Here is a 144,179-nt window from a genome sequence, read left to right as displayed (position 1 = left end):
GGGTTGCGTCTGCGGGCCATACAACGCCGCTTGCGGCTTTAATTTTTTTTATTACGTTTCTTCTTTCTTACGGATCCGTTCAGCTCAAATTTGACCCCCGCCACATACCCGAAAACTCACCAAAATTGGCACACATCTGGGATAAATTGAAAATGAATTTTCGGCAAAGAGAACGTCACCCCCCCCACGACGATGACATCACGGCGAGCGTTCCCGTAAAAAAAATGAATGGGCCGAAAATCGCTTATGGGGCCAAAAAAAAATATTTAAAAATACAGTTACGAAACCAAAACACGGGTGTTGGAGATATCCCAAAGAAGTTATGAAATCATTATGGGATGGCCACACGACCTACGGCTTGGCGGCCATTTTGTGGCGAACTCAGAGAAATGGCGATTTTCGTGTTTTTTGACAATATTGGAAAACAACACTTTTGTTCAAGCGATTTTCACGAAATTGCATACACATGCCACAAACACGATTCTACAACTACCAAAGAAGTTTCGTTGACCTTTGACCTTGGCAATGGGCGGCCATCTTGAATTTTCATAAAAAAGCACCTTTAGTAACGGATACAAACGAAAACTCGTCCTAGGGATTTTTATCGATCTTTTTGAAACTTCTCAGGCATCAATGGCAAGCTACTGTGGACAAAATGTTGGAATTAGAAGTTGTAGAATTTGAAACGCGTGCGCGTGGCGAATTCGCAACCGTCGCCATTTTAGCTAGCTCGAACATATTTTATCGGAATAGCCTGTAACTGAAATATGCAATACCCTGGCCCACACTGAATAAAATGATGTCACATACGACAAAATCCATAAAGGAATGTGGCCGTGGTAAACAAAAAACGATCGCAAAAAAAAGTGCTGACTCGGCAAAAAAATTTTTTTTCGGATTTTATTTTTAAGAATCGGCTAACGAAACCCAGATAACTTTGTCGGGTATATCCAAAGAAAGTTTTGAAATCATTACGTGATGGTGACACGACCTACGGTTTGGCAGCCATTTTGTGCCAAAATATGCCATTTTGAGTTTTTCGCGATTTTACACAATATGAAAAAATGAACTTTTTTTCGAGCGATTTTCACGAAATTTGACGTGCATGTCCCTAGCGTAAGTCTACAATCACCTCTGGAGTTTCGTTGACCTTTGACCTCGGGAAAAGGCGGCCATCTTGAATTTTTTATAAAAAACACCTTTACCACCAGATTCAAACGTAAACTTGTCGTTGGAATTTTCATCGATTGGGTCGAAACTTTTTGGGCATCAATGGCAAGCTACTGTGGAAAAAATGTTGGAATTAGAAGTTGTAGATTTTGAACGGCGTGCGCGTGGCGAGCTAGCAAAGTGGCGCACTGTTATAACTCCCATGCATTTCAATACAATACAGTGAAAATTGAATGCATGCATTAATGCCTGAAACAGAATACATTGAAAAACACTGGATATGGACATATAAGGAATGTGGGCGTGGTTAGCATAAAACCACTGTTGCTAAGGACAACAAAAAGTTTACTTTTACCCATTTGTCCGAAACTGACGTCAATCTGTTCGTCCTCCAGAGGGGACCAAAACATAAAATGGTTGCTATGGAGATAAAATCAACAGAAAAGCCGCCATTTTGGAAAAAGTGGGTTTTTTATCAACTTATGACATGTAGCTCTCGCCAATGGAGGAATGTGTTTTTCTGAGTCAGTTGATGACGCTAATCGCTATGCTAGCACTTTTAGCTATGTTAGCATAACTAGCATAGTTAGCATAATTAGCATTTCAGGAAATGTGTTTTTCTGAGTCAGTTGATGATGCTGATCGCTATGCTAGCAATTTTAGCGACATTAGCATAGCTAGCATAGTTAGCATAATTAGCATTTTAGGTAATGGGTTTTTCTGAGTCAGTTCATGATGCTGATCGCTATGCTAGCACTTTTAGCCACATTAGCATAGCTAGCATAGTTAGCATAATTAGCATTTTAGGTAATGTGTTTTTCTGAGTCAGTTGATGATGCTGATCGCTATGCTAGCACTTTTAGTCACATTAGCATAGCTAGCATTGTTAGCATAATTAGCATTTTGAGTAATGTATTTTTCTGAGTCAATTGATGATGCTGATCGCTACGCTAGCACTTTTAGCCAAATTAGCATAGTTAGCATAATTAGCATAGTTAGCAGAATTAGGAAATGCAGCCTCGACTAGCTTTTAATTTGTGGGCTATGAGGGTGGTGAGGTCGGCGTTTGTGAGTAGAGTATGGCGTGGAAGGCGGGTTTCGTCTGCGGGCCATACAACGCCGCTTGCGGCTTTAATTATGGCCCGCAGCACTCACAGAGTGCAAGGACCATATTGTAACTGGTACGAGGGTCGAACACTCAAAAAGTCCAAAACGTCAAAAAAACGCGTCAAAACGCCAAAAAATGGGGTCAAAAGTCGCCCAAAGCACAAAACGACACGACAATTGTGTAACACAACAAAAATACACACACACACGCACAACACCAACGCACAAACGTCAAAATTGTAGTCGCAAAAATGACGACAAAAAACCAAAAAAGCCCCAAAAAGCCCTCAAAGAACGGGTTTAAAGCCAAAAAGACATGCCCAGCCTATAGTAAAAGACAGGCCGCATTGAAATACATAGGCCACCTGACTGCAAAAACTTCTATATTGTTTCTGCTTCGTTTCATTATTATTATTATTATGGCCCGCAGCAGTCATAGACTGCAAGGACCATATTGTAACTGGTACGAGGGTCGAACACTCAAAAAGTCCAAAACGTCGAAAAAACGCGTCAAAACGCCAAAAAATGGAGTCAAAAGTCGCCCAAAGCACACAACGACACGACAATTGTGTAACGGAACAAAAATAAACACACACACGCACAACACCCCCGCACAAACGACAAAATTGTAGTCGCAAAAATGACGACAAAAACACAAAAAAGCCCCAAAAAGCCCTCAAAAGACGGGTTTAAAGCCAAAAAGACATGCCCAGCCTATAGTAAAAGACAGGCCGCATTGAAATACATAGGCCACCTGACTGCAAAAACTTCTATATTGTTTCTGCTTCGTTTCATTATTATTCTTCTTCTTTCTTTCTTCCACTTTGAGCCAAAATTTGACCCCCACCACATACCCGAAAACTCACCAAAATTGGCACACACCTAGGATAAATTGAAAATGAATTTTCGGCAAAGAAAACGTCACCCCCCCCACGATGATGACATCACGGCGAGCAATCCCGTCAAAAAAATGAATGGGCCGAAAATCGCTTATGGGGCCAAAAAAAAATATTTTGAAATACAGTTACGAAACCAAAACAGGCGTGTTGGAGATATCCCAAAGAAATTATGAAATTATTATGGGATGGCCACACGACCTGCGGCTTGGCGGCCATTTTGTGGCGAACTCAGAGAAATGGCGATTTTCGTGTTTTTTGACAATATGGGAAAATGACACTTTTGTTTAAGCGATTGTCACGAAATTGCACACACATGCCAAGACCCTGATTCTACAATAACCAAAGAAGTTTCGTTGACCTTTGACCTTGGGAAGGGGCGGCCATGTTGAATTTTCTTAAAAAAGCACCTTTAGTAACGTATACAAACGAAAACTCGTCCTAGGGATTTTTATCGATCTTTTTGAAACTTCTCGGGCATCAATGGCAAGCTACTGTGGACAAAATGTTGGAATTAGAAGTTGTAGAATTTGAAACGCGTGCGCGTGGCGAATTCGCAACCGTCGCCATTTTAGCTAGCTCGCACATATTTTATCGGAATAGCCTGAAACTGAAATATGCGATACCCTGGCCCACACTGAACAAAACGATGTCACATACGACAAAATCGATAAAGGAATGTGGCCGTGGTAAACAAAAAACCGTCGCAAAAAAAAGTGCTGACTCGGCAAAAAAAAAATTTTTCGGATTTTATTTTTAAGAATCGGCTAACGAAACCCAGATAACTTTGTCGGGTATATCCAAAGAAAGTTTTGGAATCATTACGTGATGGCGACACGACCTACGGTTTGGCGGCCATTTTGTGCCAAAATATGCCATTTTGCGTTTTTCGCGTTTTTACACGATATGGAAAAATGAACTTTTTTTCGAGCGATTTTCACGAAATTTGACGCACATGTCCTTAGCGTAAGTCTACAATCACCTCTGGAGTTTCGTCGACCTTTGACCTCGGGAAAAGGCGGCCATCTTGAATTTTCTATAAAAAACACCTTAACCACCAGATTCAAACGTAAACTTGTCGTTGGAATTTTCTTCGATCGTCTCAAAACGTTTTGGGCATCAATGGCAAGCTACTGTGTAAAAAATGTTGGAATTAGAAGTTGTAGATTTTGAACGGCGTGCGCGTGGCAAGCTAGCAAAGTGGCGCACTGTTATAACTCCCATGCATTTCAATACAATACAGTGAAAATTGAATGCATGCATTAATGCCTGAAACTGAATACATTGAAAAACACTGGATATGGACATATAAGGAATGTGGGCGTGGTTAGCATAAAACCACTGTTGCTAAGGACAGCAAAAAGTTTACTTTTACCGATTTGTCCGAAACTGACGTCAATCTGTTCATCATCCCGAGGGGACCAAAACATAAAATGGTTGCTATGGAGATAAAATCAACAGAAAAGCCGCCATTTTGGAAAAAGTGGGTTTTTTATCAACTTATGACATATAGCTCTCACCAATGGAGGAATGTGTTTTTCTGAGTCAGTTGATGATGCAGATCGCTATGCTAGCACTTTTAGCTATGTTAGCATAACTAGCATAGTTAGCATAATTAGCATTTTAGCTAATGTGTTTTTCTGAGTCAATTGATGATAATGATTGCTATACTAGCACTTTTAGCCACATTAGCATAGCTAGCATAGTTAGCATAATTAGCATTTTAGGTAATGTATTTTCTGAGTCAATTGATGATGCTGATCACAATGCTAGCACTTTCAGCCACATTAGCATAGCTAGCATAGTTAGCATAATTAGCATTTTAGATAATGTGTTTTTCTGAGTCAGTTAATGATGCTGATCGCTATGCTAGCACTTTTAGCCACATTAGCATAGCTAGCATAGATAGCATAATTAGCATTTTAGGTGATGTGTTTTTTTGAGTCAGTTAATGATGCTGATCGCTATGCTAGCACTTTTAGCCACATTAGCATAGCTAGCATAGTTAGCATAATTAGCATTTTAGGTAATGTGTTTTTCTGAGTCAGTTGATGATGCTGATCGCTATGCTAGCACTTTTAGCCACATTAGCATAGCTAGCATAGCTAGCATAGTTAGCATAATTAGCATATGCAGTTTTGACTAGCCTTCATCAAAAGTGTGCGGTGAGGGCGGTGAGGGCGGTGGTGCGTAGAGTTGGGCGTGGAAGGCGGGTTGCGTCTGCGGGCCATACAACGCCGCTTGCGGCTTTAATTATTATTATTATTCTTCTTGCACACTAACGGCGTCTTTGAGCTTAATTTTGACCCCCGCCACATACCCGAAAACTCACCAAAATTGGCACACATCTGGGATAAATTGAAAATGAATTTTCGGCAAAGAGAACGTCACCCCCCCGAAGTCGATGACATCACAGCGAGCGTTCCCGTAAAAAAAATGAATGGGCCGAAAATCGCTTATGGGGCCAAAAAAAAATATTTCAAATTAGAGCAACGAAACCAAAACACGCGTGTTGGAGATATCCCAAAGAAGTTCTGAAATCATTATGGGATGGCCACACGACCTACGGCTTGGCGGCCATTTTGTGGCGAACTCAGAGAAATGGCGATTTTCGTGTTTTTTGACAATATGGGAAAACGACACTTTTGTTCAAGCGATTTTCACGAAATTGCACACACATGCCACAAACACGATTCTACAACTACCAAAGAAGTTTTGTTGACCTTTGACCTTGGCAAGGGGCGGCCATCTTGAATTTTCATAAAAAAGCACCTTTAGTAACGGATACAAACGAAAACTCGTCCTAGGGATTTTTATCAATCTTTTTGAAACTTCTCGGGCATCAATGGCAAGCTACTGTGGACAAAATGTTGGAATAAGAAGTTGTAGAATTTGAAACACGTGCGGGTGGCGAATTCGCAACCGTCGCCATTTTAGCTAGCTCGCACATATTTAATCGGAATAGCCTGAAACTGAAATATGCGATACCCTGGCCCACACTGAACAAAATGATGTCACATACGACAAAATCCATAAAGGAATGCGGCCGTGGTAAACAAAAAACGATCGCAAAAAAAAGTGCTGACTCGGCAAAAAGTTTTTTTTTCGGATTTTATTTTTAAGAATCGGCTAACGAAACCCAGATAACTTTGCCGGGTATATCCAAAGAAAGTTTTGAAATCATTACGTGATGGCGTCACGACCTACGGTTTGGCGGCCATTTTGTGCCAAAATATGCCATTTTGAGTTTTTCGCGTTTTTACACAATATGGAAAAATGAACTTTTTTTCGAGCGATTTTCACGAAATTTGACGCGCATGTCCCTAGCGTAACTCTACAATCACCTCTGGAGTTTCGTCGACCTTTGACCTCGGGAAAAGGCGGCCATCTTGAATTATCTATAAAAAACACCTTTACCACCAGATTCAAACGTAAACTTGTCGTTGGAATTTTCAGCGATCGTCTCGAAACTTTTTGGGCATCAATGGCAAGCTACTGTGGAAAAAATGTTGGAATTAGAAGTTGTAGATTTTGAACGGCGTACGCGTAGCAAGCTAGCAAAGTGGCGCACTGTTATAACTCCCATGCATTTCAATACTAAACAGTGAAAATTTAATGCATGCATTAATGCCTGAAACAGAATACATTGAAAAACACTGGATATGGACATATAAGGAATGTGGGCGTGGTTAGCATAAAACCACTGTTGCTAAGGACAAAAAAAAATTTACTTTTACGGATTTGTCCAAAACTGACGTCAATCTGTTCGTCCTCTCGAGGGGACCAAAACATAAAATGGTTGCTATGGAGATAAAATTAACAAAAAAGCCGCCATTTTGGAAAAGGTTTTTTTTTTTACCAACATATGACATATAGCTCTCATCAATGGAGGAATGTGTTTTTCTGAGTCAGTTGATGATGCTGATCGCTATGCTAGCACTTTTAGCTATGTTAGCATAGCTAGCATAGTTAGCATAATTAGCATTTCAGGTAATGTGTTTTTCTGAGTCAGTTAATGATGCTGATCGCTATGCTAGCACTTTTAGCCACATTAGCATAGCTAGCATAGTTAGCATAATTAGCATTTTAGGTAATGTGTTTTTCTGAGTCAGTTGATGGTGCTGATCACAATGCTAGCACTTTTAGCCACATTAGCATAGCTAGCATAGTTAGCATAATTAGCATTTTAAGTAATGTGTTTTTCTGAGTCAGTTGATGATGCTGATCGCAATGCTAAAACTTTTAGCCAAATTAGCATAGCTAGCATAATTAGCATATGCCGTTTTGACTAGCCATTATCAAAAGTGGGCAGTGAGGGCGGTGAGGGCGGTGGTGCGTAGAGTTGGGCGTGGAAGGCGGGTTGCGTCTGCGGGCCATACAACGCCGCTTGCGGCTTTAATTATTCTTCTCGTTTCTAACGGCGTCTTTGAGCTCAAATTTGACCCCCGCCACATACCCGAAAACTCACCAAAATTGGCACACACCTGGGATAAATTGAAAATGAATTTTCGGCAAAGAGAACGTCACCCCCCCCACGACGATGACATCACGGCGAGCGTTCCCGTAAAAAAAATGAATGGGCCGAAAATCGCTTATGGGGCCAAAAAAAAATATTTTGTAATACAGTTAAAAAACCAAAACACGCGTGTTGGAGATATCCCAAAGAAGTTATGAAATCATTATGGGATGGCCACACGACCTACGGCTTGGCGGCCATTTTGTGGCGAACTCAGAGAAATGGCGATTTTCGTGTTTTTTCACAATATGGGAAAACGACACTTTTGTTCAAGCGATTTTCACGAAATTGCACACACATGCCACAAACACGATTCTACAACTACCAAAGAAGTTTTGTTGACCTTTGACCTTGGGAAGGGGCGGCCATCTTGAATTTTCATAAAAAAGCACCTTTAGTAAGGTATTCAAACGAAAACTCGTCCTAGGAATTTTCATCGATCTTTTTGAAACTTCTTGGGCATCAATGGCAATCAATTGTGGACAAAATGTTGGAATTAGAAGTTGTAGATTTTGAAACACGTGCGCGTGGCGAATTCGCAACCGTCGCCATTTTAGCTAGCTTGCACATATTTTATCGGAATGTCGTGAAAATGAAATATACGATTCCCTGGCCCACACTGAACAAAACGATGTCAGATACGACAAAATTGATAAAGGAATGTGGCCGTGGTAAACAAAAAACGATCACAAAAAAAAGTGCTGACTCGGCTAAAAAAAAAAAATTCGGATTTTTTTTTTATGAATCGGCTAGCGAAACCCAGATAACTTTGTCGGGTATATCCAAACAAAGTTTTGAAATCATTACGTGATGGCGACACGACCTACGGTTTGGCGGCCATTTTGTGCCAAAATCGGCCATTTTGAGTTTTTCGCGTTTTTACACAATATGGAAAAAGGAACTTTTTTTTGAGCGATTTTCACGAAATTTGACTCGCATGTCCGTAGCATAAGTCTACAATTACCTCTGGAGTTTCGTCGACCTTTGACCTCGGGAAAAGGCGGCCATCTTGAATTTTCTATAAAAAACACCTTTGCCACTGGATTCAAACGTAAACTTGTCGTTGGAATTTTTATTGATCGTCTGGAAACTTTTTGGGCATTAATGGCAAGCTACTGTGGAAAAAATGTTGGAATTAGAAGTTGTAGATTTTGAACGGCGTGCGCGTGGCAAGCTAGCAAAGTGGCGCACTGTTATAACTCCCATGCCTTTCAATACAATACAGTGAAAATTGAATGCATGCATTCATGCCTGAAACTGAATACATTGAAAAACACTGGATATGGACATATAAGGAATGTGGGCGTGGTTAGCATAAAACCACTGTTGCTAAGGACAACAAAAAGTTTACTTTTACCGATTTGTCCGAAACTGAAGTCAATCTGTTCGTCTTCTCAAGGGGACCAAAACATAAAATGGTTGCTATGGAGATAAAATCAACAGAATAGCCGCCATTTTGGAAAAAGTGGGGTTTTTATCTACTTATGGCATATAGCTCTCACCAATGGAGGAATGTGTTTTTCTGAATCAGTTGATGATGCTGATCGCTATGCTAGCACTTTTAGCCACATTAGCATAGCTAGCATAGTTAGCATAATTAGCATTTTAGGTAATGTGTTTTTCCGAGTGAGTTGATGATGCTGATAGCAATGCTAGCACTTTTAGCCACATTAGCATAGTTAGCATAGTTAGCATAATTAGCATTTTAGGTAATGTGTTTTTCTGAGTCAGTTGATGATGCTGATCGCAATGCTAGTACTTTTAGCCACATTAGCATAGCTAGCATAGTTAGCATAATTAGCATTTTAAGTAATGTGTTTTTCTGAGTCAGTTAATGATGTTGATCGCTAAGCTAGCACTTTTAGCCACATTAGCATAGCTAGCATAGTTAGCATAATTAGCATTTTATGTAATGTGTTTTTCTGAGTCAATTGATGATGCTGATCGCAATGCTAGTACTTTTAGCCACATTAGCATAGCTAGCATAGTTAGCATAATTAGCATTTTAAGTAATGTGTTTTTCTGAGTCAGTTAATGATGTTGATCGCTAAGCTAGCACTTTTAGCCACATTAGCATAGCTAGCATAGTTAGCATAATTAGCATTTTAGGTAATGTGTTTTTCTGAGTCAGTTGATGATGTTGATTGCAATGCTAGCACTCTTAGCCTCATTAGCATAGCTAGCATAGTTAGCATAATTAGCATTTTAGGTAATGTGTTTTTATGAGTCAGTTGATGATGCTGATCGCTATGCTAGCACTTTTAGCCACATTAGCATAGCTAGCATAGTTAGCATAATTAGCATATGCAGTTTTGACTAGCCATTATTAAAAGTGGGCAGTGAGGGCGGTGAGGGCGGTGGTGCGTAGAGTTGGGCGTGGAAGGCGGGTTGCGTCTGCGGGCCATACAACGCCGCTTGCGGCTTTAATTATTATTATTCTTCTTGCACACTAACGGCGTCTTTGAGCTTAATTTTGACCCCCGCCACATACCCGAAAACTCACCAAAATTGGCACACACCTGGGATAAATTGAAAATGAATTTTCGGCAAAGAGAACGCCACCCCCCCGAAGTCGATGACATCACGGCGAGCGATCCCGTAAAAAAAATGAATGGGCCGAAAATCGCTTATGGGGCCAAAAAAAATTTTTTTGAAATACAGTTACGAAACCAAAACACATGTGTTGGAGATATCCCAAAGAAGTTATGAAATCATTATGGGATGGCCACACGACCTACGGCTTGGCGGCCATTTTGTGGCGAACTCAGAGAAATGGCGATTTTCGTGTTTTTTGACAATATGGGACAACTACACTTTTGTTCAAGCGATTTTCACGAAATTTCATACACATGCCACAAACACGATTCTACAACTACCAAAGAAGTTTTGTTGACCTTTGACCTTGGCAAGGGGCGGCCATCTTGAATTTTCATAAAAAAGCACCTTTATTGACGGATACAAACGAAAACTCGTCCTAGGGATTTTTATCGATCTTTTTGAAACTTCTCGGGCATCAATGGCAAGCTACTGTGGACAAAATGTTGGAATTAGAAGTTGTAGAATTTGAAACGCGTGCCCGTGAAGAATTCGCAACCGTCGCCATTTTAGCTAGCTCGCACATATTTTGTCGGAATAGCCTGAAACTGAAATATGCGATACCCTGTCCCACACTGAACAAAACGATGTCACATACGACAAAATCCATAAAGGAATGTGGCCGTGGTAAACAAAAAACCGTCGCAAAAAAAAGTGCTGACTCGGCAAAAAAAAATTTTTTTGGATTTTATTTTTAAGAATCGGCTAACGAAACTCAGATAACTTTGTCGGGTATATCCAAAGAAAGTTTTGAAATCATTACGTGATGGCGACTTGACCTACGGTTTGGCGGCCATTTTTTGCCAAAATCTGCCATTTTGCGTTTTTCGCGTTTTTACACAATATGGAAAAATGAACTTTTTTTCGAGCGATTTTCACGAAATTTGACTCGCATGTCCCTAGCGTAAGTCTACAATCACCTTTGGAGTTTCGTCGACCTTTGACCTCGGGAAAAGGCGGCCATCTTGAATTTTCTATAAAAAACACCTTTACCACCAGATTCAAACGTAAACTTGTCGTTGGAATTTTCATCGATTGTCTCGAAACTTTTTGGGCATCAATGGCAAGCTACTGTGGAAAAAATGTTGGAAGTAGAAGTTGTAGATTTTGAGCGGCGTGTGCGTGGCAAGCTAGCAAAGTGGCGCACTGTTATAACTCCCATGCATTTCAATACAATACAGTGAAAATTGAATGCATGCATTCATGCCTGAAACAGAATACATTGAAAAAGACTGGACATGGACATATAAGGAATGTGGGCGTGGTTAGCATAAAACCACTGTTGCTAAGGACGACAAAAAGTTTACTTTTACCGATTTATCCGAAATTGACGTCAATCTGTTCGTCTTCTGAAGTGGACCAAAACATAAAATGGTTGCTATGGAGATAAAATAAACAGAAAAGCCGCCATTTTGGAAAAAGTCGTTTTTTTATCAACTTATGACATATAGCTTTCACCAATGGAGGAATATGTTTTTCTGAGTCAGTAAATGATGCTTATCGCTATGCTAGCAATTTTAGCCACATTAGCATAGCTAGCATAGTTAGCATAATTAGCATTTTAGGTAATGTGTTTTTCTGAGTCAGTTGATGATGCTGATCGCTATGCTAGCACTTTTAGCCACATTAGCATAGCTAGCATAGTTAGCATAATTAGCATTTTAGGTAATGTGTTTTTCTGAGTCAGTTGATGATGCTGATCGCTATGCTAGCACTTTTAGCCACATTAGCATAGCTAGCATAGTTAGCATAATTAGCATTTTAGGTAATGTGTTTTTCTGAGTCAGTTGATGATGCTGATCGCTATGCTAGCACTTTTAGCCACATTAGCGTAGCTAGCATAGTTAGCATAATTAGCATTTTAGATAATGTGTTTTTCTGAGTCAGTTGATGATGCTGATCGCAATGCTAGCACTTTTAGCCACATTAGCATAGTTAGCATTGTTAGCATAATTAGCAAATCCAGCCTTGACTAGCTTTTAATTTGCGGGCTGTGAGGGCGGTGAGGTCAGCGGTGGTGCGTAGAGTTGGGCGTGGAGGCGGGTTGCGTCTGCGGGCCATACAACGCCGCTTGCGGCTTTATTATTATGGCCCGCAGCAGTCATAGACTGCAAGGACCATATTGTAACTGGTACGAGGGTCGAACACTCAAAAAGTCCAAAACGTCGAAAAAACGCGTCAAAACGCCAAAAAATGGAGTCAAAAGTCGCCCAAAGCACACAACGACACGACAATTGTGTAACGGAACAAAAATAAACACACACACGCACAACACCCCCGCACAAACGACAAAATTGTAGTCGCAAAAATGACGACAAAAACACAAAAAAGCCCCAAAAAGCCCTCAAAAGACGGGTTTAAAGCCAAAAAGACATGCCCAGCCTATAGTAAAAGACAGGCCGCATTGAAATACATAGGCCACCTGACTGCAAAAACTTCTATATTGTTTCTGCTTCGTTTCATTATTATTCTTCTTCTTTCTTTCTTCCACTTTGAGCCAAAATTTGACCCCCACCACATACCCGAAAACTCACCAAAATTGGCACACACCTAGGATAAATTGAAAATGAATTTTCGGCAAAGAAAACGTCACCCCCCCCACGATGATGACATCACGGCGAGCAATCCCGTCAAAAAAATGAATGGGCCGAAAATCGCTTATGGGGCCAAAAAAAAATATTTTGAAATACAGTTACGAAACCAAAACAGGCGTGTTGGAGATATCCCAAAGAAATTATGAAATTATTATGGGATGGCCACACGACCTGCGGCTTGGCGGCCATTTTGTGGCGAACTCAGAGAAATGGCGATTTTCGTGTTTTTTGACAATATGGGAAAATGACACTTTTGTTTAAGCGATTGTCACGAAATTGCACACACATGCCAAGACCCTGATTCTACAATAACCAAAGAAGTTTCGTTGACCTTTGACCTTGGGAAGGGGCGGCCATGTTGAATTTTCTTAAAAAAGCACCTTTAGTAACGTATACAAACGAAAACTCGTCCTAGGGATTTTTATCGATCTTTTTGAAACTTCTCGGGCATCAATGGCAAGCTACTGTGGACAAAATGTTGGAATTAGAAGTTGTAGAATTTGAAACGCGTGCGCGTGGCGAATTCGCAACCGTCGCCATTTTAGCTAGCTCGCACATATTTTATCGGAATAGCCTGAAACTGAAATATGCGATACCCTGGCCCACACTGAACAAAACGATGTCACATACGACAAAATCGATAAAGGAATGTGGCCGTGGTAAACAAAAAACCGTCGCAAAAAAAAGTGCTGACTCGGCAAAAAAAAAATTTTTCGGATTTTATTTTTAAGAATCGGCTAACGAAACCCAGATAACTTTGTCGGGTATATCCAAAGAAAGTTTTGGAATCATTACGTGATGGCGACACGACCTACGGTTTGGCGGCCATTTTGTGCCAAAATATGCCATTTTGCGTTTTTCGCGTTTTTACACGATATGGAAAAATGAACTTTTTTTCGAGCGATTTTCACGAAATTTGACGCACATGTCCTTAGCGTAAGTCTACAATCACCTCTGGAGTTTCGTCGACCTTTGACCTCGGGAAAAGGCGGCCATCTTGAATTTTCTATAAAAAACACCTTAACCACCAGATTCAAACGTAAACTTGTCGTTGGAATTTTCTTCGATCGTCTCAAAACGTTTTGGGCATCAATGGCAAGCTACTGTGTAAAAAATGTTGGAATTAGAAGTTGTAGATTTTGAACGGCGTGCGCGTGGCAAGCTAGCAAAGTGGCGCACTGTTATAACTCCCATGCATTTCAATACAATACAGTGAAAATTGAATGCATGCATTAATGCCTGAAACTGAATACATTGAAAAACTCTGGATATGGACATATAAGGAATGTGGGCGTGGTTAGCATAAAACCACTGTTGCTAAGGACAGCAAAAAGTTTACTTTTACCGATTTGTCCGAAACTGACGTCAATCTGTTCATCATCCCGAGGGGACCAAAACATAAAATGGTTGCTATGGAGATAAAATCAACAGAAAAGCCGCCATTTTGGAAAAAGTGGGTTTTTTATCAACTTATGACATATAGCTCTCACCAATGGAGGAATGTGTTTTTCTGAGTCAGTTGATGATGCAGATCGCTATGCTAGCACTTTTAGCTATGTTAGCATAACTAGCATAGTTAGCATAATTAGCATTTTAGCTAATGTGTTTTTCTGAGTCAATTGATGATAATGATTGCTATACTAGCACTTTTAGCCACATTAGCATAGCTAGCATAGTTAGCATAATTAGCATTTTAGGTAATGTATTTTCTGAGTCAATTGATGATGCTGATCACAATGCTAGCACTTTCAGCCACATTAGCATAGCTAGCATAGTTAGCATAATTAGCATTTTAGATAATGTGTTTTTCTGAGTCAGTTAATGATGCTGATCGCTATGCTAGCACTTTTAGCCACATTAGCATAGCTAGCATAGATAGCATAATTAGCATTTTAGGTGATGTGTTTTTTTGAGTCAGTTAATGATGCTGATCGCTATGCTAGCACTTTTAGCCACATTAGCATAGCTAGCATAGTTAGCATAATTAGCATTTTAGGTAATGTGTTTTTCTGAGTCAGTTGATGATGCTGATCGCTATGCTAGCACTTTTAGCCACATTAGCATAGCTAGCATAGCTAGCATAGTTAGCATAATTAGCATATGCAGTTTTGACTAGCCTTCATCAAAAGTGTGCGGTGAGGGCGGTGAGGGCGGTGGTGCGTAGAGTTGGGCGTGGAAGGCGGGTTGCGTCTGCGGGCCATACAACGCCGCTTGCGGCTTTAATTATTATTATTTTTCTTCTACTTTCTTTCTTCCACTTTGAGCTCAAATTTGACCCCTGCCACATACCCGAAAACTCACCAAAATTGGCACAGACCTAGGATAAATTGAAAATGAATTTTCGGCAAAGAGAACGTCACCCCCCCCACGATGATGACATCACTGCGAGCGTTCCCGTCAAAAAAATGAATGGGCCGAAAATCGCTTATGGGGCCAAAAAAAAATATTTCGGAATACAGTTACGAAACCAAAACACGCGTGTTGGAGATATCCCCAAGAAGTTTTGAAATCATTATGGGATGGCCACACGACCTACGGCTTGGCAGCCATTTTGTGGCGAACTCTGAGAAATGGCGATTTTTGTGTTTTTTGACAATATGGGAAAACAACACTTTTGTTCAAGTGATTTTCACGAATTCGGACATACATGCCACTAGCACGATTCTACAATAACCAAAGAAGTTTCGTTGACCTTTGACCTTGGGAAGTGCGGCCATCTTGAATTTTCAAAAAAAAGCACCTTTAGTAAGGTATTCAAACGAAAACTCGTCCTAGGAATTTTCATCGATCTTTTTGAAACTTCTTGGGCATCAATGGCAATCAATTGTGGACAAAATGTTGGAATTAGAAGTTGTAGATTTTGAAACGCGTGCGCATGGCGAATTCGCAACCGTCGCCATTTTAGCTAGCTTGCACATATTTTATCGGAATGTCGTGAAAATGAAATATACGATTCCCTGGCCCACACTGAACAAAACGATGTCACATACGACAAAATCGATAAAGGAATGTGGCCGTGGCAAACAAAAAACGATCGCAAAAAAAAGTGCTGACTCGGCTAAAAAAAAAAAATTCGGATTTTTTTTTTATGAATCGGCTAGCGAAACCCAGATAACTTTGTCGGGTATATCCAAACAAATTTTTGAAATCATTACGTGATGGCGACACGACCTACGGTTTGGCGGCCATTTTGTGCCAAAATCGGCCATTTTGAGTTTTTCGCGTTTTTACACAATATGGAAAAAGGAACTTTTTTTTGAGCGATTTTCACGAAATTTGACTCGCATGTCCGTAGCATAAGTCTACAATTACCTCTGGCGTTTCGTCGACCTTTGACCTCGGGAAAAGGTGGCCATCTTGAATTTTCTATAAAAAACACCTTTGCCACTGGATTCAAACGTAAACTTGTCTATGGAATTTTTATCGATCGTCTCGAAACTTTTTGGGCATCAATGGCAAGCTACTGTGGAAAAAATGTTGGAATTAGAAGTTGTAGATTTTGAACGGCGTGCGCGTGGCAAGCTAGCAAAGTGGCGCACTGTTATAACTCCCATGCATTTCAATACAATACAGTGAAAATTGAATGCATGCATTCATGCCTGAAACTGAATACATTGAAAAACACTGGTTCTGGACATATAAGGAATATGGGCGTGGTTAGCATAAAACCACTGTTGCTAAGGACGATAAAAAGTTTACTTTTAACGATTTGTCCGAAACTGACGTCAATCTGTTCGTCTTCTCAAGGGGAACATAACATAAAATGGTTGCTATGGAGATAAAATAAACCAAAAAGCCGCCATTTTGGAAAAAGTGGGTTTTTTATCAACTTATGGCATATAGCTCTCACCAATGGAGGAATGTGTTTTTCTGAGTCAGTTGATGATGCTGATCGCTATGCTAGCACTTTTAGCCACATTAGCATAGCTAGCATAGTTAGCATAATTAGCATATGCAGTTTTGACTAGCCTTCATCAAAAGTGGGCAGTGAGGGCGGTGAGGGCGGTGAGGGCGGTGGTGCGTAGAGTTGGGCGTGGAAGGCGTGGAAGGCGGGTAGCGCCTGCGGGCCATACAACGCCGCTTGCGGCTTTAATTTTTATTCTTCTTCTTTCTTTCTTCCACTTTGAGCGAAAATTTGACCCCCGCCACATACCCGAAAACTCACCAAAATTGGCACACACCTAGGATAAATTCAAAATGAATTTTCGGCAAAGAGAACGTCACCCCCCCCACGATGATGACATCGCGGCGAGCAATCCCGTCAAAAAAATGAATGGGCCGAAATTTGTTTATGGGGCCAAAAAAAAATATTTCAAAATAGACTTATGAAACCTAAACACACGTGTTGAAGATATCCCAAAGACGTTATGAAATCATTATGGGATGGCCACACGACCTACGGCTTGGCGGCCATTTTGCGGCGAACTCAGAGAAATGGCGATTTTCCTGTTATTTGACAATATGGAAAAACGAAACTTTTGTTTAAGCGATTTTGACGAAATTGCATACACATGCCAAGACCTTGATTCTACAATAACCAAATAAGTTTCGTTGACCTTTGACCTTGGCAAGGGGCGGCCATCTTGAATTTTCATAAAAAAGCACCTTTAGTAACGGATACAAACGAAAACTCGTCCTAGGGATTTTTATCGATCTTTTTGAAACTTCTCGGGCATCAATGGCAAGCTACTGTGGACAAAATGTTGGAATTAGAAGTTGTAGAATTTGAAACGCGTGCGCGTGGTAATTTCGCAACCGTCGGCATTTTAGCTAGCTCGCACATATTTTATCGGAATAGCCTGAAACTGAAATATGCGGTTCCCTGACCCACACTGAACAAAACGATGTCACATACGACAAAATCCATAAAGGAATGTGGCCGTGGTAAACAAAAAACGATCGCAAAAAAAAGTGCTGACTCGGCTAAAAACAAAAATTTCGGATTTTATTTTTAAGAATCGGCTAATGAATCCGAGATAACTTCGTCGGGTATATCCAAAGAAAGTTTTGAAATCATTACGTGATGGCGACACGACCTACGGTTTGGCGGCCATTTTGTGCCAAAATCGGCCATTTTGAGTTTTTCGCGTTTTTACACAATATAGAAAAATGAAGTTTTTTTCAAGCGATTTTCACGAAATTTGACGCGCATGTCCCTAGCGTAAGTCTACGATCACCTCTGGAGTTTCGTCGACCTTTGACCTCGGGAAAAGGCGGCCATCTTGAATTTTCTATAAAAAACACCTTTTCCTCCAGATTCAAACGTAAACTTGTCGTTGGAATTTTCAGCGATCATCTCGAAACTTTTTGGGCATCAATGGCAAGCTACTGTGGAAAAAATGTTGGAATTAAAAGTTGTAGATTTTGAACGGCGTGTGCGTGGCGAGCTAGCAAAGTGGCGCAGTGTTATAACTCCCATGCATTTCAATACAATACAGTGAAAATTGAATGCATGCATTCATGCCTGAAACTGAATACATTGAAAAACACTGGATATGGACATTAAAGGAATGTGGGCGTGGTTAGCATAAAACCACTGTTGCTAAGGACGACAAAAAGTTTACTTTTACCGATTTGTCCGAAACTGACGTCAATCTGTTCGTCCTCCCGAGGGGACCAAAACATAAAATGGTTGCTATGGAGATAAAATCAACAGAAAAGCCGCCATTTTGGAAAAAGTGGGTTTTTAGCAACTTATGACATATAACTCTTACCAATGGAGGAATGTGATTTTCTGAGTCAGTTGATGATGCGGATCGCTATGCTAGCACTTTTAGCTATGTTAGCATAACTGGCATAGTTAGCATAATTAGCATTTTAGGTAATGTGTTTTTCTGAGTCAGTTGATGATGCTGATCGCAATGCTAGCACTTTTAGCTATGTTAGCATAGCTAACATAGTTAGCATAATTAGCATTTTAGATAATGTGTTTTTCTGAGTCAGTTGATGATGCTGATCGCAATGCTAGCACTTTTAGCCACATTAGCATAGTTAGCATTGTTAGCATAATTAGCAAATCCAGCCTTGACTAGCTTTTAATTTGCGGGCTGTGAGGGCGGTGAGGTCAGCGTTTGTGCGTAGAGTTGGGCGTGGAAGGCGGGTTGCGTCTGCGGGCCATACAACGCCGCTTGCGGCTTTAATTCTGATTTGAGTTTTAAAAATATAACATAAAACCAGTCTGTTTCAGCCAGGTTGCCTCAGAAAGTCAAACTTCTACCTGAGTGTTACAAATAACAGAAGCAATTTTGTTTGTCTGGCAGTAGATCAAGAACATGTTTTTGCCTGTTCTGTGAAGTCCGCATACATTTTTACACTTATAAACTTTTAATAAATCAGGCCTTTAGAAAAAAGTACAGGGTCCTTGAGTTGTGAAGAATTCTGTTTAATGAATCAAATGAACACAAGGGGATGCATTCAAAAATAAAGATGCTTCAACTTAACTCAATGAACCAACTTAACACTAAGTGGAGAAATCCTGGTTCTTCCTACTAATTCATCAGATAGTCTTTAGCTGTAAACACTGCTCAAACAAGCTGATCTGTTTATGTCATGAGATTTCACCACTGATCGACATCAAGCTCCTTGAAATGTTTGCTCTACGGCACTACAGTGGAGAAGGTCACATCTACCAAGGACTTTGAACAGTAGTGGATCAATAAACATAAACAGAATGCCACAAATGAGTATAGCCAAAGCTTTTAATTCTTGTCATGACTGAATGTATACCCACAACTTCTGGTTCAGTGTTCACATATAAATATGGCTTCACATCCATTCACCTTCTGGTCTCTGTGTGCACTGATGGAATGGGAGCTAAATGTTGATTCCTCCACAGGGAGGACCTACTGACCTCAGGAGCTCTTGGTGGTCATTCTGCACACCAGGATCAAACACAGCTGGACTCCATATTTCTGGTTTGTTTATGTACAACAACTATGATTCCATCCATTGTGTTCACTGTCTTTACATTGCACTTTGTAGGATTATCTGAGCCCATTTATAATCCTATAGTATAGCTGGGATTTATCAAGTATTTGCTATCAGTAAGACATGTTTATGTTAAATGAAATATTGGTAAAATCCTGCTTCATAAGTTTTATGGTGTATTCAGACATGACACATTTGGATTGTTTAAAGTGAACCTAAGTTCAACCAAACAGCCACAGTAGCCAGGCATTATGGGATGTAAACAGAGAGCCGCATACAAACATGGAGCAACAATGAGACCTAGGAACTCATTGAAATGTGGTTGGGTGAATGCAGGCTCATTAAAACAATTTTTAGCGTGATACACATTGCTTCTCACTGTTTTCCCAACAATCTATATGTCAAACACTTATCAGCATGTCTCCTAGGTGGAGGTTGGCACCAGTGATTGGCAGCAGAACCGCCATCACAGTGTGAATGTGTGTATACGGGTTAATGGGACGGTGACTGTATTGCACTTTGGGCTTTAAAAAAAAGGTAGAAAGGGGCTTAATGAGTACACATATTTTACCATAGCTGCCATATTTCCGCAAATGTACATAAATAATAAAATATGTTTGCTAGTCTTTTCTTGGTAATTGTGGTGCGCATACCCATAAAATGAAATTTGCTAATTTAGGAACTATTGTCAGTAAAACAGACAACACATAGTGGCTGTCTCCAGTGGCGCCTCCAGAAATTTTTCATGGGGGTGGCCAGTGGGGGGCCACATTAAATCTTGGGGTGGCACACAAAAACCATGAGCTATATTTTTAAAATTCATTCTACCAAACGTAGTAAAACAACCTTTAGAAAACCAACAGAAAGATAAATGCCTACTGATATTTTGTAGAACATGAACTTATAGTAGATACTACTAGTATAATAACTAATAGATACTAGTAGATACCATTAGTAGATACTACTACTGATATATATTTATTTTCTTTTGTTTATATTTAATGCTTTGGTGTGTCTGCTTGGGCTGTTCGGCTCTTGACTGAGAGATATCTATAATAAACAAAAAATGAAATCTGTTGTTCTGAAATAATAATAAAATATCCTTCTAATTATTAATTATATCTGTTGACATTTCTATTCAGACTAATAATCATGAAACGTTTTTATTATTAGGGTAACATAATTCTAACTTCACCAGTTGGTCCAGGAACAGGTGGAGCCCCTGCTTATGCTGAGTTCTGCCTTGCTTCTCAGACCAATGATGCTGACTGTCCCTCCTCTGATGCCGTCTCATCTTTGTCTTCCTCATTCTCTTCTGTCATTCATGCTGCTCTGTCTCATCTTCCTCCTCCTCCTCACTACTCCTCTGTTGCTCCCCTATCATCTCTTTCACTCCTTCTGCTGCACTTTTATTCTTAAAATAAGAATATATGTTGAATTTCTCTTCATTCTCTGAAAATGGACAGACACAAGCATCAACTAATGTCTATAGGTAACTCTGTGCAAACAAAAACACATCAAAATGTTGCGGTAACACAACAACCAGTGCTTAAATAGTGCCATGAAAATGAGTGGCTTGTGACAGGGACATCCTTTTTTTACTTATTAATAAAAAGTAATGACACATCCACCGCCGCTGATGAAGTGGCGTATTTGCACCAAGTATTTGCACACAGGGTTTACATGTTTTGCAGACCGCATGTTTTTTACACCTTTGCAGCTGTATTTATTTAATATTTATTTCTTTATTTAATAAGAATCTAATTTTTGATAGCAATTTTTCGTAATAATTTGAGTGATATTTTTAATTATTTAATATAAATGTCATTTGTGATGTCCTTTATTGATGTTATATTATACAGATTATTTCTGAATGTCGTGTTGCTGCCATAGATAAATGAAATTTCCCCATTGTGGGATTAATAAAGTCATCTATCTATCTATCTATCTATCTATCTATCTATCTATCTATCTATCTATCTATCTATCTATCTATCTATCTATCTATCTATCTATCTATCTATCTAATCTATCTATCTATCTATCTATCTATCTATCTATCTATCTATCTATCTATCTATCTATCTATCTATCTATCTATCTATCTATCTATCTATCTATCTATCTATCTATCTATCTATCTATCTATCTATCTATCTATCTATCTATCTATCTTATCTATCTTATCTATCTATCTATCTATCTATCTATCTATCTATCTATCTATCTATCTATCTATCTATCTATCTATCTATCTATCTATCTATCTATCTATCTATCTATCTATCTATCTATCTATCTATCTATCTATCTATCTCTAAAGTACAGTAAACAGATTGTTAAAGACCCACGGAAAATTAACAGGAAAAGAAACGTAGCATTTTGGGATGTGTGATTGTGTGTGCGTGCGTGCGTTCTCGCGCGCACGCGTGTGTGTGCGCGCTGAAACCGGTGCTCGCGCGATGCAGGAAGAGAGGGGGGAGAGCGCGTGTGAGGGTGTGGAGCGCATACGCGCGCGGTCAGTCGCCGTTTTGGACTTAAGGAAAAAGTAATAAAGAAAGTTCATCTTTAGTGACTGAGACTGGTTCTTTTGTCTGACCGGCCCGGAGGATCTGAGGGTTCGAACGCGGAAGTGAACCACGCGTCTTATTCATTCTGCGTCCAGCGGCTCCTCTGTAGATGTCTGCGAACTCAAAGGCAGCAGGGAGGGGAGGGGGTGAGGGCCGGTTTAGGTGATCAGAGCGACTTGCCCGCTTGCTGGCTGTGCATTTGGGATGAAACGCACAACTGATGCTACCACAGCTTATAGTGGCCACTGGGGTGGCCAGGTGTCGGAGAGGGGTGGCCGTGGCCACCCCTGGCCACCCCCTGGTGGCGCCACTGGCTGTCTCAACTACAAAACAAGTAGGAATAGCGTGGATATATGCTGGGAAATGTCATTGGGCAATTGAAATTGGATTAAAAACATCAAATGTTCTTGTTTATTTTCCCCTCATTACTTGTTCTTATAACCCAAGACTTTAGAAAGTGTTGCACATTTGGTGTTAATGGGCTCAGTTTGTCCAACATGGCTCTGACGTTTGGTTCGATCCCTTCACATTTATTTGCTTATTCATCTTGCAGCTACTGGAAAAAAACATTGTCACATTTGTGAAGAAGGAGCTGAAGAAGATCCAGAAGTTTCTGAGTCCAATTGATCCAACAAGGTTTAATAGTCAGAGGGAGGATGAGGAGGACCTGGATGGAAACGATAAAGAGCAGAGAAGCAGTGTAGAATCCTTGATGAAGATCACAGTGAACTTCTTGAGGAGAATGAAGGAGGAGCAGCTGGCAGATCGACTGCAAATTAGTAAGAAAGTTCATCAAAAAAATTTCCTTTCTGAATAAATAAAGATTTACTGACAAGTTATTATGCAAATGTAATTTATCTATGATTTTTCAAATTAGTCAATGCAAATGACATGCCTAACTCCGGATTCTGGAAAAAAAAAGAAGAGACCTTAGGGATGTCCACATGACGGAGGGATCTTTTCCCAGGACAAACAAACAACATACCAGAATTCTCGGAGAAGAATTAGTTTATCTAACTCTACAACCACATGTTTGAATAGTGTAGCAGATGGGCTTCATCCAGATAGAACTGGGGCCACGAGATGGGCCAGAGCAGAGGTCCACGGTCAGGTACAGGACCACGGACGAGCCAACTGGGGGAGAGTGGGAAAGAGGGACAACTCATTAACCACAGCTCCAAACATATATAAATAAATGATCAAGAATAGGAGACAAGGAGAGGAGAAGTAGATGAGAATAGAGGATAGAACCCCGGTGCACCAAACTTTTCCCAGTTTCTAACTTCTAGCAGCCTCCTAGCTACTAATTGTTATTGTTAATAAATTTAATTCAAACATGTTAATAGTAAGTTGCATGCACTATGCTACATATAGCGGATGGTAATAATAACAATAATAGAAAGTCTACATTTTTACGATATCAATATTAATACAATATAGGATTAATCTAAGCAGGGGAATGGGCCGCCATGGTCCAGTTAATGAAATCATGTTCCCTATGCGAAGAAATATGTATAATGGATGTGTTGAAAATTGTATTCATTCCCAAAAAACTTCATTACAGCAGGTAATGTAGGGGGAGCATTAAGTTAAACATTCTCTAATTACTAGCTAGCCTGGAAATAAGCCTTTCCAAAGAGGTATATTTTTAAGCCTATTAATGGCACATTGTACTTTTGTACGAAGAGGATTTTGTTACGGAAAGCACGGTTCTTTTTTTACCACGAAAGAAAGTGGTCAGTCGGAAACTCCACACTATATTACCAAAAGTATTGGCTCACCTGCCTTGACTCTCATATGAACTGGAGTGGCGTCTCATTCCTAACCCGTAGAGTTCAATATGATTCTGGTCCACCTTTTGCATATATTACAGCTTCAACTCTATTGGGAAGTCTGCCCACAAGGTTGAGGAGTGTTTTCTAGGAATTTTTGACCATTCTTCCAAAAGCGCATTGGTGAAGTCTCACACTGATGCTGGTGGAGAAGGCCTGGATCTCAGTCTCCGCTGTAAAGGCCTGTTCACACCGGGACGAATTTCGCCGGCGATTTTCGCCGACGTTTAACGCCTCGTGACTAAACAAAGGGCCCCAATGAGAGTGTGCACACCGACGCGAAAAAACGCCAGGCGTTAAAGCGTCGAAAAAAAAAAACGCCTCGGGTTCGTTTTTTTTTTTCGACGCGTCGCGTCGAAATCTACTCGACCAATGAGAACGGCGCTTTTGCTCACGTGTCTGGAGCTTCTGAAGTTACAGTAAAACACAACTTGGGGGCGCTCAAACACAAAACTGCCTTGCTGAGCACACATACCAGCGAAGAAGATAGACGCCAAGTAGCGTCTACACTGCCGCGAAGCAATAATGACGGACATTCTAAAATATCCCCGAACCAAGCACCAGTTGGAGCTACTGGTGCTTGAAATATTCATGTTTTCTTTGTTTGATTCTGACAAGCGCGTAAATACTTGCTCTCTTCTTCTGAGTGAAAAGCGACTTTAAGAAGCGTAAAGTTGCGCAGCGCCACCTTGTGTACAGGAGTATTTCTGTTTTACATTAAGCGCCATCTAATGTCAGGGAATGAAATTGCATGTTCACTCCACTCATCGTCAGCGAAAATCGCCTGGGTGTGAACACAAAAAACGTGACGAAAAACGCTGGCGAATAACGCCTGGCGAATATTCGTCCCGGTGTGTACGGGCCTTAATTCATCCCAAAGGTGTTCTGTGGGGTTCAGGTCAGGACTCTCTACAGACCGGTCAAGTTCATCCACACCAGACTCTGTCATCCATGTCTTTATGGACCTTGCTTCGTGCACTAATCCACCATCATGTTGGAACAGGAAGGGGGCCCTCTCCAAACTATTCCCACAAGGTTGGGAGCATGGAATGGTCTAAATGTTTTGATTTCTGAATCATTCAGAATTCCTTTCACTGGAACTAAGGGGCCAAGTACTGAAAAACAAGCCCACACCATAATTCTTCCTCCACCAAATTTCACACTCAGCACAATGCAGTCCCAAATGTACCATTCTCCTTGCAACCTCCAAACCCCGGCTCGTCCATCAGATTTCCAAATGGAAAAGCGTGATTCATCACTCTAGAGAAGGCGTCTCCACTGCTCTAGAGTCCAGTGGCGGCGTGCTTTACTCCACTGCATCCAATGCTTTGAATTGCACTTGGTGATGTGTAGCTGCTCGGCCATGGAAACCCATTCCATGAAGCTCTCTGCGTGCTGTACTTGGGCTAATCTGAAGGTCACATGAAGTTTGGAGCTCTGTAGCATTGAACTCTGCACTTCAGCATCCATTGACCTCTCTCTGTCAGTTTATGTGGTCTACCGCTTTGTGGCTGAGTTGCTGTTGATGCTGCATTTGCTGTTGCCACAAATCTCTTAATAGTATAATGATCCCGCCCGCTTAAGTTTTCTTGAAATATCCAGGGTTTTCATGCCTTGTTCAAGGCGTTTAACTACCAGTATTTCAATGCTTTTCAGCAGAGATCCTTTTCTTTCCCATACTGCTTGAAAATGATGACCTGCTGAATAATGTGGAACGTCCTTCTTTAGTAGTTTTTCCCTTAATTGGAGTCACCTGGCAAACTAATTATCACAGGTGTCTGAGATTAATGCCAGTGATCCAAAGAGCTCAGAGACACAATTTCATCCTTGAGTTTAACTTAAAAAAACAAAAAAAACAAGAATCTTTATGTACATCTACTGAAAAAGAATAATTTTGACACTCAGATAAATTTGCATAGTAATTTGGAACTGTATCAATGCGCTAATCAGCACTTACTCTCATTCCCATTATATAGAGATGCAGAGTGTTTATTTACTTTTGCTTTTGTGATACAGGATCCTATGCTGGAGTCTGTCAACATAAACTACAGTCTAAGCTGAAGAAAAAGTTCCAGTGTGTGTTTGAGGGGATTACTAAAGCAGGAAACCCAACCCTTCTAAATGAGATCTACACTGAGCTCTACATCGCAAAAGGAACTGGAGAGATCAACCAAGAACATGAGATCAGACAGATTGAAGCAGCTTCCATGAAAGCAGACAGAGCAGACACAAGTATCAGACAAGAGAACCTCTTCAAGCCCTCAGCTGAAAGACAAGAACCAATCAGAACTGTGATGACAAAGGGAGTGGCCGGCATCGGAAAAACAGTCTTGACACAGAAATTCACTCTGGACTGGGCTGAAGGCAAAGCCCACCAGAACATCCACTTCACATTTCCATTCACTTTCAGAGAGCTGAATGTGCTGAAAGAGAAGAATTTCAGCTTGGTGGAACTTGTTCATCACTTCTTCCCTGAAACCAAAGAAGCAGGAATCTGCAGCTTCGAAGACTTCCAGGTGCTCTTCATCTTTGATGGTCTGGATGAGTGTCGACTTCCTCTGGACTTCCACAAGACTCTGATCCTAAATGACCCTAGAAAGTCCACCTCAGTGGCTGATCTGCTGACAAACCTCATCAGGGGGAACCTGCTTCCCTCTGCTCGTCTTTGGATAACCACACGACCTGCAGCAGCCAATCAGATCCCTGCTGACTGTGTTGACATGGTGACAGAGGTTAGAGGCTTCAACGACCCACAGAAGGAGGAGTACTTCAGGAAGAGATTCAGAGATGAAGAGCAGGCCAGAAAGATGATCTCTCACATTAAGACATCCCGAAGCCTCCACATCATGTGCCACATCCCAGTCTTCTGTTGGATCACTGCTACAGTTTTGGAGAATCTGCTGAAGAGCAAAAAGAAAGGAGATCTGCCCAACAGTCTGACTGAGATGTACATCCACTTCCTGGTGGTTCAGGCCAAAGTCCAAATGGTCAAGTATGATGGAGGAGCTGAGACAGATGCTCACTGGAGTCCAGAGAGCAGGAAGATGATGAAGTCACTGGGAAAACTGGCTTTTGAGCAACTGCAGAAAGGTAACCTGATCTTCTATGAATCTGACCTGACAGATTGTGGCATTGATATCAGAGCAGCCTCAGTGTACTCAGGAGTGTTCACACAGATCTTTAGAGAGGAGAGAGGCCTGTACCAGGACAAGATCTTCTGCTTCATACATCTGAGTGTTCAGGAGTTTCTGGCTGCTCTTCATGTCCATCTGACCTTTATCACCTCTGGAGTTAACCTGATTGAAAAACAAAAAGCAAAGTTCCCTAAATTAAATCAAATCAGGCCAACTCAGTTCTACCAGAGTGCTGTAACAACAGCCCTACAGAGTCCAAATGGACACTTGGACTTGTTCCTCCGCTTCCTCCTGGGCCTTTCACTGCAGACCAATCAGAGTCTCCTACGAGGTCTGCTGACACAGACAGGAAGTAGCTCCCAAACCAATCAGGAAACAGCTAAGTTTATCAAGGAGAAGATCAGTGAGAATCTGTCTGCAGAGAAAAGCATCAACATGTTCCACTGTCTGAATGAACTGAATGATGGTTCTCTAGTGGAGGAGATCCAACAGTCCCTCAGTTCAGGACGTCTCTCCACTGATGAACTGTCTCCTGCTCAGTGGTCAGCTCTGGCTTTCATCTTACTGTCATCAGAAGAAGATCTGGAAGTGTTTGACCTCAAGAAATACTCTGGCTCGGAGGAGGCTCTTCTGAGGCTGCTGCCTGTGATCAAAGCCTCCAGAAAATCTATGTAAGAAAAACTAGTGAACAGTAATAGTGGATAAAATGTTTGTCAAAATTACTAGTATTCATTTACAGTTTTTTTTTCTCTTTAGCTTGCGTGACTGTAAGCTGTCAGAGAGAAGCTGTGAAGCTCTGTCTTCAGTTCTCAGCTCTCAGTCCTCCAGTCTCAGAGATCTGGACCTGAGCAACAACGACCTGCAGGATTCAGGAGTGAAGCTGCTTTCATTGGCAATGCGTAGTCCAAAATGTCAACTGGAGACTCTTAGGTTGGGTTTTTTTATAATTAAGTCTTTGTTCAAGGTATTTACTTGTTTTCTCTAATTTAATATTTGCGCTGTGTAATCTCAAAGGCAAAACAAATTAAACAAAAATCCAAACAACTTGTAAGCTGCAAGGCATTTGAGGCATTGAGACAGACATATGTCTCTTTCCTTGAAGCTGAATATAAAATTCAGGAAGTGGTCTACAAAATGGGAAGAGAAGGTTGGAAAGCAGACATAAAGGCAGTGGATCCACTTGAAGCTCCAGGTGGAGGAAGATCAAAGCTCCAAATGTGACATTGGTCCAACTTGAGTCATAAAGAGCCAACCTCGAGTACATGACAACACAGTAACAGTTAAGGAAAACAGTTTTAGTTTGTGTGAACATGTGCTGGATGTGTGTTGTTTATCTGCAGTCTGTCAGGCTGTCTGATCACAGAGGAAGGCTGTGCTTCTCTGGCCTCAGCTCTGAGCTCCAATCCTTCCCATCTAAGAGAGCTGGACCTGAGCTACAATCATCCAGGGGAGGCAGTGAAGCTCCTGAATGCTGGACTGAAGGATCCAAACTGGAGACTGGACTCTCTGAGGTATGGAGAACTGTACAGCATACATGTGTAACAGAAGAGGGAGAGTTCAAGTGATAGGGTGAACATCTTAAGACGGGGAGATTGTGCGTCACGTTACAACAAGCACTTAATTTCTATTTGGCCCACTTAAAGTGACCCAGATTTCCTTTTCCCCCAATAATGGTTTATTTCAAGCAATCAAAGCAAGAATAATCCACAAAACAATACAATCAGCAGTTTTACATTCATACAAAGACTTATCAAATTTAGGATAGTTAACCATTAAATGAAAGATTGCTTGAAAGGAGCGAATTTATATAATCCCACCCCTGTTTTACCTTACCATTTTTATTACATTCATCATCATCCGGTTCATAACTTCTATCAGACAGAATTAAGAATTCTTAAGTATCAATTAATTACACGACAAAGATGAATTACGTAGTTATTATGTAAAAATAGACATAACTCTATTTTGGAAATCCGCATAGCACATGCAGTTATCTAAAATAGGTGCAGATTATTTTCATTAGAAAACTCCTATGATTAAAAATGATACTATGTCAGAAAATAATAGACATAACACTGTTTCAGAAAAAGTCATAGCATATGCAGATCAAGTTTCAAAAATATATGCAGATTATTTTTTTCATTAGAACAATCATGAATATAATTAGACATAACACTATTTCTGAAACCATAATAGCATCTGCAGATCAAGTAAAAATATGATAAAAATGATATGATAAAAATATGTGTTATCCTTCATTATAAAAAATCATGAATCAATTTTTGGGGCAAGTGAAGTTATATAATTAGAGAACAATCACTTTAACCCTATTCAATTATTGATTAAGCCATTTTATTATTATGATTAAGGTAATGCTGTGAAATAAAAAAGGGTCTATATTCTGTGGATTGTCAAAGGTTGGTAAGTCCATCTTCTGCTGTCCGACTGACAGCCATTGTTCTGTATTTAACAGAGTTTATAAGTTCTCTTCGCTGTGATGTCTGCAGAATTAGTTTAAGGTCCTTTTTCTTTCTTCAGCTGTTATCAGCACAGCTGAAAGTTGAGGTTAAGTTGTCTGCAGGTCAGAACTCTGCTGAAAATCAGGGTCACTGTAGACTTTTATATTCCTCAGGCGCCATATTTCTTTTAAATTATATTTTGCTCTTTGATTGAATACTGCATTTGTTAGCTCAGTCGTCAGTGATCAAACACTTCTCAAAGTCCGTCATCTTGTTGACAACCAGTACTTTGGACCGGTCCGGTGTACCGAGTGGTTTAACGAAGATCCTGCAGCCTTTTACAAAGTGTTCAGAATCTGCTTACGCTTCCTGAGAAGCCTGGCATGTTTGGCAATTTTTGCATTCCTTCTGGTCATATGGTCATTTAGATGAATAGCAGATCCTTTTCAATTTTTCCCTTTGGTTCAGTACTGCTAGCTTGTTTTTGATTCTCAATCCTGATGAGGATCGCAGGCTTTTCTGTCTGATGGGAAGCGGGCGGCAGATCTTGACAGCATTAAGATCCAGGGAAATCCCTTTAGACGATAGTAATGTTTCCACTTGGTGTTCCAGAGTCTCTCCATCACTCCCAGTTTTAAAAAGAAATGCTAGCAATGCTTGCGCTATTAGCACTAACAAGGTTAGCTCCAGCTGCAGTTAGCTTTGCCCGAGGTTTGATCTGTAATCCAGTGAGAATGACATTAATCATCCTTGTTTGTTGCTGCTTTTGAGCTCAGAATTTTCAGAACTCTTCCACTAGCTCCATGAGAGGAGTTAGCTTAGCCTGAATGTCACTCACTCATTCCATGAAAGGATACAACGTAGCTTGGATGTCGTCGAGGATTATTTTTGTTGTACTCGTTACTTGTTCCTTTGTTTTTCTTCGGGGCCATTGTCATCTCTCTTATTTGGAGATAATCAACTTTTAAGTCATTTGAAGATCGTTATGAGAGCAGCTGGAAGAAAAAAAACTTTTTTGGGGGGGGTTAGAGACTCTGGTCCAGACCTAGGAACTGCTATCTGACCCATCTTTGGAGGTGGTTTTGGTTTGTTTCCAGTCGGACTGAGCTTCAGTTCGCTCTCAGATTCCTCAGTCTGAATAGGCTCCACGCTTGGAGAGGAACAACTGCACCAAAACGGCCACCGTAGAGCATAAATGTTTTTTGTTCATGTTGGATTGCCCGGTGGTAACCTCTCACTGAGGATGTAACATTAGGGAGTTGATGGTGAGCAGAATTTAGCCACAAACAAAAGCACTTGGAGACAGCACTGAGCTCTTAGATTGTTTCCATTTGTTGTGAGTCTCTGCAGATATCAAGTGACAGGTCACAGCCTGAACTTCTGAGTTATATCCCTCAGTATTTAGTTCCTGGTGTCAACTCTCTAAAGAGACAAGTAAATTATCATCACTCCCTACTTAAAAATCCATTCTGATGAAAACTGTGGGTTTAACACATTCTTATACCATTTTTCTGATGATGGAAGACAAAGTTTGAGAAAATCTGAATTAAAATTTCGGGTTGTAACAATTAACTGATGAATTGATGAATTAATTAGTTATTCCTACGATCCAACCAGATTAATCTGTCTGAGGCAAGTTGTTAATCGAAGCAGCCTAAACCATTAAAAAATCGATTCAAAATGAGATCAATTTACAATTAATATTGTAAATTACCAATTGGATTGAGGTACAATAGGCTTATGTTCCTATAAGGTGAAAACGACCAAGTGTATCGCAGCAGACAACACACACATGTGATGACATCAGCATAAACTGATCAACCATCATTTCAGTCCAATGTGTGGACACACTTTGAATTTAGCAAAGTCATGTGACCATCCAGTGTGCTAGAATGTTAGAATGTTCTAAGAATGTTCCCTTTGGATCATTTGGATGTGGCAAAACAACAGTGGTGAACTTTAGGAAACTAAAATGTGAATAGATTTGACATTCATTCTTGTTTACTTGTTTGTCTGCACACACATTTAATTTACACTTGACTACTTTAAAGAACTACAAGGAATCTGGAAAACTTCACCTGCACTGTTCAGTACCCAGGTATTTATCTCTGAGTCACACTGGTTGATGTTTTGGCTAAAGATGTCCCTGTCTGATTGGCTCGAACTACAGCATCATCTCATAAATGAAACAAAATTGATTATGAATCTTCTTGGCAACCAGTAATTATGATATGAATCGTTGTTAAAATAATTTGTTACAGCCCAATCAAAATTGCATTTTTGTTTGTATCTTTATTCAAATCATGAATCAGGAGCAGACAAAAAATGCAGTTTGAAAAATATCGTATTTGTGACGTAGCAAAAAGGCTGGGTGGGCCACAGTCTCCCTGATCTGCTCCATTCTGATGCATCCACTTGCAGACAAATAAATCCATGTATGTCTTTGTCTTCCTTGTCTGAGCTGGAATCCCGTTTCTGAATTGTTTTGCTTGCCACTTTTGTTGCACCACTAATACTAGCTTGGGGTTTTAAGGGGCTGTAAGTTAACAGAAGAGACTGTAAACGGAGAGTTTATAGCAGCAGGGTTATTCCGCGCAAACAGTCTCGCCCACAACTCGAAGACAAATTTCTGGTGAACTCCTGCTGCTCTGCAGAAACCATGATGGCGAGAACGACACTGGATTTTGGGGGTTTTGGCTAAAAAAAACAGCATCATCATAATGATTAGACACCTGGGAACACTTTGAAAGTAGATAAAAAGATGATCAGATTGGGACTCTAAACATACAAAAGTCAATACAGAAAGAACATGGTCTTAACAGAAACACAACCACATAAAGTTCTTTTCAAAATGAGTTACTGAGAACATGGTTCTGAGAACACTGGGCTTCATTTTCTTCTGGCATATCTCTGACTAGTCAGTCCAGGGACGCAAAAAAGTGGGTATGCAGCATATGCATCGCATAGGGGCGCCGGCCAAGGGGGCCGCCAAACTGAAGTTGTGAAAATTAGTTATAGTTCGTATTTTTTAATTTCACAGCTGTTTGTGCACAAATATTTACATAATATGATCAGTCACAGAAGCACAACGTAACTGATTGGGCGCCACAGCTGCTCCTTCCTCATTCGTTTCTTGTACAGAGAGCGCAATCGAACGCGCTTGAACGAGCTCTCGCGGTGACGACGTCTGATACTTTTTATTTGAACTGTGTGATCATCTGATGACAGTGCGCTTTAAATGGAAAGGCAAAAGAAAAAAACAATCGGGGGCTCAAAACAGAAAACACAAAAGGGACAAAGATGTGGTGTGAAAGACAAAAAGTATCTCCAAATGATTAAGAGACAGCAGGTACATTAGCAGTGTTAAAAACAGGCTAAAAAACATTCAGGCTAAAGCTGGTCACAAGTGTCTTGCAGCTGTACTACATGTACCAAAAGACTGAAAAAGTTTTTATCCTCTGACTGAAACAGCACTAAATGATGATAAAGCTGCTACTATGGAAGAGGGGAGAAGTATGTGTGATGTGGGTTAGATGGTGTTTTTGTTTCTTTTTATGTTAAAAGTTAAGATAATTATTTATTTTGAGTGACTATTTAGTTTACAGCCTGTTGCTTTTAATATCACTTTGGCTGAACATTTTGGATTTCAGTGGAATATTTGGAGATGTTTGACAACAATGAAGAAATCTATTCTATTTTATCCCACAACTAAGTGATATCCAACAAAAATATCACTTAAAATTCAAAAATATTTCTATTTTTAACATATAGTGTAGTCGCTGTATTCTATTTAAATTTTCCTAACACAAAGTTAATATCACACAGCTGTGAGGATGGAGAAAAAGACGAGAAGAGAGAAAAAGAATCAGGACAGATGGAGGAAAGAAACGGGTTGGTCTTATGGTGGACGTTCGCTGTGTATTCTTCATTTTAAAAGAACATGAATCAGCAAGATGTTTTATATGTTTAAACGGCAGTGTTCTGAATCCCAAACAAACCGAACCAATTCCACCTGGGTCGTTAACAGCTGAAAGAGGTGACCAGTTTGGGGAGGGGGTGACACGCTACCCAACCCCCAGTTGAGGACAAAGGACTCTTAACGAACCGAAACCAAGTAGGCTAAGTTGACAATACCCTTCAGTTTCATGGCTGACTCCTCCCCCATGAGCGCTTATATACCAGCTCTTTAACCAGCTAATTCAGAATTGACAAAGCCTTTTGGATAAGAGGTGAAACGTCTTCTAACTTTACAAACTAAGTCTAGATGCTTCCGGTTCCGGGGTTAAGGCAGGACGCGTGGTCGCGGCTCTCTGCGGATACTATCTTCAAATTACTTAAGAAGTTGATTTTCTCCAAAAAGAGAGCTGACCATGCCCCCGAAGAAACCCCAGGAATATGAAGAGCTCAAAAAATCTCTTGACATTATTCAAGAAACGCTGAAAAGTTTTATGGATCAAGTGTCGGCTAAACTAACGCCACTCTGGGAGATGATGGAAGAGTTCCGAAGATTTCGGGCTCAAAACGAGCAGGGAGAAAACCGGGTCGAGATTCTGGAGAAAAGACTGGACGATGTGGATCAGCAAGTAAGGATGAATAATGTCTTTCTCACTGGAGTACCAATCAAGCCTCGAGCGAAGCTGAATTCAGCTGGAGCTAGCGCTGCTAATGCTAGCGCTAGCGTAGCTAGCAGTGCTAATACGGAGATCGACGCGTCGCTGGAGCAGCAAATACATTCATTTCTCACATCTAAAGGGATTTCCCTGGATCTCAATACCATCGAGACCTGCCACCTGCTCCCCAGGAGAAAGGAGACGGATAAACCAGCGATCCTCATCAGGTTTGTGAATCACAAACACAAGCTAGCTCTGATGAATCAACGCAAAAACCTGAAAGGTTCGGCTGCTTATCTGAACGACCATCTGACCAGGAGGAATGCTGAAATCTCAAAACATGCACGGCTTCTCAGGAAGCGTAAGCAGATTGAGAACACTTGGGTTAAAGGCTGCAGGATTTATGTCAAACCGCTCGGTCCAGAGGACCGCACCAAGGTTATGGTTGTGAACACCATGAAGGACTTTGAGAAGTGTTTGATCACGGTCGTCTGAATCAACGTGGAGTAATAAATCAAAGAGCCAAATAATTTCAAGAAATATGACACCTGGATTCCTCACTTTCTCCATCGTCTGACGTCACCTGAATAACAGCAGAGCTCTGACCTGCAGACAATTTGACCTCAACTTTCACCGCAGCTGATATCAGCTGAAGAAGGATATGGACCTGAATCTAATGTCTGCAGACATAATATCGAAGAGAACTATTAACTCTGTTTAAACCCAGAAGTACGGCTGTTATCAGTAAAAGAAGAAATACCAACCTTGGACAATCGACAGATTGTGGACCCTTTTAATTTTTTTTCCTTACAGCATTACCTTATTATAAAAAAGAAAAAGAAAAAAAAAAAAAAATTAAAAAAGTAAAACAAATGATTAATCACTTATTGAAAATTGTTAAATTGATTGACTTTTGATGATATTACCTCACTTGCTCCTAAAATTGATAAAATGATTCAAAAATCTTTCCTAATGTAGCATAATTTTGCACATGTTTTTAACTTTTGATACTTGATGAAATTTTGCTATGATAACTCCTGAAACAGTGTTGTGTCTATTTTACTGGTATAGTATTATGTTTTAAAGCATATGAATGACTTTTAAAAGTAACATAATTTGCATATATTTCAGATGCTGCATTTGCCATGTTGATTTCTAAAGTTATTTTTGACGTAGTACTTAAGTAATTTCATCTTTGGCACGTGCTTTATTGATACCTTATGATTCTTAATTCTGTCTGATAAAACCTAGGAACCGGATATTGATAAATCATGTAATAAAATGGTTATAGTATAACGGGGTGGGATTATATAAGTTCGCTTCTTTCCACTCCCTTTCAAGCAATTTTTATTAATTATGTCTAATTATCCTAAGTTTGATTAGTTACTGTATGAATGTATAACTGATGATTATATTGCTTTTGTGTGTATTACTCCTATTTGATTGCTTGAAATAAACCATTTCAAAACAAAAAAAAAAAAAATGACAGCCCCTAAACCTACTACTGTGAAGTCTAGACATACAAAAGAAGTCAGTCCCAACAGTGAAGAACGAGGAGAGGTTCAGATGATGATGATAATGATAGAAAGAGAGACGATCAGCTGGTGATGAAGAAGAAGAACAGAGAGATACAGAGGAGAGGGCTGGGGCAAGGCATTACTCAGAAGATCCTTCTGAATGGCCTTCACCACACAAATTTGGGGAATTATTGAGGCAAAACACTGTTGAAAATGGCTCACAACAATGTAGATAAAAATGTCGATAAGAAGTAATTAGATTTATACATTTAAACAATAAAGTTGCCGTGTGGGTGTTTAGATAGCTTTAGGAGGGGTGGATGGGAGGTTTTATTGTGTGTATTTGTGTCTGTGTTTTTGTGTGTGTTGGGGGGGGGGGGTTACGTGACCGTAGTTGCGCCCCTGATTCTGTACTATAGTGAGAAAGGTTGGAGGATAGAGCGGATGTCACAAATCTTTTTCAAAATCAAGGAGTCACTTGACCACACCTTCCCAACACTAACACTCTTCTTTCATCAATAAATCCCTTAGCATAAATATTCTGAGATAAGTCTGACGGCCCTCTTTCTTTCAGGGTGGAACCCGCTGGTCTCCGCTGGTTGACATCAGGTCCCTGGAGATGTAAGTGAGCTTTTCCTTTGATTCATGACAACAAAGCAGCACATTTCAGCATGTTCAGATATCCCACTTTCATGAATCCTCATCAGAGTCAATGAATGAACAGATGTGTGTCAATAACTGCTGCTGGATTGTGTTTGCTTTCGCCATCAGATTCCTGTCAGCTCACAATTGACACAAACACAGTGAACAAAAAGCTCAAACTGTCTGACAGCAACAAGAAGGTGACCTTTGTGGAGGAGCTTCACTCATACCCTGATCATTCAGACAGATTCGATGGTTGGTCTCAGCTGCTGTGCAGAGATGGCCTGACCGCTCGCTGCTACTGGGAGGTCGAGTGGAAAGGAAAAGTTCATGTATCAGTGAGTTCCAGAGGAATAAAAAGGAGAGGAGACAGAGGAGACTGTTTGTTTGGGTTAAATAGTCATTCCTGGAGTTTGAGCTGCTCTGACGATCTTGGTTATTCAGTGTGGCATGATGGTAAACAAACATTCTCCTCTTCATCCATTTCCTCTCACAGAGTAGCAGTGTATGTGGACTTTCCTGTTGGCACGCTGTCATTTTTTAGAGTTTCCGGTCACTCATTGATCCCCCTCCACACCTTCAACACCACATTCACTGAACCTCTTTATCCTGGATTTGGATTCAGTTTGCTTGGTTCCTCTGTGCTTCTGTGCTGAGTTTGGTGTAAGACCTTCAAAGAGCTTTGGGAGTTCTCTGGCACCCCCAGAAGCAGCGGCAAAGACGTTTGCCAATATACACAGTTTAAAACATTTTAAATTCCTTATGATTCCTTCTTTTTCCAGTCCTTTAAAGATTAAAACAATCATTATTCCAAGATTTTCTGATAGATAGATTTTCAGGTAGATTTTTTCTACCTGAACATGGTTCAGACAGACACGTGTACCACGCATCCTTGTGGTAATATCCCAAAGTGGCAAGTATTTTGTAAAATCAAATTACTGAAAAAACTGTGTTTTTAAATATTTCAATTTGTCTTTTAATTTTTTTTGTTTGTCAATTGTTTTTAATGGAATTGAAATATAAATTACTTCTTTTTCATTAATGCCACTTCAGTGGTTCACAAACACTTCAATGTCATATGTAAAGATAAATAAAGAACTAAATAACTGGTGATTTAATAAATCTAATGTATTTGTGCTAAAACATAATATAACAATACATTTTTTAACCTTTCAAATAAAATATTTTGTGGTTTGAATTTCATCACCAAAGGGTGTTTTGTTTAACAGAAAATAAAAAAATGATATCTTTTTCCAGGGGTACACAAACCGTACCCATGCCCATATTTGTGCAAAAGTGAATAAGCAGGTGGGTTGAACGAATGTGTGCGTCTTACAGTGCACCTTGATCCCACTGAATGCTCCAGCAAAGGCAGGAGGCCCGGCACCCCACAGCCAGCGGCAGACAGCACAGCAGCCCGGCCGATCCAGGCATCGAAACTTTTTTTTTTTGCTTTCGTAAAATATTTTTGTATTTACAACACAAATGTTTTCGCATGCGTTGTGTCTCATCTTGCTTTTTCTCTATCTTTGATTTTGCTCTCATAAGTTTCAGTTTAGTGTGACATAGCCGCCATCGAACAGCCTGCTGATTGGTCTAGATTCTAACCAATCAGGTGTCTCTGTTTGTATTGATGGTGCTTGGAGGCAGACATTTACTTTGGACATTGTCGGTTCTGTTCGAACGGGATTCTGCAGTCTTCAACCATTCTGGCTCGTTTCTCTCAGAGTAAAATGCAGAAGGAACTCGAAGCCATAAAAAAATAAAACTGTTTTTTTTTTATTTATTTATGTTAGTGTAGCGACCAATGTGTTTAAATGTCCCCAGCAGAACTCTGACTCCGTCCAGTCAGAAGTAACAGTTTTTACGATTAAGATTTGTATCTGAACCATTGTTTTATTTTCATCAATAAATGTTGAAATATGAAGACAAAATTTTTCTCCATGAATGTGAAAATAAAGATACAATCAATTATTTATTTTTCTGTTTTTTCCCCCAGAAATGAACAAAGCAGTCTTTTTTGTTTTTCTCACTGTTGGTTTTCGGTTTGAAAAACAGATGAAGGAATGATACACAGATTCATACGATTGGCTGAAAACGAACACGGCTGGTTGGCTGATGAATTTGATTGACAAATTCATTGGAAGCAAGAAGCAAGACAAGGAAAAGTGGTAACTGCTTAATTTTATTGTTGGTGAGGGGAAACTTGCGATTCACACAAGCAGGAAATGCAAAATAGCAGGCGGACCTCTAGCTGATGCAGTTCGTATGTGGCACTGTAATGTCCGTCCAGGCTAAAGCTGGAATTCTCCTTTTTCAGACTGTCGAACTGTTTGTCCTGTTTTAAAACAATCTGCTGCTTTGACATTGTTCTACGTCATGTGTCAAATGGTGAACTATGTTATGCTCCTTTTTTATGTGAGTAATTGTTCTTTTTCTTGTTATATGTGATCCTTGATTAAAATGACGTTTTAAAACAAAAAAAAAAACACTCTTCTAATATTTTAATGCAGGTGTGGGTACCGGATGTTCTCGGGTTGCCAGATGTTCTCGGGGTCCTTCGGGGTCCTTCCACCAATGATGACGTCACACTATTTGATTGGCTGTAAGTTGCCACGACCAATGAGTTAACGTCGCTAAGTTTTTTTAAAAACTTTATTGACAATTGCGGTATCATACATTAACAATTACATTAACGTTAACAACGAACAATAACGATGTAATCAATATTGCCTCGAAGATCAGTCACCATTGCCAAATATAACATATTGACATAGAAAATAAAGAATAGAGGGGAAAAAAAGAAACAATGGACATAACACAAATAAATAAAACATAAGTAAAATAAAATAAAGGAACATAGAAAAAATCTAAGTAGTCTAATACTAGTTAAGTTAGGGGTACTCGTGAAGTTTGTATTTCTGAACAAAACTAAGCAATTTCAAGCCATTCTTCTTTTTCATATAATGAAGTGATTGAAAGCAAAAACAGAGCTCTTTATTAAATGTTATAAAAGTGGTTTGGTCTTCAAAACTTGACCTCACCAAGATGGCGGTGCTCTCCTCCCATGAGGGAAACCACGTGATGTCTCCTCTAGTGATATAACTCATTGGAAGGACCCTGAAGGACCCAGAGAACATCCGGCAACCCGAGAACATCCGGTACCTACACCGGCTGTACACTCACTGGTGTGACGCTGCCCGCTACAGGTGTTTATTAGAATTCAATCAACTATTACAATACAGACCAGCTCGTTGTGAACTTAAATGAATGACTAACTCAGAACAGTCACAGTTTTTCTTGTGTATTAATTGGACTTTTAGGAAAAAAAACTTTTGTAAAACCTAAACAATGTGCTTTCCAATCAAGATGACATTAGCCCATATAAAAAGTAAATATGTCTTATTTAGTTTGCAATGATTTTGCTTCCGTGTAATCACTCGGACTAACCATGATTTTCCAGTCTGGCCAAACTTGTGTTGAATGACTTTGGTGCAGCCTGCACTGTGGTGTGGTGGTCAGCACTGTTTGAAATCCTGGCTGGGTCGTTTATGTGGAGTTTGCATGTTCTCCCTCTGCATGTGTAGGTTTTGTTGCAAAAAAAAATATTAAAAACAAAACGGCTCCCAGCCCCCCACGACTCAGTTCTCATGATTCATGTTAATGAGCCGTTTCAAAGAATTTGTGAACATCGCAACTCTAATGGAGATAAAACCAACCCGTACCAGAATAACGGGAAGAAGAAAATTTGGAAAAGAAATGGTACAGCTCCAGAACTCGGTGCTGCCTCACCTAACTACCTGTGCTATAACTGAATAGCAATTTTGATTATAGAAATGATTGAAATTACTTAATCTACACAGAAATTGCATTAGTATCACAGACCAGTGGACAAATATCTATTTCATCATTAGTATACATCTGATGGAGGTGAGGATGACATGCCCCTGATCGCATGACACTGGTGAGATCATCCAAAAGATTAACTTTGAAAGAAACAGAGTCTAGCTGTGAAGTGCCCCACCTGTTTTCCTTCTCACCTGCTATCATGTAATGAATACTACTAATAAAATAAATATCTGTCTATTAATCTCTTCTATAAATGCAATTTATACATATGATTCTAGTCATTGTAATCTTTTTTCTGTGAGACAAACTCTTGCAGTAGAATACATTTATTTTCACATACTTAATTTACATCTTAGTTGGCATTCACAAACTTTGATTGGCATAAGGCTCCGTACAATTCCATGAGATAATTTCCATAAACTTTACGGTAAAAACCCCGAACGGAGCCCACAGGTGGAAGCCGGGGAGGAGGGTGGGGCAACGAATGCAGCGCTGCGGTAAGAAAGAGAATGAACAACTGCACACCTGGACTTAAATAGTACGCTGAACAAGTGAGTTAATTAACTACCGCCCTGGGGGGGGGGACTGCAGCGTTTGACTGCCTGAAAGGCGAACTCGTTCGCTATTTTATTTTCAAGACTGCTGTTCAATTACTTAGACTGCGCAGGTAGCCCCAAACTCTGCCTCTCAGCAGCTGGTGCTACTAGATGAATGTTTTCCCAACCTCATCTGATCTTCCCTCCTTTCTGCAGTTTACTGAACCTTGTCAAGAAGTATTTTGTATGGCTCAAGGCCTGCATCCAGGTCTCCTCTCTATTCAGCAGATACCTCCATTGTACACAGAAGAGCTCCTAAGGTATGCTGATTCGCATATTTGGTTTGGCAAAGATTTTTGTCAGAGGCTCATCCTGACACAACCCTCTGGATTTATCTGGGCTCTGGACCAGCACAATAAACCTCTTCGTGGCTAAATTACTTGAATGAAGTAAATACAAAACAATAGTCAAAAGAAATGGCTTAATGTATCTGCTAGGTACTTAGAACATTGTTTTGAGGTGGCCCAGGCGTTGTCAGGCTATTTTTTCACAAAAAGGAAAACACCAACATGATTCGGAAACTCTTTATTTAAACCATTTTTCTGGGGAGATTTAAAAAACCCAACTTTGGAATTAGAATAAACCGCAAACATTATGATGATGAGCAGCATCTAAACAAAAACAATAATGATCTTGCAGGTGACAACAAAAAGGTGTTATTTTTGTCATGAGTGACAATGAGAACATTAATAATTATGAAAAGTGTTAAATCCATTTTTTAACATGAAATTTGAATTGAAGGCAAAAAACATTTAAAGGCTAATTAGTTTTTATAATGGTTTATCTGATTCATCTTTGTCAATTCAACCCCACACACATAAACATCGTTCCATCAGAGAAACCAACGTGCTGGAAATTACTTGAGACTTTGACTGTTATGAGAACAGCAGATCCTGGAATGATATGATAATAACGGCAGCGTCCATTTTTAAGACACAATAGCAGTAAAACATTTGCAAGTAATCACGGAAAAGGAGTTTCAGAAGGAAACCGTTTGAAAACATGTTTGTGAGTCAACGGAGAGACAGTTACAGACAGAAGGATCTGTTAACCCTTGTGCTATCTTAGATGACCCCACCCTTACATTGACATGTTCTCCCTACCATGACAAAGGTGGATAAAGGTGGAAAGATTTCATGTAATCCATGGACACCAGTGAAGATCACAAATCATTGAAGAAAAAAGGTTCAGAGCACTGTCTAGTGGGTCTAGATGACCCAACGTTAAAGTGCCTCGGATAGCACAAGGGTTAAACAGAGTTTCTTTAACAGAAACACATTTTTTCACCAAACTCAGCACAGAACCACAGAGGAGCCAAACAAACTGAAACCAAATCCAGGATAAAGAGGTTCAGTGAATGTGGTCTTGACGGTGTGGAGGTGAATCAGTGAGTTAGAAGAAACTCTGAAGAAGGACAGAGTGCCTGCAGGACAGTCCACATACACTGCTACTCTGTGAGAGGAAGAGGAGGAGGAGGAGGAGATGGAAATTTGTCTGTTATTGTGGCAAGCAGTGTAACCATCATCATCAGAGCAGCTCAGACTCCAAGATTGACTGTTCCATCCAAACATACAGTCATTCATGTTTCCTTTTCTTCTGATTTCTCTGTAACTCACTGACACATCAACTCTTCCATTCCATTCAAACTCCCAGTAGCAGCGACCGGTCAGACCATCTCTGCACAACAGCTGACATTGATCAAATCTGTCTGGATGATCCGGATAAGACTGACACTGCTTCACCCAAGTCACCTTCTTGCTGTTTTCAGATAGTTTCAGGTATTTGTTCACTGTGTTTGGGTCAATAGCGAGTTGACAGGAATCTGATGGAGAAAACAAACACAACCCAGCAGAAGTTATTGATGCAACATCTGTGATGCGTGATGCTGGAAAGAGCTGCCTTGTTGTCATGAATCAGATAAAAAGCACACTTACACTTCCTCAGACCTGGTGTCAACCATCGGACCCCAGCAGGTTCCAGCCTAAAAGGGGTTAAAGGTTTCTGTCAACATGAAGATATGGACAACATATACTGTATTTTCACGACCAAAGGGCGAACCGGGTATTCGGGCGCGGTCATCGGGCGCGGATTTTTCCGTCTTTGACACATACAAAAGGTGCACCGGGTGATAAGGCACGGGCACGTTAACGCCCCGTTCGGACCCTCAGAGCCTCCAGAGCAGGTTAATAAAATAACGGTGTTCTTTAGAGGAAACCTTTTTTTTTGTTACACACTCACTTGCACGCGCGTCTCCCTTCCTCCTTATCCTACACACATGCTCAGCGAATACAGCGCTGCCGGCCTTTCAGCACAAACAAACATAAACACACACACACACACAGGCCTGCGCCGTGTGTCTGCTTTTCTCCTTCCTATATGCGTTGGCGAAAACACAGGCTTACGCACTCAGTGTGTGCGTGCTCAGCGGGAGCAAATCAGAGTAAGTTTTGATTTGTTTTTTAATTTTTATTTTTCCTCCGCATAGCTGATAGCTGGAGTTCAAACAGGGCTTCAGCCATTTTGTAAACAATGTTGTGGGGACCTGGGCCTTAGCCACGCCTATGGCCACTAAGACTCATGGGAAGTGTTGATTTCCACACCATGAGTTAGGCTCATAGTAGTGTAAATGCGGTAATTCTTTTTCTCAGATACTTTTTTTGCTCTTCTGACTAAAGTCTGTGAACGAAGCATATGTGCAAATACTTTGACACTTGCCGCGGTTACATGCGTAAAATATCTTGATCGGATCAATGGTTGGATTAAAATCCAACCGTGTACATGGGATCAGGAAAAAAATTCTGATTAGAACGAACATTCACATGGTCACACTTTCGGTCAGAGTAAATCATTTGGGCATGTGCAGTAGTGTTGAAAATACAGGAAGAGGAAATGAGTCCCGTTGTAAACGATCAGAGTTGCCATATACATTCATACAGAAGCTCGGTAATATACGAGATGATATTCTAAACGTGCTTTTATAAATGTTATGAATATTATGAAGCGCCTGTTCGCTCATCATTTTTATTTTTAATCCGTGTGGTCAGTGCTTTTTTTGTGGAAAAACGGAGCTGGAAGAAGCCAGGGTTATGAGAGGCTAACACGGACGAACAAACTTATAGCCTTGTTTGATGAACACAAAATCCATGCGGGAAATGCCGCAATCTCCATCTTGGCTGAACGTAAATATGTGGGAATAACATCAGCCTTTATTTTGTCGGGACATGACTGGAAACACAAATCCACGTTGATTGTTTGAACAGTTTCTAAGGACTGAGCGACATTTCTGCTTTAAAAAGCTCATCCACCGCCCCAAAGCAGCTGTGTGAGCTGGCGACTGGAGGTTGAGGAAATTAAATTTGTGGGGACATGTCCACATCAGTAACACCTAACCCAGGTTCACAGAGTCCACTACCACAAGGCCCCCCAGATCTAGACAAAGAGCCAGACCCAGGGGATCCCACTGCAGAGACCCCGTTTACTGAGAAGGGTCCATCACCGATGGGGAGGATCCCTCGGAGGAAAGCTGGAATTAAAGCTAAAATGTAGAAGTAGTAAAATAAAAGATAAAATAAATTAATTAGAATGGAAACTAAGTACATAAATAAATTCAACAAGTGGGTCTTGTTTGCTAAACTCAAACAAGACCGAAGTTATTATTTTTGGCCCACAGAAACAAAGAGAAAGTCTCAGCAGCTACCTTCATTCTCTGTCTCTCAAACCCTCAAATCAAGTCAGAAATCTAGGGGTAATCATGGACTCTGACCTTAACTTTAACAGCCATATCAAGTCAGTAACATCAGCGGCATTTTACCATCTGAAAAACATTGCCAAAATAAAAAACATAGTGTCAAAACCAGACCTGGAGATACTTATCCATGCATTTGTCTCCAGTAGGTTAGACTACTGTAACGGCCTGCTCACCGGCCTCTCCAAACGAGCTGTAAAACAGCTTCAGTACATCCAGAATGCTGCTGCTCGAGTCCTGACCAGAACCAGGAAGTATGATCACATTAGTCCTGTGCTCAGGTCTCTGCACTGGCTCCCTGTACCTGAAAGAATAGACTTCAAAGCAGCTCTGCTTGTGTACAAGTCTCTCCATGGCCGAGCACCAAAGTACATCTCTGACATGTTAGTGCCATATGAACCATCTCGTACTCTGAGGACCTCAGGGGCCGGCCTCCTGTTGATTCCCAGAGTCAGAACTAAACAAGGGGAATCAGCGTTTCAATATTCTGCAGCTAAAATCTGGAACAGCCTCCCTGAAGGCGTAAGACAGGCGTCTTCTGTGTTCATGTTCAAATCTAGACTTTAAACATTTCTGTTTAGCCGTGTATATGACTGAAAGCTCCTATCTGCACTTTTCGTTCCTTTCCTTCCTTTATTTTTAAATCAATTTTCAAATTTTTCTTTTCTTTTAAAGTAAATTTTACGTTGATTATTTCTATGATGTATTGGGATTTTAATGCATTTTCCTGTTTTGTGAAGCACCTTGAATTACTTTGTGTACGAATTGTGCTATACAAATAAACTTGCCTTGCCTTGCCTAAATAAACCTTAGTAGACATGTAAAATGGTAAAAGTGGCTAAATACATTAAAATGAATAAATAGATTGATTAAAAAATAAATAATAAAAATTGCTATATAAATATACACATATCAAATTGATAAAAAGAGAAAATAAAAATATCCAATTAATTCCTAATTTTCAATTAACAGCAAGATTAAAAAGGTAGGTTTGAGCCTTCCTTTAAAAACACAAACAGTCTGCGACCCTGAGGCTCTCTGGGAAGCTGTTCCACAGGGAGGTCCATAATAACTGAATGAGGCCTCACCGTATGTTTTTATTCTAACTTTTGGAATAACCAAAAGGCCAGAATCAGAGGACCTCAGGGTCTGCGAGGGCTCATACTTTAAAATTATATCAGATAAATATGAAGGCCCAAGACCATAAAAACATTTAAAAACCAATAAAAGAACTTTAACCCTTGTGCCATCTTAGATGACCCCACCCTTGCATTGACGTGTTCTCCCTACCATGACAAAGGTGCATAAAGGTGGAAAGATTTCATGTAAACCATGGACACCAGAGAAGATCACAAATCATTAAAGAAAAAAAGGTTCAGAGCACTGTCTAGTGCACATGTGTCAAACTCAAGGCCCGGGGGCCAAATGTGGCCCGCCATGTCATTTTATATGGCCCGCGAGAACATAAAAGTTTTTGATTTTTTAAAATAAAAAATGTATTTTAGTTGATTATATATTATTTATGTGTAGTTGCTGTAATTATTCAAAGTTTGCAGGTCTTATGTCTGTATGCAGACAAAATGTTACACGTGTAATACATGTTCTTTCTAGCTCAGTTTTATGTTATTTTTCTTCATTCACTTGGACAATTTGATCCTTCATTGATGGATTTATGTGGGTTTTAATAAGCAGAAAAAATGTAAAAGGATTTATGCAAGAGTAACAAGCAAACATGTTTTCTATGCAACTGTAATTGTCACTTTAAAAAGTTTTAATAAATAAATCAGTTATTTAACATTAAGGAGTGGTTACATTTATTCTTCAATACATTTAATTACATGTATAAGTTATATCTGGCCCTCTGAGGACAGCCACTATGCTGATGTAGCCCTCGGTGAAAATGAGTTTGCAGCCCTAGTGGGTCTAGATGACCCAACTCCCAACGTTAAGTGCCTAGGATAGCACAAGGGTTAAAATCAATTCTGAATTGCACAGGGAGCCAATGCAGCGATTTTAAAATAGGTGTATTGTGTTCTCGCCCCCTGGTCCTCGTCAGCACACGTGCGGGTTAATTTTGCAGAGGTTGAAGGTTCGATGTCCTTCTTCTGGGAAGACCAGAGAGCAAGGTATTACAATAATCTAGTCTGCTGGAAATAAAAGCATGCATCAGCACCTCTGTGCTGGCAATAGAAAGCAATGGGTGGACTCTGGCAATATTTTTAAGATGATAAAATCCTGTTTTTGTTATTTTTAATTTGTGGGATAAAATTCATCTCAGTCAAAAATAATGCCTAGGTTTCTGACACTGAGACGGTTTGTAATTTTTTAATTTAGACAAAGCTATCTCTCTCTTGTCTTCAGAGCCGATCACTAAAACCTCTGTTTTGTCCTTGTTTAACTGTAGGTAGTTCTCTGCCATACATGACTTAATGTCTAAAATGCATTTTAAGAGTGTGTTGACCGACTCTTCATTATCAGGAGACAAAGCGATGTAGAATTGAGTGTCATCAGCGTAGCTGTGAAAACAAACGCCATGCCCCCTGATGACGTTCCCAAGTGGCAGCATTTATAGATTAAAAAGTATTGGGCCTAAAATTGAACCTTGGGGGACCCCACAATTGATTTCAAAAATATTTGAGGAGCATGTATCCATACTTACATAAAATCTTCGATCTGTGAGATAGGAACAAAACCACTTCATAAAACTATTTGAGTTGAGTAAAATACTGTGATCTAATGCAGCAGTCAGATCCAGTAGTGCCAGGACTGAAAGTTTCTGAGAGTCGAGGTTGCATCTAATGTTATTTACTATTTTGACAAGGGGCGTCTCTGTGGTGTGGTTTGTCCTAAAACCGGATTGATATTTTTGAAAAATGTTATTTCTGTTTAAAAACCAAATGAATTGGATTAAAACAGTTTTTTCAATCATTTTACTTAAAAATGGTAAGTTGGATACTGGATGATAATTGTTATAATTGTTTGGATCTGAATTACTCTTCTTCAGAAAAGGCCTCACCACTGCCGTTTTAAAGGCAGCAGGGAAGACACCTGTCTGAAGAGAGTAATTTACTATATTTAAAAGCTCAGACTCCAAAAAGTCATAAAATGTTTTCAACAACGATGTGGGGATTGGGTCTAAAAGGCAGGTGGTTGGCTTTAACTGGGAGAGAACTCGGCCAAGTGCCACGGTGTCAACCAGGACAAAACTTTCCAGTATTTCCTCCGATGAATAGAATGCTATAGATTCATTAAAATTAAAATTAAAATTAAAGTCCAGCGTAATTACGCTAACTCATATCCGGTCTTTTGGAACCGACATACCTAGAGTAAGCAAGTTCAGGCGGATTTCAGCCAGAGTTCAGGGTTAAAGTCAGGCTAGTTTAAACATGCCTTCTGGAATACCCCGATATTGTGTCTCAGTCAACACGTTATGACCCAAAAAGGCCAGAAAAAGCAACACTGATTGATGTGATCTCTGCAAGGATTTCAGTGATCATTGTTTTATTGCTTGCATTCGTAAAAACTATGCTGTCAAACTACCTGGTCAAATGAGTTAGTGATGTGTTCATAAAAATTTAAATGTGCAGGCATTTTTACATGATCTTTCTAAAACATGCTGGGACAGAATTGTGCTTATTACAACTGTGAAATGGGCTCTTTTCAAAGATAATTTTATTTTAGTCATCAATAAGCATGCACCTGTCAAGAAACTACTAATCGCATGGTTCTCTCAAGACCTGGAATTACTGCTAAGGCAAAAAAATTATGCCTGGCGTAAAAGCAGGGCTACCTTTTAGTTTAAAAGACGTCACAAATGAATTACTGTCTTTGGACCCAGAAAAAGCCAGCCAGATCAGATGGGCTTGCTGCCTTCTTCTTTAAAATAGCATCCCCTATATTATATCAGTTCCATTGACAAATATTTGTAATCTGTCCATCCAAACTGGTGAAATTCCACCTGAATGGCAATCTGCAATGGTTATTATTATTATTATTTAAAGGTGGTGACTGCTTTGACCTAAATAGTTACAGGCCAATTTCCATTTTACCCTAATCATGCTAACTATGCTAATTATGCTAATGTGGCTAAAAGTGCTAGCATTGCGCTCAACATCATCATCTCACTCAGAAAAACAAATTGCTTAAGATTCTTATTATTGTTGGCGTTTTGACACGTTTTTTTTTATGTTTTAAACCTTTTTGAGTGTTTGACCCTCGTTGCAAAATCAATATGGTGGGAGCATCCACTCATGGGGCAGAAGGCTGTGGGCATTCTGCTTCCATTCTACGTCCTATCTCTGTGAGATTTTCTGCTATTGCTACTTTGAAAACAAAGAACAGAGCAAGGCTCAATATTGAGACTTGAGAACAAAAACTCGTTTTTAAAGGTGTGTAGCACAAAGCACATCTTTTTTTTCTTTTTGCACATAGGTTCAACGTTATTGTTCTTACAAAGTGAAGAATTCTTTATTTCAATTTTTCTAGTCTCTACCAGCAGTAATGTTTAAGATTTTGATATGGTTTTAAAGTTGAACATTTTTGCGTTATTTTGTCACAATTTTTTCGCGGTGTCGGGGTGTTGGGGTGGGGTGAACATTTTTCCTCCTCCAAAGGGGGGAACAAGAGAAAAAGTTTGAGAACCACTGGTTTAAATGGTCTTAGACCTCAATAAACTAATCCAAATCATAATATGAATATGCGGCTTTCAAGCTGAGTTAACGATAGCTATGATGCAATCTATCTATTTCCTTATTATTGTTCAGGCTCACAAGGTTGCTGGAATCTACTCAGTTGATGTCGGGCATATATGGGGTACACTCTGGACAATTTGGAACACTGTCTATGTTTGCAGCTACTCCTCATCTGTCACACATTCCACAGTAGGTCTCTCCATACCTCAGAGAGTCCAGTCTCCAGTTTGGATCCTTCAGTCCAGCATTCAGGAGCTTCACTGCCTCCCCTGGATGATTGTAGCTCAGGTCCAGCTCTCTTAGATGGGAAGGATTGGAGCTCAGAGCTGAGGCCAGAGAAGCACAGCCTTCCTCTGTGATCAGACAGCCTGACAGACTGCAGATAAACAACACACATCCAGCACATGTTCACACAAACTTAAACGTTTTTTCTCCACTGTTACTGTGTTGTCATACGACTGAAGTTTGAAATTTATGAATCAAGTTGGACAAATGTCACATTTGAAGCTTTGATCTTACCCGAGCAGAACCATCTGGAACTTCAGATGAATCCACTGCCACTACTTTAAATTTATTTCTATCCTATTCTTCAGAATTTGCAGACCACTTCCTGCGCTGGGATTCAGAACATTCTACCACACTGTATGGTCACATGACTTTGCTAAATTCTAAGAGTTTCTACACATTGAAACACTTCCACAAATTTCGCTGTATGTGTGCAGACTATAATCAATCTATTCTATTCAATTCAATTCTTCATTATTGATGGCTTGATAATCTTTTGCTGCCATCATAACCTTTTATCTAATTTTGAAACATTTTAATGTTATAAGGTTGATTGGATTTTGCCTCAGACATGTTGATCTGATAGGAATAGAAATCAATTCATCGTTACACCCCTAATGCTTGCACAAACTTTGTTTGTCTACTTTCCTAATTTCTAGTGCCAGTACCATGCACTTGTCACGTAAACAGCACTTGCGAGTTCCTTGTGGAGATTGCAGGACTTGGAGCGGGAGGGGAGTCAAAAACAAAAAATTTGTGCCTTTGTCTTACCTTCTTCACCTCCTCTTTACCCTTGCATTTATCATTAGTTTTGGCTATGTCCTGTCGGCTGGTTTATAAGAAAAATGTCTGAGTGGATGATGGGTTAATAAGTGTTACATTTATCAAAGAGATAAAAGAATTGATCAACCAAGCACTAGAAAAAATGTACATGGACATTTCCGCACTACTTGACATTTTGCGCCGGCCACCTGCATGTTCCGCACAAGTTTGCCCATGTTATATGACTCAAGCCTTGGTAGAAAACAAGCAGTCAATTACTCAAAAGAAAATGTGTTTGTTTTCTTGTTTAAGAAAAAACAGAGCAAAGGGTAGAATTACAAATCTGTACCAAAGGAGTCACCAGCAGTGTAACTGTTCTGCATCAGTCCAACCCTCAGAACAATGAGAGAGCACACAACATAAAGATCATTTCCACAGATGTCGCTGTCAGGGTTTTCTTGTGTGCCTTTTTCTACATCCGAGAAAACAAGAAAAAACCTGAAAGCAAGAAATATTTGATAAGTCACCTGAGAGTCTCCATTTGACAGTATGGACTCTTCAAACCATCAGCAAGCTTCTTCACTCCTGAATCCTGCAAGTTGTTATTACTTAGGTCCAGTTCTACAAGACTGGAGGACTGAGAACTGAGAACTGAGGACAGAGCTTCACAACTCTTTCTTGTCAGGTTGCAGCAACTCAGGCTGAAAAGATAAAAAATAAAACATTAAACAGGACATGAATAAAGCAATTTTTTTTTAAATTGAATTTAAACTAACAGGATGCAAGCCTTCTACCAATCAAGTTCTGTCTTTCAGCTTGAACCCATAGCAAAATAACAAGTCTCTTTTCTGTTAAAAGAGGACAACAAAAACTAAGCCCCTTCTGAAATGCTAAAATATGTCAACCCACCCAAGGAATAGCTGTGTAACCAAGATAATGTTGGCTTCTGTTGTAAAACCATCTTCACAAAGGCCCTTGCCAAAGCATGTGGATTTAGAATTTTTCATGGGAGCAATGCAGTTGCCAAGCTGATACATGAGTGTGACAAAAAGCACCATTCAAGAAAGCCTTTGAACAAATGGACACAAATGAAATATTCCTTCCAAACAAGCAGTATGTTTAATGTTATATGTGCAGCTAAAATGTGGCATCGACTGCACTACCTCGCTGAACAGGCTTATAGTCACTGCAAAAACGAATTTCTCATGAACATTTCCAGATGGAAGAGGTATTTTATATTACAGTGTAAACTTGTATTTACACTGAGTTTCACCGTGTAATATTGCATCATTTGCAGTGGGGAGGATAAGCTGCCAAAAAGCCAAGTAGCAACTTGGAGCGTCATTAAACAAAAACAATGTAAAATGGATAATAACACATGTTTAGTACCTGGAAAGCCACAGGAGGTCATAACAGGACCAAGTATTAAAACACAAACTCTAGAAACTCATACCCTGGATGGGGAGACATCTTCAAACAGTTCTAAAAGAATATTAATTCTTGTAATAAAACCCTTGTTCAAACTGTTCTGAGACCAGCACAAAGAATGACATTTAAAATTAACCGATTTTATGCATGAAATTACGGAGATGGAGCTGCCTGGCCGGAGGGCAAGAGGACGGCCAAAGAGGAGATATATGGATGTCTTAACAGAGGACATGAAGTTGGCTAATGTTAGGGTAGAAGATGTTCATGATAGAGTGAGGTGGAAAAGGATGATTCGCTGTGGCGACCCCTGATGGGAAAAGCCGAAAGAGAAAGAAGATGCATGAAATTACGGAGCCCATGTTCTGACATCAAAAAAACTAAAATATATCTCGTTCCCACAAATTAATATCTTGTTCGCACGAAATAATATTCCGTTCCCACGCATTAATTAATGCATGCGAACAAAGTAATTATTTATGTCATAAGCCATTCATAAACTCAGATTGCTGCTTCGCCTACCGGACTTAACTCCTAGCTCCTAGCATCACAATTAAGGATGTGAGCAATAGTTGTATTTACAGCAGATACCTTCACATTTCTGTCTGTGTGTCACTACAGTTATAGGGACACAGTGATTGGTTGAGATGCATTATGGGGAAAATGTGATGCACAATGGGATATTGCTCACATCCATGTTTGTGATGCTAGGAGCTAAGTCCGGTAGGCGAAGCAGCCAGCCTGATCTTATGATAATTTTCTGATTTTCATCGAGACAATAATAGATCGATCATTGTTGCTTTTATTTTTACCCCTATTGAATGCTGACAGAGACACGGAAGTAGCGGCAGAAAGCCGCTTTTGCAGCAAGATGGACGGAGAGCATACCAGGATGTGAATGAACGTGATTACCGATGCTTTTTTGCTTTTTAAAATAATACATCTGATCTCTAAACATCCTCCGTGTCTTCAATGCAATGTAATGAGACACACACAGACAGAAATGTGAAGGTATCTGCTGTAAATCCAACTTTTACCCACATCCGTGTCTATGACGTGAATAACAGGATAAATCATCGGCTAGTTAGCATATAGCCTTCGAATGTAAAGCGACTGCTTTTATTCCTATTCGACCCTAAACTACAATATCCCATTCTTGTCTGTCTACCGGCCAGCCAACTGCCCGAATGCCGGCATGACAAGCAAAAGAGCTCCGCAGCTGAGCTAGGTCCGGTGAATCGTATGGCAAAGCAGCCAGCCTAGGTATCCTAAATCATATATTTTTCTTATATTCATTGAGACAATAATAAAATGATCATTCTTGTTTTTCTTTTTCCTTTCTTGAACGGATGTGGGTCACAGAGACATGGAAGTTACTGCTGAAAGCGGCTTTTGTGGCCGAACGGAGACAATATCCATGTTTATGAATGACTTATGACTTGAATAATTATTCCGTTCGCATAAATTAATTATTTCGTTCGCACAAAATAATATATTTCTAGGTAACGAAATAGTATTTCGAGGGAACGGAATATTATCTTGTGGGAACGGAATATTATTTTGTGCGAACAAGATATTAATTTGTGGGAACAAGATGTAAATCTGTGGGAACGAGATATATTTTAATTTTTAATGTCAGGACACGGGCTCCGTATAAACTTGTAAAGTTTATCAAAACATTTGTTATCTATGTTATGATTTCAAATTTAGTTATCTTACAATTGAAATGTCAAAAGCTGCCCCAGTTTTCCTGAAACTTAGATTGGATATCTTAAAGATAGTTTAATTACTTGATTGTTTTAATGAGTTTACTTACAGAGCTTTTCTGGAGGCTTTGATCACAGGTAGCAGTCTTAGAAGAGCCTCCTCCGAGGAAGAATATTTCTTGAGGTCAAACACTTCAAAACTTTCTTCTGATGACACTAAGATGAAAGCCAGAGCTGACCACTGAGCAGGAGACAGTTCATCAGTGGAGAGACGTCCTGAACTGAGGGACTGTTGGATCTCCTCCACTAGAGAACCATCATTCAGTTCATTCAGACAGTGGAACATGTTGATGCTTTTCTCTGCAGACAGATTCTCACTGATCTTCTCCTTGATGAACTTAACTGTTTCCTGATTGGTTTGGGAGCTACTTCCTGTCTGTGTCAGCAGACCTCGTAGGAGACTCTGATTGGTCTGCAGTGAAAGGCCCAGGAGGAAGCGGAGGAACAAGTCCAAGTGTCCATTTGGACTCTGTAGGGCTGTTGTTACAGCACTCTGGTAGAACTGAGTTGGCCTGATTTGATTTAATTTAGGGAACTTTGCTTTCTGTTTTTCAATCAGGTTAACTCCAGAGGTGATAAAGGTCAGATGGACATGAAGAGCAGCCAGAAACTCCTGAACACTCAGATGTATGAAGCAGAAGACCTTGTCCTGGTACAGGCCTCTCTCCTCTCTAAAGATCTGTGTGAACACTCCTGAGTACACAGAGGCTGCTCTGATATCAATGCCACAATCTGTCAGGTCAGATTCATAGAAGATCAGGTTGCCTTTCTTTAGCTGCTTGAAAGCCAGTTTTCCCAGTGACTTCATCATCTTCCTGCTCTCTGGACTCCAGTGAGCATCTGTCTCAGCTCCTCCATCATACTTGACCATTTGGACTTTGGCCTGAACCACCAGGAAGTGGATGTACATCTCAGTCAGACTGTTGGGCAGATCTCCTTTCTTTTTGCTCTTCAGCAGATCCTCCAAAACTGTAGCAGTGATCCAACAGAAGACTGGGATGTGGCACATGATGTGGAGGCTTCGGGATGTCTTAATGTGAGAGATCATCTTTCTGGCCTGCTCTTCATCTCTGAATCTCTTCCTGAAGTACTCCTCCTTCTGTGGGTCGTTGAAGCCTCTAACCTCTGTCACCATGTCAACACAGTCAGCAGGGATCTGATTGGCTGCTGCAGGTCGTGTGGTTATCCAAAGACGAGCAGAGGGAAGCAGGTTCCCCCTGATGAGGTTTGTCAGCAGATCAGCCACTGAGGTGGACTTTCTAGGGTCATTTAGGATCAGAGTCTTGTGGAAGTCCAGAGGAAGTCGACACTCATCCAGACCATCAAAGATGAAGAGGACCTGGAAGTCTTCGAAGCTGCAGATTCCTGCTTCTTTGGTTTCAGGGAAGAAGTGATGAACAAGTTCCACCAAGCTGAAATTCTTCTCTTTCAGCACATTCAGCTCTCTGAAAGTGAATGGAAATGTGAAGTGGATGTTCTGGTGGGCTTTGCCTTCAGCCCAGTCCAGAGTGAATTTCTGTGTCAAGACTGTTTTTCCGATGCCGGCCACTCCCTTTGTCATCACGGTTCTGATTGGTTCTTGTCTTTCAGCTGAGGGCTTGAAGAGGTTCTCTTGTCTGATACTTGTGTCTGTTCTGTCTGCTTTCCTGGAAGCTGCTTCAATCTGTCTGATCTCATGTTCTTGGTTGATCTCTCCAGTTCCTTTTGCGATGTAGAGCTCAGTGTAGATCTCATTTAGAAGGGTTGGGTTTCCTGCTTTAGTAATCCCCTCAAACACACACTGGAACTTTTTCTTCAGCTTAGACTGGATTTTTTGTCGACAAACTGCCTCAAAAGGTCCTGAATGCAAAGACAAACAATAGTAAATACATATTCTGAAGGTTCAATAACACATGTTGAGTGCTGTTAGGCATTGGTAAATCTAATTTGTCCAGTGGGTAAAGCCTTAAACCAAGTTCTCTTACTAAACTGCAGTTGATCAGCCAGCTCCTCCTTCTTCATTCTCCTCAAGAAGTTTACTGTGATCTTCATCAGTGCTTCTCTGCTGCTTGCGTGTTCTTCATCTTCACTCTCCATCATTCCTTCATCTTTTCTTGGACTCGTGAAGGTTCTTGGGTCATCTGGACTCAGAACTTGGTAGATTTTCTTCAGCTCATTCTTCACAAATTTGATTATGTTGGCTTCCAGCAGCTGTGACATAACAATACATTTATGAGTCATTCAGAGTGAAGTCACAAAGACAAATATCAAGTATGTGGTGAAACAATGACTGTCCACTAAGCTACAAAGTACAGCAAGAAGATGACATGGACAGAATTGATTAAAATAAAGTACTTATTGTACATGTACAGACCATAAATATGGAGTCCAGCTGTGTTTGATCCTGATGGACAGACTGACCACTGGGAGCCTCTGAATTCTGACGGCACACTCTATGAAGAAGCAGAAGTTTACTCCCTTTCTGTCTGTATGCGGTGATACAAGCACATGGCAGTGCGCAGACCCCCCTTTCGCTGGAGACCTCTCCAAGCTCTTCTGAAGGATGCTTGTCACATAGGACCTCTATGACAAGACCATTCTTGCTTCCAAACGTCCAAATTATACGATAGTATGTATATTAGCTAAGTTTTCTTATTACTGCAAGTTCTCCCTGGAGAATAATTCCAGTAAAGGAGACATATTTCTAAGGCCCCCCAAAGAAAAAACATTCTATCATTTGGTATTAGATTCTGTCCAAGTTTTCCTGCAGGACACAGTCAAATGCTTTCTCAAAGTCCACAAACACATATGGATTGGATGTGCAACTCCCTAGATCTCTTAAAGGTCTTAGCGAGAATAAAGTGTTGGATCAGTGGTTGAAAGACTTCACACTGCTTGTTTACTGGTGCCTATTAGTAGGAAAAAGAGAGATGTGTAGAGTTTTGAAAAGTACAGAGGAATGTAGTTGATGCATCACACATCACACGAAAGAGTAGTGGAAACTAAGCAAAGGTCAGAAGAGAACACTTTAGAGCAGAGCTACTCGTTCCTGGTCCTCGAGATCTACCACCCTGACTATTTCCCAGATTTCCAAGCCCTGTTAGCTGCTGATTGGCTCAATCAGATGTCTCCACATTCTGATTGAATGTATACACCTGGTGCAGGTAATCAGCAGCAAGCAGTGCAGGGAGAGTTGAAAAACAGACAGGGTGGTAGATCTTGAGGACCAGAAATGAGTAGCTTTGCTTGAGAGCAACTATGGTTAAATGCCACAACAGACAAACACAGTTGCAAAATTTGCTTTGCAGATGTTGCTGAAGGAGTACAAAGAAGGCAGATAGGAGCTGCATTGCATCTGTCAAGATTTAGAGAGAGCCTTTATCTTATTTGTAAACAATTTTTATGAGAAATTCTGCAGAGACAGAGGGGTATGTTCAAGTTATCCAGGATGTGCCTGAGAGCTGGGGGACAGTAGTGAGATCTGCTGTAGCTGAGAGCAGTTGAAGGTGGAGATGGGACCACCCCAAAAACCAGCTTTGAGATCCTCCTTATTTGCTTTGATGATGATGTTCTGTTTTACTGTATTAAGAGGGGGGCAAAGTTATCCAGAGAATTTATGACACATGTCAAAAGCTCAAAACATAAAACCCCCTTTAAGCTGTCACATATAAAATGTAGATGTACACACTAATAATGTCCTTTTTCCAAGTAGGATGTGCGTTTTGATGATGTGCACCAGTGAAGGTGGAGAATGGTGACAGCGTAGAAAAGCGTGTAAGCAGAAAACACGAACGCAGCCATGGAAATTTCTGATAAGTTTTTTGTATTTGATCTATCAACCTTTGTCCAGACTCAGACCCACTGCTCAGACAGAAAAACAAAACCTCCTCTTTGTGTTTGCTCCAACACCTCAGTGAGGATCAACTCACCCTGGGACACAGGACACAACCTCTTTTGGTCATTTAAAGAAAGTACTTTTCAAAACAGGATTTTCCTTATTGGCAACACAAATTTCACATTTGTTGGACCATCCGATGTTCCAACACCAGAAACTTTTCCAACATCCAGTCATTGAACTCAGACTGCTCTGTTAATGGCAAACACACCGCTTCTCATGAATGACAGAGATGTGAGAGAAAGCTGAGCTCGAATAACAACAGCACTTCAGACTGAAAACATTTTAAGTAGTTCTATGAGAAGCTCACCTCTGTGCAGCATGTTCCTGCTCTGATTTAAAATGAACAATAGCATCTTTTGATCGGTCGCTCCTCAAAGACACACAGCTGGGATTCTGTAAGGACGCGGCCCGCTGGTGGATCCTGCAAGAAATGTTTTCTCAGTGTGTAGATCATTTTTTGTATGAACTACAAACCAGTTTTACTGTAGAAAAACAGTTCAGATGTCAGTAACCCTTGTGCTATCCTAGGCACTTTAACACTGGGAGTGGGGTCATCTAGACCCCACAAGACAGTGCTCTGAACCTTTTTTCTTCAATGATTATTGATCTTCACTGGTTTCCATGGATTACATGAAATCCTCTTCACCTTTATCCACTTGTGTCATGCTAGGGATAACACGTCAATGTGAGGATGGGGTCATCTGGACCCCATAGGATAGCACAAGAGCTAAACAATGATCTACAACTAGGAAAACAATGTTAGAGTCTCTCAGTTTACTTTTAAATAAATGTAACTAAATAAATGTAAGTAAAGTCCAAGAGGCCATTCAATTGGCTGAAAGCGAGCACGCCTGTTTTGCTGACAAATCTGATTTGAAAGATTCATTAGCCAATGGTAAATTAGTTGACCTGCCCATCTTTGATTCTGTACTGGAAGGTTGTTAGCGTGTGAGCTTTAGCATGGCTCGTAGGTTTGTTACCTTCGGTCTTCAAAAATTACTGGCTTGTTCAACTTCCAGTGAATTTATAAGCAGGACAACAGTGGTTGAATGCAGTTGGCATTAAATCCAGAGAACTGTGATGGGATTTGCAATGAATTATAATATTCTATTATAATGGTTGTTAATCCGTTAACAAAGCTTGTTAAGGAATCTTAATATAAAGTGTTACCGAAACTTTGGATAAAGATTAAAAGTCAATTGCAAAATATAGTACAACTCACTTGTCCATAGCACTGTGCTGCTCTGATTGAAAATGAACAATCGCATCCTTTGATCGATCACTCCTCAAAGACACGCAGCTGGAACTTGGTACAGGTCCCCGATTCTTGTAATTCCTACAAAAAAAAAATGAGTGAAGGTAAACAATGTAAAATACAAATGAATCTTTTAAGATTTTCCTTTTTTTGTCAGTAAGACATGGAGTCAGGGAGACTTTTCTTTTTTATAAGGTATTTATAAGGTATTTTTCTCTTGGTCAAAATTACTTCTTCCTCTTGGAATGACACTCTGGTACCTTCCTGTTTTTTGTTCATGTCCATCCAGCAGTAGGAGGTCAGTGTGCTGTGATCCACCAGAGCAGCCAGACTACACCTGGAACTGCACGGATCAGCTCCACCTTTAAACTTTCGTCTCTGAATCAGATTACAATGAAATAACTGCATCCAGGCTAAATCACGACACTAATAATGATGGTGGGCGGAGCTACAGTTCGCCATTCAGTTTGGATGGTAAAGTGAAGAAAGGCCTCCTGCTGTTATCCCACCAACTGAAGCAAAGTCGCACTCTGAAGGAAACTGGTGAAATTTATGTCATGTAATGTTATTGTCACCCCTTCACTCCTTGTTCTGCTGCCGCAACGACGACTGCTCTCCACGTATGTATTTCTACACTGAAAGTGATGGGGAGGTGGACATCCTCTGCGTTCCAATGAAACTTCTGACTTGAATCAACCAATTCAGCAGAATGAATATAAATTCTTAGATTATAGATGTTTGGAAAAAATTATTTGCCAGGTGGAACCTTCAAATTTAGGATCTTCTTAAGTTTGTATTATAGTATACAATGGAGCTTGAATTTGGAGGTTTCTTAAGCTCGTATAATTGAGATGCCAGATGGAAGAAAAGATTGTGGCCGTTGAGCTCGTTCATAGTACTTTGATGGAAGCTTCGAATAATGGATGTTACTTAAGCATGTCATAGTATGCCAGTGGAAGCATCGGATTGGAAGTTATTGCCTTATTTAACTCGTTATTTCTGATGTGTACTTTTACTTTCACTTTGTATTATTACTATTTTGTTCTTTCTCATTGCTACTTTGTTTTTTGTCTTTTTCTAACTGCTACAATTCTTGTTTTGTCTGCTGTGACAAACGAATTTCCCTCATGGGATCAATAAAGTTCTATCTTATCTTATCTTATCTTAGTGTTGTCTTACAGGTTGGTTCATGGCGGTTAAAATTATAGTTCCTTACAGCGTTTTGCGGACATGGGCTCCACGTTCAATTTTATTGGCTCTTTTCTCTTCTTTCTAGATAGTGTGTTCCCTTCGTGGCGCTGTACTTGAACGGGGGCGGCTCAACGGTCAAAGGTGCCGAAACACACCTCATCTTATTACACACTGATTATACATTTACATTCTCTTCATCCTTGATGATCTTTGGTGTTGGGGGTAGTTAATACCCAAACGTTTTATGGAAATCTTATCTCATGGAATTGTACGGAACCTTATGCCAAACGGAAAGAATGTGAAAATAAATAATTTTTACTGCATGACTTGTCTGACTGAAAAGTTAATTAATTCAGAAAATATTATGTGTTTTATTGAGTTGGGGGATGTTGTAACAGTCTTACAGGCTGACCTTTGACTACAGGGTTTGTGCAGATGGAGGAGCACACACTCTGAACATTGCTTTAACTGGTTTCAAATTTTTGTCAGAGTCAACATCCTGCAGTCATTTTCGTTCATGTTTGAACATTTTTCATCCCAGCAAATGTGTTCCTCCTACATTTGTGCTCTGCAACCAAACTCTGGTGTGAGGCTAGACCACTCCTTGGATTTACTCTTTGCTTTCTTACAGTTGTTCTCAGTTGTTTTGGCTCATTTCTTGAAACTCAAGTGACATTCCTAAAACGAAAAGGTCAATTGGCCAAACACAATTACCCTTCTGCACAAAAGTTCAGCTTACTAGAAAAAAGTAATTTCTTCCCCAAAATTCAGCAGACATGCTTCAGAAGCAGATTCTTTGTCAGGTAAAGAGTCAATGCCATCAACAGAGATGGCATTGACAGAGAAAAATTGTAAATGAGCTGCTAAATATTTCCCTCTCTGTCTCTTCTTTTCATTTTACTCTGCCTTTGTTAAAAAAAGTCTCAGGTCTACCGAGCACACACATGAGGGACTCGTGAGTTCACAAGAACGGGAGGGTTACTTCCCTTTCCCTCCGCTGTTTAAACAACAGCAAAAAAAAAAATATGCAGTGGCAGAGCTACAGGGGTGCAAGTAGGGGCAGCTGCCCCCAATAAAACAGTTTTGACCCCCCCCCCACACTTGCCCCTCAATTTTTTAAGTCAATGTTAGTGTCATTATTGACAAAGATTAAGACATAAACAATCACATAGACCACAATGCATTGCATTTTTTGAAGATTTTTGTGAAAAAATTGCTTACATTTATTTTTCTAATAAACCATCAACCTTTTTTATTATTAGAACGCAGTGGATTCATAAATAGAAACGCTCATATCAATTAGATTTTCCATCCATCCGTCTGCCCATCTATCTATCCATCTTCTTCCGCTCATGCAGGACTTGGGTCTCGGGGGCAGCAGTATGAGCAAAGATGCCCAAACTTCCCTCTCCCAGGCCACTTCCTCCAGCCACAACAGTTTCTGGATTATCCCACATTATCCAACATAATGGGATGCTTCCTTCTCCTTTTGCCATGACAGATCACCTGGATCGGGATGGATCCAAAATTAGCCACAATGGCAGGGGGAGTTAGAAGTGAATAGAGACTGGAGTTAGTCTCTTCCGCCACTAGAGATCCATACCATAGGCTGACTGCAGACTGACAGGAACCAACAGGGGGCACTCACTGCTCTGTTAAACATTATCCAGCATTGTTACACTTTGACCAACAGAGACGGCATAAAACCTCCTAAATAAGTGAAGACATGTTTCCTGGTCAAGGTCAGCTGGAGTCCAGGGTCAGATTTCCGCTTGTTCAACCACTGTTGCTGGTAAGTGGATCACTAAACTGAAATATATATGAAAAGCTCTCTCTTCTTTACCCTACTTCACAAGAGCAAAAAAAAGCAGCAAAAAAAACAACAAAACAAAAAAAACAACTGAAGCAGCTTTGGTGAAAAAGACAGTTTAGACACTCTAATTAAGCAAAGAGGCTCTTACTCTGGTTCTTCCATGACCGTCTGCGACTCTGCTGTCCAGAGCAGGTCTGAGGAGAAGAAATCTTCTGCAGCTTTTCTGTCCTCTGAGTCTGCAGCAGCGTATCTCTGACGCTTTGTCAGAGCAGCTCTGAGATTACATCTTGCAGCTTTCCATGATTTCAATCATTCACCTGCTGACACGCCCAGAGGAAACCTGAACACAACAGTCCTGCTCATCAGGAACAACAGCTACATCCCCACCAGAGTCTGTCCACATGTGCAGCAATCTCCGCTGCATCAGTCAGTCAGCTACTTCTGTTGCCCTTTTGCTGCATTCATGATGCTGCTGGACGTGATAAAGAGCACATGGGGCAGGAGGAGAAGCCAACAGCTTCAGGCGAAAAGAATCAAGAGGAAGATGAAATTGAACTGTCAGCATCCTGTGGTCAAACTGCACTATCTCAATCATTCAAGAAGAGGTTTTAGTTTGACTGGAAATGACTCACCAACTATGTTTTACACTTTCCAGCAAAAATATTTATTTTGAATGTGTTTTTTGTTGTTTAATTTTAGAAAGAATTGTAGTTAAGCAGCTTTACTGCCACCTTCAGGACAATTAATATTTTCAGGACTTTGTAGATTTTCAGTTAGGGTTCAGGCCACACCACAGCACTGAAACTGCACTAGTTAGAGTCTCTAATGACTTATTGTTGGCCTCAGAAAAGGGACTACTCTCTATCCTGGTCCTGTTAGACCTCAGTGCAAGGTTTGACACTATCGACCACAGTATTTTACTCCAAAGATTAGAGCAGTGTTTTTCAACCAGTGTGCAGAAATGACCCATTTTGACTGATCTAAAAACATTTCCCATCTCCAGGATATCAGCTGTGTTCATCCAAACAGGCCCTGATAAAACACTGAGTAGTTAGGAATATGAAAGATCATAAAATACTTTTTTCTTTGTGTTTATTTGATTCTATTAAAGATATTTTGATCAGAATGACGGTACCGCAATTTTGCCGCAGCGTCAGCTCTGTTTTCAGAAAAGTCCCGCCCCTTTAACTGTCTCCACCAATCATTCTTGGAGGCTTAATCACATGTCATCAGTCTGACCAATCAGAAGTGGTTAAAGTCTTCACTTCCTTGTTCTGATTCTGCTCATAATGTCTCTCAGTTCCAACAAAAATACCATCTAAAGCTCGTCTTAAGTGCTGTAGCGTTCCACAGAATCCGGTATCAGACCGTGGAACAAGAGAACCAAAACAATCAGAGACGTTAGTCTTTCTGCCCTTTTGCTGCAGTTTTCACACTACATCTCCCATGATGCATAGGGTTAAAGTGATAGCGTCTCAGTGTACAGCGTACAAGCTAACCAGTAATCAAAGAATATTTAACTTACTATTAACATTTTGGAATCAAACTTAACAACAATTAGTTGCTTGTAGGCTACAAGAAGTTTGAAGCTGGGGAAAGTATGGTGAACATGGGGTTCTGTCCTCTGTCCTCATCAACTTCTCCTCTCCTCTGTTCTTGATCATTTATGTATCATTTAGTTCTCCATGCCTTTGTTTTATGAGTTGTCCCTCTTGTCCCTCTGATTCCAGATTCCAGTTGGCCCATCTGTACTCCTTTAACCCTTGTGCTATCCTAGGCACTTTAACATTGGTAGTTGGGTCATCTAGACCCACTAGACAGTGCTCTGAACCTTTTTTCTTCAATGATTTGTGATCTTCACTGGTGTCCATGAATTACATGAAATCTTTCCACCTTTATCCACCTTTGTCATGGTAGGGAGAACACGTCAATGCTCATCTTGACCCCATAGGATAGCACAAGGGTTACGTGGCTGTGAAATTCGCCTCTGGCTCGTGTGTGCGCCCCTAGCTGTCACCCAGCTCTATTTGGATAAAGCCCATTTGATACACTATTCAAGCATTCAAGTTGTTGTAGAGTTAGAAAAGCTAATTCTTCTCTGAGAGTTCTGATGCACCACCTGTCCATCCTGAGAGAGGATCCCTCCTTCATGAGGACATCTCTGATGTTTCTTCTTTTTAGCCCATAATCGGGTTCTAAGCGAGGGATTTTTCTGGGTTTGTCTAGTTTAGTTTAGCAATTAGCATTTGTTCGTATTTTATGACTGATGCCTTGTCTTTGTCCAGTTATTGATGTGAAGCCTGCTGAGACAACTGTGTTGATATATTGGAATATGTGAATCAAATAGAATTACATTTAACTGAATTTTGTTTTGTTTATAAACTTTACCTCATATTTTAGACAGCAGTAAACACTTAACAAGATTATGCTGTTTTTGACTGTCATATTGCGTGTTCACTGAGGGCAGAGGTTGGCTTTCAATCCCCTTAAGCGGAGTCATATCTATGCAGCTTAACATGGGGAGGGGTGGTGGTGTTTGAAGCTGCCCCTCTTCCTTCTGTTCAGTCATTTAAATCAGCTGTTGTTTATTCTTGATTGGGTGGGGTGGGGGTCTCAAGTTGGTTGCTTGATGAAAAATACTTTCATCAAGCAACCCTATTGCTCTAAGTGTAGGGGCATTTGGAGCTGTAGCGATGTCCGCACTTGTTCTTTTAAGGGGGGGGGGCGTAGTGACTTATAGGGCTGGCTATCCCTCCATCAAGTGGTAGTAACATCCGGATTTGAAGACACAATTTTTCCACAAGTCTCTGCTTAAGCTTTTTTTCTTATCAGTGTTTGAAGTTCTAGGTTACAGCTTCCAATAATTATGAAGACCACATAAACTCTGTGCTCCAGCTCTGATAAGAAACGCAAAGATTTTTGCTCATTAGGAGTATTCATGATTTTTATACAATATTTTTTAGGTCTGCTAAATAACCACCAGGGGGCATCGGGCAGGGATGTTCTTATGCTGATAAGAGTTTGGGGTGGATCCAGAGGGTAATGGAACTTCTTTACAAAAATGCAATCTTTCTTGCTCTATTGTTTGCTGATTAACTAGAAAGAGTTTTGCAAAGACACAGAAACGGTAAACAGATGGAGTCAGGGCATCCTTAAAAAAAGTAAAAGCAGTCTTCTCATGGTCATGTGGGTCCATCTCTACTTACCAATACCCCCATAGCCAGGTCTATGGTGGAAAACCAGGCTGCATGGGTCATGAAGTTCAGGGTCTCTTTGATTCTGGGAAGAGGAAAAGCATCTTTGTGCGTTGTGGAGTTCAACTTCCGATAATAAAACCTCCAACTGCCGTCTTTCTTTTTCACCATCACAATGGGTGCACCCCATGGGCTGCTGCAGGGGTGGTAGTAGCCTGAAGCACTCTCATAAGGGCGCTGATTCGCCTGTGGGAATACAGTGCCTCACCGTGGAGGTCCTCTCAAAGTCTGTCTCTTGAGTGGAGAAAACTTTGACCCACTTCTGGAGCAGCATCTGCTGCTGGCCTTGCTCATCCTCTGTCAGGTCTGGTTGGTGGCCAGCTTCGTTACCTCATTGTGGTCGCAAGCGTCCACCAAGCCCACCTCACAAACACCCTCAACTCCAGGCATCAGACAAACATGTTGTGAGCTGTAGATGTCATTGTCTTGAAAACAATACCCAGCCCAACTTCTGGTAGTGCCCTATGGGAACACACAAACTGTTCAGATCACGGATGCAGGGGGGATTTGACAGCTAAAGCACTAGGCTCCTCGAGTGCCTCCACCAGGCCAAAAAAAAATCATTTTTGCCAGTCACCACAACCCATTGGCACATGGCAAACGCAGTCCTCCAGGCACTCTGAGACCTTGGATTCTGGCAGAAGAAAGAAACAGGGCCATCATTACATACCAACATGCTTTCACTACATTTATTACTTTACAGAGGGGGTTAGTCAGAAACTCATCCTCTACAACACATGTGTCAAACCCAAGGCCTGCGGGCGAAATGTGGCCCGCCATGACATTTTATGTGGCCCGTGAGAGCATAAAAGTTTTGAGTTCCTTAAAGTAAAAAATACAAATTTGTGCATATTTATTATTATCTTGAGGGAATCAGACTTGAAATATTGGATTGGGCAACTATACATCAGGACTTAAACACTGTCCATATAACCTAACCTGACAGAATCAAATGTAAAAGGATTTATGCCAGAGTAACAAGCAAACATATGTTTTCTATGCAACTCTAATTGTCGCTTTAAAAAGTTAAAGTAAATAAATAATGGAAAAGGAAAAGCAAAACAGGTGAAACAGCATATCTCTGCACGTGCCAAAAGCAAAACCTAACAGCTTTTTGTCTTGGTAAGCTTCACCACTGTTATGTTGCTATAAGAATGATCAGAAGTGACACCCTAATTATGGAAGCGATTCTGTAGCATAATTAAAAATAAAAGTCAAAACCAGATATGCTTTTTCATTTTCAAAATGAAGCTGCATTTTTTTGACTCAAAATTAAAATAAAAAAGCAATCCACCAAAATGCTTTTTCATTTTCTTCTTCTTCCACTTTCGGCTTCTCCCATCAGGGGTCGCCACAGCGAACGAGTCGCATGGTAAATTTGGCAATGTTTTACGCCGGATGCCCTTCCTGACGCAACCTTCTTTTCTTCTTCAACACTGCTTATTCTGTCACTTAATTAAAATGATGATGAAAATGATATTTGACATTTCATTTTCAAAAAGTTCTCTGGTAAATATGTAGCAAAATTCATTTAGAAATGTCAAATTTGACAATTAAAATGGATTAACAGAAATGCTTTTTCATTTTCAAAATGTAACTGCATCAAATGACTCAAAATTAAGCTGAAATATCAATACTTCAAAATGCTTTTTCATTTCTACTTAAAAACTGCTTATTCTGTGTCATAATTAAAACGAAAATGTAAAGAGGGGATTGCATTTGCATTTTCACATCCACCCTGCGAATAGTGTCTCAATAGTCATTTCGAAAAAGCATTTCCAGCGAGGAGGCGGGGCGATGACGTCAGTGCTTTCTCTTTGTGTTGCTAAGAGACACAGACACACTAGGAGCAGTGTAGCTTTGTGTTAGGGGCAGAGAAGAAGGCTTTGTGACAGTTGTGAACTTCTGATGATTGTACACAGCTTCTCAGGACTACGTAGCAGCAGTTCCGCCTTCTGAGGTCCTCTTTCGGACGCACCGCATAGCGGAGTGCGAAGCTCCCGACTGCCGAAGGCGGAAATGCTGCTACAATCTGAGAAACCATCATATGAATTTGTGTTTCCAGTGGTGTCCAGAACAAAATAAAGGTTTATGTGATTCCCACATATTTACAAATTTATTTGCAGCTTCGCGCTGAATTTGCTCTTGGATGACAGCTGGAGCCCCATCAACAGATAATGCATTTTTCGCATTAAGATCCAGGTTTGAGCAGTCCAGGTCCAGCTGTTTGTGAACAGGACCCGGTTTTAGGTGATCTTAATGCGAAAAATGCAGTGGAATGTTCGTTTAGTGCTCTGTGAAGCTGTGAATCGCAATCCAACTTCAGCGTCGTCTGAAGATAGTCTCCTGCAGCTTCGCGCTGAGTGAGTGTTGGTCTAACCAACAAACGTTTAGAATGGTGAAATCTGCTATCTGTTGATGGTGCTCCGGCTGTCATCCAGCTGCCGGTCCAAAGAAAAAAAGCTTGTCCGCGGTGCATCCGAAGGAGGACCGCAAAAGGCGGAAATGCTGCCACGTAGTCCTGAGAAGCTGTGTACAATCATCAGAAGTTCACAACTGTCACAAAGCCTTCTTCTCTGCCGCTAACACAAAGCTACACTGCTCCTAGTGTGTCTGTGTCTCTTAGCAACACAAAGAGAAAGCACTGACGTCATCGCCCCGCCTCCTCCCTCCTCAATGCTTTTTCTAAATGAATATTGAGACACTATTCGCAGGGTGGATGTGAAAATGCAAATGCAATCCCCTGTTTGCATTTTTGTTTTAATTATTACACAGAATAAGCGGTTTTAAGTATAAAATGAAAAAGCATTTTGAAGTATTGATTTTTATCTTAATCTTGAGTCATTTGATGCTACGACGGAGTATTAGGGCCACCAAAAAAAAAAGTAAAATTACGAGTTTTTATATCGTAAATTTATGAGATAAAACTCGTAATTTTACAAGATTTTAAGTGGAAGTGAGCATCATGCAGAGCAGCAGGTGAACGCCGCGCAGCAACAGAGCAGACCGACTAAACTCAGTTGAACATGTGAGCTGAATGAGCTTGAACGTTCCAAATATCTGGAAGCTCATTCGTTTGATTTACAATTTATTAAAGTTTTATTTATTGATGGTTGGTTTGCAGGATCCCTGCAGCCCGATGAAGCCATCGGTGTCCCTGCAGCTTTCCACTTCAATCCTTTCTTCTTCCACCAAAAACAAGATCTCTACGTTTGTGTGACGCTTCCGTCTGAGGAGGAGGAGCACTTTTTTTTGGGCATTTTTAACGTTCTAATGCTAATATAACAGACTATTTTCATTCATCTTTGTTATTTAATGATATAACGGGACGTTTACTTCCGCATTGGTGTTCGGATCTGATGACAGGTTCATGATATAAGGTGACAGATAAACTTCAGGGTTTGTGAATGAAAAGGAGAATAAAAGCTGCAACGATCCTCTGCACCCAAACGTGTCTCTGAGCTCCTTATTTTACATATGAAACTCTGCTTTACTGACACTGAACCTCAGAAACCCGCCTCTACTGACAATAATCTGATTTTGAGTCGCCAAAGGTTCAGAATCTCTTTGTTTTAAACCTACAATAAACCTGGAAATAAAGCTTCACAAAAGGCTCCACATCTTTCATCTTCAAGCGATGCTCCGATAAACGGACAACTTCGGTGTTTTCTCCTTGTTAATCTATGACTTTTTTCTCGTAAATTTACGAGATAAAATGTTGTAATTTTACTTTTTTTTTTTTTTTTTTGGTGGCCCTAAAACTCCGTCGTATGATGCAGTTACATTCTGAAAATTAAAAAGCATTTCTATTAATCCATTTTAATTGTCGAATTTGACATTTCTAAATGAATTTTGCTACATATTTACCAGAGAACTTTTTGAAAATGAAATGTCAAATACCATTTTCATCATCATTTTAATTAAGTGACAGAATAAGCAGTGTTGAAGAAGAAAATAAAAAAGCATTCTGGTGGATTGCTTTTTTCTTTTAATTTTTGAGTCAAAAAATGCAGCTTCATTTTGAAAATGAAAAAGCATTTCTGGTTTTGACTTTTATTTTTAATTATGCTACACAATCGCTTCCATACCTAATGACCAAAATGTTGTCAAAAAGGAAAAAAAGGTTGAAGCGCCGAGCTTTCCAGGAAAAACCAAAAGAGTTTTATATGTCCACAACTCTAAAAGAATGATAAAAATTGTTATTAAAACAAAATAAAAGAAACCCCTCATAGCAGGTCCCGGCAGTTCTGCAATCGACCCACAACAAAGCCTACAGGGAAAAGTTAACACCCTTTTCAGTCCTCCTTTTGCTTTATAGCAGCCGGCGAGCACCCGGGCCCGGCAGCACCCTGGTCGTAAGGTTAGGGTTAAAAATACAGGGATTCGGCACAGGAGCAGTGACAGTCCATTAAAATGCTTCCGAAAACTCAGTGTGTAAAAAGCAGCAGGTATTCGGCGGGCGGGAGCATCAGAAAGTCCCTGGTGATGCAAGACCAACAAGCAACGTTAGCCAAATAAAAAACAAAAACAGCTTTAAGGCAAGCGCAGGACTTGACTATCGGCGGCTTATCAGACAGTAGGGATGGCCCGTTTTACATGGACGCTCCGGCGCTTGTTTCACCTTCGTGAAGCAGAGTGGTTCATAATGTGGTTCGGCACAATGTTTGAGGGGCGTGTCTCTACTAGCGCAGATTAGGGGTGTTAGAAAAAAATCGATACGGCAAAATATCCCGATAGTTTATTTGCATTGATTCAAAATGCTGTCAGGACGATATTTCTTTAATTATTTATGAGCGTCCGTCAGCATTGACTCTTGTTGTCCACTTCACCCTCCGACCGCTAGTTGGCAGCAGAGAACATGGAGCCTCATTAGGCATTAGGCAGCTCTACACCACAAACCAACAGGAAGACCTCAGCTAGAGTCAAATTGTTTCTGTCATGGCAAGCTAGGCGAGGAACCGACCCAGAAGCTGGAACCCGGAAGGAAAACACAGCTGAGTAGATAGTAAGTAATAGTTTTAATATTATTTGGAGTTGCTTGAGATCTTGACGTGGCAGGACAGCGACAGGCGACGTTGCTGGAGGTTGCTATGGCTCGTGGTGTCGCTTGAGGCTTCTTGGAGTTTCGTGAGGTTCTTCGGCTCTGGTAAACAGGAGGCTCAGGTGTCCACTCACGGTATGAAAGTCCTGAAGGCGAGGCATAAACAATATTAGTCGAGAGCATGAACACATGGACTAGAAATAACATGAGACCAGACTAGGCACCATCAGGGGCAACGAACTGGCGATGAATGCTGGTACTGGATCTCCTTATGAAGGTCTGGTGGTTGATGAGGTGAGTGGACACAACTGAGATGAATCAGGAGGCAAGCAGAGAGGGGAGGGGGAGGAGAGCTGACAGAGGCACCATGACAGTTTCGTTGTTATGAGACATGAACTACTTCGTTTTTACTTGGGATGGATACCAAACAGAAACTGTGTCCCCAAAACGCGGATTGCTGTGCTTTTTAGCAGCTCAGATAAAAACAAGTGACATTGATATGTAGACAAAGCACCTTTGCCACATTAAAGCAACTTTCCTTCGTTCTGTCATGCTGCCTCATCATCACACTTTATTGAAGCACCATTAAGGCTCCTGAACCGTTTAAAAGTGCTGAAGAAGCTACATTAAGCAATGTTGAAAATAAAAAGCATTTTATTTCCCCAATAGAAACTTACTGGTTGAGGTAAATTCATTCTTTGTTTTTTCGTATACTGAAAAATATTATATTATATTGTGATCATTAAATAAACTAAATTTGGCTATTTTATTACAAAGGAAGACATACTGAAATTCAGGTAGTTTTTTTCGAAGTCATATTTAAAAAAAAAAAAAAGAAAGAAAATATGTTCCGGTAAAATATCGGGATGCATATTGTATCGATACGATATGTATCCCGATATTGATGGCCGGGTAAAGTTTCAGGAGAGAAAGGAGCTTTCTCCAAATTCTGATGTTCACAAATGTTTGCAAGTTTAATTTCATTTAATTTTTAAATGTTTTTTTTTATTTGTACATTTACATTTTAGGAAGGGTGTTTCATGCTTTTGCGTAGCCCCTCTTGAGTTTATTATCAGGATTGGTTCAGTGTCAGATGTAAAATATTCAGTCTGTATAAAATTGAATAAACCAATTTTTTTAAAGTAAATTGCATTTTACTTTCGATCCATTGGCCTCTGTGAATGAATGTATCATAATAAGTGATTAGGCTAACATGTTGGTTGAGGCACTTTTTCCAACTGAGTAAAAAAAAAAAAACAAAGCTGTTTTTTGCTTTTATGTTAGTGGTCCGGCCCACTTGGGATCAGACGGGTTGAATGTGGCCCCCGAACCAAAATGAGTTTGACACCCCTGCCTTACAGGGATTATTGGGTCCATTTACAGCTTTCAGTTTTATCAAAGCCGGGGGTTGCTCTACTTCACACCCTAAAAATTGCTGTGCAAAGACACTTTAGTGGATTAGGGTGGTCTGCAAGTCTGTGTCTAGGAGTCCCGATAATTTTACCCCCAATCTCTACATCCAAAAAGGACACTGACCCACCAGTATATCAGATGGCCCTATTGACTCCCCCTTCTGTACCAACCTCACCAACCCGGCCTCCGTAGTGGAGTCTGCTAGTTTAAATGTGGCCTAGCTTGACCACGTTCCCCACAGAACCTAACAATGTGGCCTTCTCTATGACACCCCCTACAAATGGGTTTACCCTCTGCAGACCATGTATAAGCAAAGTCTGAGCTGTCCCTGTGGAGCCCTTAAGGCAAGACCTTCAAACAATTCCTGTTTAAAGTCTTTTAACTGGCCACTTATTTCACCCAAAATGTCTCTTTTAAAGCCATAAATAACGTACTTCCAGTAAACATACAACAAATATTCAAGGACAGAGAGGGGGGGTTACGAGTTAAGAAATCAGCTGAACTTAAAAAACAGTGCATTCGTACTACAAAACTAAAATTGCACTAGGATGGGAGTGTCTACACCTGAGAGCCCAATGAACTCATCCTGCCACATCGAGAATGAACATTAAAATACACTTAAAAGCTCCAAACGTTCATTTTGCATGATATAGTCCTGTGCCTAAAACTCAGTCAATTCCTGTACATGGCATCTGAGTTTGGACCCTTTTATTTTAATAACAAAGATTAATGAGGAATGAAAGGATCACTTCTCCCCCATGTTTTTTCACTCTCTAACTTTCCTGAAACTTTCTTTTACAGACAGATCTTTAACTCGGTTGTAAACATGCTCTAATATAAATCTTTACAGCTAAATTTTCTGTCCTTTCAATCAGCATCTCTTCTTGTCACTTTCTATTGATTATGTTGTTGAGCGGAGGTAGAGCAATCAATCTCTGGTTGGAGGATTGTAGGTTTGATTCCCTCCCTGCCTGCCCTTGTGTTGAAATGGGCAAGATAATGAGTCCCACATCCCTCCTGGTGATTATAGGTAGGGCACCAGTGTTTGGCAGCAGTAACCACAGTGTGTGAATGAGACTGTCACTGCAAAGGGCTTTGGGCCTCTAAGAAGGTAGTCAGGTGCTATAAGTATTAGGAGTGCAATGATTCATTTTGTTTGGTCACTAACTTTGCCAAACTCAAAGTGTTTCCACACATTGAACTGGAATGATGGACTGATCCGTTTTGCTAACTGTGATGCACTGAAGTCATTTTTACCTCATAGTAAAATAAACCTTCTCACGCCAAATGACATTTTCCAATATTGATATATTCAATTATTTCATTTTAAAGGATACAGGTGGATTCAATTAAAAAAAAAATCGGCCTCAGACAGATCACTCTGGTCAGATCGCAGGAACATAAATTGATTTGATTCATTTTTCTTGAATAAAGATGTGGTGGATTATAGATGCATTTAAAAAAAGCTTAACATTTAAAAAATTTAAAGCCAAGTTTTCATCAAATCTGCAGGCCGACAGTTGCTGGACTAAAACATACCTGTGACCTTAAACAGAAGTCAGCCTTCAGGTTTTCTTCCATTCATCTGGGGCTGCGGTCTAAGTAAAGACTTTCCTTCCGAGCCATCTCCTGCAGGGGATTCCGAAGCATTCCCAGAGTCAGGAATGGGTATTAATGGATGATTTAGTGACTTATCCTCGGTGAAGAGCCCACTAAAACAATCTACAGCTCACCCAACCAAACCTCTGCTCCCTCCAGATGTCTTCTCTGTCAGGATCTCCTCTCTTGAGTTTGTGTTCATGTTAACATACAGATAGCATTTGTAAAGGAATCCTTCTCCTCTGTGAGGTTCAGCTGCTGAGGCATTCTTGTTTTTGTTGACAATAAGATGGGAACAATTCACACACATGACACTCCACACAAATGTTACTTTTTCCAAGTTTAATGTTTAAAGAATGGAAACAAGAAAAAATAAAAAAACACCAAAAAAAATGTCTTTGTCCTCACATACTATGATTTGGCACGAATCCCCCCCCCCCCCCCCCCCCCCCCAGACTCCTCTGAAGCTCACGGAGGCACTTAAAGGGGCTGAGCAGGTGGACACAGGCGGAGCCAGCACAGTGGGAGGAGCCCGAGTGGCGCACACCTGTCCTAATCAGGTGAGGGCTTTCCAAACAGCAGCACCACCTTTGCTCTCGGCAGTCCTCCATCATGCAGCGCTTCTACTGAGACGGGCCAAAAAGAAGGCACGTCTGACACGCTCACACCGCTCTCCAAAACATGCACATTTATAAAACCGTAGGAATGTCCCTCTGTCTGCTAATCAGAATGCCTAACCTTCATATTTACAAAAAGGACAATTGTTAATGTTCTAATACAAAATGATTTATAAAAAGGGTTTTTTTCTTACATGTTTGACATAAGTAGTATGTCTTCTGAACTAAATGCTTTGTACAGACATATACATTCATTTGCCCCTCTGAAATTCACATTAACTACACTCTTGGTTGGTTTTTGCTCATCAGGCGGCATTTCTTCACATTTGGTTGGAGGTAAAACAAAGATCATGCAGGCTCAAATGTCACGTAGTTCTAGGGTTTAGTGTTTTCCTTACAGCTGACAGCCATGAGAAAGAGTGACGGCACTGCTCCTGCTGTCATGGTTACCGGTAGTGTGTCTGAACAAAGCCTGTTTGCTGCTACTCCAACAAGCCCAGAACCATGAAGCCTGTGGGCACGCAGTGACCGGCCCTCAGGGCGTCATGTTTAGCATAGATGACCATGTTGTTGGCTCTGTCCCTCTATAGACTGAGACCAGAAGTGGGAGCTCCAAACCCAGATAGACTTCAGTGATCAGTAACTCCCTATCTGGTGTCTGCAGACATACAACAGGACGGCCTGATGCGGTCTCTTCATTCAAGCCGTTTCTTCATCTGGATTGCTCCCACAAAACTAAAAGGAAGTCATCTGCATTGTAGATGAAACTTCAGTGTGTGAATAGGGTCACAGTAGACCAACGTTGGGTATTTTGTTTGGCATAAAAAAGTAAAAGAGAGGTCAAAGGATAAGACTGGGGGAGCTACAGACATGCTATGCAGAAAGTGAGCTGTGAACCAGCTGTGAGATGTTAGAGAAAAGACAGGAAGCAAGACTGGAAGTCACCAGAAGCACATAAACAAGACCCTGACTTCTGGACATTTACGAGCAATGATCCTCAAGAGTCTAAAATGCAAGGAAGAGGAAGATGGGGACTAAGGTACTTTCACTCTTACGGTTGCTGTTTTCAAAATGAGTTGATCATTTTTCCAAAGATCCAACTTGAATTTAAGAATTATTTTGTGCATTTCTAAATCTAAATAAAAGTGGAACATGTGCAGCTCGTGGTGAGTTTGACTGTTACACTCCTTCCACATCCAGCTTTCAGGATGAAGAATGCTAGCAGAGGGGATCTTTGGAGCTTCAGTTCATTTCTGTTTTGGCCTGCACTGTTCAGCTGCTCTGATCAATCCTAATCTATAATTAAAAGGGAGGATTATATCTGTCACAAATCAACAGCAGCAAAATAGTGTTTTGCATTTAATACAAAGTGTTTGTCAGCAACTTCCAAAGACACAGACTTGATCTTTGTGCCTGCATGAAGCTAACCAAAGACACAAAAACTGAGGTAAACTGCTCCTGTGTCAAACTTTTCCAGCGAACAGTTAAAATGAATCTGCTTTACTCTGACCAGACTTGGAGTGGAAAGATGTTTCTATGCTGTTCTTATTTGCCTTGCAATAGCTTGTTTTCACACTGGTTTGCTGTGTTGAATGTCCTAAACTAAAGACAGATCTGAGGCTCTCAGTCTTCATTTTGATCTAGGAGCCCTGGCTGAAAAACTGAGAGAAGCTCCAAGACAGAAACAGCAGTGAAGAGCTATAGAGACGGGGTTCAACAGGGCACAGCTGGACAAACGGACTTTATTGGGCCCTAAGAAAATGGAGCCAGCTGGTTTCAAAAAGACAGAATGCTGGATGAGAAAGAGAAAACATTGAGACCTTTTTTTCATTGACCTTGTTAGGAACCCTTCAAAATAAAATAAAACCCACCATGTACCAAAACACCTCTGAAGAAACTGACCATGAAGCCCCCCTGACCAAGGATCAAACCGTTGTGTGGGCTCAAAGTTTAGAAAGTGATCAGACTCAAGAAGGGACTCGCATGGGGAAGTACCTTTGCTTTTCAAGTTGTTTGTAGGCTAAACCAAAACAGGATTCTTCAAGTTCAACCTAACTTTAGCATCCCGGCAGAAACAGAGGAGTGTTTGGTGACAAAGACTCTCCTGCAAAAGCTTCACCTTGGGTGAAACCTTTTTTTTTTTGTAGAAGAGCACATCTCATCATGCTGTGAGGACATGCCATGTCTGTGCCCCCCTACCTCTATCAAGAGGGACTGAAAAAACGCATTTGTTTTTTGGGACATTTGAAACATTCATCTTCTAAAAATACTAACTAAAATCATATTTGCCAAAAAACTATTTTTCAATACTGTCTATGTGGCTGTATTACACTATTTCTCGCCTTTAGGCTTTTTACCATCAACTCATCTTGAGAATATTTCCACTCAATTTGATGGCCCCCTCCAGCTTTCAAGGCAGTTACAAAAGGACTAACAACACAAGTTCATATCAGTCTACCAAGGAGGAGACGACGGCAGCACCTGGGACAGAAAAGGCATGCTTTCCATGGACCGCATGGCAATGTTGAGCGGCCCTGTGATATTCATGGGCATGGCCGTGCTGATGGCAACTGGATGTGCGATATTCATGTGCGCCGTCGTTGGGATAGACGCAAGGTTGACTGGGCCGGTTATGCTAACCGGATGCTGAAGGTTGACTGGAGAAGTTATGTTGACCGTGTTGGTGGCAATGTTCATCTGCGTTGTAATGGTGACGGCGTTGCTGGTGTTAACATTGCGGTTTCCCGCCGAAGTGGTGGCGGCCGATTCTGTGGCTGGTGTCGTCGCCGCTGAACTGCTTTGCACGTTTCCGGCATCTGTGTTAGAAGAACGAAACAGAAACAAGCAAGTCTGTAGAACAGGTTCCAAGGAATGTAGTGCACCTCCAAACCAGGAGAAATGTACCGCCCTTCAGCTTCCTGTTGTGCGACTGAAAGTGTCAATGCATCATGAATACATACGTGAATGTTGTTGGAGGAACCTACCTTTATGAGAGTTGTCAATTAGGACTTGGAAGGAGTTATTTAAAATCTCTCCTACCGTCAACTCACCTGAGGGGTAAATTCAAAAAGCAGGATCAGTAGACTAACCGCTAGTTGTCTCATTCAAAACTTTCATTCTAAACAGTCTCACAGGAAAAAAGACATGTTCATTTGTGTTTAAGATAAAGGTTGGATGCACACTACTAAACTAGAACATGCCAGATGATTACTGAAGCTCTGCCAATTTATAGGGTTTGGGCTGAAGTCAAATGGTTTTCAATTTATTCCCAGCTGCAAAATATTCATTTTTTTACTTGGGGAAAAATAATTTCAAGCTGGCATATGTTGGGACAAACAAAGCCTGATTCAAGTTAATCTAAAAGCAGTGAGGTAGTGTGCATTCAGTACTGTGGTCCAGTTTGTTAAAAGTTTAAATCATCTACTGATCCTGCTTCATGAAATTTAACCTTTGATAAACATGAGCAGTACTAAAAGCTACAAGGACCAGTTCTGGGGAACCTAACAACCGTTTCTGAAGCAAACTTCCAGCCTTCATTTCTTTGTGCGTTGATTCCAAGGAGGCACACAGTCAGACCATCTCTCATTCTGACCCACCCAGGCTCTGATTCAGCACCAGAACCAAATCATCAGCAGCTGCTGGAGCTTCTGAGAAATGTATAAGGTCACTATGATACAGGCTTTCCATTCATGTCCATTCTTTTATACATTCTTGGTATGTAGTTCTAGCTCTGCTCTTGAACCAAGGCTGGACACAACCAGGTCTTAAAGGCCCAGTTCTGCTTGTTTTTAAGCTGCTTCCAGTTGATAACCCTGATCTGACGGGTCCAGCCAATCAGAAAACGAGAAAGAAGCAAGAGAGTAAACTTGTCAGGACCTCCAACCTGGGACACCCTAAGGGTCTAAACTGAAGGGCATAAATGGTAAATTCCACCTACTGAAACTGAAAGAGGACATATACAGCTTCTCATCGACCCATTCTCTCACACAACACATTTGCACACACCGTTAACCAAACCTGCCTAAATCAAACCCTCAAAAGGTTCGGTGTCATGTCCAAGGACAGTTTGACATGAGATGGCAGTAGTCAGGAAAGGTACCACTATCCCTTCAGTCAAATGAGTACACCTGAGCTACAGAAGCCTAGATGTCTGGTCTGAAGAGATTCCTCACCAGTCTAACAACTTCAAAAGTTGCTTCTGTCAGCATTAAGGAGCAACTCATACCTCCATCTTCACATCCAAGTTCTCCTGACAACACTTGGTCTAACTTCACTAGAAATAGTTGTTCAATGAAACCAAAACTAAATGTTTCCTGATAGAGCATGATGGAGGAGCTTAACAATAAGCTTAAAGGCCTTAAAGCAGGGGTGCCCACATTTTTTTGACATGTGCACTAATGCAGATGAATTTAAATTTAATTAACATTTGAACTATTAGTGCATAAGATTGAATTATATATATGTACCGGTACATAAACAAACACTTCACAGTAAGAGTACACAAATCTTTGTGAGTAGATAGTTTAGTATTAACAGATGAGGCATTTTATTACAAAAACAGGAACCAGCGACTATCACATTTAATGCTCTGCTGTAAACCGTGCAATGGGGGGAGGCATGGTATTTCTAAAGCGCGGCCGGCTCCATGAGTAGACTCTGGCTCCAGAAGCGTGTGCTACAAGAAAACACTGTTGTCTTAGTGGGCTCGGATTCATGCGGAGGCACGCGGGGCGATCCGGGCCTCAATAAACACTCCAGATGGCCGGAGTGGTCTTCTACCGGGGACTTGACGTGTCGCGGGGTAAGTAGCAACTTTCTGATTACAGACAGAATTTGCGCTTGGTGTATTCAAACACACATGTGCAGTGACGTATGTATCAAGGATGTTCGATTGGCCGTTCTGCATGTCAATCAAGTCACGTACTTCTTGGAGAGGATTTTGATTCGCTGATTGATTTTTTAGAAATATATATTTCTTTGGTTATTTATCTTTGCTGGCCGGATCTTCCCTCATGTCCTTGAAGATCTGCCGGTCGATCGTGATCGACATAATGAGCACACCTGCCTTAGAGCAATGCAGTCTGAATCCTTGGAGAAGAAATGTAAAGTCATATGAGGGCTGGACTGGGACTTTGAAAAGGGCTGCTGGTTAGTGAGACACAAAACAAACAGAAAAAACTGGCCACTTCGTCTACCCAAGGTTGTAATCAGTCATGACAGGTTTCTGCTACAAGCTACAGGATTACCTTTGTGTGGCCCTGAATGGTTCCACTGCCAGTCACCTATGCCTATTCAGAAATACAGACACATATGTGGTTACATGAGAACAGGGCAGCGGCGCTGACACCCCCATCAACATCTGAACATTTGGACATTGGCAGCGATTGTGCAGGAAAGCTGGACACTTTCAAATTTCAGAACAATTAAAAGTCTTCATTGCTTTTTCAGGACAGATGAGGCTTTCTGGCTTCTTTCTCAAAACCTTGTAGATCGCAGAGGAGTTAGATAACGGTCTTGTTGCAGACAAATCAAGAGTGCTCACTGACAAGCTGTCAAGTCTTCCCAAAGAGCTGGGGCTGGAGGAATAATTCCTTCTTGGGTTCATCCTGAAGTCACATTTTCATTACAGTGGATCAATCCTTTGTTTCTGAGGCCTGAAGAATTGAAGGAAACAGAGAGGTCTTGATCCACTTTCATCCAAGAAAAAAGGTCATGCTTGCTGGACTTTGGGATCCTGAATTTTGTCACAAAGACTCTAGGTTTTAATTTAAGGTGGAGGAACAGTTTAGTGTTTTTTCAAGTTGATTTTTCCCAAAACATTAATCAAAAACACAGCTACCATGAAAAATGGGAAACAGCGGATAAGATATTTTTTAGCACTAGGTTGGGTCACACCATTAAAAAAATGGTACCTAATTACCGAACCACCATTAAAAGTTGGATTGGAGTTTCAAACCTTCAAATGGGTTCCCTGAGCACAAAAACAAATGTAGCTTAAACCCAGGGGATAGGTTCAATGTGGAGAACAGTTGTCACACTCAGTTGTGTGATAACTGATGGGATTCTAGTAACCCCTCGCTATACTGTGGTCCTCCTTTTGCAGTCTCACTGTTTGGCAGTTTTATTCATTGCAATTCTGCACGGTTTTTTTTTAACACCGTGTTCTACATCCTGATCAGCTATAGACCACCGTCAATCAATGTCCTCTGTACTGTGTCTCCTGTACAGAATGCTTTCAGCTTGTCAAAGTGACAAATCTTTAACCTCCATCAGATCTTTGGTTTCATTCATTTTCTATTAATGTTTGAACTTTGAGAGTCTAACCAAGAAAGAAAAGTGTGAAAATGTTCATGTCTGTCGGAGAAAACTGTATACAGCAGGGGTCGGCAACCTGCGGCTCCTTGTGCTGCGGCTCTCTAAGGCACAGGTATCAAGCTCCATGCCTCAAGGGCCGGTGTCCTACATATTTTCTAACCAACCTGCCATTGAAGCTCCTTATTGGCTAAACCCACCTGATCCAGGTAATCAACAGCTGAAAAACCAGCAGGAGGTCGGCCCTCAAGGCCTGGAGTTTGACACCCCTGCCTAAGGTTTTGTAAAATAACTATCATGTTCTAAGATTGTCGTGGTGCCTTTAACACCGTCGGGTAGTGCGAGCGGGCAGAAGAAGGAGAGCAGCGTGCTCATGCAGAGGGGGTGAGTCTGCAGTTGTGAACGCCGACCAGAGTCTGTTATGGGATGGAAAGTTCTTCAAAAAAGACAGTCAGTGGGGATCTCGTAGGGGATACGAGCGCCCCAAAAAAAGCAGTTTTTTTACCTAGACTAAAGCCACCCATTTCCGCATAAAATTAATTACATTTGCGTTGGGGCCCCCTACTATCCTGTCAATTTGCTGCTATGATGACCATATGTTGCGCTGTCTGTAGAACACGCTGGGGGGGGGGGTTGCACAAAACAACTTTGGAAAACAACTTGGAGCTGCACAGGATGTGAACAGGTAGAGAGGCGGGGAGGGGTATAGACCCCGCCACAAAGACAGAAAAGTCTATTCAAGGTTGTGGGAAAATGGACAAAAGATCAAAAGAAACATCACGCTCCTAAATAATGAAATAAATATCCTAACATCATTTTCAATTAATACAAGCATCTCCTAATGAACTATCGCAATATGTCGGCAAAACCATTTTTTTAACACCCCTAGTGTTGCGGCTCCCTGTGCTTTCCTTTCTGTGGGAAACTGATCCAATTGGCTCTTTGAGTGGTAAAGGCTGCCGACCCCTGGTTTACAGGGTCTTGTGTAGACTATTACAGTCTTAAAACATATACAATACTACTCTGTGGATTTCACCCATCATGAGTTCTAAACGACAGAGCACTGTGTGTGTAACGGTATATGATTTTGTTTTTAACAAACAGGTGTGTGTTGATTAAAGTTTTTTTCGTTTAGCCACGCAGCAGGAAACAAAGTTCTCCAGCAGTGGCGACACTGAGAAGACCTCTTCACAGCATTAACCAGATGTAGGTGTGGTCGGGGTTGATGTCTTTGAATGTGGAAGAACAGACCTTTGTTGTTGCAGGGGTTGTTGAAGCTGGCTTGGCCGTGTGTCTTCAGGTGACTTGTGATGTAGGCAGCACTCAGCATTTTGCCGCAGATGGTGCACGTCACTTTGCCTTCATGTCGGATCATGTGGGAGCGCAGGCGGTCTTTAGTAGCAAAGGCTGACGTACATGCCTATCAGAGAACAGTGATGGTCTTCATCAAACTTGCACTCACCTTCATCACAATCAGGGTTCTAGACTAACGTTTTACACTGGTGTGCATAACATTTAAGAATCTTTTTTGGTTCTTATATTGCTGTTCATTTGCGGCTGAAAGGGAAAGGAGTGCACCCTCTTCCACATGTATACACCACAGAAAACATACATACATACACCCCCAGCCCCAAAATGCGTCCCTAAAGTTTACTAAACTATATGCCTTTTTCCATTGCTCTCTGCTGTAACCACAGTAAAACAATCAGTTCTTAATGTAACAGACGACAAATACAGCAATAATTACTCCTGCGCGCTTGTGTGACCATCCCCATGTGAGTAGGAAAAAAACACGGAAATATTAACCTGCATTAGGTTGGTTGATTTGTTGTTGACCCCGAACCCGAGACCCTTGCTGGTGTTATCCAAGAAAGCCAACTCAGCAGAATTGGAGCTCAACTGAGTAAACCTTTTATGAATTTAGCATAGAAGCATCCATGTTTTAATGTTGCAGTAGTATTTTACATATATTCATGTATATTTGTATGTAAATTTATGTAAATCACTTGAGTTTGTCAAGACTTAGTCTAGCAAAACACAAATCTACAAGTATATTTTATTCTTACATTGTTTTTTCATTCAAAACACAAAAGAGATTGTACCTTGAATAATTATAACAGACTGCATGCTTTTTACAGGGTGGTGGTGGTCGTCACATTTTACAGTTTGCAACATTTTGCAGCTCATTCTTTTGCTCCATTGTCTGTTTTTCCATGTAAAACCAGGTTGACACTACTGAGAGGCAGCTGCCTGTTGCAGCAGCTCCAGTTGTAAATGGTTTTTATTTGTTTTTTAGTACTGACTCTTGTTTTTTTCTCTTGCTCGGTCTATACACCACCACTGTCAAGGGCATGGATTTTGTGTGCTTCAGGCTCTTTTTTTCACTTTTACTGTTACTTCTGGTACTCTTTGGTACAGGGTGTAATCCATAGAAATGCAAGTCCTTTGTTTACCCTTGGGATCAACTGTATGCTTTGAGCGGGCCTGGGCCCTGTTCCAGAAAGCAGGTTTAATGAGTTACCTTGGTAAGTTTAAGGGTGAGGAAGCGGATAACCTCAGCTTTCGGTTCCAGAAATGGAGGTATGTATCAGGGTTTGTTAAGTTGCCATAGCACCTTGTGCTCTGAACATAACCTGGTCTGGAGCAGGTTTAGATGAAGGTTAGTTTGTTTTCAGAGAGGTGAAGCAGCATGGCGTGTCCATTTGAAGATTATTAAGTGGATGATGAAGCTCAAATAATACTTTTACAGTCATAATTCATGAAAATGAACACCTCGTCTGGCTTTATCCAATACATAGATAGGTAATAGATAGATAATTATGTTAAGACCTACAAAGTCACACATTGACGAAATCACAGCATTGACTGAATTACAGGGACACACGAGTGCCTTGAGGGGCATTTAAGAGGCGTTTTCAGTTGAGTTCAAATAAAACATTCATGCAAGTATTCAAGAACATGACAATTTGATTTGCAATTTAAAAAATTTATTTTGGTAATTTGTTTGTAAGTAATTAATTGCGATTAACACAATAATTCGACAGCCTTAGTCTGAAATGAAACAAAATTTCTATGTTCATATTGTTCGTGTTAAATGTGAGCAAATGTGTTTGTTGGTGAACCGCAGACCACAGAGATACCGTATTTTCACGACCATAGGGCGCATTGGATTTTAGGGCCCAGTTTCAGTTATGGGTGCTTTTTCTGTATTTCACACATACAAAAGGCGCACCGGGTTTTAAGGCGCGGGCACGTTAAAACATACCAGTAAAACATGCATGCTAGTGTGTGTTTTTAAAAGGCAGCGGGAGCAAAACCAAGTTGGTTGCGATTCTTTTTTTTTTTTTTCAGTCATCAATCAGCATCCAAAATTCCATCAAAGTCCTCATCTTCGGTATCTGAAATGAACAGCTGGGCTGAATTTCTATTAAACACGAAAGGTTCCCTTTTGTCATTTTCAGAGTCTGTCTTGTAACCGTGCGGCTCCTCATGAATGATGCCGGCTTTTGCGAAAGCTCGAACAGTGTTACAGTGAGTGTTACTGCCTTCGGTCGAATGGTGACTGTAGCGACTCTTCTCCCAGCTGTTCTCTGATCGTTAATCCATCGCAAGAAACAAGGCGAGGTGGCTCGAGTTGGAAAACCGACTCGAGCCACCTTGCCTTGTTTCTGCAGACACTCAGCCGTGTCTTCTCGACTGTCAGAGTTCGATTTTAAGCTTCCTCTTCTAGCGAACCATGAATTCTTTCATCTTGAATTTTCTCGCAGCTGCTTGATTCCTATGTCCCGCGTAGCTTATAGCTTACAGTTTAAGCGTGTCTCTTTGCATTTTAAGGGTTTCCAAAACGATGTTTTGCACAAACTTGCACTATTGTACTATTCGGGAGGTGTCTCCCTTCACGTCCACACATTCTCGTGCTGTCCTCTCCTACGTCCTCTTTACAGAAGTCACGCAACAACACATTAGGCGCACCGCACCACAGGGCGCACCCTACATTTTGGAGAAAATTTACTGCTTTTAAATACGCCTTTTCGTCGTGAAAATAAGGTACTTTCAGAGTAGCAGAGATGTTTGTTTTATCTCAAATGAATTGGCACAATGATGTGACCCAATATTTGTATCGGTTGCACTATTGAGAAATTAGGTCACATGTATACTCTAAAGCAGTGTTTTTCAACTAATGTGCCAGTCAGGTGTGCTGTTGGAAATGATTCATTTTCACTGATCCAAAGAACATTTACCATCACAAGAAACATAAGCTCCGTGTTTATCAAAAAAGGCCCCGGTTTCAAACAGAGGAGTTTACTGACTTCTTTGTGGAGCTGTTCAACCGCTGCAAACGTGTGGCGAAGTGTGGCTAGTGATCTGTACGGATTACTCCAAGTATCTTTCCGTAAGATCCAGTGTCAGAGCGTGTAAAAAGTAAATAAAAAAGGAAGCTCTGAGAATTGAGTTTGTTTGGCCTCCACACCACTGTTTTTCACTACATCTCCCATGATTCATTGGGCTTGTGTGACAGCATATTTTACTGCGCTGTTGTTAACTGTCATGAAACTGAACAAACACAAACATCTGTTATTCTAAATCTTGTAAATCTTCTTGATGAAATTATGAAAACAGTTTATTTCTCCTTAAAGGTTTGTGTTGGAGAACAAATGACTTAGAGATTCCAGTGAATTGGAAAAACCAAAACTAATAAAACTTCAGTGTGTTCATTTTTTGTGTAGTTACAAATAAACTTATAAACATGAATATAATGTTGGCCTTTTTTGTCTAAAATGTATCGAGCATGTTGTGATTATATATCTGTTCAAAAACTACAGTTGCTCTAGCACGAACAAAAATATTTTTTTAAAATCTATGTTCAGGAAGAACAGATTTATTTATTTTTGTGAAGTAAAATAAAATAAAAATTTAAACTGGAAGAAAAACAACTTTCTGGGCAAATTTTTAACTATTATAGTTGAAAATTATTACTGAAAACTGTCTCAACTTTTAGAAAAGACAGCTGGAACTTGCAGCTTTTTATGCCTCAATATTATAGAAAAAGGCAAACAACATCATACCTTGTGAGTTTTGTCAGGGAAAAAGTGTACCTTGGCTCAAATCTTTTTTTAAAAAGCCTGCTCTGGAGCCCTGACAACAGTTTAAATACGACAGATCCAGAGGGGCAAGGAGTGCTGGGGTTAGGGACCTGCAGCTCCCTCTGCTGACAGAGCACAGAAACAGCTGATATTCTTGTGAATGAACTATCTTAAGATGGGTAAAAATCTTAAGATACATTTAGAAATGTACTTTGATTGTTTTAAGGATCACTGCACTTTCAGGACTGTTAGCTATTACAGAGCTCAGACCCCTGTAATACACAGAACAGGTCACTGACACACATCCAAGTATCCACATCCACTGAGCTAAGACCTGCATAAACTCAGAACTTCACCCAGATACAAAGACTAATGCAATTGGTTTGTGTAATGGCAAGAGGCTGGCGATACGATACGTACCCCGTTATTTTACTGAAACATATTTTCCTTTTTTTTTTCTTTAATATGACTTTGAAAAAACAACCTTTATTTAAATGTCTTCCATCGTAATAAAATGGTCAAATTCAGTTTACTTAATGATCACAATGTTGAGCACTGCAACTGTATCTCATAAATAAGATGCTTTTACCAAAGCAAATTCATAGTGCTTTTATTTTGGTAACTAAAAAAATTGAAAGGGAACAGTCAACGTTGTCTGATTTTCACAATTTTCAGTATAAGAAAAAAACAAAGAATGAATGTGTCTTAACCAATAAGTTTGTATTGAGGAAGTAAAATGCTGTTTATTTTCAACATTGCTTAATGTAGCTTCTCCAGTACTTTAAAACGGTTCAGAAGCCTGAATGGTGGTGGGGTGGGGGGCAAAATTATATGAAAAAAAAAATTTATATGAAAAAAATGTGTGAGAAAAAGTCGCAATGCTACAACAACAAAGTAGTAAAATTATGAAGAAATAATTTTTAAGGGTTATGAGAATACATTTATAAGTATAATTTTATAAGTTATTTGTTGAGAATTTACAAATTTCAATATATTTATTAGGCAAAAGTCTAAGGAAAATATAGACAACAAAAAAGAACCCATATTGTGTTTTAGTATGAGAGAGCGCATTGTAAGAGGTTACTTCAGCACTGGTTTCAAAAATAAGGAAATACTACGTCTTTTAGTAAGTCAACATTGTTTTATTATAAGCATGAGGACATGGAAACAATTTTCAGGTCTCTTTAGAGGAAGATTGTGGATGGACTATCCATCCATCTTCTGCCGCTTATCCGGGTCACGGGGGCAGCAGTCTAAGCAAAGACGCCCACACTTCCCTCACCCTGGCCACTTCCTCCAGCTCCTCTGGGGGGACCCCGGGGCATTCCCAGGCCAGCCAAGAGATGTAGTCTCTCCAACGTGTCCTGGGTCTTCCCCGGGGCCTCCGCTCCAGTGAGACATGCCCAGAACACCTCCTCAGGGAGGCGTCCAGGAGGTATCCGGACTAGAGCCACCTCAACTGGGTCCTTTCGATGTGGAGGAGAAGTGGTTCTACTCCGAGCAATCCGAGGGTGATAAACCTACTCACCGCATCTCCAAGGGAGCACCAAGCAACCCTATGGAGGAAGCTCATTTCAGCTGCTTGTATTTGGGACCTCATTCTTTCGGTCATGACCCATATCCAATGACCATAGGCAAGCTTTGCTTTTTGGCTCAGCTCTCTCTTCACAATGGACTGATACAGCTACCGCATAACTGCGGATGCTGCTCCGATCCGCCTGTCAATCTCATGCTCTTGTCTTCCCTCAATCGTGAACAAGACCCCAAGATATTTAAACTCTTCCACCTGGGGCAGGGACACTCCACCCACTAAGAGATGGCAATCTACCTTTCTACGGTCAAGAACCATGGCCTCAGATTTAGCTGTGCTGACCATTCATTCCAGCCGCAGACCGCCCCAATGCAAGCTGCAGGTCCCGGCTTGATGAAGTCAACAGGACATCATCTGCAAAGAGCAGAGAGGAAATCCTGTGGTCCCCAAACCAGACCCCCTCTGGCCCCTGGCTGCGCCTAGAAATTTTGTCCATAAAAACTATGAACAGAACCAGTGATAAAGGGCAGCCCTGCCCCAGTCCAACATGCACCAGGAACAGGTCTGACTTACTGCCAGCAATGCGAACCAAGCTCCCAGAGCACCCTTCCCAGGATACCATGGCGGAAACCTTCTCCAAATTCACAAAACACATATGGACTGGATGAGCGAACTTCCACGAACCCTCCAGCACCCTAACAGAACTCGCACTGTTGTTGTTCCTGGATCTGAGGTTCGACTATTAGACGGACTCTCCCCTCCTGTACTCTGGCATAGACTTTCCCAGGGAGGCTGAGGAGTGTGATTCCCTGGTAGTTGGAACACACCCTCCGGTCCCCCTTTCTAAAAAAGGGGAACTACCACCCCTGTCTGCCAGTCCAGTGGAACAGTTCCTGACTGCCACATTATGCTGCAGAGATGTGTAACCCAAGACACTCCAACAGCATCCAGAAATTTGAGGTACTCAGGGCGGACTTAGTCCACTCTCAGAGCCTTGCCACTGAGGAGCTCAATGACTACCTTAGTGACTTCAGCTTGGGTGATAGATAGCCTCACCCGAAAATCCTCATTCTCTGCTTCCTCAAAAGAAGGCGTGTCAGTGGGATTGAGGAGATCCTCAAAGTATTCCTTCCACCACCCGACAATGTCCCCAGTTAAAGTCAACAGCTCCCCACCTGTACTGAAAACGGTTGGCTGTAGAGAACTGCTTTCCCCTTCTGAGGCGCCGGACAGTTTGCCAGAATGTCTTCAAGGCCAACTGATAGTCCTTCTCCATTGCCTCACCGAACTCCTTCCAGGACCGAGTTTTTGCCTGCGCAACATTCCGGGCCACAGCTTGCTTAGACTGCCAATACCTGTCAGGCCCCTTTGGAGTCCCACAAGTCAGCCAGACCTGGTAGGACTCTTTCTTCAGCTTGACGGCATCCCATATTTCCAGTGTCGACCACCAGGATCGGGGGTTACCGCCCCAACAGGCACTAGAGACTTTGCGTCCACAGCTTATTAAATATTAGATCCATTTCCTTTACGTACAACAACCTGCCAGAATTCACTTCCTCCTCATTTGTCGTCCTCTGATTTCTGTAACACCCTAGCGCAGGGGTGCTCATTACGTCTATCGCGATCGACCAGTCGATCGTCAAGGACATTAGGGTAGATCGCGGGACAGAGAAGATAAAAAAAAAAATAAAAAAAAAAATACTTCTTAAAAATCCACCAGCCAATCAAAATCCTCACCGAGAAGTACGGGACTTGATTGACATGCAGAACGGCCAATCGGACATCCTCTGATGCATACGTCGCTGCAGACGTGTGTTTAAAAACACTGAGCGCGAACTCTCTGTCATAAGAGAGTTGCTCACTGCCCCGCGTCAAGTTCCCGGCAAAAGACCGCTCCGCGCCATCGGAGTGTTTTTTGAAGCCGCCCCGCGTGTCTCCTCCTGCTATCAGCTCTGCAGTTCTCGCCTGATAAATGCGAGCTCATTTAGGAACCTGTTTTTTACGTGGCGCGTGCTTCATACAGAGCCAGCAGCGCCTTTGAAAAGCCATGATGCTCCCCCCATTGCACGGTTTACAGCAGAGCATGAAATACGATGGTTGCTGCTTTCTGTCTTTGTGTAATCTTACTGTGTAGTTTTTAATCATCAGTACATAAACAATAATGTTACTAATAAACATAACTAACAAACATTTACAAATAGTACTTTATATATATATATATATATATATATATATATATATATATATATATATATATATATATATATATATATATATATATATATATATATATATATATATATATATAGGTAGATCTTCAAGACATTGTCGATTCAAAAGTAGCTCATACGCCAAAAAGCTGTGAGCACCCCTGCCCTAGCGTCTTACTTCTCTTCAAAAATCCATGACATTCACCAACAACTTCAATCCAATTCAAGTCAAAATGTAACGGCACCAGCTCTTCTCTCCCCACATCGGCTATTCTCATCATTTCATCTACCATCAGTTGAGCAAATCACTGAACTAATTAAAAAATCCAAAACCTCCTTTTGCCAACTTGACCTAATTCTCACTGCTCTGGTCAAGGCTACTCTCCCCTCTTTATTAGCATAATTTATGCCTCCCTTAAGACTGGAACTGTTCCTCCTGCTCTCGAAACCGCAGCTGTCACACCCATACTGAAAAAGACAAGTTCTGATCCCACCAATCTCAATAACTACCACCCAATCTCTAATGTTCCACTCATTGCAAAAATCCTTGACAAAAATGTTGCCTCTCAACTCCACACCCACCTCTCTTCCAATAATTTACATGAACAACTCCAGTCTGGCTTCAGTCAATTCCACAGTACAGAAACAGCCCTCCTTAAAATTACCAACGACCTTCTTCTCGCTGCTGACTCTGATTTAGCTTCCATCCTCCTTCTACTCGATCTGACTGCGGCCTTTGATACAATCTCTCACCCCATCCTACTGGAAAGACTTTCAACCATTGGCATCACTGATTTATCCCTCAGCTGGTTCCAGTCCTATCTTTCAGGCTGCACACAATTCATCCAATTAAAGTCATTCACCTCTCCCACAGTTCCAATTACCACAAGTGTGCCCCAAGGCTCTGTCCTAGGGCCCCTGCTATTCATCATTTACCTTCTCCCCCTTGGTTATATCTTCCATAAACACAACATCGACTTTCACTGCTATGCAGATGATACCCAGCTCTACCTCTCCTCCAAGCCTGACTCCACTCTTCCACCTTCCTCCCTCTCCAAATGCCTTCTTGAAATAAAATCCTGGTTCACTGCAAACTTCCTAAAATTAAATAGTAATAAAACTGAACTACTCATCATAAGAACAAAGACCACCCTAATTAAACTCCCTAACATCTCCATTTCCTTTGATAACTGCTCCATCCTTTCCTCCCCACAAGTTAAGAGTCTGGGTGTCATCCTCAACAGCAGTCTCTCTTTACTGCCCACATAAATAACACCACCTGGACCGCCTATTTCCACCTTCAAAACATCCGCCATCTCCAACCCTTACTCAGCCCCCACTCCACAACTATTCTAGTCCACAGTCTCATTACCTCCCGTCTGGACTACTGCGACTACCTTTTATCTGGACTCCCTTACAAAACTATTCACAAACTACAACTGCTTCAAAACTCTGCTGCCCGGAACATAACACAAACCCCCTCCACTATGCATATCACACCCATCCTACAGAAGCTTCACTGTGCTTCTTTGGATTAATTATAAAATCCTTATTTTGACCTTCAAAGCCCTCCATAACATCGCCCCTCCATTTCTGTCTGACCTTATCCATGTTGCCATTCCCACCCGCTCCCTTAGGTCTGCCTCCTCACTCCAGCTTGTTACACCCACCGCTCGGCTCATCACCATGGGGGGCAAAGCATTCAGCCGCTCTGCCCCTCAGCTTTGGAACTCACTTCCCTCAGGTCTACGGAACATGGACTCACTCCCGCAGTTTGCTAAAAATCTCAAAACCCACCTCTTTAGACAAGCATATCCACCCTAATTAATTTATGATTCTATTGTTTTGTTTCGAACTAATGCTTCTTTCTTTTAATTGTATTCAATTGTTTTTTTATCTGTAAGGCGACCTTGGGTGTCTAGAAAGGCGCCAAATAAATAAAATTCATTATTATTATTCTATTATTGATCATTATTTATTTAGTTCTCCATGCCTCTATTTGGTGAAGTGCAATTCATGTACTGTCCCTCTTTACCACTCCCCTCCAGGGAAGTGGGAGTGCTTCCAGATTCCATTTGGCTCGTCCGTGCTCCTCTACATGACCGTGTACCTCGTCTCTACTAGTGTTCCTACACTTGGCTGTGGATCCTGCCTCTGGCTCGTCTTGGGCCCCCAGCTGTCCCCCAACTCCACCTGGATAAAGCTCATCTGCTGGACTATTTTAAATATGTCGTTGTAGAGTTAGATAAGTTAAATCTTTTCTAAGAGTTCTGGTACATTGCCTGTCCGTCCTGGGGGAAGATCCCTTCTTCATGTGGGTACCCCTGAGGTTTGTTCTTTTTTCCCCAGAATTTTTCTTACCACAAAGGAGGATATAAGGACAGGGATGCCCAGTTTAGTATAGTGTGTTTAGTTAGTTCAGTTTAGAATTTTCCTATTGAATTCTATGTATTCATGATCCTTTTGATCTTATGTTTACTTTACAATTACCGGTACGAAGCCCATGGGGCGGCCGTGGTGCAGCGGTAGGGCGGTCGTCCCATGATCGTAAGGCTGCAGGTTCGATTCCCGCCTTGCACGCCCATGAGTCGAAGCGTCCTTGGGCAAGACACTGAACCCCACCTTGCCTCTGGTGGTAGGCGGGCGCCTGTGTTTGGCAGCGGAGCAGCCACCAGTGTGTGACTGTGTGTGTGAATGTGTGTGTGACTGGGTGAATGGGTCTGTGACTGTAAAGCGCTTTGTCCTTGTAGGAAGAAAGGCGCTATATAAGTATACGCCATTTACCATTTACCATTTTACCATTAAGATGACTGTTGTTGTGATTTTGGGCTATACAAATAAAATTGAATTGATTTGAAACTGTGATGATCATCAATTGCAGACCTGACAATTGCACTTTAAAAATTCTTCCACAGATGTATAAGAGACATAAGTGCCACAGAAAAAACCTGTGGTTCTGCCTAGTGTGTTATTCTCTCCCAGCTTTACAACATTCACTTGTCATGATTCTACAATAAACACATAAAAGCGTGTTGACAAATGTTTGTCAACAGTATGAACACTGATCAGAAAATGTTGCTGCACTGTGGGTCTCCTTCCTATTTCAAATTTAAAATCAACCATAAAGAGAAAAGTTATACAGAAAACAAAGTTGTGAGATTGTTTAGTTTGAGTCAGGTTTCTTTTTATCCTTATTAAAGATATAAATCAACACGATACAAATAATTTTAAACATGAATAAAACAAGGGAAAAGTCTTATTTTAGAGCAAATCTAGCAGACAATTTTCTTTTTATGAGCTGAATACTGTATTTATGGGAAATGTAAACCCCACCCGCATCCAGCAAAAGTAAAAGGCAGAAAACTTACAGTCTTCTTTCAAAGCTTTTTTACGTATAGCAGGTTTATAGTCTGAGGCAGACTTTTGTCTTCACTGCTCCACTAATACAAAATAAAGTTAACATCACAGAAAGGGCCGCAAATGGTGAAGAAGAAGAAGGTGGTAGAAAGCAGGCAGCACAGAAGAAACTGTGCTCTGGATCTTACCGTGACTTGGCACTTGAAGGGCCTCTCTGACGAGTGGACGTGTTTGACGTGACAGCTCAGGTGGTCAGGCCTGCAAGGAGACACAAGAACCATAATAATTATTTAACAACACAGATCAAAACACACTTAAACGAACACCGAGTTGGGGAACACACTGACAGACCTGCTATGGTCTAAATACTTACACGCCTCATTTCATTTTGCATTCATCCGCGAGCCTCTCTGAACAAACTATGATGGACTAAAGAGACTCACTTTTCTGTCCAGTTACAGTAAATGGCATATGTAAAATGAAATGTGTTGCAGCTCCAGTTAGGCTCAAGCATTGTGAGCTTTTCATGGTAACTTTCTGTTAATGACAATATTCACCTGTTAAAAAGACCAGGGCTGTTTTCTTAAAACCTTTTGTCTAAATGAAAGTTTATGGAGTGGTTCATTCATGCATTTATTTAGCAACTTGACATTTGTGATTAAAGTCACAGATACATAACCTCTTCACTTAAAAAAAAAATTTTGTTTCATAATTGTTCTGGTAAATGTATAGTCAGCAAATGGAAAGAAATAAGGAAACCATTCAGGTTTACAGAATGGATCTATGGCAGTTTATGATGCTGAACAGCCCACAACATGGCTTCATAAACCAAACTCAGCTGTGAAGCTAATAAAAAAATGGAGATGCCTCTAAGATTGTGGCTAAAGTGATTTCTTATTTCCTGTTAGACTAGCCTTAAATTTTTAGCAACAAAAAACAGTAAGATGATCAATCATGTTTGTCTTTAGACAGACAAACGTAGAGAAAGAATATTTATTACCGATTCCATACATTTCTATGTTGTTGTTTCCCTTCGGGGGATCACCACAGCTCTCACTGATTCACACAACAAGTTTGGCAGAGAGATTTTTATGCCTGATGTCCTTCCTGACACGACCCTGTATTTTAACTGGGCTGGGGACCAGCACAGGGAGACCCAGAATTGGGCCACTTTGTGGCTACATACTTAGGCAGTAGCGTGAAGGGTATTGCCCAAGAACCTACACTGGATGAAGCTCATTGCACAGTCTAGGAATCAAACTCAATCAACTGAGCTAACAGCCATCATGCTGCCAATTCCATACACTTCAATTATGTTTATGTTACTTTCAATGCAATTAAAAAATGGTTTTGCAAAAGTCATTCATTCATCTTCTAATGAGTTTGCTCCCTCTCTGGGTCACGGGGCTGCCGGAGCCTATCCTGGCCACTTGCGAGCGAAGGCATGGGACACCCTGGACAGGTCGCCAGTCTGTCGCAGGGCCACAATCCCACACCCATGCACTCTCACATTCACACCCATGGACAATTTAGAGTAACCAATTAACCTATGAAGCATGGTGTTTTTTTTGGACAGTGAGAGGAAGCCGGAGGCCCACACATGCACGGGGAGAACATGCAAACTCCACACAAAAATTGATGTTCTGTTTCAGGTCCCCCATCCGAGACTTGAACCAGGGGCCTTTTTGCTGTGAGTCAAGAGCGCTAACCACTGCGCCACTGTGCAGCCTGGTTTTGCAAAAGTGGGCAACATAAACAACCAAGTCAATCTCTTCCTCATAGCCGTTCAGTATTTGAGTATAAGACCATTTAGGTGAAATTTTATTGATCTTTGTACCTAATGGCTACTTGTGTACTTGTGAAAACTTTGTTGTTGAACTGTGTCTTTGGTACCTGGAGAAGCCTTTTCCGCAAACAGAGCAGATGTATGGCTTGTGCACACCGCCATCATGGGAGCGGACGTGGTAGGTCATACGGTCCTTCCTTTTAAACCTCTGATGGCAGATGGGACACTCAAAGGGCTTCTCGTCCGAGTGGGACAGTTTGTGGCGGTTTAGGTGATAGACGTCTCTGAAGGCCTTACCGCACATGTCGCAGCCATGGTTCTTTTTTACTGGCTTTGGGGGCTTCTTGGGGGCGGTTTGCTGCTGTGCAGCGCTCATGACACCGCTCCCCATGGATGTGGTGGCTGTGGTCAAGATGCCTGCCACCGTAGTGACATAGGTAGGGTTTCCATTGTTCTCACGGGTGACAGTGGATATAAGTGGCACCATGGTGGGCGCCATCTGAATCTTCTTAGGCCGGGAAACCATTTTGATGCCCGTGTGGCAGGACTCGTGCCGCCGCAGGTGGTAGCTGTCTCTAAAAGCTTTACCACAGTAACCACAGATGAAGGGCGTCTTTGACTTCGGCTCCTTTTTTACCACAGCAACCAAAGTTGCTCCTGTACCACTGCCCCCTCCAACCCCATCTCCTCCTGTCCCACTGGCAACGTTTTCTTTCAAAAGATCCGCAGCACTGACTGGGGGTTTCTGGTCCAGAAGGATTGGCAGAACTGGTTTCTGATCTGGTGGTTCTGTGCCTGCATTTAGCAGAGGCAGGAGACTGTTTCCAGATACTTGATGCTGATGATGCAATGCCTCATTGGTCTGCTGCAAAAAAAAAAAAAAAAGCCATGTGAGTCTGTGTTCAAGACAGTTCTACGAAAACCAGCAGTGATAGCATTGACTGTGTAAGAAAACTGGACTGACAAAAGGTGTTATGTCACCCACAGAAAACGATTACTTCTGGCTTTGACGAAATGAATGCAGTCGACATTTTTCCACAAAACGACTTTGGAGCCAGCCAAGGTTAGTAAACAGCGATTGGTCGAAGTTGGTCTGAGTTCGCGTTGCTATGGCAACTACTGTCACCAATCAAGAGTGAGCTTGTTGGAAGTCCATAGCCCTCCAACTAAAAGTGGACTCTGGATAATCTATTTATCAAAAAAATTTCAACGGTGCAGCTGGGGGCCAGTGGGCACCACATTCTTTTATTGAGGCATCTGATTGGTCAGTTTAAAACTTGGATAAAGAAATATTAAATAATCAATAACATGTTAACCCTCCTGTTATGTTCATTTGTGAGGAACAGAGATGATGTTCCTGGGTCAATTTGACGCGCTGCATGTTTTATTAATTAAAAAATGTCTGAAACCCAGAAAATCCTAACAAGCAGTGTGAATATATCATCACTAACTCCATTACCAATTATTCTTTCAAAAAATTAGTGAAATGGCGTTCCTTACCTCTAACAGGTAGTGGTTCAATTATTTGATAATTCACTCATTTTTCTTAAAAATATACATGTTCTAACTTTTTTTTTATTTTTCACTACTGTATTACTTTTGAAAGACTAACATTTAAAATACAATAGTTTTAAATGACATTGAAACATAATATTGAAATTTTGTTTTACATGCACTGTGAACCAGAAAAAAACAAAATCACAATGCAACAGACAAGTAATCGCAATATGAACTTGTGTGTGTGTGTCTGTACATCTACACAGCACAAGAGTGACCAGTCAACACACTGTGCTTTGTGCAAATTAATTTTGCACATTTCGCACAGGTCATGCTTGTCTTGACCTAGATCCTGTTGCCCCCTGCCGTCCCCCCAAACTCCATCTGGATGAAGCTCGTCTGCTGGACTTTAAATATGTAGTTATAGCGTTAGATAAGTTAATTCTTCTCTATGAGTTCTGGTAAATCGCCTATCCGTCCTGGTGGAGGATCCCTCCTTCATGTGTACACTCCTGAGGTTTCTTAGTTTTTTCCGGAATCCGTTTTTTTATTAGGAGTTTTTCCTAACTGCGAAGGGGGGTCTAAGGGCAGGGATGACAGTTTAGTTTAGTTTGTTTAGATAGTTCAATTTAGTTTTCCTATTGAAATCTATGTATTCATGATCCTTTTGATTTTATGTTTTACTTTTTCAATTACCGATACAAAGCCAATCGAAACGACAGTTGTTGTGAATTTGGGCTATACAAATAAAATGGAATTGAATTGAATTAGATTGGATGAATTGACATGGTCACATGAGTCACTGCCATCCTAGTGGGTCTTGGCGCTGTCTTTTTTAGGTTTTCTGAAGACAGGTTTGTCTGACGCATATTTGGGGATGAAGACCAGTGTACTTCACCATTTTTTGATATGAATGTCTTGCTTGGAGGAACAAGAATAACAATTCCCTCATCTGGTTCAAAATCAGAATCATTAGAATCAGAATTTAGCTCAAGATAGTCTTCTTCTGATCATGATCAGTGATGACTTCCAGAGCCTCCTGGACTGCCATTGTTCTGCTTCTGCTGCTCATTTTCTAAAGGTCTGCCTGTGTAATGTTGGAAGGACTCCCATGCAGAGAATCTTTTATTTGTTTTTCCCCTCCCCTGTTGAGTGTCCACTGAATGTGGGTTGAGTTTTCCCGCGAGAACATAAATGGTTCCTGTCAAAAATCATAACAACTATGCACCTGTGTGTGTGTGTTTGTTTGTATGTGTGTGTCTATGTGTGTGATTGGGTTGAAATATGTCTCACAGCTGCAAATAAAAGGAAAACTAATAATAATAAGACATCCTTGTACCTTCAGTTTGACTGCCGGGTCAAATTGACCCGAACATCATCTATGTGATATTAACATGCAGGGGGGGGGGGGGGGGTTGCATATATGTGAGATGAACCATTTTCATAATATATGTTGATTACACTAATTAAGGCAAGCAGAAGAAGTTTCATGCTGAAAAAATACTTTTAACTATTTTTCCTAGATGTTCAAACTTTAAAACGGGTCAATTTGACCTGTAACATAACAGGAGGGTTAAAAATGTATCAGAGCAACATTAGTTATTCTGACCAATAGAATGACTGAGTAATAGTTGTTTATTTCTCTATAGGAGTCTATGGGATTTTGGCTTCTTGAAGGGGAGGAGTCATTCAGTCCAATTCTCTTACATAGTAAAGGAGTAAAACCTAAGAAGGTCATGAGGTCTGCTCAGAATATTTTTCATTCACAGGCTCCAGTGTTTGGAGAACACAAAAAAAATCTTCAGAAGTTAGAACTTCTTTTCTGTTCTTGTTTTAACATGAAACTACAGAACGAAATAAGCATTGTACTAAATCTGGTATATATACAGCACTTGTTTGCCTATTAATTTATACGCACTGTTCCATTCTATTAAACAATTAAAATAATACATGAGTATAAAAAAACATTTAAGCACCCAAATCATTAAGATTATATTTATGAATTTTTCTTACAACTGATCAGTATCAATGAATGCAGTGAGATCTATGACCAGGTGGAGGTCGGGATGGGCAATTCTGCTGTGGGTCTGTGATGTCACAAAACCCTTTTTGTCTGAGCCAATCGCAAAATAGATTTTCAGAATCAAACAAAGAAAACCTCCGGAGGTTTTTTGAGGTTTGTTGCAAACATAGATGTCTTTGTGTAAATGTTTTTTTATTACACATGATATTATGAATATACATGCAGGAAATCTCTAAAGAACAAACCACTTTGACCAGAGGTTTGTTTTCAAAGTAGTTAGATGGATAGTTGGCAAGATGGTTCATTTTCAACCACTACTAATGGATATGACTATTTACTCTTATATTATAAAGAGTTAAAAAGTGTCTGTGGTTAGTGTTTTGATTTGAAGTGGCTGTTACCAAACCACCTTTAGACACTAAGCTAGAGGGTGTGTATGACATTACAAGCCATCAACACCATATATCAAAATGCCTTAGAAACTATAGCCGCGGTTCCATGTGCAAATTATCTTGATCAGATCAAAGATCGGATTAGAATTCAACTGGGCCCAGAAAAACTTTTTCCGATTATAACAAACTTTTGCATGCGCCACACTTTCGGTCGGAATAAATCATTTGGACATGCGCAGTACTCTATAAGATACCGGAAGAGGAAATGAGTTCCACTGTAAACAAGCCGAGCTGCCACATACATATGTATGTGGCAGCTCGGCTTGTTTAATATAATATAAGGAACGATCTTCTAAAGATGCTTTTATTATTGTTATAGTTATTATGAAGCGCCTGTTCGCTCATCATTTTATTTTTAATCCGTGTGGTTAGTGCTTTTTTTTGGCAGAACGGAGCTGGCTAAGGCTAACACGTGCTAACAACATTTAACAACATTTAGCCTTGGATGAACAGAAAATGCATGCAGGATTTGCAGCAATCTGCAGCTTGGCTGCACGTAAATGTGGGAATAACATCAGCCTTTATTTTGTCGGAACACGACTGGAAACACAAATTCATGTTGATTGTTTGAACCGTTTCTAAGGACTGAGCGACATTTCAGCTTTGAAAAGCTCACACACCGCCCCAAAGCCGCTGTGTGAGCTGGCGGTCCGAGCTCTGCTCGGAGACATAGTTCTACCGGGAGACACGGTTCTCCTGAGTCCAGCAACTCACCCAGAGACAAAGCACCCCCGTCTGCAAACACAAAGCTAAAAGTCCGGCTGCTCTGCTCACAGACACGGTTCACTCGCGCGGAGCAGCCGGTCGGTCCTGTTCCAAAGCTTTCTCTGAAGCACCGCACCGTCTATGCATGACGTAAAACCAGAGCAGTAGTGACACACGATCGGAATAAACTGTTTACATGCACTGCGGTCGGATCAACAATCGGCATAACCCACCTATCTTGATCGGAAAGAAGTTTTGATCCAAATGATTCTGATCGGGGCAGAGTATTCCGAACGCCCCGTGTTTACATGACACATTTTTCCTCATCAGGCGTTCATTCAGGTTACTTTTGTCCATGTAAACGCAGCTTCTGATTTCTTCCTGTAAACTACTGGATGTCATAAAACGTTGTGTGGCTTCTTACTGTGTGATAACAGAAGAATATTGGGATATAAACTCAGTGGCACACCTATCCAACTTCTTTTTCACACAAATTTCTAATCAGCCAATCAAATGGCAGCACCTCAATGCATTTATGAAGAAATGGTCACGATGATCTGCTGCAGGTCAAACAGACCATCAGAATAGGGAAAAAAGGTGATTGAAGAGACTTTGAACGTGACATGGTTGTTGGTGTCAGAAAAGCTAGATTTCAGAAACTGCTGAACTACTGGGATTTTCACCCACAACCATCTGTAGAGTTAACAGAGAATGGTCCATAAAGGAGAAAATATCCAGTGAGCAGAAGTTCTGTGGGCGGAAATGCCTTGTTGATGCCAGAGGTCTGAGGACAATGGTCACACTGGTTCCAACTGATAGACAGGCAATGGTGACTCAAAGAACCATTGGTTCCAACTGAGGTCTGCAGAAGAGCATCTCTGAACGCACAACACATCCAACCTTGAGGCAGATGGGCTATAGCGGCAGAAGACCACACCGGGTGTCAACAGGAAACTGAGGCTACAACTCACACAGACTCACCAAAATTGGACATTAGAAGACTGGAAAAACATTGTCTGGTCTGATGAGTCTCCTTTTCTACTGCTACATTCGGATGGTAGGGTCAGAATCTGGCATCAACAACATGATAGCATGGATCCATCCTGCCTTGTATCAACGGTTCAGGCAGGTGGTGGTGTCATGGGGGATATTTTCTTGACACACACCTTGGGCCATTTAGTACGAACGGAACTTGTTCCAACACCACAGCCTACCTGAGTGATGTTGCTGACCATGTCCATCCCTTTCTGACCACAGTGTTCCATCTTCTGATGGCTACTTCCAGCAGGATAAGGCGCCATGTCATAAAGCTGGAATCATCTCAGACTGGTTAATTCAGGTAAAAAGTATCATAATCCAGGAGAATGTTATTGCTTCTCTAATCTAGTACCCAATCCTCATCTGTTTAACCACGTGTTTCCCCCAAACATCACTTTAAATACTTCCTATTCTTTAGTTGTTTTTTTTTAACAAATCAAACTTCACCATAAAACTATGACCAGTTTCAGCACTAAAAAGACTAATGACTGGGACCGTGCAGGCAGAACTATCTACGGCATTAACCGATGAAGACACGCTACAGTGTTTGCGCCCAATTGCACTGCTCAAAACCTGGACTTAGACGAACAAAGGGAAGGTTTTGATTGGTCGGAGCTGCGAGTCCATCACAAAGACATGACCCGGTTCCACTCAAACCTGCGGGTAGCATCACGATAAACGCTTAGCATCTTTATATCGGTGTGTGCGTCAGTGTTGTATTGTAAAAGTTTGTTCCCGCTGTTATCCAGCGTTTTCTGTCTTATGTTGGCGTGAACGGGAGTGTGGTTAGACATATTAAGACTGCAAAGAATTGTTGTTGCTAGTTAGGATCCCTGAATGGAGGCTCCAGCCGCGCCGGCACTTCCACAGCAGGCGGGACGTGCTCGGCTAACCCGTTAGCCGATTAGCTTAGCAGAGCCTCCAGTGGCGGCAGAAGCGCCTTTCATAAGAACCAAGCTCACGCGCAGCAATAATGCTGGAGCAGCGAACACGAGTAACGTTCACGCGGGGGAACATCAACCCACAACTTCACCTGCCCCAAAGTTCACACAGTCCGTCAAGCAGCCCGGGGGAACGAACAAAGCCCAGAGTGTTCGGCTCGTGAGCGGAGGGAGCAGCGACCTGCTGCGGGTTTCCGTTGTTTCTTGGCCTGCCTCGAGCTCAGGTCGCACGCGGACCGGCTCCACGGAGCTGGAAGCACGAGCAAGTGGCGTTAGGCTGGCCCCGGGCAGCGAAACTCACCTGGAATAAAAACGAGCTCCAGCTCGGCTCCATCGTAGCTCCGGAGCTCAGCTCTGTAACAAAGCAGCCGAACATGGCAGACACAACTTCCTGTCAGCGCTGCCGCTCAACTTCATGCTGCGTTCGGGTACCCTAGGAATTTGTAACACTACAGCTTCATCGCCCCACGGCAGCCTCTGACTGTTCAGGCCTTTTCTCGGCAGTGGTGTGCAACGTACTTCCGAACTGGAAAACATCAAAGATGAGTTGGTATTAAAATGTAATTCATAACCTCACAGCATTACTTTTTGCAAATTGTAATGCATTACATAACTCACTGGAAGTTACTCTTGCCGTCTCATCCGGCCTTCGCAGATTCGGATGGTTTAGGACGTCCAAAAATGAAATGTGCTGTTGGGAAATGAAAAGACACACACGAGTCTGCATGAATTTTCAAACCTTTAGCAAAAGGGGGGAGGTGGAGAAACACGACCTGTTAAGCTCTGTGACTGTCCGCTCTCTCTGCCCTCAAGGCAAAAGGGCTTTTTTATTATCCAGCAAGGGAAGACGAAAACATACAAAATATGTCACTAGAATTGTGTGTTTTAGTCTAGTCTGCATTGCAGGTGTCGTCCATAAACACTCCAGTACAGAAAGAAAACAGAGACCAAAAGTCAAAAACAGGCTTACTGGTGACCTCAGCACATATTATCTGCTACTGAAGGCAGGAATCAACCATATTTCTGCAATACAATATACATGCATATATAGAATCCATTAAATGCATAATAAAAAAACATAAATAATATAATAGAAACCCTGTTTACCCCACATTAATTTCTTTATGCCACAAGCAGAAATAGCCCTTAACCATCTAAATGGAAAATTATCACAGATGAATAACACATTTGTATCAGATCAATGATTTATATGTAGTACTGATATAATCGTTTTTGTTAATAGTAAAGAAAACTCACCAGACGCACAATTGTAGGACAAACCATCAGCTCAGTTTTTGTCTATACACAAACAATTACAGCCTAATTTTGGTGTACCATGTTATTTGATGTTTGACAATTAGATGTAAAGATCACAGAAGCCTGGGACATATGTGCCCCAGAGACTAAAACAAATGAAAAACACACACACACACACACACACAAAAAGCAGGTAAAATTACTCCTCCTGGGGGGTATTCCAAAAAGCAGGGTTATGTGAGTTACCACGGTAAGTTTAAGGCTAAGGAAGCGGATAACCTCAGCTTTCAGTTCCAGAAACAGAGGTATGTTGCAGGGTATGCTTAGTTGCCATAGCAACTCATGCTCTGAACATAACCTGGTCTGGAGCAGGTTATGTTGAAGGATAATACATAGTTGCAAGACGGTTTACAATTAAAAAAAATATTAAAAAGAACTTTTAAGTATAATTTCTAAACATTTAGAAGTTTTAGACCTCTTTGACATGAAATTTAAATGATTTAGAAAAGCCCAACAATAAGTCAATAAATAATAATAATAAATCCACAATAAGTAAAACTAATAATAAATAAACAATAAGTCAATAAATAATAATAATAATAATAGTATTAATAATAATAATAAATCAATAATAACACAACAATAAGTCCAAAAGTCAACAATAGATTCACTGATTCACGTTAGTGATCAATTTGTGTAACACAGATGTTATGGTGTCGGGGTTCAAGCGAACAGTCTGGCCTCTTATCAAAATCTGTTTCCACCAAATGTTTTGAACATATCCAGACTGTATTACTAGTTGGTACCACATTGATCCATCTGGGTTAACTCTTTTTATTGCTAAGGCCCACTTTTTCCTGAAGACTGACTCCATTGGAAACCTGCAAGAAAAGTTCAGTCACTGAGTCAGAAATGTATAAATCTATACAACTATAACAACCTAGTGCTAGTATACTGTATACTCCTCTGTGGCATAATATTTTCGCTTTTGGCAGTTGAAACGCACACAATGAACTGGCATTTCGCAAAAAATGTGTTGACATGCATGCACTGCAGCAGTGACTTGACCTCACCAAGATGGCGGTGCTCTCCTCCCATGAGGAACCACGTGATGTCTCCTCTAGTGATAGACCTCATCGGTCCCACGCTCCGACTCACCCTCCAACACAGTAGGTGGCAGTACTGCACCTTGGCGTTGGTGTTCTCGCCATTTAAACAAAAAGAAGAAGAAGGTGAGGGTTCTGGAGGTGAGATGGCGGGCAGCAGGCTAGAGCGGTTTGGTACCGTGTTCAGCAGGTGAGACTCTACCCGCTTCCCTGTTTAAAAGGTTTTCACTCTTGTTAACTTTACGAGGGCGGCGGGAAATTACCATTTGAAACGATCCGAGAGGAGACTCCTGCAGTTACTGTTGCTTAGCCGGTATAGGGTTTTATTGGGACGACGCTGAAGTTGGCTTCCGATTCACAGCTTCCGATTCGCGAAGGCACTAAAGAAACATTCCGCTGCAGGTTTCGCACTAAGACCACCATTTGTGAAACCTTCCTCTGATTTGTGAAAATGTGAAATAGGTTGATTTTTTTATCGCATTTTACGCACTGAGTCCATTTCAGACCGGGTCCTGTTGAAAAACCGCTAGACCTGGACTGCTCAAACCTGGATTAAATTATGCATTAGATACTAAAGAACACATTAAATACAGTTTCTGATTTGTGAAACCTTCCTCTGATTTGTGAAAATCTGAAATAGATTGATTTTTAAAGCATTTTACGCACTGAGTCTCAAAATCTCAACATACAAAAGAAACTGGGAAACAACAGATGTCAGATTGGACAAATAGTTATGGTCATGGTTAGCATGAGCCCCTGACTTAAGTTTTGTTTTTTTGTTCAATATTTCTTGGTTTGGTTTCTGATTTACTTTAAAGTTCCTGTTATGGTGTTTTCCTTAAAGTTGTCCTTCCCTTGTCCCCATTATCCTTAAATTGCATAAAATTCGATGAAATGATACTATTTCCCACAGTGGTGTTTGAACAGGACCTAGTCTAAGGTGGACTCAGTGCGTAAAATGCGATAAAAATCAATCTATTTCAGATTTTCACAAATCAGAGGAAGGTTTCACAAATCAGAAACAGTGTTTATTGTGTTCTTAACTATCTTAATTATAATTTAATCCAGGTTTGAGCAGTCCAGGTCCTGCAGTTTTTGAACAGGACCTGGTCTGAAGTGGACTAAGTGTGTAAACTGCGAGAAAAATCAGCCTATTTCACATTTTCACAAATCAGAGGAAGGTTTCACAAATCAGAAACTGGGTATAACGTGTTCTTTACTATCTAAATTATTATTTAATCCAGGTTTGAGCAGTCCAGGTCCTGCAGTTTTTGAACAGGACCTGGTCTAAGGTGGACTCACTGCGTAAAATGCAATAAAAATCAACCTATTTGACATTTTCACAAATCAGAGGAAGGTTTCACAAATCAGAAACTATATTTAATGTGTTCTTTAGTATCTAATGTATAATTTAATCCAGGTTTGAGCAGTCCAGGTCCAGCGGTTTTTGAACAGGACCCGGTTTTGGGTGATCTTAATGCGAAAAATGCAGCGGAATGTTTCTTTAGTGCCTTCGCGAATCGGAAGCTGTGAATCGGAAGCCAACTTCAGCGTCGTTTTATTGGGTACTGTAGTTTAAATACTTAAGATGTAACTGTTTTTACTTTAACATGGGAATATGAGCGTCTATGTATGTAGGTTCCGGGCCCAACGAAGCCGCGGATTTAGTCTCACACGTCCAGCCTCCTGTTTGTGAAGCATCACGATGTCACGTGGTCTTCAGCAGGACTGCAATTACTTCCCGTACTGTCTTGTTCCTCACCCTGAAGATATACTGAGATGGATGTTTGGACTCTGCATCCTGCTGCAGAACAAATCTGAAAGCTGTCAGATGCTCCGCCTCAGTCTGCATGTGTTAATCGGGATGATATGTTGTCCTGACCAAAACTTCAGAGACGTACACCTCTGTCTAGCCCAGCTCCCTTCTTTCCTGCAGAGCTAATCTCATAGGTTGAAGCCTGAAGGTCGCGTTCAAAACTGTTTTGAAACCTGGGTCTCCGCTAAAGTTTGAGGCTTCCTGACTGACGTCTTCTCTGGTTTGCAGGGTTCGAGACCTGATGCGGTCTGGTGTGATACAGAAGGCAGACAAACCCATCTGGTACGATGTGTACGAGGTGTTTCCCCCGAAGAGAGAGCCACTGTATGTGAAGCAACAGTCCAGACCTGCAGTCAACAAGCAGGACCCTGTTCCTGAGATCTTCTACAGAGAGGATGAAGTCAGAGCGTGAGCATCTCACCATTGTCCTCAAATGTCTGAAAGTTTTCTGTCCATGTGTGGACTCCCCCCTCTCAGATCCTTGGTCAACAATTTCTGTCAGGCCTCACCGTCTTCACAGCAGCTGCTTTTCCTTTGGAGTCCGTGATCCAAATTTACATATTTAACTAAATGTAATATTAACCAAATTCAATTAAATGTTTCCCATCTGATACAGGCTGTCGAATGGAGACGAGCTGACCTCTGGGTCATATCCTTAAGGAGGGGGGTCATATCCTTAAGGAGGGGGGTCATTGCTTGACATGAGATCCAGAAACTATCACCTCCTCTGACTTTAGACATGTTTGTATTTTTGTTGTCATAAACTGCTATAGAAACAGGAAGTTGGGGTGTATTCCAGAAAGCAGGTTATGCTAGCTCCCACGGTAAGTCTGAGGCTAAGGAAGTTGATAAGCTCAGCTTTCGGTTCCAGAAATGGAGGTATGTTTCAGGGAAGGAAAGTTGCCATGGCAACTCATGCTCTGAACATAGCCTGGTCTGTAGCAGGTTTAGTTGAATGTTAGTTTGTTTTCAGAGAGGTGAAGCAGCATGGCGTGTCCATTTGAATATGATTTAGTGGATGAAGAAGCTCAGATAATACTTTTTCCACCATGAGAGGGTGATAAGACCACGTATGGATGTTGGAAAGATAAACGTTTTACTTTGATCTAACTTAATTATTTGCTTCAGTTAAAATAAACCCTTTTTTTAAGTAAAAATAACACGTAGTTATCAGACATTTATTTTACTTTCAATCAAATTAATTCAATTAATTAGGTGTAACTTTGGTGCTGCTGTTAGATCGGCACCGCAAAGGATTGTGGGATACCGTTCCATTTGCCTGTCTGGACAAATTTGGGTTTAAGTGTGGGTTTTTGACCAAATGTGTTTAGTTGTTTAGCTATTTTACTGTGTTTTGTCTAGTTATTTGTCCTGTTATGTTTAATTCTTTCTGCACCATGAGTGAGAGGGAGGGAGAGCATGATGAGATGTTTAACAACATTAGTGCTTCTGACTGTTGTAAGACTTGAAGTTAAAGTCAGAGTCATGATAAATGAATGCATGCTCCATTATGGAAATCCACATAGTATCATACATTTTAATGTTATAAAAATGAGTAAATCTGCAACCTCTAACTTAGACATATGAGAGATCAACAATTACAATCAATTAAGATGGAAAACATTTAATTGAATTGGAGTAAAATGACATTTAGTTAGATAAATATGTAAATTTGAGTTGTAAAAACGACTATTGAGTTTAATAGACATATAAAATTAGGTTAAATAAATGTAACCCAATTACTTGTTACGAATTGAAGTAATTCATTTGAGTTGGATAAGTCATATATATATATATATATATATATATATATATATATATATATATATATATATATGCGTCACTATGAAAATGGAAAGGAGATAGAGACTCGTGCGTTTCCTTTTTTTATTTTTCTCCAGGCAGAAACTCTTTCTTTTGATGATGCAGCAGTATTACTTTTTTGATGGACGTATAATCTTCATACGCCGTCATTAAAATCTCAGACTCCTTCTCACTGACGTATAGCGCTCTCTCTTTTTTTCACTACGCGTTTCCATGGTGACTCCGGAAAGCGGCGTTCCATTGAGAATGTCTTTATGTACCTGCTGTGCACGTGCATTAACCCGGGGTTACCAAGTCGAGCGTAATCACGCTAACTCATATCCGGTCTTTTGGAACCGACATACCCAGAGTAAGCAAGTTCAGGCGGATTTCAGCCAGATTTCAGGCTCAAAGTCAGGCTAGTTTAAACATGCTTCCTGGAATACCCCCCCCCCCCGGTTTGTTGTTTTCTCATCTCTGGTGTTTTGTGTTGCAGGAAGTTCTATGAGCAGTATGGGACGGGCCCACGGCCCCTTGACCTGTCCAAACCAAACTTTGTATCCACCTGTCAGAGGCAAGTGTCCGTCGTCAGAGGGATTTTGGTGACGTGGGCTGACTGCAGATTCATTCCCTACCTTTACGGCTTCACCCTAACCCCTACATTTATGTAGTTATGGAAAAATGGTGTCTTCAGATCTGGATGTTACTACCACTTGATGATGTCATCAACTGGTCCTCTACGTTAGCGCGTAGCTGCCAGCGCTCAGAAAATACATCACAACATTGGTGTTATGACTTTAAAAAGTCATGCTAAAACAAAAAGTACTTGCATGTAAATGTAAACTTCTGTGCTTCAAAGCACACACGCGAAGAAATGCGCATCACAAGCCTAACGCAGATCGCCCTACCGGCGGAGGGATGCCCAGCCTTCAGTCGGTACAGCTTCCCCATAAAAAACAAGTTCCGACACCACTACAGCTACAAATGCTCCTACGATTAGAGCAATAGGGAAGAGCCAGAGGGGTAGGGGAGGAATTCAGATTTGGCTGTGGTCTTTGAGCCAACTTGGTGCTTGAAAAAAATCAGACCGTTTGGGACATGGGTTTATATACTGTGGCCCAACAGGAAGGTCCCATGAAAATGTATTAAGTTATTCATAAACTGGCCAATCAGATGCCTCAACAAAAGCATGTGGTTCCTGCTGGGCCTTGTGTCAAACGGTCTAAACGTTTGACAGATTTGGTGTAGCCAATGACGGCAGACTTCGCCTGGCTGTCTTCAAGTGGTAGGGACTTCCAAACAAGCTCACCCCTGATTGGCAAGAGTGGTTCCCATAGAAACGAAGACTGAAGACACATTTGGACCAATCACTGCTTACTGACGACGTCTGACACCAACATGACGGCATCCGTGTCATGACAAATGGCTACTGAATTGACTTTGTTTGGTTGGAGCTGGAATAAACCATTTCCTATGTGTGACGCCACACTCAGTTGGTCCAGTTCTCATAGTCAACTCATAATTGACCTCATCCCTGTTTTGGGGCTTGTCAGTGCTGGGCTTTCCTGAGACATTGAGTTTCTGTTTTACCTCTGATTTTCCAGATTTGTCACAAAGTTCTACGAGTTAAGGAACCACAGTGACCTCAGTGACTCTGCCCTGTTTGAAGAGACTGGAAAGGCTTTGTTGTCTGAGGGCGTGGTCCTGAAGAGAAGAGGAGCTGTTCCTGTAAGTCTGGTGTGAGCCTCTGGAGGTTTATTCTGCAAATTTATATCAAAATAAAAAACCATTTGTACTGCTGGTTCTGTCCTGCAGGCAGAGTCATCCAGGGATGCTGTGCTTGACTTGAAGCTGACCGACATGCTGGCAGAGCTGCAGAATGCCGCTAGTTCTCCATCAACACAAAACCCAGCAGAACCAGAGTCGCCAATGCCAACACAGTCCTGAAAACTCTCTATAAGAAACTCGACCTGATGTCCTTGGAAGCTTGTTTGTAAAAAATACTGTGGATACTTAAAGTTAATCTGTTTTTTAACTTCAAATCTGGTTTCATTTGGTGTTTGGTCATGACACTGATGTCTCCATGAAATGACACAAAACGCTCTGCGTCTTCCAGTCGTGTTTTTCAGCTGCTTCATTCTTCTCTAACCTGCATCATTTGTCCTAAACAAGTGTTGACTTCATCAACCAGGGGGTGCTGTTGTCAAACATGTTTTTGTCCAAATCCTTTTGAAGTTGATTTTGGGAGGAAAGTGATCACTCGTTATAGAATATACAGCAGTTCAAAACTATGTCTGCTGTCAGATCTTGCATTGTACTGAGCTCGGGAACTGAGATGGATAAAATAATAAATATTCCATTCCCACAGATTAATATCTTGTTCCCACAAAATATTTCGTTCCCTCCAAATAATCAATTGTGCGAACGAAATAATTATTCACGTGATTAGTCATTCATAAACACAAATGTTAGTGATGTTTGGATTTAAGGCAGATACCTTCACATTTCTGTGTGTGTCTCAGTGCATTGCATGGAGGACACGGATGATGTTTAGAGATCAGATTTATTTATTTTTATAAGCACAAAAGCACCGATAATCATGTCTCCATGTCTGCATACGCTCTCCGTCCTGCCGCAAAAGCCGCTTTCCGCCGCTACATCCGTGTTTCTGTGACCCACATTCGTTCAATAGGGCAAAAAGAAAAACAAGAATGTTCTATTTATTAATGTCTCGATGGAAATAAGAAAAATATAATTCTATAATAAATATGTACTGCAGGTGCTCAGTTCCTTGTGGCCTGAAATGGAACGCTTCATTCTGTCCCCACAGCACTGAGTGAGGCAGCATAGAGAAACTGATGCATTTTTCTATGAATTATATTAAATACTTGTTGCTTCAGCTGCTTCTCTTTTAATATAGTATCTGTGTCACCCATGTGTTTCAGATAAAAACAATTACTCTAGTCTGTTAGTAAAGGATGACCTTACTTCAGCGACAACATTCAGCTTGAGGCATTTCAAACTTGCGTTTTTGTAAAAAAAAAAAATTCTAGTTTGTGTTGTTGCTCTGCCTGGACAACTTGTTGTGTTTAAATGACCTTTGTGATCTGGGCTGCTAGTTGTTTTTGAGAGAAATTACCCAGCAAAGCAACTAGTTAAATCCCAGTCATGAAGGTCATTTGAATACAACATGTTGTTCAGACAGAGCAACAACACATGAAACTTACAATAATGCAAGTGTGATTGGTTCAAGCTGAATGTGGTCGCTGAAGATGCTGAAACTTTCTGCTTAATGCTAAAATACCTTGCGAGAGATCGAGTGGCCAAAGGGGACAACAGAACCTTTATCAAAAAATGAAAGTTTAATTTTTTCTCTAAAAAATGTAAACAATTTACCAACTGGGTCCTTAAATGAGGTCAACAGAAACATAATTAACTCAGGCAACAAACTTAACTTTAACTTTTCCAGCTGAAGAGACCAAGTAACGGAACCAAACTAACCTACCCAAAGACACAATGGTGGAAACATTGCAGTGGCGGTCACGTGCACATTGGGTCTGCTGGCAGCAAAGGATTGTGGGATGCTTTTAGTTTTAATTATGACAGAATGAGCGGTTTTAAAGTATAAAATGAAAAAGCATTTTTAAGTATTGCTTTTTCAATTCAATTTTTAGTCATTTGATGCAGTTACATTTTGAAAATGAAAAAGCATTTCTGTTAAATCACTTAAATTGTCAAATTAGACATTTCTAAATTAATTTTGCTACACATTTACCAGAGAACTTGTTGAAAATGAAAAGTCAAATACCAGAATTTCTGGTTTTGACTTTTATTTTTAATTATTCTACACAAATGCTTCCATACCATTTGGTCAGTAGGGCAATATTTTTATTTTATTTTAAATTTTTACTTTATTAACAAATATTTCACAAAATATTACAAAATACCAAATACAAAACTCCACACTGTGCAAAAAACAATTTTCACAATTGCCAGGGAAATGGACAAAAATTAAAAAAACTATAATAATAACAACGTAAAACAGGTTAAGCAAAAATGAAACAAAAATAAGAAAGGCTAAGGAATCTGTTAAATTTTTAAAGTGACCATCTTTCAACTGTTCTAACAGCTTTTTTCTTGGTGGAGGATTTTATACGTAGGGCAACATTCTATAGTCATCTTGCCACTCTTTACGGTTTCCCTTATGAAATGGTACTTAATATCAATATGCCTACATTTTTTATACTACCAAATAGTTTATAATACTAAATATATTTGTTTGAATGTACTGGTATTTGTCTATACCTTAGAGCAAATGCTCCAAGTGAATGCATTCCTGTATGGCTGATGCCAAAGCCATATATTCAGCTTCACAGGTGGATAATGCCACTGTGAGTTGTTTTCTTGTCTTCCATGAAATGATAGAGCCTCCATCACCAAGGCTGATGCTTGAAACTTAATCCTTGTTTTGCTGTACCTTTAAGGTAGCTGAACATGTGTTTCACTGTGTTCCAGTGTTGTTCTGTTGGCTCAGAAAAATAACTGACCACAAAACTAAGATCAGGTCTGGTACAAGTGGATACGTATATTAAGCTTCCCACTGCCTCTCTGTATTTTCTTGAAGCTTTCATTTTTTCAGCATTCTCTGAAAACACAAGTTTTGACTCACATGGGGATTCTCTTGACCTACTGTCTTTCATTTCAAACCTTTTCAGTAGTTTATTCACATACATTTCCTGTGACATTTTGACTTCACTGTGTGTCTGCTCAAAATCTATTCCTAGGAAATGTTTCAGCCTTCCCATGTCCTTCACTTTAAACCTCTCAGTTAGCATCTTTTTCACACTTTCCAGAACACTCTCTTTGTTTGCTGCCAAAATTACATCATCAACCCATATTAGTAGAATGACCTTCATCCTTTTTCTGTTTTGAATACACACAGCTATCGGCTGAATTTTGTTCAAATCCATTCTCAGTTAAACATGCATGTAACATCGTTGTTACATGCATTGTTTTAAACCATAAAGAGATTTTTGCGACATACACACTAGTTTTTCACCACTCTCTGATTTTTTCTCGTAACCCTTTGGTTGTTCCATATATATTTCTCAGTCTGTGGGTGCGTGTAAATAGGCTGTTTTGACATCCATCTGATGCCGAATGAGTTTTCTTGTGCTGCTTTCTGCATAAGTACTCTAACACTCGTCATGTCTGCTGTGAGTGACAACGTCTGCATGTTTCACATGCATTTTCATCACATAGTCAGATTCTGTTCTGCTCGGTTCTCCCACCTGATGAGTTTTTGTTTGTTTTGTTCCTCAGAGCCCAGAGAAAATGCCTCTTTACCTTCTGTTCTTGTATTTTTAGCTTTGTTTTATTATGTCAGTAACTTTAGATCTTTAGAAAGATTAACATTTTTATCTTCTATTGTTTTGTTGCAAATTCTGTCTGAAAAAGATGACATTTAAGTAATTATTCTTCATTTATCATTAAATTAACATTTATTCTCCTCCCTGTTCATGTTCAAACATTTCTTTCTTTTTTTTTAAGACAATCCTTTGACCTGTTTCCTCCACAGGATGAAGCCCCTGTGTGACGTTTGTCATGTCTGACCTGACCCATGGATCACTTATCAGACAGCTCTGGTTCTGAGCAAGCAAACTCCATAAAAACCTGATCCTGTCAGGTTATAAATCTGATATCTTGCAGGACTCTGACCTTTGAGCGCTGATAAGATAAGAAATCTGATGACATAAATAATTTCGGTTTCTCAGCATTGATGTCGATCTGTTTCTGTGAGATGAAAAGGTCTGTTCAGTCCGCAGATCTGGTCTCTGTGCCTCTGATCTTACAGGGTTATTTTTCAGCTCTAACAAAGTTGCTGCAGTGTCTTCATTAATGGGGTGTGCGCAGTTGCACAGTGGTTGGCGCTCTCATCGCATAGTGAGAAGGCCCTGTCTTAAATTCTGTCTGGGACCTTTCATTGAGGAAATGCATTTTCTTCCCATGCATGTGTGGGTTTTTCCCGGCACTCCAGCTTCCTCCCACAGTCCAAAACATTCTTCATGGGTTAATTGATTACTCTAAAGTAGGGGTCACCAACCCTGTTCCTTCTGGGCTACTGCCCAGCTTGCTCAGCAGCAAACCCTGCTTCAGTAATTGCTGCTCAGCTGGATCAGGGTGTTCAGTCAATCAGAAACTGGGCTGATTCAATCCAGCTAATCAGCATCTACTGAAGCAGGGTTGGCTGCAAAACAAGCAGGGCGGCAGCCCACGAGGACCGGGGTTGGCAACCCCTGCCCTAAAGTGTGCATGTGGGAGTCATTGTTTTTCCTGCTACAGCCTGGCAATCTGTCCAGGGTGTGCCCCGCCTTCGCCCAACAGTAGTTAGGACAGGCTCTGGCAACCCCCCAAAGGGATGTACTGCGTTAAGAAAACGGATGGATGCATCTGATTGTGTCTTAACTTCTGTGTGTTCAAAGCTTCTGTGTGTTTCTTTTTTGCAAATGCCTTTACTGCAGACACAAACAGTGAAAGAAGCCAAAAATGCCAACAGAGGATCTCTGCTGTTCCATCAGCAGCAGCAATCAGCACCTCTCAACCGCTGGAAAACGATCCCACCAACAAGAAAACTCACAGATTTCTGTATTCTTCCAGTTTTTTTCTCAGAGGGTTTAATGGGTCTCGTATCATGAGAATCATGGTAAATCAAGCAAATGTGAGCTGACACGGGTGTCCCTTTGCCTGTAGACGTTAACGATGATCCATGTTTACAAGTTCCACTCACGCTGAGCTGGATTTAAAAACGGGATATCAGAAAATCATTACAGAACTTTGTCTTCAGTGTCAAACACAAAAAAGTTTGCAGGTGGGGTTGTTGCTGGAAGAAAAAAAAAAGTAAATCTGATTTCACATCTTCATAAACAACATTAAGGACTCTTTTTGTCCCAGAAGTCCAGGAATCAAAGGTTTTTTCATTAAAGTTTTCATCAGATTTCTTTTCCACAACAATTTGCCAAAAATGAACTCGAATCTATTCATTCTAAAGACTGTGATAAGCCCTCTGTGCTTGGAACAGTAGAGTCCTCTCCTTGAGGGAAGTGAGGCTGGGCAGGGTCACCGCTTGTCACAAACATGCAGCAGAGTTACAAGCTTCATCTCCTGTGCAAAGGTCACGCTTCATCACATTCTGGCAGAAGCAGAACAAAAGCTACAAATGCTTTGCAATTACTGCATTTCAATTCTCTAAAGGCCCTGTCTCCTCATTTGTGAGCAGTGATGAGTTAGTGTCTGACCAAAACTCAACTAAATGACAAAAAGTCAAAGTGCTTTTGTGGTAGTGAGTGGAGCTGCATGTCTCAGCTTCAGCGCTGTGGGATAATGTGAACTTTAAACTCTTGCGGTCAGCTGACTCCAGATCAAACTGCAGCAGGGGCCCTGACTGAGCTGCTCTGTAAACACTGCACTCATGACAGTGGGATTCAGCCCAGGGCACAAACGGCAGGTTCAGGGATGAGAGGCAGACATGGATGTGAGCGGATGCTTTCTGAAACAGGTGGCTTTTCCGGTTCCACGACAGCTGCACTGTCAGGGCCCAACCAGCTCAGGAATGTTGCAGTGTGACTGGGTGTGTTGAGAGAAACCCGGAGAGGAGGGACAAAGATACGCAGTCATAAATCCAGTGATTACAGTTCAGCCACCGACAGTGCCCACAGTCCTGCCTTTTACAGCGCTCATCGATCCTGACGTCTGGCTGACCTCAGCTTTTGGACCTGCTTTCGTCCACAACTTTCCGTTCCAAAACATGGATTTGCTCCTGGATTACGGATAGTTAGGACAACAATCTCTGTATCAGCTTCCTCCAGATCAAGTCAATATTTCCAAAGTGAAACGGGGACAGGAGTCTTGTCATGTCTGTGATAGCTTTATTCCGGAGCAAGTGGGGACAGAAAGCACAGGAAGCCCCGAACAAGCAGCGGGTGACAGAGGTGGTCCAGAACAGTCGCAATGTAGATGATGAAGATGAAGACTCTGCTACCGGATTCAGCCGAGAGCCCATCCGCAGGAACTCGCGCTTCTACCGCTCCATGAGGAAGAAGAAGACGGCAGGCAACACCGAGCAGACTGACAGTAAGACTGTGCTGTTTGGTTTCAGCTGAGCCACATCAGCGCTGCTGTTTCATACTGATACTTCCAAAGGAAACTGCCATCAGACTGGTTGGTCAGGGAGAAACTGATTATGGAAGTGAGTGTGAGATTGCAGGGCATCACATGACTGTCAGCGGGGCTCACACACTCTGAGTGCTGTGTTCCCCCAGTCTCAGTGAATGCAACACAGCTTAGACTTTGGTCAGAATCAAGGCGTCAATACTTTAATACTTAACTAATCAAACATGACAAACATTAAATTACAGCCATTAAGACACTAAGAATGATAACCAGTTTCACTAATGAATCCCTTTTCATTTTATATTATAAAAAAACATCAAAGCACTTCTGTATATTGTTAAAAATAAAAGCTTTGATAAAGAATAATAAAATCAGAAATATCTTTATTGTCATTGTTGTACAATGAAGATTGTGATACCATAAAAAATGGCGTCGTTCTCCACGTGTTTTAAAGAATATATACTATTAAGGATTGAAATAATCTAAAATGTAAATGTAAACTATAAAAAAGAGCAAAAATATGTAAATTAAAAAACATGCATTGCACATGCATTCTATACATTGGACTTCCTTAACCAAACATTTCACAAGTATGGTAATCACACAGATGTCACAGTGTTTTTTTCTGTTTTCAATAGTCTGTATTTTGTTCAGCCGGTTGACTGTTTTAGGGGAAAAACACTGTTCTTTAGTCTGTTGGTGCAGGCCTTGTGAGATCTGAGGGAAGCAGCTGAAGCAGACGGTGGTTGGGATGGAGGGAGTCTTTGATGATGTTTTTGGCCCTACTAAGATGCTGGGGGCTGGTGATGTCCTCTAGGTGGGCAGGGTGGTGCCGGTGTTCTTCTGGGCCCAGTCAGTCACCTTGCGTACCTCGCTGGAATGAATAAAAGGATGGAAGGAGAGGGGCAGTCGTTGCTTTAGGTTGCAGATTAAAGACTTGATTCAGGGCTCTCCCAAGTCTTGGAGCTCTTCCACTGATCCCATGACGGCCATGTGAGTGAAACAATCAGAAGCAGGCCGTGAGGAGTAAAAGGAGCAGAGTGTGACATTAAAAGAGGATGTCTGAGGGCTTTCTCTGCTGCTGAGTGGAGGTGCAGATGGAACTGGAAGGCCCTGTCGCCTTTTGACATGTGCCAAACCAGGCTGTCACATCCAGAAAAAACACCTATTGTAAATCCTAAAAATAGATGAAAACATGCAACATTTTGCATGAATAGACCTAAATTGATTATTATTTCCAAGTATCTAAACAATTTAAAAAACAAAAAAGACAATGAGGTTGTGCAAGCACAACAAAGAAGCTACATATTAGCACAAAATTGCACCAATACTCAGCCATAGAACTATTCATAAAATACTATCACAAACATTGACTCTGACATCATCACATGCTTGGAAGAGAGTCAAAAGGAATTGACGCTTATCTAGTCCTTATGCTGGCACCTGAAACCCAAACATACAGCAGAACATTCTCCTTATTTTTCGATTTTGTTATTTTATCGTCTGACACCACACTGCAAATGCTCCAGTATAATCTAAGCTAAGATAAGATAAGATAAGATAAGATAAAGCTTTATTGTCATAGCTTGAAGACCCCTTTGTATTTATGCTTAAACTGTTTGCACCCTAGTTTAACACGACTGACCAATTTGCAAAATCCTTTTTAGTTGTGTGAACCGAAAGAGCTTTAAGGTTTTAATGGCCTCATTTAATTATTCAAGTTTTTTGAATTCTACCTAACAACAGACTGTTCCGGGTTTATACAAGATTACAAAGCAGTTTTACATTTACTAAATCAAAAACATGGATTAATTTAGAGTTCATGAATGATGAGTTGATTTGATCCAAGCATCCCATAAGCTTTACAATCAATTCTTATGGGCCTTTTTGTACATTGATTGAATTGATTGAAGTGAACCTTTGAGACAAATGTCTCCTGGTCTCTACACTAAAGTCAAAATATGGTCAAATCAATTAACATGATGGATGATGTGACTTCCAATCCAGTACATGGACCACCCTCAGCAGTATAGCAACACTTTTAGCCATCTAGTTTTGAGTGTCTTGGGTTTAACTAATTCTATCATTGACTAAAACTATTTGATTTCAATAATTCTTCACATATTTACATCAGTTGGAGTTTATTATCCCTCCTGTATTTTCTAAATAGCACAAATGTAGTCTAAATTTAGAGATACATTTATTAAATTACAGTTTTTCTGTACCTTGTCAATGTCTAGACTCTAGAGTAATCAGATTAAAATGTGGCTGTAATTTTCACCAGATCTCCTCATTGTTGTATTTTCTGCAAATAGTATAAAGTTCAAAATTCTAGATCATTCACATGTGAAATTGTTGTATAATACAAATAATTTATGACCCAAAACTGACTCCTGGGGATGGAGCATGCAATATCCAGCTTCACAAATTAATATTTGCCTGTCAAATAGTTTCTGACACATTTTAGAACAATTTCCCCTAATCACACCCCATTTTTATTTTTTTTTTCATTTTAAATGTTTCTTTCCCAGGACCATCATTTATGTAAAGTATGAGATGAGTCATGAGTACAAATGTTGCCTGCTAAATCAGGTCCACCCCTAAAAGAACTCTATTCAATGTATTCACGACATTTCCATTTGTTATTAAAGGCTTCTTGCTATCAGAAAAAACTAGACCAAATTCTCCATCCAGTCATTGAAGGTAGTATTACTGACGTTCTAGATGTGTCATCAGAATCAGAATCAGAATCCTTTAATTGTCATTGTACATGATGATACAATGAAACAGCAGCCTTGGAGTGATGAAGATAAATCAAATAAAATAGAAATACTGTTCTCACATCTCTAACAAAAACATTTACAATATGTACAGAAACAGTTAAATATTAAATATGTATGGAAAAAATAGAATGGAATGAGTTGATTTGCTATGAGCGCAGCATATAAATATTGTGTGTTATTGCACAGAATTCAAGATATTGCATCCATTTGTAGTAGTCCGTGATTCAGTATTTTTACAAAGTCAGAGTGGGGTGTAGTTTGTGGAAATGTGTGAATTCCGGATGGTGTATGCCTGTGGAAAAAAGCTGTTCCTTAGTCTGTTTGTCCTGGTTCTGATGGACCTGTGCCTTCTGCCAGAGGGCAGCAGATCAAATAACATGACATACTGTTTGAATTAAGATGTTTATTTGATTTCAACAAGACTTGTAATGTTTTGCACTCCTAGCAAATCATCCACAACTATTGACATTTTATCTGGAATCTCTTGTCTAAACCTGTTTTGTCCTGCATAAAGTGCTGCACCTTGTCCCAATTGTTTTCACAAACCACATCATGTTTCTCAAGATCAAAGTCCATGCCCCTGACATTGTTAATCCACGCTTCAGATAGTGCATTTATATTGTGAGAAATTACTAAGATAATGTTTTGTTTGAAGTAAATTAGCATATTAGTGTTAAAGGGAATTATGGATATTCTTCCTTAGTTGTAATCATGTTGTTGAACATTTCTCCTGTATCGTATTGGCACTTCTTAGTGTTCGTAAAAAAGTTATGGTTCAGGATCTACGTCATTCTAGAGGCTTAACAGTAGTAAGAAGCCGCTGGTTCAAATCCTAGCCGGGTACGCTCTGAGTGGAGTTTGCATGTGTAGGTTTTCTCAAGACACAACTGCAACAAATCTGGTTTTTCCATCTGCAACTGAAAGACATGTTTTCAGCCTCTAGCTGGGCACAGGCACTTCAGTTTCCTCCCACGTCCACAAACCATTAAAATCAGAGGTTCATTGGTGACTCTCACTGAAAGACAGCCAGAGTACCATAGGTTCCTTTGAGGAAAAGCGTTGTGTTGGCGAGAAGAAAATGCGCTTTCAAGCTAAGTGAACAAATGCTTACTTTGTCGTATCTCAAGGGCTGGATAAATTCATGACTTATTTGCAAGCAAGTAAATGTAATGCTCAAAGAATTCAATATAAATCGTCACTATGTTACAAATCATAAAAATTATGACAAATTACAGGCGAGGAGCCCAACAATAAGCTCCAAGAACTACAAGGAGGCTATGCTGCACAACAGATGTTGACAAAAATGGCTAAATCCAGTGAAGCTGTGACAGAAGCTAGCTATGTTGTGGCTTTGGAAATATTGTAAAAACAATGGATGCTGAAAGTAGCTGACATTGTCTGTCCAGAACAAAAGAAAGTCTGTCAAATGATACAATTACTAGACGAGTAGAAGATCTGGGCAGCAACCTCCGACAGCAACTGGGGAAACATCTGGAGGGCCTGGTTAACTGTACAAATGACACTTGGTCATTAAAGTTATTAAAAACAACTTAATCTGTTTATCTATTTTTTCACCAAAAATTGACCCCCAGTCTAGTCTTGAGTTCCTAATTTGGCCCTCTGCCACAAAAACTTTTGAGAACCCTGCTCTAAGTTGTTTTTGTGAGTGTGTAAGAGAGAATCTAGGTATGTATGATTGTCTGTCTCTAAGTGGCCCTGCAGTGAACTGACAAACTGTCCAGGTTGTCCGAAGGTTTTTAGGTACACTCTGGAAACCCATTGACCTTGAACTGCTTTAAGTGAGTACAGGGAACGGATGGATGGATATCATTCTTCAAGTTGATGTTCTGAGCATACATGTTCAACTCCAGCTCATTCTGCTCAGTGTTCCTCTTGAATTGGATCAGCCACAGCAGGATGTGTGGAGTTTTTGCTTACTGCCATGTAGCGATGTCATAGCTGAGTGACATTGTCAAAACAGAGACATCAATCTTCAACGTGCCTTAATGTTTGTTAATAGTTCTTTACTTGCTTCAGGGCTGGTTTCAGGGTGTCTTTCTTGCATTTTATCTCAATATAATGTTTGCAGTTTGCATCCAAATGTGCAAAGTGTCAAATTTTCGCAATGTTTGACTTAATATTTCAATTAGCAAAGTGCCAGAGTTTTTTATGCAGTGTGTGGATTTCACTGAGTTCAGCCCACATCTCTCTCTGTCACTCCACACAACACAATGTCTGCTGTGCAATCCTCAGAAATTAGACCTCTATTCCAGCCTAAAATCCCTGCAGCCGCAGCTGAGGTAATAACAAACCACAGAGTGGTGTCAGACTGCTGCATATTTTAAATGTAATGGGCTTTGTGCATTTGTCTAATGTGGCTTTACATTTTAAGCAGACACAAGTGCTGTCAATCAAGCCGTTTCTGGAAGCAGGACTGCATCTCCTGCCTGGGAGTACAAGGAACCCTGAATATTTTGGACACGTGTCCTAAAAAGTGAAGGTGGATGCTGTGTGGAGATTTCTCCTGTGGGTGCAGACGGAAGCTTTGACATACCATTTTACCCAAGGGGATTATTTTGAGAGCTCTTAATTGACTTTCGTTTGATAAACTGAGGTTGGATTGTATGTTTATTTCCTTCACATTTACAGTGGGTCATTTTTTGGAAACAAAAGGTTCAGCTGCTGCAGAACAGATAAAAATCACCTCTCCCTCAAAAGGCACCAATTCCTCCACAGTATGACCCCTCTCATTAATAAATGAGTCACAGCTGGGATTCAACACTAACACATGGTGACTGCTTCCATCCGAGCCTATAGGTGTTCAAAATGTGTTTTCTCCACCTATAAACATCTGTGGGACTTCAATTCTGGGCGATTCAGAGTTCAGAGTGGAGGTGAGACATCGCTGGTGTCTCCACAAGAAGAAGGAGGTTATTCCACTGTCAGTCTCAACAAAAAAGGCTGCAGAAAAGCTCTAATTGAATGAACACGATGTCCTTTATGAACAGTAAGCAGTTCTGGATCCACTGGAGACTCTTCAAGAGACTTCCTGATGAAAACTGAAAGGAGCGTTGAGATCGTCTTGATGGAACAAATGCGTAGCTAGTTTCTCTGCCTTGCGCTGCTATTTCTAATTTTAGTGATGTTACGCAGGAAGCCGTGTTAGAAAGTTGTTTGTGCGCCAGTGGCCCGGCACACCTTGGTGAGAGTGTTTTGCTTGGCTGCAGGCCAGCCTGCAGCTGAGCATCATCCTCAGTGACGTGTTTATTATGTGGAAGTTCAAAGAGCAAGACTCTAAAGCAGACAAGTGGGTGTGACAAAAGAACCACTAAGAACAGAGACAAGCTAAAGGGTCAGCAGAGACCAGAACCACAGAAAGAGAAAGTCCTTCAACAGGTCCAGAACTTCTCTGAAGACTGATCTGAACTTTGTCCAGAAACCTTGAAAGAATCTGAACATAATAGTGATCATGAGAACATTTTAAGGATTTTATTTATTTCTAATTTTAACCTTTTTTTGTTGACTTGAAGTTGAGTTATAGCAACTGGACATGAAATCTTCTTCCTTGAAATGTTTGAAAAGTCCAGTTGTTATGACTCAACTTCAAGACGTTACCTGCATGAATGAAAACCTTCACCGACGTTTTGGGTTGAGTTAATTGAAATTTGCTCATTCATAAAGTAGAATGACAATTTCTAACTTTTATCTTATTTCCTCAAATGAGTCTAAAACAAGCAAGAACGCCCCTTTAAAACCAAAGAAAACATTGAGCTGAACTCAAAAATTCATTCATGTTAAGAGAAAGTTTCTGTAGACACCCTTGAACTTAATTCATCTGAGTATCAGTGCTGATAAAATAACATTTGAAATGTGTTGTATGACAAATATTTTGTTAAAATGTCTTGTTAAATGTGACATTATTAAATGGTAAATGGCGTAGACTGTACTTGTACAGCGCATTTCTAGTTTCCTTAAAGGCCCAAAGCGCTTTACAGTCACAGAGCCATTCACATTCACACACTAAAAGGGGTAAAATGATCCTAATAAGGGTGAAAGGTAATCTTTATTTCTACAGTAGTGAGCAGCTGTCCCCTACTAGGTTCCTTTAGGTCAAACTCCTGTTGTGGGCCTAAGAGTCAGAGTCAGGTTTGCCCTATAACCACCTCAGTGTGAGCCTTGAGCTGCCCCTGCTTGTGAAAAAAAAAAGAAGCACGAACCAAGTGGTGAGACCTGCAGAACGAATGAGGGAGGAGATCTAAGAAATCTGCAAGCTCAAACATTTGTGATAGAACTGAGATTAAGCGCAGTAGCACTCTGGGGTTCATGAGTTTTGTTTTTACTAAACCTCCGTAAAGCTGAAAAACAGAGGAAAAGAATCCGTCCCAGTGAAAAAACAGGGCCTTTCACTATTTTCTGTATATATTTTTCTGCTCAAGTACCTAAAACAATCAGTAACAGCTCCTCTCCCCCCTTTTCCAGGTTCTGGAGTGGAGCACAGAGCAGAAACCTCCTCTAACCAGAGAGCCTCACTGCTGTCAGTGGATCGACAGTAAGTCTTTCTCTGAAAATGGACACGCACATAACCCACAACACTCCCATTCATGGTTTGTCTCTAAGAACATGCACCTTTAGGGACATGATGAAGCACTATGCTGCAGGTCTGCAGGATTTGTTCTTTTCAGAAGGAAAATATACATCACTGTTCTGCTGCTGCTGCTGCTATATTTATCTTTCAATTGGAGAAAGTTACAAAAAAAGAGTTATCTGGTTAGAGAAGAAGCTCCTGGAACAAACTATGAGGCAGAAACACAAAGCATTATCCGGAATGCCAGTAATCCTTCATGACGCTGCGATTGGGTAGCAGGGAAACAAAGGAGGCAGCAGCTGCTCCTTTACTGTTCTCCTAAATGAGTGCAGATCCTTTTGTTTCCTGTCTACTGTGAGTCAGAGGCCCAGAGCACATTTGAAGAATGCTGCAGAAATGCTGTCTGCCTGTTGGAAGAAAAGTGTTCATGGGAAACAAAACGTTCCGGGACTGCTTAGCGAGGCTCCTTGCAGCTCCAGCAGATTATCTAAAGAAAGCTCCTCATTTTGCAGGGAAATAGCTTGAAGCTGCAGAAACAAATGCTCAGCTCAACCTGTGCTACTCTGATATCTGCACTCCTGCATGCATGCAGCCCTGGTTGTAAAGCAGGATCAGTCTGCAGAAGGGGCTACAACATAGTATTTGCTGCACCCCCTGCCGTCCAACAACAGCTGGGTCAGACCCCCCCCCCCCCAAACCACCATAAAAACACACACCAAACAGAGTTCAGGAGACCCTGAGCTGCGCCCCCTGCTGGAGAAAAGAAATTGAACATTTTCTGCAGGTGAACTGCAAGCCAAGGGTGTGTAATCATTGTCAAGAAAGGGTCTCATAAAAAATGTGGTTCCACCTACAACTCCAATAATCAGGTAAAAAGCTGCGTCATACAGGCTAGGCAGACTAGCTCTGGTAAAAGTTTAAACTACAAAGATAAGTAGCAACAATTGCACAGACAATCGCAGTGTTTTTGCACCTAAAAAGACTGCTGCTTCAGGAATGGACAATAACTCACCTGAGTCTGCTGCCACAGTTCCTCTGAGCAAAGGAATCAGCTGTGTTGTTAGCACCCAGACTTTAGCTGGAGTTGGTCAGTCACTGCAGGGCATTATGTGTGTTTATGATTTGTCAATGTGATCTTTTCATTTGGGTTAAAATTTCAGAAAGTAAAAAAAATGCACAAATGAGAACATGAGAAAAGTGAACCCTCCGAATTGTGATTTAACACAAAAAACTGATGTGGTCCCTGATCTGAATATGCATGTAATGAAGGGTGAGATGCATGTATTGAGTGTTTTCATGTAGCACAAGTACTTTTCTCTTGTTTAACCTCAGAGCCAGCCCGCAGCATTCGCCGCGGCTTCATCATCTCAGAGCTCCGTTGCCAAGCAATGGTGAGACAAGAAGCAGGCAAGCTTCAAGCAACAGGGATGCTGTGGGCAGAACAGGAGGGGTGGGAGGAGAGACGAGGGTGGACAAGTCAGCTGCCTCCATCAGCCAGCGAGACTTCACAACAGACCTGCCTTCTTATCGGACGCACAACTTCCACAGCCCAGCATCTGATAAACTACCTGAGCAGAGAACTTCAGCCTTCACCGTCCAGAAGATTGAGCATAAAATGGACTTGCAACAGCCGTCCTCAAATGAAGCAGACCACCACAACCACAACCACAGGTCAGACTTAACTACATTTTAATAAACACATTCTGTTTTACAGCTAAACCGATAAAACTGTAAATATGTTCATTGAAACTAAAACATATAGGTTTTGGTTCTTCACTTTTGCACCGGAGACCTGAGGATGCAACAGAAGGACTGTAACAACCCAGTGTTTATACAAAAAGTGAAGGTTTTACATTTCAGCGAATCGTGAATTAAAAACTTAAAAATGTATGTATGTGTCTGTTTTCAGGTTGCTGAGGAATGGAGAGAGCCCTCAGACAGCGCTCCATGGTCTCAACATCATCAAAAGTGTTGGTGAGTAACCGCAACTCATTAATGCTGCCCACTCCCCCACTCCAACACGAGGCATGAAAATACTCTATGTAAAATCATGCGTCAAACGTGCTCATGAAAGCAGCTTTGAAACTGCTAAGAGGCTTCAACATTTTGTGACATTTCTGATTCCTGCTAACATCAGGAAGCTTGGTGACCATAGAACCACAGAACTAACAATAACTCTTAAAGTCCAGAGCAAGAATATGTTTGTGCCCCTCCTCCACCCTGTGCCTCTTGCTCTTATGTAACTCTGCCAAGCTCAACACCCACTAAACCAATCTGCAGTATATGACAGTGAAAGATTACACAACGAGCTTGATTTGTGCAGAAACACAGTATGTATTGCCAAACTTTCAGCCCACCTGAACCTTCATGAGATGCGAAAGTATGTAGATCTGCCTCCTCCTCATTTGTTGTGTGGCATTGCAATGCTGCAATTTTCTACAGGACCAGCATCTACTTTGCAATATGCTTCACAGGAAACAATTTTAGAAGATCTTCCGCTGTCATCCACCTGAAAAGCATCTGTGAGGGATCAAAGTTTCAGACCGCAATGTCAGATGCTTTGCTATGGAGCAGATGTAGTGCACAGGTAGTGATGGTCACTGCAGCAACACAAAAGCTCATGGTGGACACTATTAGCCATAGAGCCACTAGCTGAAGAAAGAGTTTTGTAAATCTTGATTACATTTTAGGACACTCTGTATATGGTTAAATACAAACTAGAACTTTTTGAAGTCCCAGAAAACAAAGAGTCAGTGATAACACTTTGTTCAGGCCTTAAGACTCAACCCTCAGAAAGATTCTAGATCACTTTGTGGGCTTAGGAAGGGAAGTCACTAACATGACATTAATACTTAAAGGACAGTTTAAGAAGTACAGTGCAGAATAGTACTGTATAGTATGGTGCAGTATGGTTGAGTAATGTATGGTACATGTAGTACGGAAATGCACAGTATAGTACTATGTTTTTCACTTTCAATACATCCTGTTTGGGGTTGCCACAGCGAGTCAGCTTTCATTGATTTGCACAGGTGGCAGAGAGTTTCTACGCTGGATGCCTTTCCTTACACAAGGCACAGGGAGATCCAGATAGGCACAAAAGGTTTTGCCTAAGAGAAGCGAACCCAGGTTTTGTGAGCGTAGGACTATTCTGTGTGACAGTCCTACTCCCAGCCATCTGAGTTTATGTATGCAGTAAAAAGACAGTATACAGCAGCATGGTCCAGTACAGTGCAGTACAACACAGTACTGAATAACATAGTAGTAGGTTTAGGGGCTGTCATCTGAAAGTTAGAAGACGTTTCACGTCTTCTAACTTTAAAAACTAAGTCTAACCAGGTCTAACCAGGTTTTGTCTGAGAGTATTGACTGGTTTGAGATGAACTGGGAATTTATGTTGTCTGAAAATCCTTTTTATATTTTCAGACAGGCCTGAGATATAAGGAATTGAAATACTGTTCCGTTTAGGCTCTTGTTCCTTCTTGTCTTGTTTTCTTGTATGTTGGGATCTGGTGAATGCCCAGTTGGGATATCCACAGGTTTGGAGGGCTTGGCGGATATGTTGCTCTTCTTTCTTCTCGCCGTCAGAGCTTGTGGGCACCTCCTGGGCTCTGTGGTGTAATGTCCTGATCATGGCTAGTTTGTGCTGTAAAGGGTGGTTTGAATCAAACAACAGGTACTGATCTGTGTAAGTAGGCTTCCTGTACACTTCAGCCTGGAGCTCTTTGTCATCTCCAATGATCACTGCACAGTCTAGAAAGGCTAGGGTGTTCTCCTTTGTGTCTTCCCTGGTGAACTTGATGTTCTTGTCAACTGCATTGATATGATCTGTGAAAGCCTCCACTTCCTGGATCTTGATCTTGACCCAAGTGTCGGCCACATATCTGAACTAGTGGCTTGGAGTAGTACCTGGGAACGAGTTCAAGGCTCTTCTCTCGACTTCTTCCATGTACAAGTTGGCCACAATGGGCGAGATTGGAGAGCCCATAGCATCTCTCTTTTACCAGCCAATTCAGAATTTACAAAGCCTTTTGGATAAGAGGTTTTCTAACTTTAAAAATTAAGTCCAGATGACAGCAATACTAGTATGATGGAATTAACCTGGATGAATGAGAGTCTTCATAGACACAGTACTGTATAGTACATTGTAAGTAGTCCAGTACAGCACAGTACAGTAGGGCATGATACAATTCTTTACAATCCAGTGTAATGAGGACCTCCAGCAGCTGATTTGAGAGTTCATCTCTTACTGCAAGGGTGTCAAACTAATTTTCACCAGGGGCCACATTAGCATGGTGGCTGTCCTAAAAGGGCCAGATATAACTTATACGTTTAACAAAATGTAATGATTAATAAATGTAACCACACATTAATGTCAAATACCTCATTATTTATTTATTATAATTGTTTAAAGTGACAATTGCAGTTGCATAGAAAACATATGTTTTCTTGTTACTCCAACATAAATCCTTTTAAAATTTTTCCGCTTATTAAAACCCCCATAACTCCATTAAAGAAGCATCAAACTGTCCAAGTGCATAAAGAATAATAACATAAAACTGAGCTAGGAAGAACATGTATTACATATGTAACATTTTACAAAAAAAGGCTGCACACAGCCTTGCATCCAACTGATGGTTTGATGACAACAATTTGTCTGCATACACACATACGACCTGCAAGCAGTAAATAATTACAACAGCAGCTACACTTAAATAATATGTAAAAAAAAATATTTTGAGAAATTAAAAACTTTTATGATCTCGCCAACAAGACACATGTGTCTTATTGGCTTGTTATTGCCCTCTCTGTGGTTAAAGGGTGGATTGTCCTTTAGGACTATTTACGCTGGGTAACTAATTACCAACCTAGGGCTTCAGGAGTCCCAGATTTAGGTTCATGACTCTGGGTAGGATGGAGATTGTTTAGGCCAAATGTTCTATCTTGAACAGTTAGCACAAATAATAATAGTGGAATAATCTAACAGATACACAATACAAGAAACTCCTAAATATGGTGACAAAATCAAAGAGACAGCCTTCTTTCCATTGCTGCTGAGTCATGAATCACTGAGTATGAATGTGCTCTTTCTGCTGAAGATAGAGAGACATGTGGGCAGATTAATTAATGGAGTGCTTTTGGACAGAAATCTTACAGACAGAAAGAAGTAATGTTAAAATGAGAATATGCTAATGAAGATGCCTACATAAGAAACTCATCGTTTTGTTTTCACACTTTAGCTTTCCTGTACCAGGAATACAGAGACACATCCAAGCAGCAGGAGATTGAGCAACGACGGCAGCAAGAGAATCTGTATCCGGGGTCTAAAGGGGAGACGGAGGCGGAAGCAAGTGCCGGCACATCCCAGCCGACACTGCAGCTCCAGCTGAGGAACAACACCCACTCACTGAGCTTGTGGCAGAACTTGGAAGCTGTGCAGAGCAGCGGCCTGCTCAGCCGTCTGTCACAAAATGAAATCAGAATGCAAGAGGTACACAAAGAAACATCCCACCTACCTGTCAAACGTGTTAGTGTTTTGGATCACTTTGCAGAGAAGCAGTGATTCAGCACCCAACCCAGGCTAATGGTACAAGACAGGAAAGATCACAGACAGAGCACATTCATGCTCAAAGACTGTGATCACAATTACAACCATATCAATGTTAAAGTGCCGTTAGCTGTCACACAGGTGTGTGAAATTTGTTCTCTGGATTTGGCCATCCCCTGCAGACCCAGCCACACTCTGGAACCATTCTGTGGTTTATCTCCCCAATTCTGCCTCCTAATGCTGAGATTGGGTTCCATTTTCAGAGTCTTTAGTATGACTCAGCAAGGATCTGAACTCACAACCTTCCAGTGTCAGGGTGGACACTCTACCGCAAGGCCACTGCGCTGGTTAGTTAGTTCAGTTAGTTCATGGGTTCAGAAGATCTGAAACGAACAACAGTGGTGACTTTTCACTACTTTCATAGTAAATGAGAAACTCCACAAAGCAAATCTTAATATTTTACTTGCTAAATGTCCAGAGTTTAGCTTTATATTGCCAAAAGTCTTTTAACTGGTAAATGATAGTACAATAGAAGTGCAAGGTTTTAAAAAGATTAAGTGAGTCCTTGTAGATTTTTAGGAAAACAGTTAGTTGTGAAAAATGTTAAATGCTCACTAAATGGTGGTCTGGTTTGAGTTCAGTCTGGGTTACAATTGAATTTTGTTTGTTTATAAAGGGCCAGGTTACAGCCAATGTTTCAGCCTAGCTGCAACACAAAAGGCAAGAAATATCTAATCTAGATAAATTATTTCAGCATGCCAGATCATTATAATTCAGTTCAGTTCAAATCCTAGGAAGAAACCAAACTATCTTACTTGTCTGCCATGCAAAAGACCACCAGATCACCTTGGAGGGGTTTTCCATGTGATATTTGTATTGAACAATCAATACAAATAGCTAACTTTGCCCTTGTAGCTTCTCACTAGCATAACGGATGTCACATAAGTATCTAACAACAGGCTTGCAGAAGACGTATCTAGAAAAACAGCCAAATGAAGGCCCTTGAGTCCTGGAACAGGAGAAGAAAATCACCACAGAACCAGATTCCTTAAAAACCACCACCTGCCACGACCAGTTGGGGCTGAGAAGGCAGCAAAGAGACAGACAAACACAAAAACTCTGACCCATCTGTTAAATGGCAAAGAGGATTTGTTCATAACAGCACCAGGGAGAAAACAGGAAAGACAAACTCAAAACCTTTGTAACATCTGTTTTAGGATAGAAATAACAAGTTGGTCATTGTAGTGGCAGAAAATCCAGAAATTTATGTTATAAAATAAAGAAACAGCCAATGAATATAGAGTTATTATAAAATATCAGTGGATTTGGACTAAGGCTGTCTGGATGTCTAGAACTAAAAGCGGTTGGTGTTCCTTAGAAAAATGCACTTTTTGGAGCTGTAATTTCTTTTTCAGAGAAAGTTTGTATGAGTATAATATTTGTATAAGTTGTTTCTATGAACTTCAGGAAGTTGTGGGGCATCATCACAACATTCTCAAATATCTTGTTTTGCTTCTCTCATTAGGCAATGTTTGAGCTAGTTACCTCGGAAGCTTCATACTACAAAAGTTTGGAAATCCTAGAGACACACTTCCTGCGTAACCCCCGCCTGATTAACACCCTCAGCCAGTCTGACACGCATTTCCTGTTCTCAAACATTGAGGAAGTAATGGAAGCCAGTGAAAGGTAGGAAGAACTTGTGCTGAAAAAGTTTATCGTTGGCCTAAATCTGATGGGATTACAGGACGCTCTTCCATGCTTTCAGGTTCCTGATGGATTTGGAGCACCGCATTGAGGAGGCAATTCTGATTTCGGATGTGTGTGACATTGTTTTTCACCACGCAGAAAAGCACTTCAAAGTCTTCATCACCTATGTCATCAACCAGGTGTACCAGGAGAAGACCTACAGGCGCATTTTGTGAGTAGTTGAATGCAGGTGTTTCACTCCAGGTTTATCGGCATGAACATTTATACATCAGAGAAAAGTACAGCAGGTGTCAATTATTACTTTTTCACATTAAGTGTGAGTTCTTGAGCAAGACCTTTCACGCCAATTCCAAACCTGGTAGCCACAGTGTGCTGGTCCCCAGCCTGGATAAAATACAGGGTTGTGTCAGGAAGGGCATCCGGCGTAAAACTCTGCCAAACTAAATGTGGAAATTAGTGAAAGCTGATTCGCTGTGGAAATATCCCCAAGAGGATATGCAGAAAGGTGAACAAAAAAACATAATTTAAATGAGATATATATATATATATATATATATATATATATATATATATATATATATATATATATATATATATATATATATATATATATATATATATATATATATATATATAATAAAAAATAATGGGACTGTGCGCAATCTGAATCCAATGTTATCCTGGTAAACATCTGCATGAAGCAAAGAAAGCTTCATAACAATTGTGAGGATAGTTTTCTGCCTCTATTGCCCCTCCCTTTAGATCAGAGGGACAATTAAATGAATCCTATGTTAGTGAAGGGCAGCATTTCTCACATTATGTGTTCTCTCTTTGTTGGTATGCTCTCTTTTAACCCCTTCATGTTGTCTGTCGCAATTTGCAATGTACCAATAAATCCAGGACTCCACTAAATTAAACATCACTTTAAACAGAAAAAAAACTGAAGAATAGTTTTTGATAGAGTTGGAAATAAAGTCAGGCATGAAGGAGTTCACCTTTTTTTTTAAACCTGATACTGCAGCTCTTTCAGACATTCCAACTGCATTTATTGGAAAACAATGTGCCATCTTTTATTAAGTTGATTTCTTTTTTTATAAAGCAGCATCTGCTTGCATTTTTTGCCTTTATTTTACTTTTCTCTGTTGTTCCAAATTGACCGTGGGAGACTCCAGACTGAACTCCTTACTGTGGGAGATCATCAAAACACCAGTTAAGATTAGATAAAAGATGAAACATCGAAAATTCAAATCTTTCCTTTTCCTCTTCTTGGATCTTTGGTGCACTGAAGACTAAACACAAGTGCCTGAAATGATTTATACCATTGTTTTCTTTCCAGAGAGGAAAATCAGGCTTTTCGGGAGACCATGGCTGAATTGGAAAAACATTCTTGTGTTAGGGGTCTGTCTTTTACCTCCTTCCTCATCCTCCCTTTTCAAAGAATCACACGACTGAAGCTCCTTGTGCAGGTACAGGCTTCTCCATCAAACATAAAAAGCTTCTATTTGAATTTGGAGAAAACACTGGTTCATTGAGAGAGCTCATCAACATCTGCGTGTTTGTGCAGAACATCCTGAAGACAGCAGAGGAACACTCAGAGAGGGAGACAAATGCCATCAAAGCCCATCAACAGCTGGAGCAGGTGAGTGGCGCTGAAGGGTTTCAGGGACAGCTTCTTTGGTAGAATGAAATTGTTTGTGAATAATTTTGTTTAACAAGATGATTTGACATGTTTTAAAATATGGAGGCAGCTGCTGTTGAACAAACCGAAGGAACAGTTTAGGGGGGGGAAGAGATCCTAGACTGACTTTAAGTTCACTCACTGACCGATTTCTGGTTTCACTGCAACTGCTGCGGTCATCTCAGCTCTGTGAACCTCTGTGCTGCCATTAGTGGTGACAGTTTGAACTGTGTCCTTCTCAGATTGTGCAGGAGTGTAACGAGGGCGTGCGAAAAATGAGTCGCACAGAGGAACTGATCAGCATCGAGAAAACCCTGGAGTTTAAAACCAAGGTAAAGGAAGCTAGTGTGAGAGACTCTTCTGTCATCCACAACAATATGCAAAGCAAACATTTCAAAAGGAAATTGTGATTTTCCAGAGACACTCGGCCTCAGAGACTCATGAAAACAATTGGACTTGTACTGTCTATCAGGTTCAACCACATCAAAGAAGCCTCCAGCATTTGAAACCAGTTTCTCTGTAGTCAATATCATGGTGTTGCTCATAAGGAAACATTCTCACAGTGTGCAGACACCGCAGCAACACAAAAGGAACACAACCAGCAATAAAACACGTCAGAAATCAGTCATCATTAACACAAACATAACCCGTCACCATCTTTTTTCTCAGAGTTTGTTGTGGCACCTCAGTCCCTTCCAGGATCAATGATAACTTTCCACAAATGTTCAGCATAAAACATGTTGAGTTTGCTTCTGCCTTTTGATGGTGATTTAGGTACAATTTCACATCTTGCAACATTACCTTTAGGTAAAGAAGAGAAATTATTCATTCTACACTTGAATCTATTTCTCTTATTTAACTGCTTCAAACAAACAGTCTCAGGGAGATTGGATTTTATGCTATTGTATTCCTAAACTCTTGTAGAGAACATTATGACACATTGCACAACAGTTAACTTGAATCTTCCCAATCGATTGCACTGATAGAAGGGTCAATGACTAAATGTTTTGCCAGTTTTTTCATAAAACAAACTATTCCATGTGAGAGAAACCTTTTCCCTCGAGTAATTGACTTGAACCAAATTTGAAGCTGATATAAAAGTTTAAAGATCGTCATGATTTAAAATAAAAATGTAGTTTATCTGTGTGAAGTATGAATAATTCTTCTAACAAAAGCATGCAATTGAGAGAATTAACAGAAACAGTCATACAAAGGGCTTCCGCCTCACATTTTTCACATAATCAAGAATAAATCATTTGTGTTAATAATGAAACCAAAGGAGTTTTGACTGGTTACACTGGTCTAAGCAGCTTTTATGAGCAGCACACTAATGACCTGAAACTGTTTGTGTAGAGAAGACTGAGTAGGTGTGTGTCTCTGATGCATGTGTGTTTCCCCAGTCTGTGCCCATCATCTCACACTCGCGCTGGCTGCTCAAAAAGGGTGAAGTGCAGCTCATGTGTGGACCAAAGAGCACCAAGACCATGAGGAGCAGAAAGCTCCACCAGCCCATCTGCCTGTTCCTTTTCAACAACCTGCTGCTGATCACCAAGCGCAGGTTAGCTTCCAACGAGGACAACTGACCTGAGTGTTTGTGTTGGAGGATTGAGAACACTTTTTTGAGAAATAAACCACAGAAATTATGAGATTTTATTTGGCTGAACATATAACCAAGAAGAAGATGTGGCAACCAAATCACATTTGGAGTACCACAGGGGGCAGTGCTCGACCTGCTGTTGTTTCTTATGTCTATAAATGTTGATTTTATTGAATATAAATGACAATACCAATTTATTTTGGTGATCAACAACTTCGGTTTGTTCAGACAAGATCTCGGTGCATTTGTGCACTGGAGACACATTTAAATGTTAAAAAAATAGCTTATTGGTCTTAAATTCTCTGAGTTTAAAGAAAACTAATACATTGATCAACTACAAATCAGAATGCAATTATGAGAATGATGAAATTAAACAATTTATTCAGGAGTTGTTCTAGAAATCACTGTTGAACATCAAATGCTGCCGCTGCTGATAATATAAAAATTTGTGTGGCTGTCCTTCGTGTGTCAAAGTTGACTGTCTTGAGTTTGAAGATTAAAAATGACAGGCTCTCATGTGGGCTGCTAGCCCAGCACGGGATCTGCAGAAACGATCACATCTCAAGCATTTGAAATGGGTTGAAGTTGTTACGGAGTGACGCCAGTGATGTGCCCGTTGGTATTCATGTTGGCGTTGGTCTTCAACGGTTGTCATGACTTTCTTTAAAGTTTCACGGCAATTGGATTTTTGTGGGGCTTCTTCTTCCCAGTTGTAGTGTGGGATGCCTGCTCTCTTCATGTGTCGCTTTAGCACATCTTTATAACGTAGTTTCTGTCCTCCTTTGTCCTTGAGAAAGTTCAGAGTAGAAAACTGCTTTGGGCAATCTATTGTTGGGCATCCGACATACGTGCCCTGCCCATCAAAGTTGTGACGATGTTATTAGGGCGTCAACACCAACTGTGTTGGCATGTCTCAAAACCTCAACATCTGGAATACGGTCTTGCCACTTGATGTTGAGAATGAAGCGAAGGTGGCGGAGCTGAAGTCTTGTTAGAGCCTTGATGTGTCCGCGGTAGAGAGTGGTACACTCGATGGAGTATAGCAAACAGGGGATGACTGCGGCTGCATGTACCTTCACTTTACTGTATAGTGCTGTTGCTTACCTTTCGGCATATCCATTCATGAGTCGCCACAGGGATTGCCACAGGTGGTTTTAGCAAGCCCAGGGAAAAGCACAGGGGGTCCCATGCTTGGGGCTCCTTGTGCCTAAACAGTTAATAAGTAGCACAAAACTGTAATATAGTGTCAACAATTTGATAAACAAACCTAAATGCTTCACACGAATAATTCACAAATATTCATCACAAATAATTGTTTTACTCCTAAAAAAACATCAAAGCCAACTTTGTTGTTTAAAATAGAGGTAAAAATTACAGTAGAAACCAAACGAGATTAAGCTGGAACATAAACCTGCATCTTGATCATTTTAGTGAAAAAACAAAAACAAAAAAACAATGCAGCTGAATTTTTAAACAGAAAAGAAGGAAGTTTTACAAAATAAACATAAAAATTGTGACTCCGGGGTTAATTATTGGTGTACTGTTATCTAAACCTGTATTTTTAAACGGAAATACCTAAGATTATTCCACGTGGTCTGAATATACGACTTTTGTGCAAATAGTTTCAGTCTAATGCTGTTTACTCTCTTTGTGTACAAACATTCAAATTTGAATGAGTGATCTGAAGCCCACTAGTTTGCTGTGAGAGACAGTCAGGTGTGCCATGGGAAATATTTCAGTTTCACCTCCAGGATATCAGCTTTGTGTTCATCCAAACAGGACCAGGTATAACACAGAGTAGTTAGGAATATGAAAGATCAGAAAATACATTTTTCATTGCGTTTATTTGATTCAAGACACTGATCAGAATGACCAGAAATTCCAGTATTGTATCTGGTGAGGTACTGGTAACCAATGAAGCTGCTGGAAGACGGGTGTAATGTGGTGAATGGAGGGAGTTTGGGTTTTGGGTTATTATTCGAGCAGCTGAGTTTTGAACCAGTTGAAGCTTACAGAGAGTTTTTTGAGGAAGTCCAGAAAGAAGGGAGTTAAAGTAATCGATACGGGAGGTGATGAGACTGTGGACTAGGACAGCAGTGGAGTGAGGGGTGAGAGAGGGACGGAGACGACGAATGTTACTAAGATGTTATTGATGTGGGCAGTCAATGAGAGAGTGCTGTCGAGGATGACACCCAGACTCTAAACCTGAGGGGAGGGAAATATGGAGGAATTACCAATTAACAATTACCTGGGCAAACTTTAACGTTTTCCTGTTGAAATGTATTATTGAAAATGATTTCAACTATTAGAAAAAAACGGCTGCAACTTCCAGCTTTTTGTGTCTCAATTGTTATAAAAAATGCTGTGGATGGACTGCACATCAATACAGAGTTTCTTTTTTTACATTTAACCCATGTGCTATCTTAGATGACCCCACCCTTACATTGACGTGTTCTCCCTACCATGACAAAGGTGGATAAAGGTGGAAAGATTTCATGTAATCCATGGACACCAATGAAGATCACAAATCATTGAAGAAAAAAGGTTTAGAACACTGTCTAGTGGGTCTAGATGACCCAACTCCCAACGTTAAAGTGCCTAGGATAGCACAAGGGTTACGGTTGTTAGTGTGCTTTGGGATTTTTGTCAAGGAAAAAGTGGACCTTGACTAAAAAAAGGTTGACTGCTCTAAAGGACTCACTTTGGGAAGATGAAGCTCACACATTCAGTGAGGACACAAAAATTCAAGCTTTGAAACAACAGTTAACTACACACACGTCTATGTTTTGACCCTTTTTCCTAGGACTCACCAAAGTCCAGTTTCCTGCCTTATGCTATGAGCGCATCTTATGCTCATTTTACAATTGACGAGTCCACGAGTTCCGAAATAAAAAGTCACTAAAAACACATTTACACAGACATCACTGACAGACCACAGTATGGCTGAGGAATAATTAAATACAAAATTAAACGACAAAAATGTGTTTAGAAAAAGGGGACTTTGGGTTTAAGGAACAAATAAGGTAAGGTTTTCCCCTTTAATCCTGTGTTTGGTGAGCAATGAAGTCACATGTCCTATTTACCTAATCTAATTACATGATTAGATTCTTATGACGATTGTCATTGATCGTCGTTGTTGGAGAATGGCTTGATGAAAAATTCCAGAAGCTCAAAACAACAAAGCAAAACCCAGCAGCACAACATGGAAAAAGGGTGGAGACAAGGTGACAAACAGAAAAATACAGAAAAACGTGGACATGGATGTAGCTGGTACTAGCTAACGAAAGCAAAAACAGCTGCTTGTTTGGAAAATTTAAATCCGGTGGGGTGTAAGGTGAAGAGGAAAGAAACAAACCCCAGAACAAACCATGTCCCAAGACGAGGAAACTAAAATTAAAAGGCACTAATCTGCATGGTTTCCTCCAAATCTGTGTCAGTGCATTCTTTACGATTAGCAGCAAAACGTGAATGTTTTTAATAATTGTTGTGTCCATGAAACAGGCAGCACTGTTAAACTGTTGAACTCGACTTTTGTAAAGCTAATCTAGAGTCTAAGACCACATTTAAATCATGTGAATGCTCAAATGATTAATTCATCAAATTTGTTAACAGTGGGGACAAGTTCCAGGTTCTTGACTCATGTACACGGGCCATGCTGAGGACTGAAGATCTGGAAGACCAGGGTCAACAGCTGGCCTTTGTCTTCAACCTGAAGATGCTGGAGAACCAGGAGGACCGGACTGTCACCTACATGATCAAGACCTCCAGCATGTGAGTCTCAGTGTAGAACACTGCAGGAAAAGCCTTCTGGTTTAGTAGTAGATTTAAACGAATCTACTGCTCAATCTCAACTGGACGCTAAAACCAAAATCAATTGTTCAAGTGTAGCTTTAATAGGTAAAAAATCAACTTCTATGAAACAATTTTAACATTTTCAGTCAATGTTTTTCATGTTGGCCATTCTGAACTCTGGCTTAGAAGTAGAAGTAACTAAAAACTTTGCCACAAGCTCCATTGACACCAGAATGAAAAGATCATGTGCTGCCATCAACTGTTGGTTATTTAGTGTTGTTTCAAACAAAAACACAGAAGTATGAGTGGAAAGAAAAGGAGTGGTTTGGACAGTCTGAGAACTCAGAACTGAAAAGAACGGGGAAATTACTTTCATGTGTCAGTTTTCATCTTAGTATATCAGACTTGGATTTTTTTTTTGTCTACAGTCCTCCACACATTTCAGGTATTTTGCAAAAACTAAATTGAAAACATTTTTTTTTGTAAACTGACTTTTTCAAGGGAGGCGTTTTCTTTTGTTGTCTTCCTGGGTGTATTCTGGCCTCCCAAGAAGCTATTTTGAGACATCCAGAAACTCTTCTAAATGCTATTTGTAATTACTTGCCTGTGGTGGCAGCCTATGAGGTCATCAGCTTTACCTGTTAGCAGAAAGAATGCTTTTGATCATGACTGAATCTTTTCCCAAGATATTTGTTGGCATGTGAGGCTGCCTGTGTTACAGTGAAGCAGAGGTTCACCCATTGGTCTTGCATAACTAATACCAGCATTCATCTGACAGGAGCGATAAGCTGCGATGGATCTGCGCACTTACCCCTAACAGGCGCACACGCTTCACGTCTGCAGGTCCTCAGCATGCAGGTGAGAGGCCTGTCCACACTGCACAGTTCTGCTGATGTATGCAGGCAGAAACTCAGGATGTGTGCATGCTCAGACTCTCCACAGGTCCAGTGTATTCAGTCATACACCGCTCAAGAGTCGGATGAGATCTCCATTGAGATGGCGGATGTTTTAAACCTTCTCGAGAGAACCAAAGATGGTGCGTGCAGCAGTTTTTGCTCCTGAGGATTGGCTCAGCTGTGGATCTCATTATCCTTTGTGTTGTAGGCTGGATGATGGGTGAAAGACTCCACGATGGAGAAAAAGGCTGGTTCCCCAGTCGAGTTGTCGAGGAGATACACAGCAAAGAGGTGCGAGCTCAGAACCTGAGGGAGGCTTATAGAGTCCAGCAGGCCCATGATAGCGGAGGAGGCCCTCAGGTGGGGACCAAGAGCGGCATAAGAGCAGGAAGACGAGTGGGAAAGAACCCGGACTTCTCTAGCCGCTGGAGTGTAAATGCTGGGGACAGCAATGAAGGAACACAGTGAATGACAGTCACCTTAAGAAGCACTAAGAGAAGCATCAAATGGACTCATGTCACCTCCCTCCCTCCGTGACATCCTTATTCTCTGCACTGAAGGGTTAAAACCCTCATTTTGTGTGCACCTTCTCACACAGACCTGTGAATGTTTGTACAGAACTATTTGTGTGCATGCAGTCTGTTGTGTAACCCTGAACCCTACAGGCATGGAGGATTGTGTTGTTGAAACACCTGACAACTATGGAGGACTGTCAGACCACAGATCCATCCACATCCTGTAGCACACCACAAGAGGACGCACAACACTCATAAACTGATGCACAACGCCAATAAACTGATGCATAATGTTCAGAGAGACACAAACTGAGGCACATCGCTCACAAACTGATGCATAATGTTCACAGAGTTGCACAGTACTCAGAGGAGCAGCTGCTTAACAGCAGCACTGTGAAAGTTAAAGAAATCATTGTGTAATGAAGGACAAAACTAAAAATTTTCTTTTGCTCTGTAAAGAATTCAATTTTATTACTCGGGCCTCTGCTCTGCTTTTGGTTCTGACCCAGATTTGGTAATAAAGAATCAAGCTGCTTCTGCAGCTGAAAGCAGAGACGAAGACTGTGATGAAGATACATGACGAAACAGAGCAGTTTATTTTCCTGCCTCCTTTTGAGTGTGAGCATGTGACTGCTCTGAAATCCATCCTTCAATGAGTAGAACCAGAGATGGAGAATGCCCACGACAGCAGCCAGTTTGCTCAATTTGCAGATCTTTTCATGCTACAGCAGATCATCAGATCAGCTCATTGAAGCATTTTTTCTTTAAGCTTCCTGGAAGATTTTCCACAGTTTTCTTCAGCAATGCAGCTTCTTCTTTTTTTAAGAATAAAAGTAAAGGCTGGAACAGGATCTGTGCACACCCATCAAGGTTGTTCACAAGTCAAGCAGAGAGGCGGAGTCAGTGACAGTTTTTGTGAGGTACATGCAATAAACCCACAAGCTGTAAAATGATTGAAACACGACTTCATCACATGAGGCGCTGCTCTCCTCACTCCTGGAAGACTCTGAGCTTTAGATCCAGTGTTTGGACATTTTTTCAGACTAAAACGATGTGAAGCAGTTTGGCCGTCAATCTTCTGTCTGTGGACTGAGGTTTTGTGGGGGTTTTCCCTGTGCTGACATGCCGAGCTTTTGTAAAAAACAGTGAAAAAAGAGACACAGAGCACCTCGGCCCCATCATTCAGACAGGAACCAGTGCAGCCGAAGTTCGTTCTGACAAAAAAGGTTGACCTGAGCAGGAACATGATATTTAAGCTAAATGTTAAGTTGGCTGAAAAGACTAGTGATTTTGAAATTTGCTGAAACACTTGGCACTGCAATTTTGTAAGGACTAAATGCTAAATTGGCTAAAAAAAACTGGAATTTGGATGGGGATTTGTTAATGTAAAAGCTTGTCTGATCAAAACAATAATGTTTCTGTTTGGACAAATATTTGGTGGGAAAATTAGACTAAAGAGTCATCCTTCTCCTTGCTCCATATGGAGTTCAAACCTAAAAACCTTTATATTATTCTTTTATTCCCTTTTGCTTTTCATGAAAAACAGAAAATTTGACCTTATTAGAATGATCTGAAATGAAAGTAACTATCCCAATTATAAATATGTATGTTGTTTTTTTGCCTTTTGTGTAGCGCTTAGGGACAACCTTGCATGTGAACTGGCGCTTTATAAATAAAATGAATTGAAAAGAGCTAAACGGTTTAGAACTTACACACTAGCTGAGATTCATTTAAAACATTTCATATAAAAACATTCCTGCAGTCAAAAATGTCTCTTCATTTGTTTGGTTTGCTTTTACACAACAAGGCTGAGTCAGCAACACGCAAATACAGCAGCTGCTCATTGGGGGACAGAGGTGTCCAAAGGTGGGTTTTAACTAGGTAGAAAGAAAAGAAAGTTGGACTCTTTTCCTCAGTGAGGTGACACAAACGTCAAGATTATTTATAGGCTACTACAGTCTGGCTGGTGCAGTTAGTCAAAAAGAAAAGCATTTAGGCTGATATTTTAAGTTACAAGCCTAAGTGTACACATTATAAATAAACTCAATTTTAAGTAACTCATAAAGATCTTCGGTGGTGTGGTCTTCATGATTGCCTGATTGTTGATAAAAAATATATTTTCCATTTAACCCTTGTGCTGTCCTAGGCACTTTAACATTGGGAGTTGGGTCATCTAGACCCACTAGACAGTGCTCTGAACCTTTTTTCTCCAATGATTTGTGATCTTCACTGTAAGGGTGGAGTCATAGGATAGCACAAGGGTTACAGAGAAACTTAAACCCAGAGATGGAGATATGTTTACCAATGCTTTTGTAGATCTCTTCAAAATAAATAAATCTGATCTCTCAAAGTCATCCATGTTTTCAATGGATTGTAAATGATATAGAGACAATGCTTCTTTCTAGGATGAGGCAAAAAATGTGACAGTAGCTCCTTTCACCATAATGTTTGATAAGAATCATCAATGAAGAATGATGAATAGTCAAAAAGAGTCAATGTATTTACAACAGATTCTTCATAAAACATATTTTGACAGTTATTTGAGACAGATGCACATTCACACTGCTTCAGCTTTCCTTCAGTTCCCGACAGGGCCAGGGTTTTTTGTGGTGTCTTTCTAAATTGAGGCAGTATCATATATTGGAATAAGTTTAATCCTAAAAAGTTAGAGTTGAACATTTTTACAGGCTTACTGTGGGGAGTTCACTGTCTGACCAGCCACATGAGATGCACAAAAAAGCATTCGTCTGATTCACATCCAACATCTGGACAGTGATGAACCTAATGAGAGGCTCTGCAGCACCCCCTGATGGACAAACTCCAATAACCATGTTTCCTGTCTGAGTTCAAACCGGCATGACTGTGTTCTGCTGTGGGGGTAAGAGCAGAGCCAAAGTTTGCTCTAATAAGAACATGGTAAATAGTGTATCCTCATATAATGCTTTTGTACCTTGCTTTAAAGCCCCAGAGCTTTAAAGCTTTAACACATTCACACATCAATGGAGGCTAAGCTGCGTGTTACTGGTGCCAGTCTCAACCTCCAAGAGTAATGCGGGGTTCAGCGTGTTGCCCAAGAACATTTCAAGACACACACAGTGAAACTGAACCTGCAATCCTCTAATCAGATACCAACCTGTTTACCTCTGCACAATAGCTGTCACCACATATGGCTCAACATGGTTTCAATGTATTAGTTTGGAAGCATTGAACAAATTATTACATTTAACATGTTGAATTCAGTTTCACAAAGTTGGATATCTCCTAGTCATAGGATATTGCCTGGGTAATCTGCTTTGTGAACCAAACTTTTGGTTTGAAACTCTTCAAACCAAACTCCTACCATCCTGAAACATGGTCTGAGCAGAAAACCTACCTTTTATAACCCTCTGCGAGTTCTTCAAAGAGATCAAACACTACGGACAGTGACTGCTTCCTGTGAGCTGCAGTTTCTAAGGGAATTAGTTTTTTCCTGACATCTGTTTTCTTGTGTATCCTGAGTTGAGAACTCAGAGGAAACGTTTGAACAGATACTCTCTGAGGAAAGGGTTTCTCCCTGTAAAGAGTTTTTACAGTGTGTCCCAAATTATTATGCAAATTCCATTTACGTGTCAAAAGGATAAGATTCTTTGTTTCATATTTGTCTTAATCCAAATACATCGGATTAAAAGAACAGCTGCTAAAACACAATTTCAAAGCAGCAAGCACATTTAAAGCTGGTCGCGCCTCTGGAGTCCCACCAAGATCAAGATCTAGGATCCTCGAGACCAGGGGTTCTCAAGGTGTGGCCTGGGGGCTAATGGCAGCCCGCAGGAAGACAGCCAGAGTAGGTTCCTTTGAGGAAAAACGTTGTGTTGGCGAGGAGAAAAGAGGCTTTCAAGCTAAGTGGACAAATACTTACTTTGTCGTATCTCATGGGCTGGATAAAGTCATGTGCCTTATTTGTAAGCAGGTTAATGCAATGCTCAAAGAATTCAATAAAAATCATCACTTTGTTAGAAACCATAAAAACTAGAACAAATTTACCGGAGAGGAGCGCAACAATAAGCTCCAACAACTACAACAAGGCTATGCTGCACAGCAGATGTTTACAAAAATGCCTAAATCCAGTGAAGCTATGACAGAAGCTAGTAGCTATGTTGTAACTTTGGAAATGACAGGAAGTTTGTTAAAACAATGTATGCTGAAAGTAGCTGACATTTTTAGTCTATAGCAAAAGAAAACGTTTGAAGAAATAACTCTGTCAAATGATACAATTACTAGACAACTAGAAGATCTGCGGGCATCAACCTCCAACTGCAACCGGGAAAACATCTGGAGGGCCTACTTAATCGTACAAATGATACTTGGTCATTAAAGTTATTAAAAACAACTTTTTCTGTTTATCCATTTTTTTCACCAAAATTGGCCCCCAGTTTAATGTTGAGTTCCTAATTAGTTCCTAATAGGGCGGGTCATCTGGTTGGCCGTGTTACAGTGGCAAGCTCGCCATAGAGGTTGTGCTTTGGGATGTGGCTATCGTCCATCCTGCACACATGTCTGAGCCAGCACAGGCACCTCTGGGAGAGGATGGCAAAATGCTTGACATGCCTGCCTGGGCCAAAACATCAGCATTTGAGATACAATCCTGCCAGGTAATGTCAGGAAGTTAACTGAGGTTGCTCATGTTGAAGGCATTCAGTCCTCGCTCTTGGTGCATGTACAGGGTCCAGGCCTCACTGCCGTACAGAAGCACAAATGCTTGACACACTTGCATCTTTGTTTTGAGGGTCAGCATGGGATTGTCCAAGACAGGCTTTGCTAGGCAGGCCATAGCAGTTGCTACTTTGCCTATCCTCACGTTGAGGTCGGAGTCCAGGGATAGATTTCTGGGGCTTGTGAAGGTATGTGAACTTGTCCACCACCTCCAGGGTGTGATTGCCGATGGTAATTGCGGGAGTGGTGCTGACATCCTAGCCCATGATTTTGGTATTTGGTAGTGAGGCCGATCTCTGTGCAGGCCTCTGCAAAGAGATTGATGAGTCGCTGAAGGGCAGCTTCCGAGTGAGCAGCGAGGGCGGCGTCATCAGCAAAGAGCAGCTCCCAGATGAGAACCTTGCGCAACTTTGTCTTCTCTCTAAAGCGGGAAAGGTTGAATAGGTTGCCATTGCTCCATTGGTGGAGGAAGATCCCATCTTCGGACTCACTGAATGCGTAGTGCAGGAGCAAGGAGAAGAATCTGCCGAAAACTGTTGGGGCAAGTGCACACCCTTATTTCACACCGCTCTTGATTGAGAAGGTGGCCGATGACGCTCCGTCATACTGAATAGTGCCAGACATGTTGTCGTGGAAAGATTATACCATCTTTAGTAGTTTAGGAGACAACCTTGTGGAGGAGGGCGAAGAGGCCAGACGACTGACCAAGTCAAAAGCCTTGATCAGGTCGGTGAAGGTGAGGTAAAAGGAACATTGCTGTTCGCTGCACTTTTCCGGCAGCTGCCTGAGGGAGAACATGTTGTCGATGGTTGATCGCTTGACAAAGAACCCACACTTTGACTCGGATTCACACAATCTGCAAGTGCCTGCAGGCGGTTGTGGACAACCCTGGCGTAGGCTTTACCCAAGATGTTGAGGAGAAAGATCCCAGTCGCTGCGGTCGCCCTTGTTCTTGTAGAGCATGACGATCTTCCCGTCACGCATATCTTGTAACTCTCCCTCCTCCCAGCACTGGGAATGTGAAAAAAGTGTGAAAAAAGCATTTTTGCTCAAATTCTGATAGTTTTGACTATTTAACTTACAATGTGACAAAAAAATAACACTTTTTTGAAATAAAAATTAGAACATTTGCTTTTGAGTGCGTTTTGTGCGCAAAAACCATTTTGTAAGTATGGAGCTCATGTCTTGACATTAAAAACTAAAATATATATTGTTCCCACAGATTAATATCTTGTTCCCACAAGATAATATTCCGTTCCCTCGAAATGATAAACTCGGGTGAACGAAATATTTAATTCGTGCGAACGCAATAATTATTCACGTCATAAGTAATTCATAAACATGGATATGCTCTCCGTTTGGCCGCAAAAGCCGCTTTCAGCGGTAACTTCTGTGTCTCTGTGACCCACATTTGTTTAAGAAAGGAAAAAGAAAAACAAGAATGATCCATTTATTATTGTCTCAATGAATATAAGAAAAATATCATAAGATTTAGGATACCTAGGCTTGCTGCTTTGCCATACGATTCACCGGACAAAGCTTCTAGCTCCGCCG

General features: G+C 40.8%; 5 protein-coding genes across 26 annotated transcripts in view; 3 read left to right on the top strand and 2 right to left on the bottom strand.

Moving 5' to 3' along the window:
* Positions 1-39,058, top strand: part of LOC101157752 (NLR family CARD domain-containing protein 3) — a 59,546-nt gene extending 20,488 nt beyond the window's left edge. For 2 of the 7 annotated variants that reach the window (XM_078929956.1, XM_078929958.1), the window contains 7 exons: positions 19,714-19,792; positions 22,929-23,154; positions 26,224-28,012; positions 28,098-28,271; positions 28,682-28,852; positions 36,502-36,548; positions 36,699-39,058. In XM_078929956.1, the coding sequence (XP_078786082.1) occupies positions 19,714-19,792; positions 22,929-23,154; positions 26,224-28,012; positions 28,098-28,271; positions 28,682-28,852; positions 36,502-36,548; positions 36,699-37,225 (3,013 nt within the window). In that variant the 3' untranslated portion in view covers positions 37,226-39,058. Of the gene's footprint in view, positions 1-19,713; positions 19,793-22,928; positions 23,155-26,223; positions 28,013-28,097; positions 28,306-28,681; positions 28,853-36,501; positions 36,549-36,698 lie in introns of all 7 variants that reach the window. The other 5 variants (XM_078929957.1, XM_078929960.1, XM_023961780.2 and 2 more) reach the window with 3 other exon arrangements.
* Positions 39,059-41,524: 2,466 nt separating this feature from the next.
* LOC101157508 (NLR family CARD domain-containing protein 3) lies at positions 41,525-62,130 on the bottom strand. Its single transcript, XM_023961769.2, has 10 exons — positions 61,973-62,130; positions 58,788-58,901; positions 57,873-57,986; positions 56,042-56,120; positions 55,653-55,878; positions 53,739-55,527; positions 51,025-51,198; positions 49,656-49,826; positions 42,949-42,995; positions 41,525-42,836 (listed from the first exon to the last, which is right to left on the bottom strand). Exons 1-10 carry the CDS (start codon positions 61,984-61,986, stop codon positions 42,307-42,309), a joined length of 3,258 nt encoding a protein of 1,085 aa, XP_023817537.1. The 5' UTR covers positions 61,987-62,130; the 3' UTR covers positions 41,525-42,306.
* An 11,328-nt stretch (positions 62,131-73,458) lies between these two features.
* On the bottom strand, positions 73,459-101,420 carry LOC101161913 (vascular endothelial zinc finger 1). 15 transcript variants are annotated; one of them, XM_078929965.1, is made up of 8 exons: positions 101,299-101,412; positions 100,986-101,210; positions 94,136-94,893; positions 92,431-92,500; positions 81,312-81,480; positions 78,995-79,036; positions 76,733-76,798; positions 73,459-76,564 (listed from the first exon to the last, which is right to left on the bottom strand). In XM_078929965.1, exons 2-8 carry the CDS (start codon positions 101,058-101,060, stop codon positions 76,203-76,205), a joined length of 1,542 nt encoding a protein of 513 aa, XP_078786091.1. In that variant the 5' UTR covers positions 101,061-101,210; positions 101,299-101,412; the 3' UTR covers positions 73,459-76,202. The 15 variants fall into 15 exon arrangements, with proteins under 15 accessions (XP_078786091.1, XP_023817254.2, XP_078786089.1 ...); XM_023961486.2 differs by lacking the exon at positions 101,299-101,412 and adding an exon at positions 99,920-100,015 and having other exon boundaries at positions 100,986-101,153; XM_078929963.1 differs by lacking the exon at positions 101,299-101,412 and adding an exon at positions 99,920-100,015 and having other exon boundaries at positions 94,136-94,890; positions 100,986-101,153.
* A 1,660-nt stretch (positions 101,421-103,080) lies between these two features.
* mrps23 (mitochondrial ribosomal protein S23) lies at positions 103,081-109,448 on the top strand. The gene is made up of 5 exons (XM_023961763.2): positions 103,081-103,237; positions 105,092-105,271; positions 107,163-107,240; positions 108,271-108,394; positions 108,482-109,448. The coding sequence occupies exons 1-5, from the start codon at positions 103,194-103,196 to the stop codon at positions 108,611-108,613; spliced, it is 558 nt and encodes a 185-aa protein (XP_023817531.1). The 5' UTR covers positions 103,081-103,193; the 3' UTR covers positions 108,614-109,448.
* Positions 109,449-114,130: 4,682 nt separating this feature from the next.
* On the top strand, positions 114,131-139,702 carry ngef (neuronal guanine nucleotide exchange factor). 2 transcript variants are annotated; one of them, XM_023961608.2, is made up of 15 exons: positions 114,131-114,796; positions 122,098-122,167; positions 123,536-123,874; positions 124,113-124,177; positions 127,441-127,691; positions 129,274-129,434; positions 129,514-129,666; positions 130,792-130,921; positions 131,020-131,094; positions 131,376-131,465; positions 132,534-132,691; positions 136,343-136,501; positions 137,301-137,380; positions 137,454-137,558; positions 137,627-139,702. In XM_023961608.2, the coding sequence occupies exons 1-15, from the start codon at positions 114,577-114,579 to the stop codon at positions 137,884-137,886; spliced, it is 2,316 nt and encodes a 771-aa protein (XP_023817376.1). In that variant the 5' UTR covers positions 114,131-114,576; the 3' UTR covers positions 137,887-139,702. The 2 variants fall into 2 exon arrangements, with proteins under 2 accessions (XP_023817376.1, XP_078786088.1); XM_078929962.1 differs by lacking the exon at positions 114,131-114,796 and adding an exon at positions 120,595-120,625.
* Positions 139,703-144,179: the final 4,477 nt, after the last annotated feature.

Source organism: Oryzias latipes, chromosome 13 (assembly GCF_053564925.1).
Source record: "Oryzias latipes strain Hd-rR chromosome 13, Olatipes_Hd-rR_3.1".
In the NCBI taxonomy this organism is placed as follows: Eukaryota; Metazoa; Chordata; class Actinopteri; order Beloniformes; family Adrianichthyidae; genus Oryzias; species Oryzias latipes.
The sequence above is the reverse complement of the archived record's forward strand: the minus strand, read 5'-3'. Positions and strand labels throughout refer to the sequence as shown.

Coding starts and splice junctions, on each gene's coding strand:
- LOC101157508 (XM_023961769.2), bottom strand. Junction 55,528..55,652: donor GGCTGATCAACTGCAGTTTA/GTAAGAGAACTT, acceptor CTTTGCATTCAG/GACCTTTTGAGGCAGTTTGT. Junction 51,199..53,738: donor AAAGCCTCCAGAAAAGCTCT/GTAAGTAAACTC, acceptor TTATCTTTTCAG/CCTGAGTTGCTGCAACCTGA.
- LOC101161913 (XM_023961486.2), bottom strand. CDS start 101,060: ATGTTCGGCTGCTTTGTTACAGAGCTGAGCTCCGGAGCTACGATGGAG. Junction 81,481..92,430: donor CCTTCAAGTGCCAAGTCACG/GTAAGATCCAGA, acceptor GTTCTCTGATAG/GCATGTACGTCAGCCTTTGC. Junction 76,565..76,732: donor AATTGACAACTCTCATAAAG/GTAGGTTCCTCC, acceptor CTTCTAACACAG/ATGCCGGAAACGTGCAAAGC.
- mrps23 (XM_023961763.2), top strand. CDS start 103,194: ATGGCGGGCAGCAGGCTAGAGCGGTTTGGTACCGTGTTCAGCAG. Junction 103,238..105,091: donor TTTGGTACCGTGTTCAGCAG/GTGAGACTCTAC, acceptor TCTGGTTTGCAG/GGTTCGAGACCTGATGCGGT. Junction 108,395..108,481: donor AGAGAAGAGGAGCTGTTCCT/GTAAGTCTGGTG, acceptor TCTGTCCTGCAG/GCAGAGTCATCCAGGGATGC.
- ngef (XM_023961608.2), top strand. CDS start 114,577: ATGTCTGTGATAGCTTTATTCCGGAGCAAGTGGGGACAGAAAGCACAG. Junction 129,435..129,513: donor GTAATGGAAGCCAGTGAAAG/GTAGGAAGAACT, acceptor CCATGCTTTCAG/GTTCCTGATGGATTTGGAGC. Junction 136,502..137,300: donor ATGATCAAGACCTCCAGCAT/GTGAGTCTCAGT, acceptor TTCATCTGACAG/GAGCGATAAGCTGCGATGGA.